Source organism: Capricornis sumatraensis, chromosome 14 (genome assembly GCF_032405125.1).
Source record: "Capricornis sumatraensis isolate serow.1 chromosome 14, serow.2, whole genome shotgun sequence".
Lineage (NCBI taxonomy): Eukaryota > Metazoa > Chordata > Mammalia > Artiodactyla > Bovidae > Capricornis > Capricornis sumatraensis.
Window position 1 is genome coordinate 68,050,299 of NC_091082.1, and position 144,179 is coordinate 68,194,477.

Below are 144,179 nucleotides of genomic sequence, written 5' to 3' on the forward strand. Positions count from 1 at the left end.
TCCTTCCCAGTCCTGGTTCCGGAAGAGTGGGCGAGAGAGTCTCTGACAGCGAAGTCTACAGTGTAGAGTGAGATCCGGGACAAGCAGAGTTAAGGCTTCACCAAAAAGCGGGCCAGGAACTTAAACTTTTCACACGTTAGGTCGCGGCAGGGATTTCGTGAGGCACACTTGGGTTAATCATCACAGATTGGGATTTAGACTTTGAATTATGTAGGAGCTTTCCCAAACCCAAGTTTCAGAGCACCTTCGTGGTATTGTTTCTGCCTCTTTTACCTTTAAAATGCACCTCTCACTTGTTTATATTCCACTTTGGGCCATTTTAAACTTTTTATTATTTGTTTTCCTCTTGGGTTTGCCTGCTTTTCCTCATGAGCAATGATTCTGTCTTAAATCTTGTAGGGTGCAATGTTTGAACAAGAGCGTATACAGGAATGCCTGAGGAAGGAAATAAGGTCACTTCTCATTTCCACCAAAGATGGTTTGACCCCACAGCAGTTGGAAAAGGAGTACCTTTTGATGGTTGGCAACCATTTGCCGCTCCGAATCCTTGGGTATCGGTCCACAATGGAGCTGGTGTTGGACATGCCTGATGTTGTCAGTGTCTGCCCCTGTGGGGATGGTACTGTAATACTGAAAGGTAGGTTTAAGATCTGGAGGTCTGGGACTTACCTGGTGGTCTTCAGTGGCTAAGACTCCATGCTCTCAGTGAGGAGGCTGGAGTTCGATCCCTGGTCAGGGAACTAGATTCCACATGCTGCTACCAAGAAGTTGCATGCCACAACTAAAGAACCCACATGCCACAATGAAGACCTGTTGTAGCCCAATATATAAATTAAAAAAAAAAAGATTTGGAGGTCTATGAACTTTGTAATAATAATCACTTGTTAAAGAATTGTTCTAGCTCTGCAAGTATCCTGCATTCCAGGCAGGGAATTTTACTTTCTTGAGGGAGAAGAGAGATCATAGGCACCTTTGAGGTTGTGGGCAGAGTTAGATCTTTAGCACAGTCAGGAAACCCTCCCCAGAATGCTGTGCTTTCACAAAAACTACGTTTTGCATATGATTTCATGTTTTAACATCTTATGTCAGGAGAAACTTAAGGGGATTTTTTAATAATGGAATCTTGTTTTAAATTTCATGAGGCACAAAAACATCATTGTAGGGAAGTTTATTGTTCATCTCTAGAGTTTCAGATTTTTCAGGAGTTAATTAGTAGCAGTGTTAACACGTTGGGTTCCACTGTTCTCCATCCTCCAGTAGAGAAGCTAACAAGCTGTTGTCTAGAATACAAGAAATGGAGTAACCAGGGATTCATGTTTATCCTGCCACCTAGATACAAAGCTACTTGGAGAACAAAAAATTATATAACCACAGGTGCAAAGAATGAAGAAGGGAGCCAGTTGTCACCTAAATATGATTTTTTTTTTTTTCTTCACACCTCCTAAGCCATCCCAGATGAGTCCACCAAAGGAATAGCAAATTTAGTTGCAAAACAGAAGAGCAACCATAAGGTTCGAAACTCTGTGCAGAAGGGAAGGGCCAGTGTTTGCTCTGGTCCCAGCTCTCACCGGCGAGTACCTTACCGAGGAAGGGTGCCCCCTATTCTTCCAGCTGTTGTGAAGAGCGAGTTGAAAGACCTCTTGGCATTATCTCCTGTTCTCCTTTCTGATTTTGAAAATGCATTTGCCAATCGATTTGGACGATCATTCCAGTATGTGCAGTATGGCTTCCTCTCTATGTTCGAAGTGCTGAATGCTGCTTCAGATGTCGTTTCTGTGGAGCAGACCAGAGCAGGTTCTTTGTTGACACTGAAGAAGAGTGTATCAGAGGAAAAGCAGAGAGGATGGCCTGCAGGTAAGCACATTAGCACAAGTAACCGTATTGCAGATCAGCAAATTTTGGAGCTGTTGTACATATGTGTATATATGTATGTATGTAATGGCTAAGCTCCATTAGTTTGTTGAAGTTGAATCCTGGCCCTACCACTTGCTAGCTGTGTTATCTCAGGCGAGTTACTTAAAATGGCTAAGCCCTTAGTCCCCTCATCTCCATAATAATTATACTTGGCTCTTGGAGTCATGCTGAGGATTAAATGAGACAAGATTTGTAAAGTGCCTGGCATTTAGTAAGCCCACAGTAAGTGGTAGCTACTATTATGAAAACATAAGATCAGCTCTCTCTGGAGTGCTATAAATTAACAGTTATGTGTGTTCAGGTAAAGAAGATATAGCATAGAAAATGAAAAGTTTAAAAAATAATACTGGTCTGTGGCATTTGCTATCTGATCTTGGCTATCACTGAATCTTTGATACCCTAGCAGGCACTGTACTAATTTATGTAGTGTAATGATAACCACTGTATTTGTATAGCATTTTACCTTGGATTCTCATACTATAGACAGGTTGGGTGAGTAACTGTCTTACAGATCAGAAAGCCAAAACTCAAGAAAGTTGAATGACTTTTCAAAAATTTCATGGCTAGAAAAGTGGTACAGCTAAAGTTAGGTACTGAACTCTTATTACTGCTCATTCAGTGCTTTGCCTGCCCAAGTACTGTCTCTCTTAAAGGCTCAGAAGACTAATATGATTATTGATAAAATGTCTGTCTAGACCCTTGACAGTGTAGAATCCATTCACTGCCTATTTGGGGAACTCTATGCCCATTTCAGTGATTTTTCTTTTTCTCAAAATCTGTGTTTTTAGATTGATATAGAAAAATCATGAAACTATCATGAATTTATACACCAATATTTAAATTGTGATGGGAAGTGTAATTTGACAAGGATATGGTAGGGGGTTTACAGGTTCTAGTCAAGGAAGACTATGGGGGCCACTGAGTGTTTTGCATCTAAACCTCAATGGCATCAGTATTCTTTTTTTTTTAATTTTTTGGCTGTGCCATGCCACTTGTGGGATCTCTGTTCCATGACCAGGGATGGAACCCAGACCGCAGCTGTGAATAGTGCTGAATCCTACACTAGGCCACCTGGGAGCTCCCTGTGTCAGTATTCTTGAGGTGCTTAAACTTTGGGAGAGTAACTCATGCTATTCAACTTCTATGAGTTTGAGTTGTATAAAGCAGTTTGACAATTTAATGAATTGTTGGGGGTGGATATTCCTTCCCAGTGATTGAATTGTTGATTTTCTCCACCCATAGTCCGTTATTCCTCATCAGGATATCTTGGAAGTAATTTTTTTCTCTTGTCAGCTTGATCTTAGGGTAAAGAAAGAGCTAGGCCTTGCTGGGGTTCAGTTATCTTTCATGTTTTTTAACAATATACCTTTCTCCTGTGGTGTTTCCCTACCTGCTAATCTTGAAGAAAATAATCTACACTCTAGGATAATATCCTTTATTCTGTAGCTTTTCATTCTCCACCTCTCCCCTCATACCACTAGTTGGTTATCCAGTTTGAAAAGCATAATTCAAGCAGATTCTTTATTTGAAGACTTAATGGTCTCCTAAACAAGATACAGCTTTTTTGATTTTTACCTATTGAGTCCTGCCTCTTTGTAATGATTTTCAGGTGTCCTTAAGTAGAGTTTTAGAAACCCCCAATCTTTCAGTAACACCTTATTATCTCTTAGTTTTGTTCTGTAGATGACTAATCATTTCCATTGTGTGTAAAGTTTATTAGTATAATATGAAAATACAAGCTGACTCTTTAGTTCTAAGGGCCTAACCTCTATATATAGCCACCAGAAGATAAACTAGAAATTGGTAGTGATAATTTTTCTCTCTTCTTTTATTCACAAAAGGTAAGATTTTCACTCAACCTTTTAGAATGAAGCAACAAGGGTCATATCCCATAGGCTTCCCAGTAGCAAAGGCATGCTTTTTACAACCCACTTCAAACATGGAACTACCAAAGCAAATATTGGACATGGAAAGGAATTCTAGATCAAATGTAGTGGAGACTTCAAGGCTGAATCACAGTGAAAAATTAAACCAGGTAAGATGTCTGAGTTTGGAGCTGTAAATACACCAAAACTGTCTTTAAATTTAGTGGTTATTACTTAACTCTCAAGGAAAAACTGCCCTTTTGAAATTCAAGTCATTCACTTATTTCAGATTTAACTTAAGCATTATTTTGTGGCTCTGTGGTTTAGTAAGAAGTGAGACCTGGCAGTGAGAAGGGTACAATTTTATCAACTCCTTGGTTTCTACTATTTTCTGCAGATGACTCCCAAATCTGTATCTCTAGTTCCATCTTCTCATCAAAGTTGTAGAAGCATATTTGCCACTTACCTCATGAGTATCTTCACCTGAACGCTGGCCCTGACACTGCAGTCCTGGTAATGTGACTGTAATGCTGAAGGACTTTGAGTAAAAACTATTAGACTAGAACCAACAAAAACCCGGTTAAGTTTGCAAGATGAACAAGCAGAGCTCCAAACAAGGTCGTGGAAATTAAAGACATAAAAGTGCTTTATTTCTGCATGTAACAGTCCAGTTTTCCCAGCACCATTTGTTGAAGAGACCGTCTCTGCAGCATTGTATAGTCTTGCCTCTTTTGTCATAGATTAATTAACCATAGTTGCATGGGCTTATTTCTGGGTTTTCTATCCTGTTCCATTGAGCTATATTTATATTAATATTCTTGTGCCAGTATCGTACTGTTTTGATGACTGTAGCTTTCTGGTATAGGCTGAAGTCAGGGAGCCTGATTCCTCCAGCTACATTTTTCTTTCTCAAGATTACTTTGGCTATTTGGGGTCTTTTGTGTCTCTATACAGATTTTGAGATTTTTTTTTTTGGTTCTAGTTCTGTGAAAAATGCCATTAGTAATTTGATAGGGATTGTATTGAATCTGTAGATTGCCTTGGGTATTACAGTCATTTTGGCAATATTGATTCTTGCAATCCATGAACTTGGTGTATCTTTCCACTTGTTTGTATCATCTTTTATTTCTTTCATCTGTATCTTATAGTTTTTGGAGTATAGATCTTTTGTCTCCTTAGGTAGGTTTATTCCTAGGTATTTTATTCTTTTTCATGCAGTGGTCAATGGAATTGTTTCTTGAATTTCTCTTTCTAATCTTTTGTTGTTAGTGTATAGAAATGCAATAGATTTCTGTGTATTAATTTTGTAACCTGCAACCTTACCAGATTCATTGATGAGTTCTAGTAGTTTTCTGGTAGATCTTTAGGATCTTCTATGTATAGTATCATGTCATCTGCAAACAGTGACCATTTAACTTTTTCTTCCCCAATTTGGATTCCCTTTACTTCTTTTTCCTCTCTGATTGCTGTAACTAGGACTTCCAAAACTGTTGACTAAAAGTGGTAAGAGTTGGCAACCTGGCCTTGTTCCTGATCTTAGAGGGAATGCTTTCAGCTTTTCACCATTAAGTACAATGCTAACTGTAGGTTTGTCATATATTGCCTGTATTATGTTGAAGTATGTTCCCTCTGTGCCCACTTTCTGAAAAGTTTTTATTATAAATGGGTGCTGAATTTTTGTCATGTATACAATGGAATAACACTCAGCCGTTAGAAAGAATGAAATAATACCATTTGCAGCAACATGTATGGATATAGAGAGTGTCATATTGAGTAAAGTAAGTCAGAGAAGTGTTGTATGACCTCCCTTATATGTGGAATCTAAAAAGAAATGATACAAATGAACTTATTACAAAATAGAAAGAGACTCACAGACTGAGCTTATGGTTGCCAGGAGGGAAGAATGGGGTAAAGGATACTTAGGGAATTTGAAATGGGCATGTACACACTGCTATATTTAAAACAGATAGCCAACAAGGTCCTACTGTATAGCACATGAAACTATTTTAATGTTATGTGGCAGTCTGGATGGAAGGGGAGTTTGGGGGACAATGGATACATGTAATTTGTATAACGAGTCCTTCAATGTTCACCTGAAACTATCACAACATTGTTAATTTGTTATACCCCAATACAAAATAAAAAGTTTTAAAAAAGTCCTTTTTTCTATAACTTAAAAAAATTAGCTTTAGTAACTTAATTTATATATAGTAAAATCTGTCCATTGAAAATGTACAGCTTGAGTTTTAACATATATATCTAGATGTGTAATTGCCATCAAAGTCGAGAAACACCATTTCAGTCTTCCCCCGTGAATTCCTTCATGCCATTTTGTAGTTGATCTCTTTCCCCAACTACAGCTAGAGATGACCAATACTTACTATAATTTTGACTTTCCAAGAGTTTCATATGAATGGAATTAAATAATGCTCAACTTTTTGGGTCTAGTTTCTTTAACAGGATGCTTTTGAGATTCATCCAATATGTATCCATAGTTTGTTCCTTTTTCTTATTGAGTATTGTTTCTCTGTATTGATATACCACAATTTATTTTCCATTCATCATTAGATAATATTTGGGTGGTTTCCTGTTTGGGGTGTTATAAATAAAGCTGCTATGAACATTTGCTTATACTTTGTGTGAACATTGGCTTAATTTCTCTTGGGTCAATACCTAAAAGTTAGATTTTTGGGTCAAAGAGTAAGTTTAACTTTTAAGAAATTACCAAACTCTTTCCAAAGTGGCTGTACAATTTTACTTTGTGAGCTATGTATGAGAGTTCCACTTGAATCTCTGTTAACATTTGGTATTATCAGTTTAAAAAACAGTAGCCATTTAAGTGGATGCATGGTAGTATCTCATTATGGCTTTAACTGAAGTTTCTCTAGGGATGAATAATATTGGGTATTATTATTCTTTACCCCAGTGGCTCAGGGGTAAAGAATCTACCTGCAGTGCAGAAGATGCAGAAGACATGGATTTGATCCCAGAGTTGGGAAGATCCCCTGGAGGAGGGCAAGGCAACCCACTTGAGTCTTTTTGCTGGGAAAATCCCATGGATAGAGGAGCCTCACCAACTACAGTCAATGGGGTTGCAAAGAGTTGGACACGATTGAAGTAACTGAGCATGCGTGCACACACCATTTGTATATCTTCTTGGAAGTGTCTCTTCCTATCTTTTATTGAGTTGGAAGACACTGATTTTATAAAAAATATATATTTGGTCTTCATCCTTTTCTCACACAGATCTCCTAAAACCTTTGGAAATTCCTAAGTAAAGAGAACAATAAAGGTGGCTTTTGTTATTTTAATGAGGTGACTTTGGAAAACACCTAAGAATTGCTAATTCTTACTTAGGTTCAACCTAACTCCATTAGGTTGCCAATGGAGTCAACTATGCAGTTCAGTTAAGTTCAGTTCAGTCGCTCAGTCATGTCCGACTCTTTGCGACCCCATGAATCGCAGCACGCCAGGCCTCCCTGTCCATCACCATCTCCCGGGGTTCACTCAGACTCACGTCCATCGAGTCCATGATGCCATCCAGCCATCTCATCCTCGGTCATCCCCTTCTCCTCCTGCCCCCAATCTCTCCCAGCATCAGAGTCTTTCCAATGAGTCAACTCTTTGCATGAGGTGTCCAAAGTACTGGAGCTTCAGCTTTAGCATCATTCCTTCCAAAGAAATCCCAGGGCTGATCTCTTTCAGAATGGACTGGTTGGATCTCCTTGCAGTCCAAGGGACTCTCAAGAGTCTTCTCCAACACCACAGTTCAAAAGCATCAATTCTTCGGTGCTCAGCCTTCTTCGCAGTCTAACTCTCACATCCATACATGACCACAGGAAACACCATAGCCTTGACTAGACGGACCTTATTCGGCAAAGTAATGTCTCTGCTTTTGAATATACTATCTAGGTTGGTCATAACTTTTCTTCCAAGGAGTAAGTGTCTTTTAATTTCATGGCTGCAGTCACCATCTGCAGTGATTTTGGAGCCCCTCCAAAATAAAGTCTGACACTGTTTCTACTGTTTCCCCATCTATTTCCCATGAAGTGATGGGACTGGATGCCATGATCTTCATTTTCTGAATGTTGAGCTTTAAGCCAACGTTTTCACTCTCCTCTTTTACTTTCATCAAGAGGCTTTTTAGCTCCTCTTCACTTTCTGCCATAAGGGTGGTGTCATCTGCATATCTAAGGTTATTGATATTTCTCCCGGCAATCTTGATTCCAGCTTGTGTTTCTTCCAGTCCAGCGTTTCTCATGATGTACTCTGCATAGAAGTTAAATAAGCAGGGTGACAATATACAGCGTTGATGTACTCCTTTTCCTATTTGGAACCAGTTGTTGTTCCATGTCCAGTTCTAACCGTTGCTTCCTGACCTGCATACAGATTTCTCAAGAGGCAGGTTAGGTAGTCTGGTATTCCCATCTCTTTCAGAATTTTCCACAGTTTATTGTGATCCACACAATCAAAGGCTTTGGCATAGTCAATAAAGCAGAAATAGATGTTTTTCTGGAACTCTCTTGCTTTTTCCATGATCCAGCAGATGTTGGCAATTTGATCTCTGGTTCCTCTGCCTTTTCTAAAACCAGCTTGAACATCAGGAAGTTCACGGTTCATGTATTGCTGAAGCCTGGCTTGGAGAATTTTGAGCATTACTTTACTAGCATGTGAGATGAGTGCAATTGTGCGGTAGTTTGAGCATTCTTTGGCATTGCCTTTCTTTGGAATTGGAATGAAAACTGACCTTTTCCAGTCCTGTGGCCACTGCTGAGTTTTCCAAATTTGCTGGCATATTGAGTGAAGCACTTTCACAGCATCATCTTTCAGGATTTGAAACAGCTCAACTGGAATTCCATCACCTCCACTAGCTTTGTTCGTAGTGATGCTTTCTAAGGCCCACCTAACTTTACATTCCAAGATGTCTGGCTCTAGATTAGTGATCACATCATCATGATTATCTGGGTCGTGAAGATCTTTTTTTGTACAGTTCTTCCTTGTATTCTTGCCACCTCTTCTTAATATCTTCTGCTTCTGTTAGGTCCATACCATTTCTGTCCTTTATCGAGGCCATCTTTGCATGAAATGTTCCCTTGGTATCTCTAATTTTCTTGAAGAGATCTCTAGCCTTTCCCATTCTGTTGTTTTCCTCTGTTTCTTTGCATTGATCACTGAAGAAGGCTTTCTTATCTCTTCTTGCTATTCTTTGGAACTCTGCATTCAGATGCTTATATCTTTCCTTTTCTCCTTTGCTTTTTGCCTCTCTTCTTTTCACAGCTGTTTGTAAGGCCTCCCCAGATAGCCATTTTGCTTTTTTGCATTTCTTTTCCATGGGGATGGTCTTGATCCCTGTCTCCTGTACAATGTCACGAACCTCATTCCACAGTTCATCAGGCACTCTATCTATCAGATCTAGGCCCTTAAATCTATTTCTCACTTCCACTGTATAATCATAAGGGATTTGATTTAGGTCATACCTGAATGGTCTAGCAGTTTTCCCTACTTTCTTCAATTTCAGTCTGAATTTGGCAATAAGGAGTTCATGATCTGAGCCACAGTCCGCTCCCGGTCTTGTTTTTGTTGACTGTATAGAGCTTCTCCATCTTTGGCTGCAGAGAATATAATCAATCTGATTTCAGTGTTGACCATCTGGTGATGTCCATGTGTAGAGTCTTCTCTTGTGTTGTTGGAAGAGGGTGTTTGCTATGACCAGTGCATTATCTTGGCAAAACTCTATTAGTCTTTGCCCTGTTTCATTCCGCATTCCAAGGCCAAATTTTCCTGTTACTCCAGGTGTTTCTTGACTTCCTACTTTTGCATTCCAGTCCCCTATAATGAAAAGGACATCTTTTTTAGGTGTTAGTTTTGGAAGGTTAGAAAGGTTCAGTCCAGCTCTAAACCTCCTAGGAGGGTAGAAGAGTTGGAAATTAATTTCATTCATAGCCAATGGTTAATCATCATGCTGATGTAACGATGACTCCATGAAAACCCCAGAGGGTTTGTAAAGCTTCTGGTTTGGTGAACAGATAGAGATTCGGGGTGAGTGGCATGCTAAGAAAAGGCGTGAAAATTCTGCAGTCCTTCCCACATACCTTGCCCTCTGTATCTCTTCCATTTGACTTTTATTGAGTTATATCTTTTTATTTATTTTTCATTCATTAACAAAACATATAATTGACATATAAGATTATATTAGCTTCATACAATAGGATTAAAACAGGATTAGATATATGTATGTATTATGAAATGATCACAATAAGTGTACTAAACAGCCATCACCACACAGAGTAAAATTTTTTTTTCTTGAGGTGAGGCCTTTTTAAGATTTACTCTCAGCAACTTTTAATTACAGAATGCAGTATTATCAATATATAGTTAATACCTATGTGTGTGTATATATATTTATATATAAAAGAAATACCATGCTGTCCATTACATCCCCAAGACTAATTAGTTTACTCTGTCAGTTTCTGTCATTTAATGGGCATGTTTATACCATGTATATTTAGTGATTTACATCTGATTTTTGTGTTTTAAATCTGATTTTTGCAGGTTTTCCCCTATTTTTTCTTCTGGATTAATTTTTAAAAATAAAAATTTTAGAGCAGTTTTAAGTTCACGGCAAACTTGAACAGAAAATAAATGGAGTCCCCATATTTCCCCTGCTCCTACGTTCAGGCGGGGTCTCTCACTATACCATGAGCTTCCTGCAGCAGAGTGATACCTTTGTTACAGTTGAACCTTTACTGACACATCATAATCACTCAAAGTCTGTAGTTTACATTAGGGTTCACTCCTGATAGTGTAAATTCTGTGGATTTTGACAAATGTGTAATGACATATATTCACATTGTAATATCACACTGTATAGTTTCACTGCCCCTCACATTCTCTGTGCTCTATGAGCTCTTCTCTTCCTCCTTTCTAGCCCATAGCAACCACTGATCTTTTTACTGTTTCTATAGTTCTGCCTTTTCCAGAATGCACTATAATTGGAATCATACAGTATGTTGCCTTTTTATATTGCCTCCTTTCATTTAATGATATGCATTTAAAGTTTCTCCATGTGTTTTCATGGCCTCTTAGCTGATTTCACTTTAATGCTGAGTAATAGTCCATTGTGTGCATATATTGCGGTTTATCCATTTACCTCCCGAAGGACATCGTGTTTGCTTTCAGGTTTTGGTTATGAATAAAGCTGCTGGAAACAGTCTGTGTGCAGTTTTGTGTGTAGACATAAATTTTCAATTCCTTTGAGTAAATACTAAGGAGCATGATGACTTGATTATATGATGAGAGTTTAGTTTTACAAGGAACTGCCAAACTGTCTTCCAAAGTGGCTATATCATCTTGCATTCCCACCAACGTGAGAGTTCCTATTGCTCCACATCCCCATCAGCATTTGGTGTTGTCAATGTTTTGGATTTTGATCATTCTACTAGCTGTATTGGAGAAGGAAATGGCAACCCACTCCAGTATTCTTGCCTGGAGAATCCCATGGACAGAGGAGCCTGGCCTGCAGTCCATGGGATTGCAAAGAGTTGGACACGACTGAGCGAGTGATATACACTAGCTGTATGGTGATACCTCATTGTTGTTTTAATTTACACTTCTCTAATGACATTGTGTTGAACATCTTTTAATATGCTTACTTTGCTATCTGTATATCTTCTATAGTGAAATGTCTGTTCAGATATTTTGCCCTGTTTTTAATTAAGTTGTTTGTTTTCTTATTGTTGAGTTTTAATGGTTCTTCGTATGTTTTGTTTGACAAGTCTTTATCAGATATATATTTTGTAATTTCTCTTTTTTTTTTTTTTGCAGTTTGTGACTTTTCTTTTCACTGTCTTTATATTCTGTCTTAGAGCAGAAGCTTTTTATTTTAATGAAGTCCAGCTTGTCAGTTATTTTTTTTAATAGATCGTATCTTTGGTGTTGTATCTTAAAAGTCATTATCATACCCAGGGTCATCTTGATGTTCTCTAATGTTATTGTCTAGAAATTTTAATAGTCTGTATTTTACACTTAGGTCTGTGATCCACGTTGGGGTAATTTTTGTGAAGGGCGTAAGGTCTCTGTCTAGAGTCAGTTTTTTTGCATGTGTCTGTCCAGTTGTTCCAGCACCATTGTTGAAGATTCTCTTCACTCTGTTGTATTGCTTTTTCTCTGTCGAAGATGAGTTGGCTGTATTTTTGTGGATCTGTTTCAGCATTCTTTGTTCTATTCCGTTGGTCTGTTTGTCTGTTCTTTTGCCATTACCAAGCTATCTTGATTACTGTACCTTTATAGTAAGTCTTGAAGTCAGATAATGTCAGTCCTCCAATTTTTAAAAAATGTTTATTTTTATTTGGCTGGGTCTTGGCTGCAGCACTCAGGATTGTCCATCCTTCTTGTGGCATGTGGGGTCTTCTGTTTGTGACGGGTGGGATCTTTTTCTTTTTTAAGTTTTTAACTTTTAAGTTTTGGCATGCAGATTCTTTAGATACAAACTCTTTAGTTGTGGCAGTTGGGGTCCCGTTGTTCCCCAGCCAGGCACTGAACCTGGGCCCCCTGCATTGGGAGTGTGGTGTCTTAGCCACTGTACAACCAGGAAAGTCCAGTCCTCTAAATTTGTTCTCCTTCAATATTGAGTTACTTATCCTGGGTTTTTTGTCTCTCTATATAAATTCTAGAATTAGTTTGTTGATATCCCTCAAAAAGCTTGCTGGGATTTTGCTTGGGGTTGGATTGAATCTGTAGATCAAATTGGGAAGAACTGACCTCTTGATGACATTAAGTCTTCCTATCCATGAACATGGAATACTTCTCCATTTATTTAGTAGTATTAATAGCTCTTTGATATCTTTCATCAGAGTTTTGTATTATTCTTCACATAATTTGTTAGATTTATCCCAAAGTATTTCATTTTGGGTGCACTGACTTAAATGGTCATGTGTTTTTACTTTTGAGTTCCACTTCTTCCTTGTTGGTATATAAGAAAGTGATTAGCTTTTGTCTTATTAATGTTGTATTCTGCAACATTGCTATCATTGCATATTCATTTTAGATTTTTTTTGTTGATTCTTTGGAATTTCTGTATAGACGAATATGTCATCTTCAAGCAGAGATAGTTATATTTCTTCCTTCTGAATTATTGTACAGTTGACCCTTGTTGAATACTGTGGGGGTTGGGGGCACCCACTCCTTGCACAGTCAAAAATCTGCATATATCTTTTGACTCCCCCCAAAACAACTACTAATAGCCTGCCGTTGACCAGAAGTCTGATAACATAAACAGTTGATTAACATGTTTTGTATATTAAATGTTATTATATATTGTATACTTATGATACAGGGTTTCCCTGGTGGCTCCAGCAGTAAAGAATCTGCCTACAATGCAGGAGACCTGGGTTCAATCCCTGAGTTGGGAAGATCCCTGGAAGAGGGCATGGCCACCCACTCCAGTATTCTTTCCTGAACAATCCCCTGGACAGAGGAACCTGACAGGATGCAGTCCAGGGGGTCTCAAAGAGTCGGATACAACTGAGTGACTAAGCACATACTTATGATACAGGAAGCTAGAGAAAAAAGTTTTAAAGAAAAGCATAAGAAAAATATATTTACAGAACTCTACTATATTTATCAATATCATAAGTTTACATTATTTATAGGATGAATCATCTGTCAGTACTTATATTAATAATGTCTTACATGATACAAAACACTGTATGTATTATATATATTATTAACACTAGATGTCAAAAAAGATAATGTGAAACAAATTAATGTTAATTATAGGTGTAGTGATTCATACATTGACATTGTAGAAGCAGCAATATGATTGTTTTATGATAGCCTAAAGTAATTGATATGATTGCTTCATGGTTGCCTAGCCTATACACAACACTATGACTTGTCATGAAATTTTTATGACATACAGCATTATAGTTACATGCATAATACAGTTTTGGGAACATTGTTACATTTTTTAAAAAAACCACTTATCTGTAGCTATAGGCTGATGAGCTGTTTCTCCAATTAGGAAAGATATATTGCACACTAATTTAATTCTTTGAAAGTACAGTTATAAAACAGTAAGAAAATGGACACATTGTTAATTTTATCTTAAATGTCACTCATCTTAATGCCTGTGTACGGATAGACCAGTATCTGCATGTATTTTATACGTTTATGACATATGTTTAAAATTTTTTTTGAATATTTCTGGGCTACACAGTTCACCTACAAGTTTATTCAAATTTTCATAAATCTCGATAACTTTATATATTGTTGGAACAAATCTGTAAGTGAATTCATGCAGTTCAAATTCATGTTGTTCAAGTGTCAGCTGTGCTTTCCATTTCCTCCTAAAACAGCGTTGAGAAGCAACAGTGAGAGAGGACATTCTTATCTTGTCCCCAGTTAACTATTTTTTATGATTCTATTTTATTGCGGTTATTTGTTTATTAGTTGTAACTCTTTAAAAAACATTTTTAGTGGATGTGGATGCTTTAGGGCTTTTAACATATATTTTAATTTATCACAGTTGGTCCTTGCGTAATATTACACTATTTCATGTAGATTAAGAACTTTAGAACAATAGATTTACATTTCACTTTTCCCATCTTTTGTGCTGTTGTGATACATTTTAATTGTATGTATGTTATATGCTCCTTAACACATTTTTGTTTTGCTTTAAAGTGTTTTGATAACAGTGATCTTCTGTTGCATTTAATCCCATTCAGATTATTTTTCATTTTAGATATTTTTCATTTCTGCATATTCCACTTAGATCTTTTTTATATCCTTTATCTCTTTATTGTGTTCATACTTTCCTTATATATGTAACCATTTTTTGGATGCACTGCATCATCTGGGATCCTAGTTCCTTGACCAAGGATTAATGTGTGCCCTCTGCAGTGGAAGCGTGGAGCCCTAACCACTGGACTGCCAGGGAATCCCATTTTCATTTTTGATATGGTCATATTCTCCTACCTCGGTGCATGGCTGGCAACTTTGATTAGCTGCTAGACATTATGAAGTTTTCATTGTTGAGCTTCACTCTGTTAATTTACTTGGGCTCAATTGATTATTTTGAGTTTTGCTTTTTTAAGACTTGTTAGGGCAAGTACTGGGGCTTCCTGGGTGGCACACTTGGTAAAGAATCTGCCTGCCAATACAGGAGATGCAAGAGATGTGGGTTTGATCCCTAGGTCAGGAAGATCCCCAAGAGTAGGAAGTGGCAACCCATTCCAGTATTCTTGCCTGGAAAATTCCACAGACAGAGGAGCCTGGCGTGCTACAGTCCATGGGGTTGCAAAGAGTTGGATACTACTGAGCCCTAGAGGGTTATGGTTAGGTTAGAGGGTTTACTATCCATTGAATTTTGTTATCTTAAAATTCATATGTTGAAGCCCTAACCCCCAATGTGTTAGTATTTGGAGATGGAGCCTTTGGGCAGCAATTATGTTTAGATGAAGTTGTGAGGGTGGAACCCTCATGACAGGATTAAGTGCCCTTGTAAGAAGAGAAACCAGAGAGCTTGCTCTCCTCCATGTGTATATAACAAGGAAAAGCCGTGGGAGCATACAGCAAGAAGTCAGCCATCTGCAAGTCAGAAAGAGAATCCTTACCAGGATCCAACTGTGCTGTGTCAACTGAAAAAATGCACAACCCAAGAGCTGAGAGTTCTTTTCAGCAGACATTCTTAGTATTTCAAGCCTAGGAGACAGCCTTTCAGATAAATGCTGAGGAAACTGTTCTGAAGAGGAAGGTGCAGGGTGGGGGACGGGAAGGATATATAAGAGTTTTTATAATAATACCAGGTAGTTGGAACAAAAGGCTACTGTTAATAAAAGAAAACTAGATAGCTCAAGTTACGGAATTTAGTTAGGATCTTTCTGCATAGGGGAAGGTGCAAGAGTCTGGGCTCACTGAAATCATTTCCTCAGCTATTTGGGGCCAGTGTTCCATGTTTTCTTAAGCTGTACTGTTGAGTGTAGCTGTGTTCTGATGGCTGCTAGATGGTGGGCATTCCTTATTTCTCCCTTAGGATCCATGTCTGGGTGGCTGCAAATTGCTGGTGGCTGCAACATCCTTTATTTACTGATATGGCAAGCAATATTTTATCCCTGGTGGCTCAGCGGTAAAGAACCTATCTGCCAGTGCAGGAGACAGGATTGATCCCTAGGTCGGGAAGATCCCCTGGAGAAGGAAATGACAATCCACTCCTGTTTTCTCGCCTGGAGAATCCCATGGGCAGAGGAGCCTGTAGAGGAATAGGCTACAGTCCGTGGAGTTGCAAAGAGTTGGACACAGCTGAGCAACTAAACAACAGGAACAATTTTATTTTTCAGATGGAAGCCTGATGTTGGGCTTCCAGCCTCCAGAATTGTGAGGAAATGAATTTCTGTTGTTTGCAGCCACCTAATGTCTGTTATTTTGCTATGGAACCCTTAGTAGACTAAGACTTCTAGTTCAAAGAAACCTTCAGTCTAGGGCTAATTTGGCTCCACCACTGAGGCATTTCCTTTCTGAGGAGTCACCTGGATGTGTTAAGAGGAGGTCCTTCCATTCTGCCTTAGTCGGTTCAGTTCAATTGCTCAGTCATGTCTGACTCTGCAACCCCATGGACTGCAGCACGCCAGACTTCCCTGTCCATCACCCACTCCTGGAGCTTACTCAACTCATGTCTGTCCAGTCAGTGATGCCATCCAACCGTCTCGTCCTCTGTCATCCCCTTCTCCTCCTGCCTTCAGTCTTTCATAGCATCAGGGTCTTTTCCAATGAGTCAGTTCTTTGCCAAAATATTGGAGTTTCAGCTTCAGCATCAGTCCTTCCAATGAATATTCAGGACTGATTTCCTTTAGGATGGACTGGTTGGATCTTCTTGCAGTCCAAGGGACTCTCAAGAGTCTTCTCCAACACCAGTTGGAGAAGAACACCAGTTCAGAAGCATCAGTTCTTCAGTGCTCAGCTTTCTTTATAGTCCAGCTCTCATATCCATACATAACCTCTTCCTTAGTGAAAACAGTTAATTTTTCTCAGCTCCATGTGAGCTCTGGGTGTTGTGTGGCCTGTTGCTTCTTGTTTGTTTCACCAGTTTCAGAGTACATCCCCTTCCCCCCTGCCTTATGTATAGATCACTTGTCATCCAGAAACTTCGGGGGTCCTTCTACAGATCTCTAGAGCTATCACTGTCTGTGCCAAACCCTCTTCTCCATACCTATCCATATATTAACATCCTCGTCCTTCCCAAACTCGAATTTGTCTCCTCAGTTCATCTGTTTCTATTACCTCTTTCTGGGCTGCAGACTGAAAATTCTCCAGGCTGCCAGGTGGGGCAGTTTAGGGCTCTCCACTCAGTTGTACACTGTTATTTAATATCTGTAACTCATCTGTAACTCAAGTTGTTTATGGCAGGAGGGTGGGGGTCATAACTTTGGTTCTAGAGGTAGAGACTTTTTAACACAGAAAACTCAGCCTAAAAAAGTTATTCATAGTCCTGCTGCCAAAAGATAGTTTTCACTCCATTCCTTTCTTAGTGATTTCCCCATTTTTTAGGTCTCTCTTCTTTTTTTTTTGGCATTTCCTGTGCTGGAGAGACCTCACACGAGTCTACTCATCTTCCTTTGTAGGTAAACTTGCTATATGCTTGTCAATGCCTGTCGTTATCTTTGAAATTCAGAAGATCACAATGAACTAACTGTTGGACTCTTTCCCTTTTATTTTATTAAAAAGATTTGCTGCGGTACATGGACTCTTGACTTCGCACACAGGCTCTGCGGGATCTTCTGTGGTTGCGGCTAGGAATCTAGGTGGCTTCTCTCATAGAGCGCGGGCTCTAGGGCATGCCAAGTTTAGGACATTTGCGCCTGGTATGGCTCCAAGGAGAGGAGTTAGACACAGAGACACTTTTCCTATATTTATTTTCCTTTGAGTTTCATCCTGTGTTTTGCAGCCCTAAGAATTCTTCATAGATGCAACCTGATCACATTTCACTTCTCGTTGGAGCTTTTTGCTATCAAAACTATTTAAATCTTTTTTTTTTTTTTTAAGGAGTAGGCTTTAATTCCTAAATCATATATTTTAATTTCCTGGTGGGATAGATGCTACATAGTTATCAGATCCCACATAATTCTATTTATAAAAAGTGCAACTTTCTATTCCTTAAAATTATAGATCTATAAATTCGCCAGGTGTTGCCTCAGAACTCTACAAGTATATGTATGTGTTTTTATATTCATAGAAAAACAATAGATAAATTTATAACAAATTTGTTAATTGGAGAATTTTTTATCATTAAAAAAATTTTTTTTTGTAGTGAGCATACATTATTTTTGTTATAAGAAAAAAATGTTATTAAATCAGTTTCTCCTTTGTAAAATGAGGACTGGAGTTTCTTCATTTTTTTCACCTGCAAGAGGAACAGGCCAACTTGTTCATTTGTATCTGGTGTTTTCCCATTTTCCTGTTTTATTTCACAAAAGCAAATGGTTAGAATAATTTAAACTATTTTTGTAAGACATGAATAATCTTTTTACCACATTCTATTCAACTTCCTTTATTTCGATCTCTTTAGGGTAAGTTTAGATGAGAGATGAAAATGTGAATCGGCAAGTATGGATTAGCCATTATTCTAGTGAATGAAGCCTCAGATACTCTAGCCAGTCCAGCTCTTCAGAATTCTGTGCCTGAGTGTGTAAGCCTAGAGCACAGCTAACAGTGATGTTACTTAATAGGTTATTGACTGAAAGAGTGTTTGGTTCAAGTACAGGGATCTGGCATTTGTTTGTTCTCTAGCTTTACAATCAAGAGTACTGTCAGTGAAAAAAAGTGAATCAGTAGTTGATCTAAGAGTGAAATGGGAAATTTTGTTGGAGCCAACCTGAGGATTATAACCCACGAGGTGGTCTTTCAGAAAGTTCTAAAGGCTGTTCTGCTTGTTAGAGGTCAAGGCACAGTTAAATCAGTTTTTGAGACCAAGAGTTATACATCGAAGTTTACATAGTCCAACAAGGTGAGTAGTGGGTTGTTGTGACCCCCTAGAGGATTAAGAAAGGAATGTTGTCTCCTAGGGAATTACTTTGCTGGAGCCAGAAGGAATTTTTTTTTTTTTTTTTGCGAGTGGGCATTCCTGTGTCTTCTAAGGGAATCTAGTTAATATATAATGCAGACATACAGTACACACTGAAGCGAGTAATAGCTCAGATGGGCAGAGAGATTTTATGTTTAATTTTCCTGTCTTAAAAATTTTACGTCACAGTACCCTTCCCTACCCCACATTTAGAAAACTTTATTGTAATATTCGACATGAGATTTAAAGTAGGTAAACCTGGAATTATAAACAAAGTTCTAGTTTTGAGTGAATTGAAAATCAGGGCTGGGTGTTAGTTTGCAACTGACTTTTACACTCAAACAATTGATAGTTTTTACATGAATTAGATTCTGTGATTGGTGTTGTATATAAGAATAGAAGCTTTTTATTTATTTATTTAAGAAAAGAAACTTTAAAAATTTTACTTGGTGACCTGGCTCAACTGTCTTGAAAGAGTAACCTCAACAAGTAACTGGATATGCTAGACAGTTAATGTGGTTCTCTGAAAGGTACATTTTCTGGCCAACGTAGAGTAGCTTTTCCCTGCCTATTTTTTTCCATGAGTTCAGATGAAATTTTTAGTATGGCAAGTCAGATTCCATACTTACCTAGTTTTTAGTCAATTGAGATACTTAGCAAATATTTGAGCAGTTGAAAGCGTCACTTCTGTGTGTGTGTCTGTGCCAGTTTTGTGATCTTAATCAGAAATGTATTAATGTTTTACCATATGGCCAAACGGTCTGCAATATATTCTTCTAAAGATGTTACTTCTGTTCCTTTCTGCTTTTAGCTTCATGCGTCTTCTTTCCAAAATGCTTCCACTTTCAAGTTTCTAAATATCACCCAGGTGTCTTACGTTTTACAAAACTTTCTTATTACAAAAGTAATACAGATTGATTGCAAAAGATTTACAATACAGAAAAGCACAGAAGAAAATGAAAATCACCTATTCTTTTACCACCCAGAAAAGTTGACGTTTTCTTTTAAAGAAAATAAAATTAGCATCATTCTGGTCCAGGTTTGTGACTTACTTTTTAAAGTCAGGATTATGAATTATGAATATTCCACATTATTAAATATTGCAGCACAACATAATTTTTAATGGCAGTATGGATATGCCATAATTTTTTAACTTGGGGATTTAGGATGTAGCTATTTTTGCTATTAAACATAACCTTATTGTTGAAAATCTTACTCAAATTTGTACAAATCATTAGTTTCTCCATAGGATAAAATTCTAGATAAGTAATCACTACATCTTGGAGAAGGAAATGGCAACCCACTCCAGTATTCTTGCCTGGAGAATTCCACGGACAGAGGAGTCTGGCAGGCTACAATCCACAGGGTTCCAAGAGTCAGACACAACTTAGTGACTAAACCACCACCACTGATCCCTATATCTGAAGAAACGTGTACTTGTATGACTCATGATGTATGTAGTTAATTGTCCTCCATGAAAGTTGTTTCAGTTAACATTCACACAAGATGCTTGTGAATGGGCTTCTTTAATTTGTACCTTTGCTAGTACTCAGTATAAATTGATGCTTCATCTGAACACCGTCCCCTGACCTCTCCCTTCTTACCAACCCTTGTCTAAGTTAGATCTCCCATTGCTTTCCTAATACTTTCAAGTATAGTATTCTTTGACATTATAGTATTTGACACTATATTTGACAAAGTATTTGACACTTTGATGCTATATAGTATTCTATGACAAGTCTGTGGGTTTTTCATAATCTTTACCATAATTGTAATTATGTAGTTATATGACTGTTTCATGGTGGTCTCTCATCACTAGACTGAAAGTTCCATGAGGGCAATGAGCATACCTAATTTATTTACCCCTGTATATTCAGTGCTGCGTACAATGTGAAGTGCATAGTATGTGTTCAGTACATATTTGTTGAGTGAATAAATGAGCATTCTTGTAAAAATACCAATTTGATAGGCAAATAACCATATTTGACTATTAATATCTGTTTTTTAGAGGTTGAACTTTTATTCTGTTATTGGCTAGCTCATGTTAATTTTTTTAAATCAATTGCCTTTTCATATCTTTGTCCGTTTTTCTGAGGGGTGTATCTTTTTTATTCAGAGCTCTTCTCTGCTTCTTCTTGGGTCCTGTAGGCTCCTATCTGAATATATATATATACACACATATATATGTGTGTGTGTATGTATACATATACATATATATGTATTATATATTACAATATATATGTATATATATACATCTTAATCCTATATATATTCATATATATATATAATGGGTTATTTTCCATCTTTATCCCCTTTTATAATCCTTTGTTCACTTGATTTATTGTCCATTTTTTTTTCTGTTTGGTGTGTAGGCATCTGAGACTAAAGCATTGTTGAAATCAGGGTCCCCTCTTGATTACTCTCTTCATGTCAATCACTGATTGCCTCTCACTCTTTTTTTAAATTTATTTTTGGCTGCACAGGTTTTTCTCCAGTTGTAGCAAGCAGAGGCTACTCTCTGTTGCAATGCTCAGGTTTCTCATTGTGGTGGCTTCTCTTGTTACTGAGCATGGGCTCTAGGGCTCCCAGGCTTCAGTAGCTGCCATTCCCGGGCTCTAGAGTACAGGCTCAATAGTTGTGGCACGCAGGCTTAGTTTCTACGAAGCATGCGGGGTCCTCCCAGATCAGGGATCAAACCTGTGTCTCCTGCATTGGTAGGCTAACTCTTCACCAGTGACCCACCAGGGAAGCCCTACCTCTACTCTTACTCCCTGCCCTCCCACATTGTAACTATTAACCTCTGCTTACAGATATTTCCAAGATTACTTGGACTTTAATAGATCTCCCTCACCCCATTCAATATAAAGTCAGCAGAATTTAGTCTTCTAGCTTGAGGCAAAAAAAAATTTTTTTTTCCTTATCTTGAGATGCTTTCTGTTCTTAGCTAAGAGTCTATCATTTTGACATCTTAACCCAAGCTTGGCAAATATTTTCTCAAAAGGACCAGGTAGTAAGTATTTGAAACTTTTTAGGGCCTAATGATCTGCATTATAACTACCAATCACTGCCCTCATAGTGCTAAAGCAACCTTGGACAGTATGTGAATGAGTGATAAAGAAGTTGTGATACATATACACAATGGAATATTACTCTGCCATAAAAAGGAACCCATTTGACTCAGTTCTAATGAGGTGGATAAACCTAGAGCCTATTACACAGAGATAAGTCAGAAAGAGACAAATATTGTGTATTAATGCATATATGTGAAATCTAGAGACAGTACTGATGAACCTATCTGCAGAGCAGCAGAGGACACGCAGACGTAAAGAACAGACCTGTGAATACAGAGAGGGAAGGGGAGGGCGGAACGAACCGAGAGAGTAGCACTGGAACACACATGACCGCATGTGAAATTAGATAGCCAGTGGAAATTTGCTGAATGACACAGGGGGCTCAAATCTAGTGCTGTCTGACAACCTAGAAGGGTAGGGTGGTATGGGAGGTGGAGGGAAGTTCACGAGAGAGGGCACATATATATATATATATATATATAGCTGATTCATATTGATATATGGCAGAAACCAACACAATATTATAAAGCAATTATTGCCCAATTAAAACTAAATTAAAAAGCTATATGAATGAGTCAATATGGCCACATTCCAATAAAACTTTATTTATGGATACTGACATTTGAATGTCATAAAATTTTCATGTGTCACAAAAATTACTTTTTTTTCCCTCCTAGCAGTTTGAAAATGCTAAAACAGTTCTTAGCCAGTTTTGACCCATGGGCCATAGTTTGCTGACTGTATCACAAGCCGTGTTCGATAGAGATAACTCATGCTTATAATCACCACCCTGCTACTTATCTCCTAGTTTCCCACACTCTTGGAATTGATTAAAAGCCATCAAAAATCTGCCTCTGTGTTTTAAGATCCTTTGTTTTCTGCATAAAACTTGAGGTCATTGAGGCTGTTTCCCTGGTCTCTTTTTTCCCATCCCTGTAGAATCATTGGTTCCTTCCTCTCTATTATATTCTTCCCTAGTTTCTGTGGAATCCTCCTTTGATTATCTCCTCTTTCTCTTCTTACTCCCTTGGCACCCAGGTTAAAACTCTTGCCCTGAGAGTTGTGGTGTTTTAACTGGTCATGCACTGTACCAGTCTAATTTTCTGCTGCCAGATTAAAATTATGAAAATATTTCTCCTTTGCTAAAAATCTCTGATACCAGTTTTTGTTTATGTAACCCAAGAAAAGCTCCTTAGCTTGGCATGTGAGGAGTTGCTACAATATGACTTCAGCCTGCTTTCTTCAGTTTTCTACTACTTTTCTGATGCCTTCAGGCAAACTGTTAAATTCTTTTCTCCTTTGTTTATCAAGTTCCTTCTACCTTCATTGCCCCCTTTACCACCTTTTTCTACAATATCCTCCATCCTTCAAGGCCTTCCTAAAAGAAAGCCTTCTGTATGACTTGGTATAATATGTCCTTCTGCATTCTTGTACTTCTTTAATGGCTGTCAAGAGTCAGCCAGTGCAAGAGACGCAGGTTCAGTTCCTGGGTCGGGAAGACCCCCTGGAGGAGGAGATGGCCAACCCACTCCAATATTTTTGCCTAGGAAATCCATGAACAGAAAAGCCTGGTGGGCTACAGTCCATGGGATTACAAGAGTCCATGAGGTTACATGAGTCCAGCAGGACTGAGCCCGCACACACACATACACACACACACACTCTGAGCACGCACACACACACACACACACACACACACACACATGCACACACACAGTCAGCCTTAAGGTTATAGCTGTTTATGCATTTATCTCATTTCTCTACTTAATTGTAAGTGGCTTGAGAGGAATGATGCTGTCAAAGGTGACACTTTTTTGTCACCTGAAATACCTGGCTTGGTGATAATAAGTTGTTGTATTGAATCTTCAGATGGTGGGAGGATGTTGAGATGTGAAGAATCAGTTATCTTGAGATTCTTTTATTGTTCACTGAAAGAGCTTTAGGGACTTATCTCATGACAGTTCCGGAAGAAATATAAAGAACCTAAGACCAAAGGCTGAGGCATTTTGTGAAAGCTAGTTATACAGTCTTAGGAATCCCCCCTTCCCAGATCCCACTTTCCTGTCAACCTTAGGAAACAGAGATTATCTTCATTTTTCAGATGAAGAAACCTTAAAAGTTCATATACCTTGTAAGTAATGGCAGCCCAAGTGACAATAAGAAGAAATATTAAAAAAAAAAAGTTTCAAAGGGAAAAACAAATAGTGATTGTGTTTATGTGATAGGATTTTAGGTAGTTTTTTTTTATACTTTTGTGTCTTTTCTAACATATGCGTGTATATATATGTATATGTATTTTTTTCTACATAGCAGCTTTAAATATAACTCCATGGGCTTTCTTTTTTTTTTTTTTCTTTTTTCATGATCTTTCAATCTGTTACAGATCTCCACTCCATGGCTCTTCACTGGACCTTGGTGTCTGGTTATGCTCTACGATACTCTCTACTCCTAACCTCCTGTGCTTCCAGCTTATTTTTTCAGTTATTCCCATGCACTGTCTTTTTTTACTTTCTTTTTTTTTCGTTTTTTTTTTACCATATTGGGACCTCTCTATACCATTGACTTTTTTCTGCTAAAATCCTCTGACCCCTACTGTCTTAACTCAGGCCTCACCTATCTTTACTCCCTACCTGATGAGTTTAAATAACCATCCATTATTTCCTCAGCTTTATTTTTCTACTTTCTCAACTATCTGAGCTCCCTTCCCTTTTATGCTGTTGAGTGGGCCTTACTTCTGAACTCAAAAAGGGAATGCTGAAGCTATCAGGTAGTGACTTTCTCCACCTGCCTGACCCTACGTTTACAGAGCCTTTCTAAATCCATACTGGTCCTTTCCTCCTCCATTTTTGTGACAGAGGAAGAGCTCACCTTCCTGCTTTTTAGGGCAGGACCTTCCGCCACTACTCTGGCTCCCAGGGACCTTCATTCATCCCATCTCTTCCCTGCATTAATGCATCTAATAAACACTGAATAATTTTATAAACAAAATTAGTAACAAAAATCTTTCCTGGGTAAGAGTGTGGGATTTTGTATTTGAAGATTCTAAACCTAATGGTTAAGGAGAATGCTAATTATCCTGGGAAATGTCAATGTTTAGTCTTATAATGAGTCCACCTCTCTGAATGTATTTTATAGAGTATGAAATGTTACAGTGTTTCTTAATAGTCTATTTGGTTGAAACATGCTTTCGTCGATAGGTATTTCCTTTATTTACTGTTCAGATTTATCTTTGACTTTAAAAAAATTTTTTTGACTATAATTTGAACTTTTCCCCCCTTTTTTCATAGTTGGAGAATACCTTCAAATCAGTTATTGCACAAATTGGACCTGGAGGGACTATTAATCCAGAACTAAAACATAAGATAAAATTTGTAAGTATTTTTCATTTTGGGGAAATGGATGGAAATAATTGATCATACATTTAGGTATCATTTATGATTAATTTTACTTGCTTACAAGTATTTTAGTTTTATATTTATTCTTGATCTTTTCATATATACTGCAAATGGAGTGGCTAATCTTTTAAGATCAGAAAAGAATTAATTAAAAGTTTTAATTAATTATTAAGAAACTGTAATTCCTCCATAAATTCTTTTTTCTTCCCCATAAATTGTTGTTCACAGTTCAAAGTCTTTACAATACCAAGTTTATATGTATGTATGTCAAATATTATTCTAAATAGTGCATGGTATCCCATTGTGTTGATATACCATATTTCACTTGTATGATCTGTTATCAGTTAACATTTGGGGTTATTTCTAGGCTTGGTTATTAAAAAATGCTGTAGTTAATGTCCTTGAACATTTACCTAGAAGTAGAGGTTGCCAAAGGTATTGAATATTTTAGGTTTTGAAAAATGCTGCTAAATTGCCCTCCAAGAGGTTTGATCAAATTTACATTCCCACTGACAGTGAAATGACACTATCTAATCATCTTGTTTCAACTTAATACCTCTTGATTTTTTACATTGTGCATCTTTTTCTGTGCTTCCTAGCCATTTATATTTCTTATGTGAATTGCCTGTTCATGTCCTTGGCCTAATTTATTGTTTTTCCTTATTAGTTTGTGAAAGTTCTTAGCAGTTTCGTATTGGGCCAAAGGGTATGTAAACTTAAAATTTTGGTGTGTGCGTAGCTCAGTCGTGTCTGACTCTGTGACCCCATAGACTATAGCCTGCCAGGCTCTTCTGTCCATGCCATTCACCAGGCAAGGATACTGGAGTGGGTTGCCATTTCCTGCTCCACGGGATCTTCCAGACCCAGGAATCAAACCTGGGTCTCCTGCATTGCAGGTGGACTCTTTACCAACTGAGCTAGGAGGGAAGCCCAAAATTTTGGTGGGCGCTGTTAATTGTGATTTGAATGGTCAGAGTGTCATTACAGCTTTTACTGCCTTATTTTATTCTGTTTCAGCTGTTGTGATTTTATTAGAAATGCAAAAACCTTGGTGCATTCAGGCCCTGTTGTTTTGTTTCGACATTTGACTAAGTGTCCAACAGTTTATTTAAGGATGTCCAATATGACTTTTTTTATGGTAACAAAAGATTAGACAAAGGTTAAGTGTTCATTGAAAAAGGATTGCTTACATTATCCACTCAACTAGGCAGTATCATGCAGCTCATAAAGTTTCTATATTATCTTGATTAATTTACAAGGAAGTATCTTCTTGACATATTGTTGGACATTAAAAACAGGATTTATAGAATAATATGTTTAGTATTGTCTTTTCATGTAAAATCATGAATAATATGAGTGTGTGGGGGCATAGAAAGGTTTCTGAAAGGATGTTTTTTGAAATGCAACAAATAACTATCTTTGGGTCACAGGATTTTGAAATAATTTTTACTTTATATTTTTCTGACACTTGAGTTAGAATTTTTAATAAGATATATAGTATCTGAAAAAGTCTAGGAAAACATAAAGCTTTTTATACCTTACTGGGATAGAATAGGAGAAGGCAATGGCACCCCACTCCAGTACTTTTGCCTGGAAAATCCCCTGGACGGAGGAGCCTGGTAGGCTGCAGTCCATGGGGTCGCGAAGTTGGCCACGACTGAGCGACTTCACTTTCACTTTTTACTTTCATGCATTGGAGAGGGAAATGGCAACCCACTCCAGTGTTCTTGCCTGGAGAATCCCAGGGATGGGGGAACCTGGTGGGCTGCCGTCTATGGGGTCACACAGGGTCGGACATGACTGAAGCAACTTAGCAGCAGCAGGGATAGAATAAGTCTACTTGTAGGAATTTATCCTAAAAATATTTGTAAAAGTGTGCAGAATGCAAATATGAAGATAATTATGTGGTATTTGTGATGATGAGAGATGGGAAATAACCATAAATAATTGATTAAATAAATTTAATTATATTGAGTATTTGAAAAAACTATAGCTAGTGATGCCAAAAGCTCAGCCTCTGTACACTGGCGCCAAATCAAACCTCAGACAGAGTTTTGGGTGAAGTAGAAAAGAACAGCTTTATGGCTTTTCCAGGCAAAGGGAGACAGTGTGGCCCTTTACCTTGGAAACTGTGTCCCAACCCAGGGAGTTTGGTGAGGAGTCTTGAGGCGGTGCTGCAAGGGTGGAGTTGCTGATAAGATAGGGGTGTGTGAAGGTCCTGTTCTTCCTTTAATCTCGGTTAATCTTCTTAATGAGCTTCTCAGAAGGCAGTGGCACCCCACTCCAGTACTCTTGCCTGGAAAATCCCATGGACGGAGGAGCCTGGCAGGCTTCAGTCCATGGGGTCGCGAAGAGTCGGACACGACTGAGCGACTTCACTTTGACTTTTCACTTTCATGCATTGGAGGAGGAGATGGCAACCCACTCCAGTGTTCTTGCCTGGAGAATCCTGGGGACGGGGGAGCCTGGTGGACTGCCGTCTGTGGGGTCGCACAGAGTCAGACACGACTGAAGCGACTTAGCAGCAGCTAGTTCTTTTAGTTTGGCTTCAGGTGGTCCTTCCTGGTATGAAGAATGCTGACACCTTCTATTTATTGAATTTTAATTCTCAGTTCAGTTCAGTCGCTCAGTCATGTCTGACTCTGCGACCCCATGGACTGCAGCACGCCAGGCCTTCCTGTCCATCACCAACTCCCAGAGTTTACCCAAACTCATGTCCATTGAGTCAGTGATGCCTTTCAACCATCTCATCCTCTGTCATCCCCTTCTCCTCCCGCCTTCAATCTTTCCCAGCATCAGGGTCTTTTCAAATGAGTCGTCAGTTCTTTGTATCAGATGGCCAAAGTATTGGAGTTTCAGCTTCAGCATCAGTCCTTCCCATGAATATTCAGGACTGATTTCCTTTAGGATGGACTGGTTGGATCTCCTTGCAGTCCAAGGGACTCTAGAGTCTTCTCCAACACCACAGTTCAAAAGCAGTTCTTCAGCACTCAGCTTTCTGTATAGTCCAACTCTCACATCCAAAAATGACTATTGGAAAAACTGTAGCTTTGACTAGATGGACCTTTGTTGGTAAAATAATGTCTCTGCTTTTTAATATGCTGTCTAGGTTGGTCATAACTTTTCTTCCAAGGAGTAAGCATCTTTTACTTTCACTGCAGTCCCCATCTGCAGTGATTTTGGAGCCCCCCAAAATAAAGTCTGTCACTGTTTCCACTGTTTCCCCATCTCTGTGCCATGAATTGATGGGCCCAGATGCTATAATCTTAGTTTTCTGAATGTTGAGTTTTAAGCCAACTTTTTCACTTTCATCAAGAGGCTCTTTAGCACTTTCTGCCATAAGGATGGTGTCATCTGCATATCTGAGGTCATTGATATTTCTCCCGGCAGTCTTGATTCCAGCTTGTGCTTTATCCAACCCAGCATTTCTCATGATGTACTCTGCATATTAGTTAAATAAATAGGGTGACAATATACAGCCTTGACGTACTCCTTTCCCTATTTGGAACCAGTCTGTTGTTCCATGTCCAGTTCTAACTGTTGCTTCCTGACCTGCATACAGGTTTCTCAAGGGGCAGGTCAGGTGGTCTGGTATTCCCATCTCTTTCAGAATTTTCCACAGTTTATTGTGATCCACACAATCAAAGGCTTTGGCATAGTCAACAAAGCAGAAATAAGAGTTTTAATTCTATAAAGAGCTTAAAGACATTGTTATGTATATCCCTTGAAAAGAAGCCAGGACCCTGTCTCAAGGCTGCACTACTGTTTCTTGACTGTTCCTCCCTTGACTCTGCATCTACCTTGTCCCTTCCTGGATTGACAACTGTTCAGATTTGTTCTTTGGAACTCAGGGAAGGTCATGGAGGCCAGAGTCTGTTTTCTGTAAGAAATGGGGGACGTGGAATCACTTCTGTGCCCAAGAGCCCCACAGTCTCCAGTTCAGTTTCACTAGTAAACATGTTGGTCCATATTTACTGGTATGGAAAGAGGTCTACGAGACGATATTAAAAATCGAGAGAAGCAATGACCTGATTTTCATATTAAAGATATTTTTGTGTGCATGCAGACAACAATGGCCAGTATCTTTGCTTAACTGTGTTTTCCAATGTTTTCTACAGTGTCCATTGTATTTCTTTTCTGCCCTTTAAAATGGTTGAAATTATGCCATCGAATATTTATTTTACATGAGCTAAGACTAAATATGTTAGCTGAGCTAAAGAACTCTAGGAATTTCTGATCAGTCGTGGCACTGCTATTTTATGCAGGAATGATTTCTCAACTCTGGAAATGTTGGAATTCACTGCCTTTTTTGGTTGTTACAACTTTTTTAAAACTAGAAGGTGACTTTAAAAAATTACTGTGCCTTTTAATTCATTCACTTAATAATGTCATTTTTGCCTTTGTTGCTATGTAAATTTATACTTATTTCGGTATTTTGCCACCCAGCATTCCCATTGTGTCTGTTTATATTGTATTTCACTTTTTATTTATTAGGTTGTATCCAAGTTTCCAGAGGGTTTGCTTATTTCTAAATTGCTTAGAGAGTTTGAGGTGAGTGTTCTTTTTTTCACCAATCATGGTTTTTTATGGCTTGCATATGTTTCTCATCCTTGATGAAAATTTTGTTGCTACTCCTTGGATCCTCCAAGTCTGTGCTCTAGAACTTAAACATTTTGTTTTGCATTTTGGTAGCTGCTTTTTTACTCAAAGAGTTAAGAATATGGTTTTTAATAAATACTTGATTATGCGTAGAAAGAATATCTTTGCCACTATTGTTATATAATTAGAATGAGAGTTAATTTGTTTCTCATGTTTGATAATACCAAGCGTCAATGGGGATATGGAGAAACAGGATACCTCATGCGCTGCTTGTGGGACAGAACCTCTTTGGCAATATGACTTTACTTGACAAAATGTACCCCTGATAATTCTGGAGTCCACTTTTATAGATGTACTTTAGAGAAACTCTTAAACATGTGCACATGAAGACAAACATATGATACATACATTGCAGCATGGTTAAAAACTGGGAATAAATTGAATGTCTATCAATAGGAGAATGGATAAATAAATTGAGATAATGGAGTAATATGTAGTAGAAAAAATAAACAACCAAGATTTAGCTCACTCATGCCACATGGATCATTTTTGGAACCTATCAATTAGGTGAAAAAAAATCATATTGCAGAATGATAATTCAGATACTGCCGTATGCCTAATTTTAAAAAAGGGGTAGGTGTGGTGGGCTCTATTCAGAATGCCTTTCTTATAGTAGTCCATTTGTTTTCACAACAGACTGAGGCATAGAAAAGTAACTTGCCTACCAAATAGGTAGCCAGTAATGAGTGGAGCCAGGATTTGAAATCCTGGCAGCCTAGCTTCAGACTTCAGTATCCTAACTCTTAACTACTATGTCATGAACATTATCATATATTTGTACATATAAACAAGTTTGTTTGAGATACTATATAGTGTAATGATTGATAGATCAAATCTGTGTGCTATTTTACAGATGATGTGTATAATGTTATCTACTTAATAAAATTTTGTAAAGAAGTTTAAATGGCTTAAAATAATTACAACATTGCCTGCCGCATAGTAATTGTTTGGTAAATGTTAAAACTCATAGTAGAAGAAAAAGAAGAAAACTTTTTTTAGAAAAGATACACATCACCCCTCAAGTTCAGTTCAGTTCAGTCACTCAGCCGTGTCCAACTCTTTGCGACCCCATGGACCGCAGCATGCCAGGCCTCCCTGTCCTTCACCAACTCCCGGAGTTCATCCAAACTCATGTCCATCGAGTCAGTGATGCCATCCAACCATCTCATCCTCTGTCATCCCCTTCACCTGTCCTCAATCTTTCCCAGCATCAAGGTCTTTTCAAATGAGTCAGCTCTTCGCATCAGGTGGCCAAAGTATTGGGAGTTTCAGCTTCAGCATCAGTCCTTCCAGTGAATATTCAGAACTGATTTCCTTTAGGATGGACTGGTTGGATCTCCTTGCAGTCCAAGGGACTCTCAAGAGTCTTCTCCAACACCACAGTTCAAAAGCATCAATTCTTTGGTGCTCAGCTTTCTTTAATGCAGAAAATTTAATTTCACATTATGAATGAAAGCAATGACTCCTTTAAAGCCTCAAAGTTTATTTCAGATAGGCCCATGAGAGAAAGCTTAAACAGTCTTGATATCTTTTGGATTAACAAATCAAGTCACTTATCTAATAATGAAATTACAGAATAAAGTGTAAAATAGAGTAGTAAAGTAATAGCATATGACTTAATTATTAGAAAATTTATGGGTAAAAATAAACTTCCTATGCCAGGTTCACAACTCAAAGTGAATAGTTTCCTACCATGAACGTTTTAGCAAAAGTAGCTTCCTGTATTAAAGATTAATGGAGTTAAGGTTACAAGTCAACAATTTTGTAGAAATTAAAGCAAACCTTTTTTAAATAGGATTTTTTTTTAAATTTTATATTGGAGTATAGTTGATTAACAATGTTTTGATTTCAGGTGTACAGCAAAGTGATTCAGTTATATATATATATGTATCTGTTCTTTTTTCAAATTCTTTTCCCATCTAGGTTATAACAGAATATTGAGCAGAGTTTCCTGTGCTGTACAGTAGGCCCTTGTTGGTTATTTATTTTAAATACAGCAGTGTGTACATGTCAATCCCAAACTCCCAATCTATTCCTCCCCCCACCCCAGTCACACCTTTTTGCCCCTGGTAATCATAAGTTTGTTCTCCAAGTCTGTGAATCTGTAAAACAAACCTTTTAATGTTACAGGAAAGGTCTTTGCCTTTCTTAGTAAACAAACTTCTGCAGAAATTCAACATTATTATTAAACATATATAATAAGTATAGATTTAATTTAATCTTTATTTTAACTTGTAGAAATACTAAACCTTTATTTATCCAACATGATATAAAAGCTACCTTGTGATTTGTCCTCTTGAAATATTTGGACAACAGTCTGCCCTTCTTTCAGGATCTTTTGTTAAATTGCTAATTGAAGGAAGATAGTGCAGAGGCAGCATAGGTTTTGGATCTTCCTGAAGTGCCAGTTATAGAGAGTGAGTGAATGAAGTTGCTCAATCGTGTCTGACTCTTTGCGATCCCGTGGACTGTAGCCTACCAGACTCCCGACTCCATGGGATTTTCCAGGCAAGAGTACTGGAGTGGGTTGTATTTCTTTCTCCAGGGGATCTTTCCCACCCAGACCCAGGGATCGAACCCAGGTCTCCCACATTGCAGGCAGACGCTTTACCGTCTGAACCACTAGGGAAGCCCATAGAGAGCTAGAAGCCACATAGAGAACTAGATGGCAAAATAGAAAATCCAAAGACAGTATTGATAACAAAATTAGGTAATATATCTCTGCAAATAATTGCTGGAGAGTAATCAGCAGCTGCCACAAAAGCCTCATGATAACAGTGTCTGTGCCAGGAGAAAACAGGAGCACTAATGGATCTATGAGACAGAAGAACTACAAAATAGTCATGAGGTACTCACTTCTGGCCTGGAGAATTCCATGGATTGTATAGTCCAAGGAATTGCAAAGAGTCAGACACAACTAAGCAACTTTCACTTCACTTTACTTCATCCACTAGAATGTACAGCAAGCCATTTCGAAAACTGTAACTGAAACTGTGTGTTATTTTGACCTAGTAGCAGAAAATGCTTCATAGTAAGAGTTGAATGGGGCTGGAGCATCATAGCTCCTGTGAATTCTTGAAACTGACCAGCCAGAGCTCCCTCATAGACGCTAATGAAAAACTGAACAGGATACGAAAAGAGGAGTCTTAGGTGTAAGTAGTATTAAGGGAAAAGAGCCAAGAAATTTCAAAATTAACCTACTATATTTTTAAGCCATTTACAAAAACAATGGAAGGAGGAGCTCTGTGAATCAGAAAGTAATCCAGAATGATGTCCTACAAGTCAGGAAAATGAATTTCATGTAAAATATGCAGCAGAAGAGGATCTGGGTCAAATTGCATTGTTGTTTGAATTAAAAAAGAGATTAAGTAACAGAAGAGCGTATCCATTGATAATAGGAGCATGTCAGAAATACATGTCCCTAATACAGATAAAAACTGAAACATTTTTCAAAAATATAAAGTGATACAAAACATGAAAGAACAGCATAAATCTGAATTATACAAATTTGGGAATACAGTGAAGGGTACTCAGAAAATTACTCAGGAAAGAATTATAAATAAAAGAAAAAAATTTCAGAAATGAAGGCTAAACTTCAAACATTACAAGAACAAAAATATAGAACAGCTGATGCCCTAAGAAAACCAGTAGATAAAAATGAGGTACATTGTGAAAGTCAAAAGGAAATGAGGGAGACACGGGGTATCCAGGTATGAAAGGCTCTGTCACTAAGATTTTTGAAATCTAGTGAGAAACTTAGGCATGCAAATAAATTAAGGTAATATGTCTGAGTAGCCTACATTGGAACAGTCCTGATGATAATTATTATAAATTCTGGACAAAATACACAAAATTACTCTCTGAAGGTACTAGAAATTGTTCAAAAGCAGGCAGAAATTGGAAAGGAGTCGGCACCTAGAGAGGAGAGAATAGTACCTTTTTTATTTGCGTGGAGTTTGGCCCAATGTCGGGCCCCATAAATAGTTTGGAATTGATAACTGGATAGAAATCAAAAGTTTTACCTGCCTCTGATTTGGAGCTACATAAGCAGTTGAAAAATGATGAAACAAATCATTGCGACCCCAGGGACTGTAACCTGCCAGATTCGTTTGTCCATGGTATTTCCCAGGCAAGAATCCTAGAGTGGGTTGCCATTCCCTTCTCCAGGGGATCTTCCCCATCCAGGGATCAAACTCTGGTCTCCTGCATTGGAGGCAGATTCTTTACCGTCTCAGCAACCAAGGAAGACAAGCAGTTAGAAGATGAGGCAAGAAGTCATGGGATAGAGAGGGAGCATCAAATTCTGCACGTAAATTCTGCTCAAATCTCTGACTGATTCTTGAATTACACATGCCTGGGGCAGACTCACAGAAGCCTAGTAAGGCTGAAAGAACTGAATCTCTTTCAGCTGTGGCCCAAAACAGGGTCAGAGTTTTGAGTTTAAGGTTAGTCATGTTAACTCCCTATTAAAGTTAAGCAAAAAGCAGTACTCTCAGAAGAAGCATAAAAGATTCCACAGTCTACAGCTTACCTATTATGATGTCCCAGATACAAGCAAAAATTACTGAATAAACAAGAAAATGTGCCCCTTGGTGAAGAGAAAAAGTAATCGATAGAAATTGATACTGAGATGATACAGATGTTGAAGTTAGCAAAAAGGTTTTAAAGGAATTCTTAAAACCACATTAAAAAGAGTATAATGCAATATGTATTCTTATTGAACAAATGGATAAGAAACCTCAGTGGAGAAAAAGAAACTGTAAAGCCAAATATTTTTCTAGAGCTGAAAATGAAATATCTGAAGTAATTTCACTACAGTATCTTAAGAACAAATTGGAAATGGCAGAAGAAAGCATCAGTAAACCCCAAGACAAATCGGTAGCAATGATCCAATCTGAAGAACAGAGAGAGAAAATAAATGAAAGAAAAAAATTTTAAAGCAGAACCTGGGGACTTTTATGGTGGTTCAGCCATTAAGAATCAACCTTCCAGTACAGGGGACACAGGTTTGATCCCTGCTTCAGGAAGATTCCACTTGTTGGGGGGCAACTAAGCTTAACTGTGGAAGCCCTAGAGCCCATGCTCTGCAGCAAGAGAAGTCACCTCAACGAGAAGCCTGTGCAGCACAACTAGATCGTAGCACCCGCTTGCTACAACCCAAGAGAGCCCATGCACAGCAGCGAAGACCCAGCACAGCCAAAAATAAAATAAATAAAAACGGAATCTGGGGGTTCCCTGCTGGCATAGTATATAGAATTTGGCACTTCTGCTGTGATTTGGGTTTGATCCCTGGCTGGGGAACTGAGATACCACAAACTGTGCAGCAGGATTGGAGAGACCTGTAGAACAGTACCAAGTGGTCTAACATGTATAATTGTGAGGAAAGAAAGATGGTAAAAAAAAATATGAATTTCATAAATTTTATGAGTTTACAGATTTAAGAAGCCCAGAAAAGCCCTCAAAATGAATACAGAGGGAATCTTATGTAAAATGTGTGGGTATATAAAAGACTTTCAACCAATTAAGTCTGTGACCGTTTAAAGCAAAAATTACAACATTGTATAACTGGGTTTGTAACATACAGATTTAGTACCTGTGAAAATCATAGCATAATGAGTGGAGGGGCAATCAGTTCAGTTCAGTCGCTCAGTCGAGTCGGACTCTATGTGACTCCATGGACTGCAGCCCACCAGGCTCCCCCGTCCCTGGGATTCTCCAGGCAAGAACACTGGAGTGGGTTGCCATTTCCTTCTCCAATGCATGAAAGTGAAAGTGAAGTTGCTCAGGCAAGAGTACTGGAGTGGGGTGCCATCGCCTTTAGATACATTAAAATGGAATTGTATAAAAATACTCAATAAACTCAAGGGAAGACTGGGTTTACTGTTCAGCTTTCTTGCTTGAAAGACAACAAAGGAACAAATTTTGAGAGAAACAATATACAGATGGAATCAGCAGAAATTAAATAGTGAAAAGTGGTAGCTGTATAGGATAAAATATTTGCAAACAGTATGAGGAGCAAGGGCTCAATTTCCAAAATATACAAACAACTCATGCAGCGCAATATAAAAAACAACCCAATCAAAAAGTGGGCAGGAGACTTAAACAGATATTTCTTCAGAAACATACAGAGGGCCAACAGGCACTTGAAAGATGCTCAACAGCACTGATTAATAGAGAAATGCAAATGCAATGAGGCATGACCTCACACCAGTCAGAATGGCCATCATCAAAAAAATCTACAAATAATAAATGCTGGAGAGGGTGTGGAGGAAAGGGAGCCTTTCTGTGCTGTTGGTGGAAATGTAAATTGGTGCAACCACTATGGAGAAACAGTATGGACGTTCCTTGGAAAACTAAAAATAGAGCTGCCATATGATCCAGCAATCCCACTGCTAGGCATATATCCAGAGAAAATCATAATTCAAAAAGATACACGCACCCCAGTGTTCTTTGCAACTCTGTTTACAATAGCCAAGACATGGAAGCAGCCTAAGTGTCAGTCAACAAATGAATAGATAAAGAAGATGTGGTGTGTATATATACACATAATGGAATTACTCAGCCATAAAATGAATAAAATAATGCCATTTCCTGCAACGTGGATAGTCCTAGGGATTATCATACCAAGTGAAGTCAGTCAGAGACAAATATAACACTTCTATGTGAAATCTTAAGACATAAGTGAACTTCTTTACAAAACAGAAACAGACTCACAGACATAGAAAATCTGTGGTTACCAAAGGGGAAAGGGAAAGAGGGATATATCTGGGATTAACAGATGCATACTAATATATAAGAAATAAGTAAACAACAAGGATATACTGTATAGCATAGGGAACTGTATTCAGTATCTTGTAATTACCTAAAGAGGAAAAGAATCTGAAGAAAATATTTATGTATATGTGAAATGAACCATTTTGCTATACACCTGAAACCAACACAACATTGTAAAGCAACTATACTTCAATTTAAAGAATGGTATCTGTAAATCCACTTATATTAATAATTTCATAAATATAATAGAGTATATATTAAAATTAATGAAGTTATAAGATATAATGAAAAAGCATAATGCAACTAAATGCTATGCATATGAAATATACTGTTAGTAGGAAGACATAAATTGGTTGACAGTAAAAGATGAAAAAGATATATATATATAATAAGCATAAAAGAACTAAAAAGACTCAAAAAAATCAGGTAAAGGAGACCAAGGTAAAGTGTATTATTATCAGAGACAGAGAAACGTTTTGTAAGGATAAAGGGTTAATCAGGAAGACACCATAGTCAAATGTATATTCACCTAATAATGCTTTAAGATAAATGATCTAAAAATTAACAGAATTAATTATGAATTAACTTCCACAATTATAAGGATTTTCTCTTTCTGGCAATTGATAAAATAGTCAAAAAAATGAATAAGGACATGGAAAATCTGAGCCATACTCTCTATCATCTTGATCTGTTTGACTTTTATAGAGCACTGTACCCAGCAACTGCAGAATACACATTGTATTCAAGTACACATGGAAGATACATTTACCAAGACAGACCATGTAGTTGGTTATAGAATAAGTCTAAACAAATCTCAAAATACTGAAATCTTAAAGTATGTTCTTTAAGATGAAATTAAATTACAGATCAGTACAATGAGTTCCCTAAGTATTAACCCTCCAGAAAACTTGGGAATTAAATAGTTCTCTTGCAAATAACTTTCTGCTTTAAATTGAAGTATAGTTGATTTGCAATGTTGTGTTAGTTTCTGGTGTATAGCAAAGTTATTCAAACATATATATATATATGTATATATATATTCTTTTTCATATTCTTTTCTATTGTTGGTGAAATATTGAATATAGCTAAACAGTTTATTAAAGATAGAATAAGGGAAATTTGAAAGTATTTTCCATTGAATGCTATTGAAATATATAAAAATTGTGAGATGCAGCTGAAGTAGTGCTCAAAGGGAAATTTATAGCTTTAAGATGCCTAAATTAAAATAAAATGCCTAAATTAGAAGAAAAGAAGGTATAAAATTATCATCGACCTAAATGTCTACCTGAATAAGTCAGAAAAAGGAGGAGGAATGTCTACGTAGAAAACCCTAAAGACACTACCAGAAAATTACTAGAGCTAATCAATGAGTATACTAAAGTTGCAGGATATAAAATTAATACACAGAAATCCCTTGCATTCCTATACACTAACAGTGAGAACACAGAAAGGGAAATTAAGGAAACAATCCCATTCACCATTGTGACAAAAATAATAAAATACTTAGGAATAAATTTACCTAAAGAAACAAAAGACCTGTATATAGAAAACTATAAAACAGTGATGAAAGAAATCAAAGATGACACAAATAGATGGAGAAATATACCATGTTCATGGGTTGGAAGAATCAATATAGTGACAATGAATATGCTACCCAGAGCAATCTATAGATTCAATGTAATCCGTATCAAGCGACCAACAGTATTTTTCACAGAACTAGAACAAATAATTTCACAATTTGTATGGAGACACAGAAAACCTCAAATAGTCAAAGCAATCTTGAGAAAGAAGAATTGAACTGGAGGAATCAACCTGCCTGACTTCAGACTATGCTACAAAGTTACAGTCATCAAGACAGTATGGTGTACTGGCACACAGACAGAAATATAGATCAATGGAACAAAATAGAAAGCCCAGAGATAAATCCGTGTACCTATGGACACCTGATCTTTGACAAAGGAGGCAAAAATATACAATGGAGAAAAGACCATCTCTTTAACAAATGGTGCTGGGAAAACTGGTCAACCACCTGTAAAAGAATGAAACTAGAACACTTTCTATCACCATACACAAAAATAAACTCAAAATGGATTAAAGATCTAAATGTAAGACCAGAAACTATAAAACTCCTGAAGGAAAACATAGGCAGAACACTCTCTGACATAAATCACAGTAGGATCCTCTATGACCCACCTCCCAGAGTAATGGAAATAAAAGCAAAAATAAACAAATAGGACCTAATTAAATTTAAAAGCTTTTACACAACAAAGGAAACTATAAACAAGGTGAAAAGACAGCCTTCAGAATGGGAGAAAATTATAGCAAATGAAGCAACTGATAAAGAATTAATCTTAAAAATACACAAGCAACTCCTACAGCTCAATACCAGAAAAGTAAACAACCCAATGAAAAAATGGGCCAAAAAACTAAACAGACATTTCTCCAAAGAAGACATACAGATGGCTAATAAACACATGAAAAGATGCTCAACATCACTCATTATCAGAGAAATGCAAATCAAAACCACAGTGAGATACCATCTCACGTTGGTCAGAATGGCTGCTATCAAAAAGTCTACAAACAATAAATGCTGGAGAAGGTGTGGAGAAAAGAGAACCCTCTTACACTGTTGGTGGTAATGTAAACTAGAATGGCCATTATGAAGAACAATGTGGAGGTTCATTAAAAACCTGGAAACAGAACTGCCAGACCACCCAGCAATCCTGCTGCTGAGCATACACACCAAGGAAACCAGAATTGAAGGAGACACGTGTATCCCAATGTTCATTGCAGCACTGTTTACAATAGCTAGGACATGGAAGCAACCTAGATGTGCCTTGGCAGACAAATGGATAAAGTTGTGGTACATATACACAATGGAATATTACTCAGCTATTAAAAAGGCATTTGAGTCAGTTCTAATGAGGTGGATGAAACTGGAGCCTATTACTCAGAGTGAAGTAAGTCAGAAAAATACCAATACAGTATATTAATGCATATATATAGAATTTAGAAAGATGACAACAACGACACTATATGCAAGACACAAAAGGGACAGCAAAAGAGATATAGAGAACAGATTTTTGGACTCTATGGGAGAAGGCGAGGGTCAGATGATTTGAGAGAATAGTGTTGAAACGTGTATATTACCGTATGTGAGATAGATGACCAGTCCAAGTTTGGTGCGTGAAACAGTGCACTGTTCACTCAAACAGTTCACTCAAAGCCAGTGCACTGAGACAACCCAGAGGGATAGAATGGTGAAGGAGGTGGGAGGCAGGTTTGGGACAGGGGTGACGTGTACACCCATGGCTGACTCATGTCAGTGTATGGCAAAACCCACTACAGTATTGTAATTAGCCTCCAATTATAATAAATAAATTAATTTTTTAAAAAATAAAAAGGAATGACAAGATAGTAGGAGAAAATAGTAAAGTCAAAATAGTAAGAGACAAGAAATTATAAAATCAAGACTAGACATTAATAAAATAGCAACAATTAAGAAAGCCAATATTGATTGCAAGATCCCAAAATTGATGAACCATTAGCTAGTTAAATTAGGAAAAAAGAGGACACAAATACCAAAGTCAGGAAAGAGATTATATCATTATCATCTTACAGATGTTAAAAGGACAATAAGAAACAACTGTGCCTATCATTTGACAACTTAATGGAATGGAAAAATTCCTCAAAAGACATGAATTACCCAATTGAGACAAGATGAAATAGAAAATCTGAATATCCCTATATCAAAGAAATGAATTTTTGTTATTTAAAAACAATAAAAAACAAAAAGAATAAAGTCTGACACTGTTTCCATTGTTTCCCCATCTATTTCCCATGAAGTGATGGGACCAGATGCCATGATCTTCGTTTTCTGAATGTTGAGCTTTAAGCCAAGTTTTTCACTCTCCTCTTTCACTTTCATCAAGAGGCTTTTTAGTTCCTCTTCACTTTCTGCCATAAGGGTGGTGTCATCTGCATATCTGAGGTTATTGATATTTCTCCCGGCAGTCTTGATTCCAGCTTGTGTTTCTTCCAGTCCAGCATTTCTCATGATGTACTCTGCATATAAGTTAAATAAGCAGGGTGAATTTGTTAAGGTCAAAGATAAAATGTTAAAAATATATATTGTATTATATATTAACAAAAAAATAATATGTGAAAAAAAGTGAAAGAGGAGAGTGAAAAAGATTAGTAATAAAGTCAAATAGATTTATTTTTTACTGTCTAAAAATAGGAAAAGGAGTATGTCAAGGCTGTATATTGTTACCCTGCTTTTGAATTGATGCTTTTGAACTCTGGTGTTGGAGAAGACTCTTAAGAGTCCCTTGGACTGCAAGGAGATCCACCAGTCCATCCTAAAGGAGACCAGTCCTGGGTGTTCACTGGAAGGACTGATGCTGAAGCTGAAACTCCAATATTTTGGCCACCTCATGCAAAGAGTGCACTCATTGGAAGAGACCCTGATGCTGGGAGGGATTGGGGGCAAGAGGAGAAGGGGACGACAGAGGATGAGATGGATGGCATCACCGACTCGATGCACATGAGTTTGGGTAAACTCTGGGAGTTGGTGATGGACAGGGAGGCCTGGTGTACTGTGATTCATGGGGTCGCAAAGAGTTGGACACGACTGAGTGACTGAACTGAACAGAACGGAACTGAAGCCCATCCAATATATTTAATTTTGTGAGTACATATGATGTTAAAAACTAATTGGTTATCATGGAAGATGATGGAGAACTAATTCATTTGCTTAAAAAATGGTAAAGAGAAAGAGCCAGTTGCTTATCTTGGCTTTCCTGAATGCACTGGTAGGACTGGGTAACTAAGTAACAGATGAGGGGACCATATCTCTATAAAATATTCCAACTAAATAATGAAAAAGAATCGATAGATTAGAATATCACTATATTAAAACTCAATAAATAGTAAATCAGGCATTGACCAGTAATGGCTACAATAACAGCACCAACATAGAGACAGCCAGACACTATGTGTTCTTTTTAGAATATGACATCACCAGCAGCTTTGTTAAAGGGGTGGAGCATGAGTCTGATCAAGCCTCTGGGTCCAGCTACCAATTTGCGAAAAATAGAGTTTGCACTATGAAAGTGTCATCTGCAAAATCTACTCTGAGAAAATTAAATCATATAATACATTTGAAAACATAAACTCTTAGGAAAACATAAGATAACTAAAATGGATTGGAGATGGAAGAGAGTGGAAGTAGAAATAAATGTCAGTTGCTTCCTTACTTATGGTGGGAGTATATAGAGAAGATAGCATAAGAAAGGTATTAGGGCAGTGTGTCTGATATGTCAGCTGATGGACTAAACTAATTTACTAAAAGATTCTGAGGATCACAAAGCAAAACTCAACTATGTTTCATGTACTGATTTGGAAATATCTCCGTATTAACGCATTAAAAGATACAACAGATATAATCTATTATGCTAAAGGATGATGTATATTCAAGTTTTGACAGTTTCTGGCAAGTTTCACAGAAGAATCTGCTGGTGATGGTTTCCACACGAAACTACTAATAGTGGTTACCTTCAAGGAGGTGCTCTCCTGGTCAGCTGAGAAATAGGAGTGGACTGGAGACTTAGTTTTTGCTATATACCTTTGAAAAACTTCCCAATATCACTTACTCAAAAAATCAATAACTTATAGTTAAAAAAAATCCTTCCAAGCCTAGTCTTATGTTCAGCTGAATTGCACATTCATAGTACTAGGCACTTACAGAGAAGGGAAAGAAACCCTTAAAGAGACTAATGAACATAAAAAGGAAAGAAGCCATAGTATGTAATGTACAAAGAAGTAAGTAGAGGTATCAAATCTAATTCATTACCACCCTTCCTCTGTCCTCTACCAGTTCTTTCTCTCTCAGGATAATCATGATTGGCTACATAATGACTGTTTTAAACTATGACTTGACTGATACAGGGCAACACATTTGCAAGTGTCCTGGGAGAAGTCATAAAGAGTTGACTTGGATCTGAGAGCATTACAGCAACAAGAAGTACGCACTGCAGAAATCCTACCCTTTGGGCTTGGAGGCAGTGACTGGGAAGGTGGAGATGGAACTGGCAGGGCCAGTGAGCACTGAGCCCCTTGAGCCCTGGAGGGTAACTGAGCTGGCTGGTGCGCTGGCAGCCATGTGATGGGTCAGGCCGGTGTTCAGCATCAGCATTCAGGATGCCTGCGGGGCGCTGTTCATGTCCAGCAGGCTGGTTTCAGCTTTCAGGATGCCTGCGGGGTGCTGTTCGTGTCCATGTTCTTCAGGTCCAAGGACGATGACAAGATGGTCTTCCAGACAGAACCTAAGGAAATCAATGGTCATACCTCTGGCATTAAAAAGGCTCCGTGGTGATAAACAGATCCTTTCAGCTGGTGATAAAACTGTTCTACTTCGGGATCACACGACTATGACAGAGGTGAAATCTCTAAGTTTTGACGTCTTTAGTAGTATGGGATGTATTCCTAAGGGAATGTCTGGTAATAACGTATGGACCATCTGTTGCTTTTCATAGTGCAGTAAGTTTGGACTCAAATCATTTGAAGCTCCTGCAACCATCAATTCTGCATCTCTTCACCCTGAGAATTTCTTGTAGCACCAAGTGAAGGTTTTAAACCTTATAAATATGATTATAATAGTGAAGATGAATTATAATCCTACAAAGGACACTTTGGTCCCATTCACTGTATGAGGTTTAGGTCTGATGGAGAACTCTGTGCCAGTGGTTCTGAAGATGGAACGTAGAGACTGTGGCAGATTATGGTAGGAAAACCTATGGTCTTTGGAAAGGTGTGCTTCCTGAAGATAGTAGTGAGCTGGCAAAGCTGAGGATCCGTTTTTCAGAGGCAACAGAAGAGATAGAAGAAATTGCTTCAGAGAATTCAGATTCCATCTATAGTTCAACTCCTGAAGTTATGGCCTGAGCGTCAGACAGATGCCACAGATAGTACACAGCTTACAGACTAAAGCAGAGAAAAGCATCGGCCTCCGAGTTACTGTCTGCTTAAGGCAAACATGAGCAGTGAATAATGAGGAATATGAATAAGCTCCAGTGCTGGAATTTACCAACTTGGTGATAACTATGAGTGAAAACACAAGAGTATCAGATTAAGACAGATGGAGTTGTCCTCTTGTAGTCTGATGGTCTGTTGTCTTTTTAAAGAATATATGTAAGCCAACATTCAGTTTCTCTTATTACAGTTAGATTTCTGGTAGCTGTTTCTGTTATGAAGAGCGGAAATGTATTGGGTAATTTTTCTGACTCTTCCCTTAAAGCAGAAAGTTGGGTTTGCTTGTTTGCTTTAATTGTAAAGAAGAGGGAATACATGATAAAGCAACGGGTTTGACATCTCTTTCATTGTACACTACTTCTGAACATCTAATTGTTTTGCCTTGTCTCAATAAAATGCCTCTGAAACAAAGACATCCCACCGTTTGTCAAGGGTCAGTCCTCTAAAAGTGTTTGCACTGTGTGTTCCTGTCGATCTTCTCCAAGGTGATTAAGTCAGGGCAAGGATTTATTTCCTACCAACACCTAATTAGGCTTCCCAGGTGGTACAGTGGTAAAGAATCCTCCTGCCAATGCAGGAGAAGCAAGGGACGTGGGTTCAATCTCTGGGTTGGGAAGATCCCCTGGAGGAGGAAATGGCAACCCAATCCAGTATTCTTGCCTGGAAAATTCCATGGACAGAGGAGCCTGGTGAGCTACAGTCCATGGGGTTGCAAAGAGTTGGAATGTGACTGAACCTAATCAAAAGGAAGAGAGCAAGAAACATGGTTAGCTCAACTGCTTTACCTTGGTTAGGGAGACAAAAGATTTAAGAATTCAGACCTTTTCGTTGGAGATCTTGATTAACAAGGAATTCTCAGGTGGCTCAATGGTGAGAAATTCACCTGCCAGTGCAGGAGACACAGAAGACGTGGGTTTGATCCCTGGGTCAGGAAGATCCCCTGGAGGAAGAAATGGCAACCCACTCCAGTATTGTTGCCTGAGAAACCCCATGAACAGAGGAACCTGGCAGACTACAGTCTGTGGAGTCACAAAGAGCCGGACACGACTGAGCAACTACACACACACTCACTCTATTAGCAAGGACAAACCTAACTAATTCACTGTGCAGTTTAAACCAGACATATTTGTTATTTATTTTATATATATTATCTTCTGTGTCTATTTGGTATAATTCTTCTTTTTTCCAAGTTAAGAAAATCAGTGTGCTGTAGAAAATACACTTACACTTACCTATTTATCCCAACTTCAAGGGCGAAATAATAAGCATAGTTTTAAGGAAACATTTAAAAATAGTATTATTTTATTGCATGTGAAAAGTGGTAGTGAATATTCTTTCTGTGAACATAGAGAAATATCAACAGTTTTATTAGGATTTCTGTATTTTGTGTGTTCCCCTCTTTTTTAAAAGACTTTTGCTTTATAATCATACATTGTGAAAAATGAGAGGTAAAAATGGCTTCTAATTTTCTGTTTAATTACCATGTGCTCTAAAAGGAACTTGAAGGTGGCCTAGAAGTTTATGGTGAGGGATTATAGGTTGCTTGGTTTGTATTATACTCACGTGGAAGCAAGTGTTTATTGAATGCTGAATTTACTCACCCCTATAAATTTTGTTTGGAGTCCAAGTCCAAATTAAAGCATTGTCCTTGAAGCATTTGTATATGCTATATTCCTTGTTTTTCTTTTTTTTGTTTTGTTTTGTTTTTGTGACAGTTAATTTTTAAAGAGCAACTTTCACCCAAAAAACTGGGCTTCTTAAATGTAATAGAGCTTGTTGGAGCACTTAGTGACATTCTCCATGTTGAGTTCAGGGAAGGAGAACAAGACTTGCTGGTGTTTGATGCTGATATGAAGCCTCTAGCATCTGGTGAGTTGTATTACAGTATGATGCAAACCTGATGTTTAATTATCTCTGTAAGGACAAGGAAAAAGAACGCATCGTTTAGGTAACAATCTTAATTGTAATCACATCAACCAAACAGATCACATGTTAGCCTTGAAAATGTTTCGTATATAATAACCTCCTTCCTGATGATGTATGTTGTAATAATGCTGCTATATTAAAATCTGAGTTTTTAAAGTTTCCTTTCTTCATTGTTTAGATTTTTTTAATAATTCTGAAGAAATAAGTTTTCTGAGATGATGCTGTCACCGGGAAACACTAGGTAGTCCAGTGGCTCTTAACTCAGTTGTTCAGCACTGAGCAGTCTGTGTAATTCTTTTATGTAATTACATTATAGTCCATTTAACCAGTCTCCTATCAATGGACATGTAGAGAGTATCTCCTTTTTTGTATTATAAAATATATAGTGTTCAATATCCTTGTGCCTACATCTTTGTATGGTTACTAGTATATTTCTTTAGGAGCTGCTATGGTTTTATGTCTATCTGAAATCCATTTTAGTGTATCAACCTCTTATAATTGTCATAAACATATAAATTTGAACAAAATATGTGATTGGTTTGGGAATTCCCTAAAAATTAAGAGATTGTGTTATGGAACATTAAGTGGTTACATACATTGAGGTTCTGTTGTACATTAGTAGTACAAGTAGTTATACTGTACATTAAGCAACAGTGAATGTTCACAGCTAAAGTTGAACAAGAAATAAATTGAAATAAGGATGTTGAAAAATAAAACCTTTCACCAAAGTTCAAAAAACCTTACCAGACTTCTCTTCCAACCTCCTCCTCCATCATAAATAATGTAAGATTTGTTCCCATCTGGAACTTCCCTTGTGTCTCTCCATACTGAAAGGTCTGCAAAGACAGGTTCGTATCTATCATTATCTGCCCAGTGCCTGGCACATAGAATGTGCTTAGTAATAGTGTACAGGTTATTTTAATAGATACACATAGGTTTCTCTATTGGTCATTTCAGATGGATCTGTGTCATCAGTCAGAAATTCATTTTTACAATCAGATAAGAAAATAGAAACCAAAGCTTGTGTGTCCAGTCCCCCTAGAAATTCACTGTCTACTGCTGTTATCAAGGAGACTACTTGGGATTGCCCTTCAAAAAACCATAAGGAACCGGAACAGAAGATTTTCAAGAAGCCTAATCTGGTGGTAAAACCTTTGCAGCTGGTGAGTATGGTTTGATGTCTGTCTTCAAGTACTGGAGATTCAGCATTATGAAAAGTAACTGAATGAGTGTTTCTTTAGACAAAATTTCTGTTTGAGAAAAACTCTTATTTCTAGACATATGATTTTTTAGACAAGACCAGAACTTTGGTCTGAAGTCATCTTATACAGTGTTCATTCTGGTTTTCAGTCTTTTATATAACTAGCTTTCCTTGAGTCTCATTTCAGAGTTTTCAGTTGGCTTTGAAGACTTGACTGTTGTTTGAGGATGACATTGCTTGACAGACATTGATTCTCTGTCCATGTGTTTCTGTAGGCTTGAAAACCCTTCAGGGCTTCAGAGGGAAGAACTGAGAAGCTTGGCTGTAACCGTATTCTCAATACTTAGCTGTAGGTTGCCCCTGCACCTAGCCTCAGTTGTAGGGTGCTTTTCTCTTTTATTTGATCTCCACACACACACACTTCTCCGCTTTTGTGTTCTCATCTCCTGTTAGTTATTTTGTCATTATTAAGAAATTAGTTGCTTCCTCTTCTTCGCTTTTGCCCTTCATACCTGGTTTCTTTCATGGAGGGAAAACATTTTGTTTGGAGAGGCTGCTGTATTTTCTAGAGGATGATAGAAAAGCCTAAAGGAAAATACTATATTTTAGAGTGAAAGTGTTTGAGAAGCCCCATTTTTGGTTGGAAGAGTAGTCTGAAATTTAATCCATTCTTTCAAGTTGCCTTTGTTGGTAGGGTTGGTTAGGATGAGGCTGTATCTTATTTAGGCTGTAACTTAGTTCACCCTAAGTATTTGAAGCACCATGTTTTCAGTTTTGTACAGGGCAGTTGTGTGCGACACACTTTTAACTCTCTCTATGTACTTTACTTTTAACTCTCTTTATGTACTTTAACTCTCTTTATGTACAGTACTTTTTGTACTTTAGGTAAGGATCATCTTGGAAATTGTTTTAAAGGCATAACTGTGGGTCTCACTTCCAGATATTCTGAATCACTGAATCTGGGCTAGAGCCTAAGAATTTTCATTTTTATAATTTGCCAGGTGTTTCTAGTAAAGGTAACTCATGAAATATACTTTTAAGAAACATTGTCAAAGTTTGACATGTTACTCAAAGATTTATAGTGGTTTCTTTTCTTTCTTTTTTTTTTTTTTTTTTAATTTGTAGCAAGTAGAAATGAACAAATCCCAGCTCAACTTGGCAATGGCAAATCATGACATCCCACCAGATGCTGTGCGGGACAAGAAATTATGCAGACTGCCCCCATTAGATACCAGTACCCTCGTGGGTGTCTTTGTGGAGTATATCCTCTCTCCTAGTCAATTCTACATCCGAATCTACAGCAGGAATTCATCAGAGTTACTTGAGGACATGATGATTGAAATGCGGTAGGATTCTGTTATTTTCAATGTATTTTTCACGTACATTGTTAAGTCAGTTCTCAAACATTTTGGTCTCAGGGGTTTTAAAAATTAAGCACTCAGAAGAGCCTTTGCTTATCAGTATTTATTGTACCAAAAATAAAACAGTGAGAATGTAAAATATTGCTTAAAAATCATGATAAGTTCATTTTTCTGAATATAATATTTTTATGGAAAATAGCTGTAGTTGGCTTACTAGAAGAAAGTTGTATTTCAGTATCTGCTTCTGCTTTTAATTTCTTGAGATACATTCTTTTGGTGAAAGCTTATGAAAACATCTGGCCTCAAATAGGTACATAGTTGGGAAAAAGAGTATTTTAACAGCCTTTTCAGGAAATTGTGAATATTATTTTGATAGTATATGAAACCTTGACAAGTAGTGGTTTCTTATGGTTTGATGTAATGTAGAATTTGAACTTTTCAAACTCTTACTATGTTAAAATCCATTTTTTAACTTTGCACTTTGAATGGATCCAGGATTAGCTATATAATTGCAGGCTCTAGTGCAAAATTGACATGCAAGACTTATTGTTTAAAAATGAAGAATTTCAAAACAGCAGTAGCAGAGCATTATTAGAGTAAACATTCAGTTCAGTTCAGTCACTCAGTCGTGTCTGACTCTTTGCAACTGCAGCACGCCAGGCTTCTCTGTCCATTGCCAACTACCAGAGCTTGCTCAAACTCATATCCATTGAGTTGGTGATGCCATCCAACCATTTCATCCTCTGTCACCTCCTTCTCCTCCTGTCTTCAGTCTTTCCCAGCATCAGGGCCTTTCCAATGAATCAGTTCTTTGCACCAGGTGGCCGAAGTATTGGAGCTCAAGCTTCAGCATCAGTCCTTCCAATGAATATTCAGGACTGATTTCCTTTAGGATGGACTGGTTGGATCTCCTTGCAGTCCAAGGGACTCTCAAGAGTCTTCTCCAACACCACAGTTCAAAAGCATCAATTCTTTGGCACTCAGCTTTCTTTATGACCCAACTCTAACATCCATACATGACTACTAGAAAAACCACAGCTTTGACTAAACGGACCTTTGTTGGCTAGTGAAGTTGCTCAGTCGTCTCCGACTTTTTGTGACCCTGTGGACTGTAACCTACCAGTATCCTCTGTACATGGGATTTTCCAGGCAAGAATACTGGAGTGGGTTGCCATTTCCTTCTCCAGGGTATCTTCCTAACTCAGGGATCAAACCAGGGTCTCCTGCATTGCAGGCAGATGCTTTACCATCTGAGCCACCAGGGAAACCTTGCTGAAGGTTTGTCGGCAAACCTTTGTAATATTCTGCCTAGGTTGGTCATAGCTTTTCTTGCAAGGAGCAGGTGTCTTTTAATTTCATGGCTGCATTCACCGTCTGCAGTGGTTTTGAAGCCCAAGAAAATAAAGTCTGACACTGTTTCCACTGTTTCCCCATCTATTTCCCATGAAGTGATGGGACCAGATGCCATGATCTTCATTTTCTGAATGTTGAGCTTTAAGCCAACTTTTTCACTCTCCTCTTCTACTTTCATCAAGAGGCTCTTTAGTTCCTCTTCGCTTTCTGCCATAAGGGTGATGTGATCTGCATATCTGAGGTTATTGATGTTTCTTCCGGCAATCCTGATTCCAGCTTGTGCTTCATCTACCCTGGCATTTCACATGATGTACTCTGCATGTAAGTTAAACAACCTGGGTGACAATATACAGCCTTGACGTACTCCTTTTCAACTTTGGAACTGGTCTGTTGTTCCATGTCCAGTTCTAACTGTTGTTTCTTGACCTGAATACAGATTTCTCCATAGGCAGTTAAGGTGGCCTGGTATTCCCATCTCTTGAAGAATTTCCCACAGTTTGTTGTGATCCACACAGTCAAAGGCTTTGGAGCAGTCAATAAAGCAAAAGTAGATGTTTTTCTGGAACTTGCTTGCTTTTTCTGTGATCCAGTGGATGTTGGCAATTTGATCTTTGGTTCCTCTGCCTTTTCTGAATCTAACTTGAACATCTGGAAGTTCTTGGTTCATGTATTGTTGAAACATAGCTTGGAAAATTTTGAGCATTGCTTTGCTAGCATGTGAGATGAGTGCAATTGTGCAGTAGGTTGAACATGCTTTGGCATTGCCTTTCTTTGGGATCGGGATGAAAACTGACCTTTTCCAGTCCTGTGGCCACTGCTGAGTTTTCCAAATTTGCTGGCATACTGAATGCAGCACTTGTACAGCATCATCTTTTGGGACTTGAAATAGCTCCACTGGAATTCCATCACCTCCACTAGCTTTGTTGGTAGTGATGCTTCCTAAGGCCTACCTGACTTTGGACTCCAGGATTTCTGGATCATGAAGATCCTTTTTGTATAATACTTCTGTTTATTCTTGCCACCTCTTCTTAATATCTTCTGCTTCTGTTAGGTCCATACCGTTTTTGTCTTTTATTGTGCCCATCTTTGCATGAAATGTTCCCGTGGTATCTCTAATTTTCTGGAAGAGATCTCTGGTCTTTCCCATTCTATTGTTTTCCCCTATTTCTTTGCATGGATCCCTGAGGAAGGCTTTCTTATCTCTCCTTGCTATTCTTTGAAACTCTGCATTCAAATGGGTATATCTTTCCTTTTCTCCTTTGCTTTTAGCGTGTCTTCTTTTCTTAGCTGTTTATAAGGCCTCCTCAGACAACGATTTTGCCTTTCTTTTTCTTGGGAATGGTCTTGATCACTGCCTCCTGTACAGTGTCACAAACCTCCGTCCATAGTTCCTCAGGCACTCTTTAACTATCAGATCTAATCTCTTGAGTGTGTTTGTAGAGATACAAAATAAATTACTCTTATATGTGGCACCAATGTAAAAATCAGATTGCTGTTCATGAATAAATCTAGTGAATGAAAATGTAAACATTTTACATAGTGTTTACTAACAAAAAACATCATTATTCAATAGAATAATGTATAAGTAAGCATAGAGACCTTCTAAGTGTGGACTCAATGGAACTGGCCCTCAATTTTACCACCATTTGTGATTTTAAAACATCATGCATTGGTCTTTTGGAAAATACTGGTGCGGTGAGTTATATACATCTTCCAAATGTGGATGTTTCATCACACAATATATTTTTAAAAAATCACACTCATCAGTATCTCTGATATCATCAGAAGAGTATTATGTATTAGGAAGCTGTCAAGCTCACAGTGCTAGATGTAACATTTCAAAAATTTTAATTGGAAAGGTTTGAATTTTATCATTGACAATAAATACTGTAAGTGTTTTCCTGGAAGTGACAAGCCCACTTCATTCTTGAGAAAGTGTGAGTCAAATACCCAAATTTGAATAAACATAGTTTCTGAGTGGACCTTTCAAGCAAAAATGGTGTTTAATAGTGTCTTATTCATCTTCCAACTAAAAACAATACTCCACACGCACATACACACACGCAGAACAGCTGGTTCAGTTCACAACTGAAATCCGTAAGTGCTTTTCCTTAAGGCAACTTAGGAAGCATTGTACTTCCATTTTTGTTACAGAGAATATTGAAAAGATAGTCACTCTGTGTTTGAGATTTAATACACTTAATAATTTTTATTGCTTTATCATGGACATTCTTAAGTTAAATTAGCCTTTTTTTTCTTTAAAAAAATTTAATTGGAATGCATGGCAGTGAAAAATAAATGACTGCTAGTACAGTTGAATCAGAGAAGGCAATGGCACCCCACTCCAGTACTCTTGCCTGGAAAATCCCATGGACGGAGGAGCCTGGTAGGCTGCAGTCCATGGGGTTGTGAAGAGTCGGACATGACTGAGCGACTTCACTTTCACTTTTCACTTTCATGCATTGGAGAAGGAAATGGTAACCCACTCCAGTGTTCTTGCCTGGAGAATCCCAGGGATGAGGTAGCTTGGTGGGCTGCTGTCTCTGGGGTCGCACCGACTGGAGCAACTTAGCAGCAGCAGCAGCAGTAGTACAGTTGAATGTCACTGGTTTGATTCAGCAAAGGCACCTGGAGTTTTACCCTTTTGTAAAACTTTGTAAAAGCAAAGGCACCATTGCTTTTATACCATCAATGCAAATGTTAACCCAGTGAAAAGGGCAAATAATTATTTTCATAATAATACAATATATTAAAATAGCTTTGATCTTATGAACTCTTTGAAAGTATGTCAGGGTCCCAGGAATTTGTAAACTGCACTTGGAGAATTACCGCTCTAAATTATCTTTTTTCTATTGAATAATGATGTTTTTTGTTAGTAAACACTATGTAAAATGTTTACATTTTCATTCACTAGATTTATTCATGAACAGCAATCTGATTTTTACATTGGTGCCACATATAAGAGTAATTTATTTTGTATCTCTCCAAAAGCATACTGTGTTTTTACTAAGTAGACTGTATCACTATATTATATATATCACTATATTATATACTGTATCACTATATATATGTATCCAAGAATACTTGGTATAATGTTAATAATGATCACTTAGTAAATTTCTATTTGAAGAATTTTATTGGTAAAGAGAAAGAATTTGGACATGAAAAAGAAAATTAATTGGTATCAGTAATAAGCATTACCAAATCAGAAAAAGTGAGAATTTTTCTTTGCCTCTTGCCAAGACTTTCCTGCTCTTGATAACATCAGTAAAACTGATCTTTAATTTTTTTCTTTTTCTATGGATTTCTTTTATGGAATTCTGCAGGCGCTGTTATTCTAATCAGTTGGTTTCTGATCGATATGCCATGCCAGAGTGTTTTATCCAGCCAGGACATCTCTGTTGTGTAAGGATTTCTGAGGATAAGTGGTGGTATCGGGTCATTATCCATCGAATTCTTGGGAAACAGGAAGTTGAAGTGTTCTATCCAGATTTTGGAAACATTGGAACTGTTCAGAAGTCTTCCCTGAGGTTCCTCAAGTGAGTTAATAAGTTCATTAAGAACAATTTAGGTTTGAACCATAATGCTGGAGCTGTGGGGAGTGAGGACCTCTCTTCCTTTTCTCCTGCCTCCGTCCTTTCTACCCCTTTCTTCTGAGTGCAGATTTGGCAAATGGTCATTTAGTTTCACAGCTGGATTACAATCTCTTGTGTTTTCTGTCACATGACTGTGAATCTGAATGGACCATGAGACTAAATTTCATCCTCTTATTAAGAAAATGATGCTTTGGGTCATGCTAAGAGTTGCATTTATATATCATGAAGTTTGGACTGTTTCCACCTATATTTAAATTTCATGGTTTCAAAGACTTGTTATGTTTTACAAATTTGTTTCTTAGACATTAGTGTGAAGTGGTAAGACATTTCATGTAAAAATGCATGCATTAAATACTCTGAGATGGTGTAAAAAACTGAAATCAAGAAGTGGATAAGACTTGCACCACAGCTACTGAAGCCCACATGCCTGGAGTTCGTGCTTTACAACAAGAGAAGCCACCTCAGTGGGAAGCCCGCGCACTGCAGTGAAGAGCAGCCGCCACTTGCTGCAACTAGGGAAAGCCCACATGCAGCAAGAAGATCTAGCACAGCCAGAAATACATAATTTTTTTTTAAAGAAAGGGATAAGAGATTCCATAAAATGCAGTTTAAAAATATTAAATATTCATATATTTGTCTGTTGCAGGTGCTGCTACACAAAGCTTCCTGCTCAGGCTATCCCTTGTTCTTTGGCATGGGTGAGACCAGTAGAGGTATGTTTGTTTGCTCCCCATTTAATAAGCAAACATTTGATGCCAAGAACAATTCTAAGTTCTCAGGATAAAAAAATAAAACACGAAAAAGAAAGTCATTATAGACAGAATGGGAGAAAGGCATGTAGACAAAAATAATTGTACTGTGTCAGATTTCCTAGGGAGTTTTATAGTGTATGACAGAAATACAGAAGGAACAGCCCTTGTTTCTGTTCAAGGTAATCAGAGACGGTGTCTTACAAGAGGTGACATTTGCATGAAACTTTGAAGGAGGATTAGCACCATAACTGAACAAACAAGAAAGACATTCCAGGCGAAGAAAGAGTAGCATGAAGTATCTCAAATTTGAGGAATTTTAAGTGGTTCTGTTTGGCTATGTAATAGAGGATGAGCCGCAGTTGGTGCATGGCAAATGATGTCAGAGAAACAGGAGACTAAGGTGGAGACCTGTAGCCATGTGCAGAAGTCTGGACATTGTCCTTTATTGTTTTAAAAACTTTTTTTTTTGTATTGGCGTATAGCTAGTTAACAAACAACGTTGTGATAGTTCAGATGGACACCAAAGGGATTCAGCCATACATATACATGTATTCATTCTCTCCCAAACTCCTGTCCCATCCAGGCTACCACATAACATTGAACAGAGTTCAATTATCTTAGGTTAGGTTGGGTATCTGTTTTAAATATAGCAGTGTGTACATGCTGGATGTTGTCCTTTAGTTTCTGGGGAGCAACTAAAGAGAACTGCCACAATCAGAAATACATTTTTAAAAGAGTTCTCTAGTGACATTGTTGTAGGAGATGTTTGGTATGGGGTGGAACAGAAGTCATTTTCATCCATATAGATACATATATTTGTGTAGTTATAATTATGCACCTAATTTTGTTTTTTTTTCCCTCAGAACTCTTAATTATCCATACTGTACACATTTATTATCCCATATTGGTCTGTTTAAATAACTTATCAGTAGCTTCCATTTGTTGTTGTTGTTCAGTTGCTAAGTTGTGCCTCACTCTTTGCGACCCCGAGGACTGCAGCACACCAGGCTTCCCTGTCTTTCACTGTCTCCCAGCGTGTGCTCAGATTCACGTCCACTGAGTCGGTGATGCGATTTAACCATTTCATCCTCTGCCACCCTCTTCTCCTTTTGCCTTCAATATAGTATTAGAACTATCTGCTAATGAAATTGAAGTTTACAAATTTACTCTTTAGGAAACAAAACTATATTATTGAGGTAACATTGATGTATAACATTATGTTTATAATGTTGATTTATAACATTATGTGTACAACATTGTATTTCCACTTCTATATACATATATCCTACCACGTACTCACTACCAAAAGTTTATTTTCCATCAGATGACCCAACTCCCTTTACCCATTTGCCCACCCCCTCTTCCCTCCCCTCTGATAACCATTACTCTGTTCTCCATATGTACATATTTGTGTGTTTGGTTTGTTCATTATTTTTTGCTTGTTTATTAGTTTTTAAATACTCTACAAGAGTGAAATCATGTGATATATGTCTTTATCCATCTGACTTATTTTATTTAGCATGAAGTGCTCAAGTTCAATCCATGTTGTTGCAAATGGTAAGGTCACATCTTTTTTTTTTTAATAGCTGAGCAGTATTCCATTATATTTATTTGCCACATTTTCTTTATCCTGCTGTTGATGGGCACTTCACTTGATTCATATCTTGGCTATTTAAATAATGCCAAAGAACGTGAGGGTGCAGATATATTTTCCGATTAGTGTTTTCATATTCTTTGGATAAATACCCAGAAGTGAGATAGCTGAATCATATGGTAGTTCTAGTCTTAATTTTTTGAGGAATCTCCATACTGTCTCTGTCTATCCACCAATTTACTTTCTCACCAGTACTGTATATGAGAGTTCCCTTTTCTCCACATCATTGCCAACACTTCTATTTCTTACCTTTTTGATAATAGCCATTCTTACAGGTGTAAGGTGCTGTCAAACTGTGCGTTTGATTTTCATTTCCATAATAATTAGTGCTGTTGAGTATCATTTCATGTACCTGTTGGCCATTTGTATATTGTCTTTGGAAAATGTCTCTTCAGTTTCTTTACCCATTTTCGAACCAGACTGTTTTTGTTGTTGTTGAGTTGTATGAGTTCTTTATATGCTTTGGATAAACCTCGTATCAGATATATCATTAGCAAAAATCTCCTGTTTGGTAGACAGTCTTGTTATATATGGAGAAGGAAATGGCACCCCACTCCAGTATTCTTGCCTGGAGAATCCCATGGACGGAGGAGCTTGGTGGGCTACAGTCCATGGGTCGCAAAGAGTTGGACACGAGGGAGCGACTTCACATTCACTTGTTATATTGCTAATTTCCTTTGCTGTGCAAAAGCTTTTTAGCTTGGTGTAGTGCCTTTTATTTATTTTTGCTTTTGTTTTCCTTGCCTGTGGAGACATATCTAAGGAGATATTGCTAAGACTGATGTCAAAGAGCATACTGCCTGTGTTTTCTTCCAGGAGCTTTATTTAGTCTCAGGTCTTACGTTTAGTCCCGGGCTTCCCTGATAGCTCAGTTGATAAAGAATCTGCCTGCAATGCAGGAGACCTGGGTGCGATCCCTGGGTGGGAAGATCCCCTGGAGAAGGGAAAGGCTACCCACTCCAGTATTCTGGCCTGGAGAATTCCAGAACTGTATAGTCCGTAGGGTCACAAAGAGTCAGACACTACTGAGTGACTTTCACTTACATTTACGTCTTTAGTCCCTTTTGAGTTGATTTGTGTGTATGGTGGGAGATAGTGGTCTGTGCTCTAGTTGCAGTATGTGGCTTCTGCTGTGGCTTCTCTTGTTGCGGAGCCTGGGCTCTAGGGTGCACAGGCTTCAGTGGTCGCAGCATTGAGGGCTCAGCAGTTGTGGCCCACAGACTTAGTTGCCCTTGCAGCATGTGTGATTTTCCCGGACCAGGGATCAAATCCATGTCCCCTGCATTGGCAGGTGGATTCTTAACCAGTGGACCACTGAGAAAGTCCTGTTTGGTTCTTTCTTTCTTTCTTTTTTTTTTTAGAGTTTCAATCTCTTAGGTGAAATATTCCTTCTGTTCATTAACTTTATTCATGAGCTCATTAAACTGCCTTTCTCACTGCTCATTGAATTTCTTCGTAACAGCTATTTTGAATTCTTTAACAGTTAAATTGAAGCATTCCATGACTTTGGTTTCTGGAGAACTGTTGCTGTCGTTTTGTGGTACAGTGTCGCTGTGAGTCTTGGCGGTGTTTGACGAGGTGTTCCCGAGCTGGTGTTGAATGACAGAGCAGGAGTTCGATTTCCTCCAGTAGGTGGCGCAATCATTTAAGTTTTTGGTTTCTTTTACCTGAGCACCCTCGTGTTGTATTTGAGAGTTGGCCCTTTCCAGCCTCCACCTTCCCTGTGAGAGGGGTGGCTCCATGCCTTGTTTGTCCCTGCTTTTTGTGCCACCAGGGTCTTCGCTGCCTTGCTTCTGCCGTAGCCGCTGTTGTCATCTGGCCTGTGGGCTCTTTGCTTGTGTCAGGGCTCCCCTTGAGACACAGGACCTGCTGAGGGGAGAGGTGATGAAGGGGGTGCAGGTGGGGTCGTGGGCTCCTCAGATGCTGGAGGGACAGGCTCCCAGGCCCTGCTGCCACTCCTGCTTGCGGCCGTGGGTGCCAGGGGCGGTCAGGTGGCCACAGTTGTGCGCACGGCCTTCCTTGTGGCTCCCAGGTTCTCCGCAGCTGTGTGTTCACGACCTCACCCAGAGGGCCAGGATGCCAGCATGCAGTCTGCAGTTCCCCTGCCCCTCTGTGCGTTTCAGTCCATCTCCCTTTGGGTGTGCAGATGTGTGGAATTCTGCAGTGCCCTGTGGTGCTGGGCAGAAGCACGTTTTGTGAGTTGTGGATGTTTCACTGGATATAGATTGAAGGAGAGAGGCAAAGGTAGTCTTTACTACTCTACCATGTTTCTGAAGTCTGAAAACTGTGTTCTTCGGTTTTAATATGTTTATGTGTTGATTTGTTCTTATGTATCCTACTTTGTGGTTCATTGGAATTTTTATCTGTGCATTTTTACTTTTCATTCAGTTCAGTTCTTAGCCATTATCCCCTCAGTTACTGTCTTTTCCCTATATTCATATTTATAGCCCTCCCCTGTTTCTCTCTTTTTGTAGAACCATAATTTAAAACATGGTAAACCTTCTCAGTTTGCCTGCCATATCTTTTAACCTCTGTTCTGTAGTCTATATGCATTTCTGTCTTCTGTGTTGCATTCTGGGTAATTTTTCTAAATTATCTTCCAGTTTACTAATTTTTTAGAAGTTTATTTTTTAATTGAAGGATAATTGCTTTACAGAATTTTGTTGTTTTCTGTCAGACATCAAAATGAATCAGCCATAGGTGTTTATTTTTTATTTCTACCTAATCTGTTACTGAATACACCTATTAGGGTTTGGGGACTTCCCTGGTGGCTCAGACGGTAAAGCATCTGCCTGCAGTGTGGGAGACCTGCGTTCAGTCCCTGGGTTGGGAAGATCTCCTGGAGAAGGAAATGGCTACCCACCCCATTATTCTTCCCTGGAAAACCCCATAGACGGAGGAGCCTGGTAGCCTACAGTCCATGAGGTCAAAAAGCGTCAGACACGACTGAGCGACTTCACTTTCACTTTCATTAGAATTTTACTTTTGGTTATTATTACTCTATTTTTACTTTCTAATTTCTAATTTGAATATTATTATATTTTTACTTTCTAAAAATTCTCTTGATTCTTTAATTCTGCTAGATTGATTTTTAATAGATTGCAGATCTCTACAGAAGCTTTCAAGTTAATTTCATTTTTTGTTTGTTTTTACATGTAGTAAGTTTATTTGTTTTGTAATTCATCTGGAAATTCAGATATCTAAAGTTTCTGAGATTTTGTATTAGTTATATTGTATTTGTGATTTGTTGTCTCTTTATATACTTTTTATCTTTGCCTATGTCCTGTTTATCGACTTTTAAAAAATTTTTTTGTAAAATTGGTTGGAATATAGATTGAGTTTGCCTGCCTCTAGAAAGATTTGCATTCTCTTCTGCCAGGTACCTAGCAGTCTAGAACCATGTTAATTCAAACGAACAACGTGAGGATTTGTGTACCACCCAGCTGATGTGAAAATTGAGCTGCAAATCCATGTGAAGGCTAATTTACTTCTTTTTTTGCCTTATTCTGAGCATGTATCCCTAGGGACTCAATAAACTCCTCTCCACTCTCTCTCATGGGCAGATACTGGCTTGAATTTCTGTCCTCTGACCTGTAAGATCATTGAAACCAAAGTTCAGATTAGCCTGGATTAGCAGATAACCTTAAGGCAAAAATAGTTCCCTTTAATTTTGACCTGACCTGTGTTACTCTTTTGTTAGTTCTCTGATGCTTTTTTGGACATGTTTTAAAAATATTTTATCTAAAATTTTTAGTTCCTGTGGGAGGGTTGGTCCAATAATCTAACTCAGTCATTTCCAAACATGGAAGTTTTTCATCACATTAAGATAAGTTTTCCCCCAAATCCCATTTTCACCATTTTTCCTTTATTCTACCTTTTCTCATCCCCAAATCATAAATATCCTCAAATGTGTTATTCTGGTATTTTCATGGTTTGATTTTTCCACTAAAATCCTTAGTTCATTAGGAATTCACTTGTATTTGTGGTTTGGGTTTTATAATTGGTGTTTGAATCTGTCATCTGAATCTCACATCTTGATTGTATTTCAGGAACATTGGACATCCAGAGCTGTTTTGCAGTTCCAGAAGTTGTGTGGCTTGAAACCATTAGTGGGGGTAGTGGATGAATATGTAGATGGGATCCTGAACATTTTCCTGTGTGACACATCCTCAAATGAAGATGTCTATTTCCACCACGTTTTGAGGACAGAGGGTCATGCTATTGTATGCCGAGAAAATGTCCCTTCTAAGGTGGAGCAGTCTGAATGTATTTTGTAATGTATTTTGTTTAATCTCAACCCTTCAAGGTATGAGAATTTAATACAGAAGGTTATTTGATTGATTCTTTAAGAGACATCTGTGAGATGCCTGGCTTACAGCACTTTCTTAATTTTCTCATGACCACAGAAAACTACATTTGGCTTATTGTCCTTTAGAATGTGAGTGCTTTTATTTTAAATAATGGAGAATTCTGTCTTACCCCCTAGTATTTAATTCTCTGAAGTTTTCTTAGAGAAGAGCAACACTCTCTTATTTTCTAATTATTGATAACAGTGTCTACATCACCATTAATATTGGTGTTGATCATTTTTGTGGCCAGCAAGCACTATCAGTATGGGAAAAATTCTATTAAATTTTAGAAGATAATATATTTCCACAACATTTGAGGATTATGGAGTGCTCTTTCCATTTTTTTCTGAGAAACTAAACTCTTCCTCCTCCTTTTTCTTATCCTAGGGTTTCAGAGACCTCAACCCTTTAGCTTTATACACTAAATCCAGTGTGAGGCCTGAGGACATTGTCCTAAAAGAGCTGGGCTATCATTCCCAGCAGCACTATTTTAATGAAGACCGAGAGATCAGTCCACAGTCAAAAGAGAGTGACTTATATACCCTGGTAAGAGGTTTTTTGCAAATACTGTCATATTCTTTTTATTATTGTTAATATTTAATGCGTACTTACTGTATGCCACATACTATAAAAGGCACTTTTAATATATTATTTAATACTCATAAAATACTTGTGATGTAGTGCTTAGTTGCTCAGTCGTCTCCAGCTCTCTGCGACCCCATGGACTGTATCCCACCAGGCTCCTCTGTCCATGCAGATTCTCCAGGCGGGAATACTGGAGTGGGTTGCCATGCCCTCCTCCAGGGGATCTTCCCAACCCGGGGATCTTCCCAACCCACGGATCAAACCCAGGTCTACCGCATTGCTGGTGGATTCTTTACCATCTGAGCCATCAGGGAAGCCCAAGAATACTGGAGTGGGTAGCCTATCTCTTCTCCAGAGGATCTTCCTGACCCAGGAATTGAACCAGGGTCTCCTGCATTGCAGGCGGATTCTTTACCAGCTGAGCTACCAGGGAAGTTGTAGTGACTATAATTAACCTTATTTTAGCAATGAGGAAACTGAGGCATTTGCAAACCTGGGGAGGTTTGGAAACTACACAGTACTCTCAATAGTTACCTTGTCTCTTATCATTTGCTGGTTTAAACCTTCATTTCAGCCATACTTTTTCCTGCATAATTTCTCTCATATACTGAATTCTGCTGCCACCTTGGTGCAGTTGTGACCTTACCTGCATGGATCCAAATGCTATTTTTTCTTCCCTCTACACACTTCAGATGTTTCTTAAGTGTTCTCATTTCTAACTTTTTCTGTAAACCTTGTGGCAACTCCTACCCACAGTAATAATAATCATATTGTTATGTATTATTCTATACCACAGTTCAGTTGCTCAGTTGTGTCCAACTCTTTGCAACCCCATGGACTGCAGCATGCCAGGCTTTCCTGTCCATCACCAGCTCCCGGAGTTTGTGGAAACTCATGTCCATTGAGTCAGTGATGCCATCCAACCATCTCATCCTCTGTCATCCCCTTCTCCTCCTGCCTTCGATCTTTCCCAGCATCAGGGTCTTTTTAGTTCTTCGCATCGGGTGGCCAAAGTATTGGAGTTTCAGCTTCAGCATCAGTCCTTTCAATGAATATTCAGGACTGATTTTCTTTAGGATGGACTGGTTGGATCTCCTTGCAGTCCAAGGTATTCTCAAGAGTCTTCTCCAACACCACAGTTCAAAAGCATCAATTCTTGGGCACTCATCTTTCTTTATGATCCAACTCTCACATCCATACATGACTACTAGAAAAACCATACCTTTGACTAGACGGACCTTTGTTGGCAAAGTCTCTGCTTTTTAATAGGCTGTCTAGATTGGTCATAGCTTTTCTTCCAAGGAGCAAGTGTCTTTTAATTTCATGACTGCAGTCCCTATCTGCAGTGATTTTGGAGCCCCCCAAAATAAAGTCTCTCACTGTTTCCACTGTTTCCCCATTTATTTGCCATGAAGTGATGGGACCAGATGCCATGATCTTAGTTTTCTGAATGTTGAGTTTTAAGCCAACCTTTTCACTCTCCTCTTTCACTTTCATCAAGAGGCTCTTTAGTTCTTCTTCGCTTTCTGCCATAAATGTAGTGTCATCTGCATATCTGAGGTTATTGATAGTTCTCCTGGCAATCTTGATTCCAGCTTGTGCTTCATCCAGTCCAGCATTTCTCATGATGTACTCTGCATATAAGTTAAATAAGCAGGGTGACAGTATACAGCCTGGACGACAACAAACCAGTCTGTTGTTCCATGTCCAGTTCTAACTGTTGCTTCTTGACCTGCATACAGATATCTTAGGAGGCAGGTCAGGTGGTCTGGTATGCCCATCTCTTGAAGAATTTTCCACAGTTTGTTGTGATCCACACAGTCAGAGGCTTTGGCATAGTCAGTAAAGCAGAAGTAGATGTTTTCCTGGAACTCCCTTGCTTTTTCGATGATCCAGTGGATGTTAGCAATTTGATCTCTGGTTCTTCTGCCTTTTCTAAAACCACCTTGAACATCTGGAAGTTCACAGTTCACATACTGTTGAAGCCTAGCTTGGAGAATTTTGAGCATTACTTTGCTAGCGTGTAAGATGAGTGCAATTGTGTGGTAGTTTGAGCATTCTTTTGCATTGTCTTTCTTTGGGATTGGGATGAAAACTGACCTTTTCTAGTCCTGTGGCCACTGCTGAGTTTTCCAAATTTGCTGGCATATTGAATGCAGCACTTTCACAGCATCATCTTTTAGGATTTGAAATAGCTCCACTGGAATTCCATCACCTCCACTAGCTTTGTTGGTGGTGATGCTTCCTAAGGCCCACCTGACTTCAGACTCTAGGATGTCTGACTCTAGGTGAGTGATCACACCATCATGATAAAAAGATAACAGTGACACTGTACTTGTGCTGTGTGGCAGGCGCTGTTCTAAGTACTTGCACGTACTAGTTAATTAATCTTCACAACCACTTTACCAGGTTATTTCTTTAAGATCCCCATTTTAGATTTATGTAAAGTGACGCACATTAGTGAATAAGTTAAATGACTTTTCAGCAAATGAGCAAATAAATAGACATGTCTTCAAAGTCTCATATTCCTCATGGCAATAAGTACTGAACTAAAAGTATAGGTTGGGTTCAGTTTGAGAGTCCCCAAATTTATTTTTTCTAGACATGACAAAGCTTTATTCTTTGAATAAAATATGAAAATATTGTTTTGTAAGTATGTTTTTTATATATGACTTTTTAAATTATAGGGATAATGTTATTTTGTTAGTGGACTTGCATTATTAGAAAAGATAAAAAGGAAAGGCTATTTTGCTGTACCCCTGAAACTAACACAACATTGTAAATCAATTATATTTTAGTAAAATTTTTTTTCAAAAGACCATTTGACTACTGGGAAATTAACCTACTCTGAAAAATGTGTATGAATGTTTACTGTTGCATATTTCAAGCAATATCAACATTTTAGACTTCATTTCAGTTTAAAGCTAGTTAAAATTAATTGGGCTTGTTTAACCTGTAAAACTTTCTGAAATCTGAATTTTTGTTAGTCCTTATTACTTGGTTACTTGAGTTTTTAGAATATCTTATCATCACTGTGTAGATGTCTTTAAATAATCATAGTTCAGTCCTAAAAATGAAATAAGGCCATCTTTTCTGCAAAGAAATAAGGCCTAAAGCTTCTTTATTGTACCCCAACCTGTATTTTAACGTATCAAGACTCCCACATGCTATATACACACATAAACCTACCTCTATACACTTTGTTGTTGTTTAGTCACTAAGTCGTGTTCAATTCTTTTGTGACCCTGTGGACTATAGCCCCCCAGGCTCCTCTGTCCATGCAGATTCTCCAGGCGGGAATACTGGAGTGGGTTGCCATTTCTTTCTCCAGGGGATCTTCCCAACCCAGGGATCAAACCCATGTCTCCTGCATTGGCAGACGGATTCTTTACTGCTGAGCCAGCAGGGAAGCCCCTCTATACACCTGATTCCCTCTAATCCTTGCTTTTCTTTTAGGCATCCTAACAGTTTGATTTATCTCCTTTATTACATGTTCTCAGACATCTTCCTTCTCCGGTATTATTTTGGTCAATGTGACATCTCTGTATTGGCTCTTCACTGAAGGTTGTGCTGTGATGATCTGATTGTGTATCTTCATGCTATATTTGACTTCTTTTAGAGCTGGGCCCCTGTTGCATTCATCTTTATACCCGCAGAGCTACCCTGTACACATTACATAATATGTACTCAATAATTGTTAACCTCTGTGTGCGTCCTCGTCGTGTCTGACTCTTTGCGACCCAGTGGACTGTAGCCACAGGCTCCTCTGTCCATGGGATTCTCCAGGCAAAAATACTGGAGTGGTTTATCATTTCCTCCTCCAGGGGATCTTCCTGACCCTGGATTGAGCCCATGTCTCTTATGTCTCCTGCATTGGTAGGCAGATTGTTTACCACTTTGCCACCTGGGAAGCCCTTGGCCTGAACTAATTTAATAGGATGGGAATACCTAGGGTCAGTGCCTAAAGTTAGAAAATAATGTTGCATATATATGAACCATAGTGAAAAATTGCCCCCAGAATTTATAGGTGTGTAAATATTGGAAACAGCATTACTATAGAAAATAAAATAATTTCTCTTTCTTATCTGCTAGCAAGATGTTAATGACGAAAAGACTTTAAGTCACCTTAAATCAGTCACCTCAGAGGAGCTATTAAAGGATTCTAAATTAAATTCTTTGGAAATACAAGATAAGAGCTGTGAAGAAGATCCAAAGTGGTCCATCCCAGAGCTAAAGGATCTGAAAGAAGAAAATGAGGTAGGAGAAGGGGATATAGCTTTTTTAAAACGTAATTAATAAATTAATGAGTGAAGGAGACTGAAGTAAAATAGCTCTTTATGCCCTATTCATTGTGGTGCCATCAGAGCATCTCCCACAGATGAATTACAAATTCTTCAGCGATCACCAAGAGCAAAGTTTCAGCAATGTAGCCTTGATCACAAAAAAGAAAAGCCATTATCTGACTTCTGGGCAATTTTTAAGAATTATGCAGTGATTAGAAAGTAGTATTGAGAAATAGTATTAGGAAGACCCATCAAGAAAAATGTTTGACAGCTCTCTTTGGAGGGCATATTTTTAATCAAATGTCCATGTGCTCACAGCTTTCTTAAAACCAAATGTTTATGTACACACAGCTTAGAGTTCCCCATAACCCCTTCCCCTTCATTTCCTATTTCACAGAGCAACCATTTTCATTTCTTTTAACATCTTCTTTTGGAATTTGTCTCTATTTCTTTCATTAACTAGCATGCTTATATTGTTATTTCCTTATTTTTCAGTTTTAAGCATGTATGGCCTTCCCAGCATGAGAGATGAAGGTTTAGTTCTGTTTCATCTCTTGTCCCCTGCCCAGACAAAAGTATCCTTTCTATTCTCTCATCATCTTACTAATATATCAAACTTTCTATTAGATCACCATTCATTGAATATTTTGTTATTGTGACTCTGTAAATGCTATATACAGTCAAGTAATATGTGATGGCAAGTTTTCCTTTCCTGCATAACTTTTATTTTCTCTGGTGTTAATACTGCTTTCTAAGTGAATATACAGTAAACAATTGACTTTGTACTCAGAGTACTGTCCTATCAATTTTAATATGTGTATAGATTTATGTAACCACCACCATAATGAGGATGCAGAATGGTTCCATCATCTGAAAAAACTCCCTGATGCTACTCCTTTATAATCACATCTCCCCAAATCCCTAATCCCCTAGCAAGCATTTATGTTTCCTGTCACCATAGTTTTACCTTTTCAGGACTGTCAATTAAGTGGAACCATGTGATATGTAACTTCCCAATAGAAAACTTGTTTGATTCAGCACAGTACCTTCATTTAAATCATTGCATGTATCAATAGTTCATTTCTGTTGATGATGAGTAGTATGGTGTGGATATACCATAGTTTGTATATCCATGCATCCACTGAAGACATTATGGTTATTTAAAGTATGAATTGATCTTCTGTATTTTGGTATGAATAGATCTTCTGTAAATATTCATGTGTAGGCTTTTTAATAAACATAATCAAGAGTCAGATTGCTGGCTCATGCGGTAAATGAATGTATGCCAAATTTTTCCAGACTGGCTGTACCATTTTGCATTCCTACCAGCAGTATATGAGTTCCGGTTGCTCCATATCTTATCAGCACTTGATATTGTCAGGAATTTTTATTTTTAACCATTTTCATAGGTATGCAGTAGTAGTATCACAGTGTGGTTTTAATCTGCATTTCCCTAATGACTGTGATATTGACTATCTTATCATGTGCTTATTTGCCATCCACATGTATTTCTTGGTGAAATGCCTGTTGCAGTCTTTTGCCCATTTTTTGAATGAGTTGTTATTCTTTATATGTTCTGGATAGCCCCTTGTCAGATTTGTGATTTTCAAATATTTTCTCCCACTTGTAGCTTCATTCTCTTAATGGTGTCTTTCATATAGGAAAGGTTTTTAATTTTGAGAAAGTATATCAGTTGTTTTTTCTTTTATGTACTGTGTTTTCAGTTTCAAAACATCTTGACTTAATTTTAGTATAAGGGGTGAGATTTAGGTTAAGGTTATGGATTTTCAGTGGTTTTAGTGCTATTTGTTGGAAAGACTATGCTTTCTCTATTGAATTTTAAAATATTTTTTGATATCATATCTTACATCTTTTTGTTTTATGTATCTCTTAACTGCTTATTGTAGATACAGACAATTTTACTTTTAACTTTCCTACTAGCTTTATAAGCAGTTGATCTGTTACCTTTACCATATGTTTGCTTTTACACACTGAGATTTTTCTTGTAATTTTTATGTCTAGTTGTGATCTTTTCTGCTTTAATAAGCCCCTTTAACATTTCTTGTAAAACTGATGCTGAACCTTTGTAGACTTTTTGATGATGGTCATTCTGACCAGTGTGATGCCTCACTGCAGTTTTGATTTGCATTTCTCTAATAATGAGCAATGTTGAACATTTTTTCATGTGTTTATTAGCCATATGTCTTGTCTTTTTTGGAGAAATGTCTGTTTAGGTCTTCTGCCCACTTTTTGATGGGGTTGTTTGTTTTTCTGGTATTAAGCCTCATGAGCTGACATTAAATGAGTGGCTCTTGTTTTCACTCTCTTTATACCCTCAATTCCAAAAAACTTCATAGGAGTAATTCCTGAACTTTTGCAGTATTTATGGTATAAGCTTGGGTTGCTTCTCAGATTTTCCTCCTAAAAGCTCAGGATTCCACTTTCTCAGGATTACTTAACAAGTTGTCCCTTGTCTGATTTCCTGTATTCAGAACATAGGTGATGTTTTCCCCTCTTATTTCTCTTTGACTGTAAGTTTATACCTTGAATATATTTTATTTTGGTGCTATGTCTGAAGGGGAGAATGTAATGAATTGTATATTCAAACTGCCATCTTTACCTAGAGTCAGGAAAAATTGTAAAGCTAAATTTCAAAATGTATTCTTATAGGAACAATAAACTAAAGTATTTCTTTGTCGCCTAGGATGAGATCCCCACTGAAATGCCATGCCTGGAGTCAGTAACCATAGGTGATGATATTTGGGATGAGAACTGGTTACCTTTGCAGGCTAAAATGGGAAAAGAAAGCGATGCTGCCTCCCACTTGTTTACCTCAAGCCTTGGTGGAAAGAAACCATATTCATCATGTAAAGAAATACCACAGAAGGTTAGATCCTTGGGAAAACATAAAGAAAATCATTACTCCAAAAAGAACTGTTAATGTAATTGTCGAAGCCTCAGAAAAGCTGCACATTCTGCATTTCATGTGGATTTCTCAGACAGTAATTCAGAAGAATGCATTTCCTAGCCCCTCCCTCCCTGCAAAGAAGACAGTGTTAGGGATGGAGACAAGATGAAACGGGAGAGTAAACCATGGACATATTGTGTCTATCTACCCTATCAGTCATTACAATTTTTGTTTTATCGTTGGCACCTAGTCAGGGTCTTAGAAACTAGAAATAAAGTGTTTTCCCTAATTTAATTTTTGTTGCTCTAACCTTATAATATCTGGATCTGAGTATATTTACTAATATTGGACCCTATATATTCAAATTTTAATTTATTTCCCACTGGCTACAAGAAAGAAGATACATCAACATTAAGATTCTGCTTCTTATTTGTGCCGTTTTAATACTGAATGATTAGAAAAATCATCTAGCCATGAAAAATGTATTGAAGATGATACTACAAACAGAATCATACTTATTTTTATGAGATCTGTGTATTCAAAGGAATTCAGTGTGTTGGGTATGGACCAGGAAAGCAAGAGGGAAAACTCACATTGATATTAGAACGTTAATATCTTTTCTTGTTCAGTTAGTATACACTACCTTCTTGCCTTTACCTTGCCCAAGTTATCCTCCATATGAATCACGTGGCACTATATCTCCGTTTAGTATTGCAGTATTTTTTTCTCTGTAGGATTGGTGTTTTTCTACACCCAAAGATATATGGGATGATTCATGGCAGCCTTCAGGCCTTGTGAATGGAATGAAGGTAGAAGTTCAAATACCAGAAGGACTGGGTGCTCAAGAAAAACATGTTGACACAACCAGGATTCAAAAGGTAAGTGTCTAATGAGTGCTACTGTGACAGGTTTTTTTATGAGGAAGTGCTTTCAGTTTTAGAAGGTGAGATTCTGGTGAATGATCCCTCTCTCAGCATTTGGTAGACTACATATATGTAAAAATGTATGTTTATTTAAAAATTAATTTCAGTTATCTTATTATAGTTATTCATCTCTCCAGAAGAAAATTCTGAGCCTAGCATTAGAAGATTGATCAAACGTTAGGGATAGAGAAAAACAAGTATTTTCAGTTAGCCATACATTTCAAGTTCTGTATCTGCCCAGTCATCTGCCCAATCATTTTTTTTGTTGTTGCTTTAGTGGAAAGAACTAACCCTGGAATAAAATTCATTTGTTTTGTGTTTCTCCAATATCTTATGAGCATCCTGAAAATAGGAGGACAATTTGTGTGAATCATGAAATTTGGCTAATGGTCTCTGTACTTTTGTGCAGTACACTGAAAATGAAGGACTTCATGTCTAGACTTGTTAAAAAAGCAGAGTTGTGGGCAATGAACCTTCTGAGTGATATATTTTCTGCAGAATGTGATTACTTTGCATGAGATTATTGATAAAGTATGCTGTATTACATAAAACAGTCTGTTCTGTAAATGTAGGTTTCTTAAAGCACAGATTTAGCTTTAAGATAAAGTTGTTTGTTTTGTTTATCCATGCATCAGCTGATGAACATTTGAGTTATTTCTGCTTTTCTGCTATTATGAATAATGCTGCTGTGACATGTGTGTATGTGTTTCTACGTGGATGTATGTTTTCAGTTTTCTTAGGTATATACCCGGGAGTTGAATTACTAGGTTCTGTGGTAATAAATCTAGGCTCACTCCCCCAGCCCCCGGTGGCTCAGCAGTAAAGAATACACCTGCAGTGTAGGAGACACAGGAGACGTGAGTTTGATCCTGGGTTGGGAGGATCCCCTGGAGAGAGGAATGGCTACCCCCTCCAATATTCTTGCCTGGGAAATCCCATGGACAGAGGAGCCTGGTGGGCTACAGTCCATAGGGTCATGAAGAGTAGGGCATGACTGAAGCAACTAAGCACACACACACACGGTAACTCTCTGTTTAGTATTTTGAGGAACTGCCAGACTGTTCCAAGCATTTGCACCATTTTATATTCCCATCAGCAATCTAAGAGTGTTTCCATTTGGTCCACATCTTTGTCAACACTTGTTATTATCTAATTTTTAAAGTTATAGCCATCCTAGTGGGCATGAAGTTTTATGTTATTGTGATTTGGGGCTGTGCTTTTGATTACATGTGTTAATGTTTTATAAATCATGAACATATTTCTTGGAAGTTGCCACTAACCTCTGGTTCCATAAGGGTGTATTTTCAGACAGCGGTGAAGGAGTTTTTCATTGATAACTATAGAGCGAGAATCTGGCAGAGCAATGCATCTTGAACTACAGTGTTCATAGTGATCACCTGAGAATCTTGTGAGACTGCAGATTCTGATTGAGCAGATCTGGGCTGGGGACTAAAGTTCTCCATGCCTTACAAGCTTACAGGTGATGCTGATGCTGCTTGGTGATGAATCACACTTTGAACAGCAATGCTCTAAACTGCTCTTAACTTTTCACTTACATGCATAAATTGAACACAGGTACTTGCTTTCATAGTGGCATACAAATTTAGTCGGCATTCACCAATGTTCTTTTCTTTTTTTCAGAGTGAAAAAGTGTCAGAATGCATCTTAAATGTGTTTTAGCAATTTGTCTTTCTTCAGAATCATATTTATCAGGAAAGGAAAAAGATACAGCTTTTAGAAAACTATTTCTGATTTTGACTGAAGGAAATGGTAACCCACTCCAGTATTCTTCCCTGGAGAATTCCATGGATAGAGGAGCCTGGTGGGCTTCAGTCCCTGGGGTTGCAAAGAGTCGGACACGACTGAGCAACTAACACATACTTTCACACACTGCTAAAAATAGGCAGCAGGGCTTAGTGTAAAAAACAATTGCCTTGGAATTCTATAATTTAGAGCTTAATCTTTACCACAAGTTTGAGCAATTTGCCTTTTGGGGCCTTAGTGTATCCATCTGCAAAAACTGATTTTGACTAATGATCTTTCCAGCCATAAAAGCTTATCATATTAATGTTAACTTAATTATCATTGAAGCTTCATTTTAAGAGAGAATAAACTTAAAGGGTAACTAAAGCACACACATGAAGTTGCATAAATTAAGCAAAAATTTGAATCCAGGTCTTTGCTTTCCTGAAGTAGCATATTATATGGTAAGGTAACAACGTGGGCTTTTAGAGATTTCATTTTTGCTGCCCCAAAAGAGAAGCACAGCCATTTGTATATAATGTAATTATATAAGCCATATCCTTGCCAGCCATGTTTAAAAATGAACAAGGTTTTTTCTCATGGAAGAGAAAAGGAAAGCCAACTGATATTGAATGTCTTAACACACCAGTCTAAAGAACATACAAAACTACATTTTCTATTCATATAATTTTTGTTTCAGTTTACTCTAGGCAGATCCCAGACCCTAAGCCACTTATGTGGGTTTATTATGGCAGCTCCTAATGAGGCCTGGGAGTTGGTGATGGACAGGGAGGCCTGGCATGCTGTGATTCATAGGATTGCAAAGAGTCAGACATGACTGAGCAACTGAACTGAACTGAATGAGGCGCACCTAGTTGTGTTAATGCCAGTTACCGTCACTATCTTCTAATGCCAGTTAGAAGATAAATGCTCTGAGTCACCCTAGACTGTAACTATTTCAGCAGTGCTCTGTAGGAAGATATAGGATCTATTGGTTAAACCTTGGCACTTCATTCACTTTAGCCCAAATTGAGGCTTTGTTTGGGAATTCCATCTTTTCCTCTCAAACCTCGGTTTTTAGTACTCCATTTTGTCAGTTCTCCTGAGGTTCATTCCTTTAAAGCTGTTGTGTTCTCCTAGCGTGTTGCTGATGCTGCAGACGCAGTTAATGCCTCCTTCACAGGCACCTACTGGCCAGGTTCTGTTTCCCTAGCTGAAAACCATGAGCTCTTCAGGGACAGGGATCGTATCTACTGAGGTGGTGTGATGGAGCAGGGAGTGCATAGGCGAGCCTGAGTTTGGATCTCTGTCTTGTCCCTTACTGGTTGACACTGGATAACTTGCTCCGCCTCTTGCGAAAAGCATTCTGCTAAGTGAATAAGATGCCATACAGAAGACCCAATGACACCTAAACTAGAACAACGTTTGGATGTTTCAGTGAAGAAACATGTGCCAGCAGCCTGGCACTGTGCCTGACACTGAGTGCTCAGTGAATGTTATTTCTCTCCTCCTGCCATTTTTCCCTGGCTATGCATAGCAGTCCTGAGTACCAGGTTTGCTCATAATACGTGTTCAATAAACACTTCTTAAACTCATGGTCCCTCAGTTAGAGAAGGACTTGTTTTCCAGAGAGTATCTAGACTCTGAAAAGTAGGGAGTTTTATTTATGATATGAAAATATTCTTTTGTATATAAGGGAGGAAACAAAATAGACAGTTCTTACGGTTAAATTAACAGTGACTTTTCATGCTTTTGCCCCATTTCCCCCATTCTGTAGCAATCAAATGTCAAGAGTGCCTCAGATTCTCCCATGTTGCCCAAACTGGAGGAGTTCTACATCTCTTTAATCCAGTCACAGCAGTCAGCAGAAGGCGGCCAGTTTGAGCCTAGCAACACTCAGACTCCACCAAAGCAAATTCAGCTGTCCTCACCTCCCGCATTGGTCAGTTGTGGGTCAGGTAGGTTGACAGACAGTGGACAGATGCAGTGGTTGGCCATGTTGCTGAAAACCTTGATTTATATTTTTCAGAACATAACTTGAAAAATTATAAACACTAGCATTTGTCTCAAGTCCTCGTGTTATTTTTGGACTTAGTTCTTCCTTTTTACTTTGCCACTTTTCTTGTTTTCTGCAGTTTGGGGAGATGATCAGGTTTATGCACTTTAAAGTTTGCCAGTTTTTAAGTATGAAATTCTGTGAGTTCTGACAGATGTGTACAGTCCTGTAGGCAGCACTACAATTATGATAATAGAACATTTTTGTCACTCTGAAAAGCTTCATGTGTCTTTGCAGTCATTCCCTCTTACTCCCCGTCTCATTGGCTTTCTAGAATTTCATATAAAGGAAATCATAGTATGTAGTTTTTATGGCTGACTTCTTTCAATATTTAGCACAGTGTTTTAGAGATTCATCTATGTTGTTGCCAATGTCTAATGTTTTTTCTTATTTATTGCTGAGTAGTACACAGTCGGAGAAGGCAGTGGCACCCCACTCCAGTACTCTTGCCTGGAAAATCCCATAGATGGAGGAGCCTGGTGGGCTGCAGTCCACGGGGTCGCTAAGAGTGGGCACGACTGAGCAACTTCACTTTCACTTTCATGCATTGAAGAAGGCAGCAGCACCCCACTCCAGTATTCTTGCCTGGAGAATCCCAGAGACAGAGGAGCCTGGTGGGCTGCCGTCTATGGGGACGCACAGAGTCAGACACGACTGAAGCGACTTAGCAGTAGCAGCAGTACACAGTAGTAGGGACATACACCAGTTTATCTGTTCAACAGATGATGGATTATTTCCAGATTTGGGTCATGAATAAAACTGCTGTGAATGTTCAGCTCTTTGTGTAGACATGTATTTTTTATTTCTGTTCATTAAGTACCTAGGAGTGGAATTGCTGGGTCATATGCTGACTGCATGTTTAGCTTTTTAAGAACTGTCAAAATGTTTTCCAAAATGACTGTGCCATTTGGTAATTCACATCCGCAATGTCCTTGATCCAGCGGATGTTGGCAATTTGATCTCTGGTTCCTCTGCCTTTTCTAAAACCAGCTTGAACATCAGGGAGTTCACGGTTCACGTATTGCTGAAGCCTGGCTTGGAGAATTTTGAGCATTACTTTGCTAGCATGTGAGATGAGTGCAATTGTGTGGTAGTTTGAGCATTCTTGGACATTGCCTTTCTTTGGAATTGGGATGAAAACTGACCTTTTCCAGTCCTGTGGCCACTGCTGAGTTTTCCAAATTTGCTGGCATATTGAGTGCAGCACTTTCACAGCATCATCTTTCAGGATTTGAAATAGCTCCACTGGAATTCCATCACCTCCACTAGCTTTGTTCATAGTGATGCTTTCTAAGGCCCACTTGACTTCACATTCCAAGGTGTCTGGCTCTAGATTAGTGATCACATCATCATGATTATCTGGGTCATGAAGATCTTTTTTGTACAGTTCTTCCGTGTATTCTTGCCACCTCTTCTTAATATCTTCTGCTTCTGTTAGGTCCAGACCATATCTGTCCTTTATCGAGCCCATCTTTGCGTGAAATCACTGCAGGTGGTGACTGCAGCCATGAAATTAAAAAACGCTTACTCCTTGGAAGAAAAGTTATGACCAACCTAGATAGTATATTCAAAAGCAGAGACATTACTTTGCCAACTAAGGTCCATCAAGGCTATGGTTTTTCCTGTGATCATGTATGGATGTGAGAGTTGGACTGTGAAGAAGGCTGAGCGCCGAAGAATTGATGCGTTTGAATTGTGGTGTTGGAGAAGACTCTTGAGGGTCCCTTGGACTGCAAGGAGATCCAACCAGTCCATTCTGAAGGAGATCAACCCTGGGTGTTCTTTGGAAGGAATGATGCTAAAGCTGAAGCTCCAGTACTTTGGCCACCCCATGCAAAGAGTTGACTCATTGGAAAAGACTCTGATGCTGGGAGAGATTGCGGGCAGGAGGAGAAGGGGACGACCCAGGATGAGATGGCTGGATGGCATCACGGACTCGATGGACGTGAGTCTGAGTGAGCTCCGGGAGATGGTGATGGACAGGGAGGCCTGGTGTGCTGCGATTCATGGGGTCACAAAGAGTCGGACACGACTGAGCGACTGAACTGAACTGAATGTCCTTGATTGTTGATTGCTTTATATTCATGCCAACATACTATATCTCCAATCTTTAAAATTTTCCCATTTTAGTGGATGTGTAGTGGTATCTTATTGTGGTTTTAATTTACACTTCCCTATTTACCAGTGAAATTGACTGTGTTTTCCTGTGTTTATGTGCCATTTGAATTACCTGTTCAAGTATTTATGCATTTCTATTGGATTATGTGTTTATTGGCTTGTAAAAATTCTTCATTCTAGACACAAAACCTTTGTCAGATGCTTATATTGCAAATATTTCCAGGTATACGGCCTGCGTTTTCATTTCCTTAATAGTGTTCTTGGAAGAGCAAGTTTTCCTTTTGATAAAATCAGATTTGTTAATTATTTTTTCTTTATGGTTTGAAGTTTTTCTATCCTATTTAGAAATTTTCCTAACTCAAATAATTAAGACTTTCTCTTACAAAAGTTCTGTAGTTTTAGGTCTTACATTAGGTCTGTGATCCAGTTGTTAATTTTTGTATGTGATGTGGTGTAAGGATCAATGTTTATTTTGATTGCATATAAATATTCAATTGTTCCAGTATGATTTATTGAAAAGGCAGTTCTTGCTCCATTTAACTGCCTTGATGTCTTTGTCAAAAGCCAGTAAGTTGTGTATGTGAGGGTCTATTTCTTGACTTTAATTATGTTCTCCTGCGATTATGTCTGCCTTTATACCCCTGTCTTGATTTCTGTGGCTTTATAATAAGTCTTGAAGTGATACAGATTTGTTCATTTTTTTAAAAATTGCTTTGGCTATTCCAGGTCATTTTCCATATGAATTTTAGGATTAACTTAATTTCTACAGAAAGCCTGCTAAAATCTTTATTGAGATTAAAAAAAAAAACTCTAGATTAATTTGGGGAGAGGTGACGTGTTAACAGTATTGAGTTTTCTTATCTGTGAGCATAATATAACCTTTTCTTGTTCTGTGCTTAATATATTATTTTCCTGTCTGGTGTATTTTTCATCTCAGAAGTTCAATTTATAACCTGTAGGGTTTTTTTTTTTTTTTTTTTTTTAGGTATCTTCCCTCTTTCTCCTCTGCGTACTCATCATTCACTTCTTGAATACTTTGAGTGTTCTTGTGACAGCTGTTTGAACACCCTTATCTTGTGATTCAAGCATATGTATCATTTCTGCATTCTGTCATCTGTCATTTCTGAACTGGCTTCTACTGAATGGTTTTTATCTTGATCACAAGTCACATTTTTCTATTTTTTTGCACATCTGATAGTTTTTTTATTAGATGGCAGGTACCGAATTACACGTTGTTGACTGAATGACTGAATCTCTTTTTCTTCTCTCTTTCCTTCCTTTCTTCCCTCCCTCCCTGCTGTCTATATAGTATCTGTCTATCGTTTGGGGGTAAATTATCTGAAATAGATTTGATCATTTCTGCATTTATTTTAGATTTCATTAGGCTAATTAGAAAAGCCTTTAGTCTGTGGGCCCGGCTAGGCAGTACCTTTCTGAGGGTGTTGATGGGACTTGGTGTCCTGCAGGTGTCTTTACACTGTAGCTGGTGGGAACACAAAATGTTTTGCCCCAGCATAAACTTTAGTGATTGTTCTGCCTACTCCTTTCAAATAGGTCTTCTCCCTGGCCTTGGTGGTTTTCTCAGGCATGAGCCAGATTACTCCCCAGCCTCAGGCTGGAGGGGCCTCTCTGCAGGCCTCCAGCTGCTTCTTTCCCTACAGCTAGCTGCCTTTGCACTTGTACTCCCCCCGCCAATTCCAGCCACCTTGGTTGTTGTTTAATCACCAAGTCGTGTCTGACTCTTTGCGACCCCAAGGACTATAGTCCTTCAAGCTCCTCTGTCGTTGGCCTTCTTGAATTCCAAGCTCTGTCTTAGTGCAGTGAGACCTCCAGGCTCAGTGTGGACTCTCCCTCCTTGTACTTCAGCCTGGACTTTATCTTGACAGTGAACTCAGGCACTCATAAAGCTTACTCCATTTGTTTCCCATTTCTCAGGGATTGCTGTCATGTAAGCTTGTTGGTAATGGCAACCCACTCCAGTACTCTTGCCTGGAAAATCCCATAGATGGAGGAGCCTGGTAGGCTGCAGTCCATAGGGTTGCTAAGAGTTGGACACGACTGAGCGACTTCACTTTAACTTTTCACTTTCATGCATTGGAGAAGGAAATGGCAACCCCCTCCAGTGTTCTTGCCTGGAGAATCCCAGGGACAGGGGATCCTGGTGGGCTGCTGTCTGTGGGGTCGCACAGAGTCAGACACAACTGAAGCGACTTAGCAGCAGCAGCAGCAGCAAGCTTGTTGGTCAATGTCTGAGAGCTGTTGTTTTATTTATTTTGTCCAGTTTTCTAGTTGTTTAAAGCAAGAGATATTGTTTTTCAATCCCTGTTAAATTAGCATCATGTCTGGAAGCTGAAGTTTTGTTGCACTCCTAAATTCTTTCATGTGTCCCTGCTTTCATATTTTTATACCTTTTAAAATCTGAACTCATCAACAGCTGCATGTAAAACCCATTATTTCACTAGGATTCACCAACTCTTTTTCACTCCAGTGGGCATTAATGATAGTCTTGTGTTCAGAGTTTTACTTTTTAGAATACCCTGTCAAATTCTCCTTAATTTATCACAAACGTATGGCACATATATCACACGCCTAGTGCACTAGATGTTAAAGATAGAAAGATGGATAGGATATTAGATTGTGCCTGCTTTTTCTGAGTTTTTTTTTTTTGAAGTCTGTAATTTTAGGGTCTAGAGCAGTGCTTTTCAGAATGTAGTCAGCATACCAGCACTTGTCTATGAAGCATTTGTGATAATGGACACCACAGTAGCACTTCACTTAGCTCACCTAGATTTTTTTTTTTCCTAAAGCAGGACTTTCTTGAAGGAAGCAGTGTGTTGGCTTAGGTGCTGGCACCAGCTCCTCCCATCGCAGGCAGGTAACAAACAGTTCACAGACCAGCTCCTTCAGTAGCCCTGGTGCAGAGTACACACGTGAGGTGCCTCGTAACCTCCTCTTTGCTCTTAAGACCTCTTGGCATTGAAGTTCCCAGCAATTTGTCTCATGGAAAAGACCCTTCTTCTTAGTTAAACTAATTCCCAAGGAATTCTTTTTATGGCTGATAACTGTTTTTTGGAATTTCTTAGCAAACACAGTCTTGTTCAGTTTTGTTTTTACATCAGCAGATGTGGAATTGGAATGACTTGGGCAATAGAGAAGGCCTATGGGACACTATTTTGCTCACTGCTGGAAGGAAATAGGAGAGCCTAAGGATTCTTTCTTGGAATTGGAATTATATTCAGTTTATTTTTATGATGTCCTAGAAAGAGATCTCCCCTTCCTGTTCACAAGTACATGTTTTTCCTCTCATCTTTGACCTCACTTGACCTTCCTCCTCCTCTGATCTCACACTGACAAGAATTTATCTCAATGCATGATCCCCCCATCCTCATTTCCTTTCCATTGTTGACTGGTTTCTGAGCTTCATTCTCTCTTGATTTGCTATTGGTAATTTTACCACCTAACCTTAAGATGGGGTTTCCTTGGTGGCTCAGTGGTAAAGGGTCTGCCTGCCAATGCAGGAGACGTGGGTCCAATTCCTGGGTCAGAAAGATCCCCTTGAGAAGGAAGTGGCTACCCTCTCCTGGAAAATCGCTTGGACAAAGGAGCCTGGTGGGTTACAGTCCATGGGATTGCAAAAGAGTCAGATGACTTAGCAATTCAACAATGACAACAACAACAGATCTGTAAAGATGTAGAACAGGAGAGTGTGAGGACCCCCTGAAGAGACCTTTGTTTTCTTTCTTTTTCAGTGGAAGGCTCCCCAGAGAGCCTAGAGAACGAAGATTTTTCTAGTAGCTCTGCTATTACAGTGTTCAAAGATACAAGTCAGGGAGCCGTGGACCAGCTCTCTTTGATTTTGTCTCCTGAGCACCAGATTTCTCAGAAGTTCTACATTCCTCGAAGCACAGCCACTGCTGCCTTAGGAGCTGCCGCAAGGCTCGCCACATCCAAGAGCCTCCTGCACTGGTACCCCAGTGTGAAAAAGATGGAAACATGAGGGCGGTGGGGAGGAAAAAGTCAACCAGAGGCTTAGGGCGTGATGCCTTCCCAAGTCAAACCAAGAAGGAGGTATTGAGACAAAAACAGTATTTTGTTGACAAAGTTTCAAGACGAAGTTGGTGCCTTTGTCTTTCTGTGCAACTTTTTGTTAGCTTTATTATGCTCACAGTCCCCTTTGTTGTTTAAATATTGATTTCTAACATTCATTATCATTTTCATTGATGTTTATTTTTCTTAGAGTTTTGTTCACCTTTGTTCAATGTAGAAGTTTAAAGGACTTTTTAGTTTGTGTTTCTATAAATGTTTTTCTTGTATATATCATGACTGATAAATGTAAGCTGAAAAACTAATGTTTTGTGATCCATACTTAGCAAAAAATTGTCGCAGCTGTCTCCAGAGAGAGGATGTCTGACTTTTAAGGCTGCTTTTCCTCGTTTGAAAACTTCTATACCATAGAGAGAATCTACGGCTCCAATCTTTGCTGTCATTAATTCTTTGAAATACTAGTATCACTAAGAAAATCCACACCATGAATCTTTGCTCATTAAAAAAAAAAAAGATGAAGCTATCTTTCAGTGTAGGCAGTTTCACTTAACAAGAAAATTAGAGACCAGTTGTTGAAACTGAGCTGAGCCATCTCTGCAGTCATCATAGTTCTCTGGAGCCTTAATGTAACAGTAGCTAAACAGTGGTATTGTTTAAGCATTTATAGAGCACTTGTGAAACACTCAGTCATGTCTAACTCTTTGTGACCCCATGGACTGTATAGCCTGCCAGGCTCCTCTGTCCATGGAATTCTCCAGGCAAGAATACTAAAGTGGATGGCCGTTTGTCCGGGGATCTTCCCAACCCAGGGATCAAACCCAGGTCTCCCTCACTGCAGGCAGATTCTCTACCATCTGAGCCACCAGGGAAGCCTGCGTCATAGAGCATGATTTATTATAGGAAATTCTGTTTAGCTGATAGCGTAAACCATCAGGAGAAAAGACTGAAAGGTGAAATTAAAGAATGTGAATGATACCAAATTCTTTGTGGTAAAATATAAGACTTATCTCCAAATTTTAAAAAAATCCAATACAGAAGCATTTCTTAGTGATAAATCAGAGAAGGAGGTGTGAATTACTGGTCTGCTGCATATGACTAGATCCTCACCCTTCTAGCCCCTCTTCTAAAGCCTCCTGCTTTGACATTAAGTGGGAGAGCTGGCTCCTAGTTCCTTTCTTTCCTCCTACAATAAGGATTGTCTCCTCTGTTCTGCTCAGTTAGTTAGTCAGCAAAATGTCTACTGAGGAAGGGGGTGAAATGAAAGTAAATATCAGAGTACATTTAAATGTAGAGTATTAATGGTTAAAACTTCTATCTTAGGATGAAGTGATCGTGAAACAAACCCAAAGTCTCTTTAACTGCTGAGGGTTTTGGTTTAAAAACTTTAGAGCATTTTTAATGCAGTAAAAATTTCAAATCCAGATTCACCTCTCAGTTCAATTCAGTTCAGTTCAGTCGCTCAGTCGTGTCCGACTCTTTGTGACCGACCCCATGAATCGCAGCACACCAGGCCTCCCTGTCCATCACCAACTCCCGGAGTTCACTCAAACTCACGTCCATCAAGTTGGTGATGCCATCCAGCCATCTCATCCTCTGTTGTCCCCTTCTCCTTCTGCCCTCAATCCCTCCCACCATCAGGGTCTTGTCCAATGAGTCAACTCTTTGCATGAGGTGGCCAAAGTATTGGAGTTTCAGCTTCAGCATCAGTCCTTCCAACAAACACCTAGGACTGATCTCCTTTAGGATGGACTGGTTGGATCAACTCTAATATATCTATATCAATGATGGTATGCTAATTAACCAAAAAAATGTAATCTGGAAACATCACTGAGAGTTGACCCAGATAGAACAGGTTTCCCATTTGGGTTTTGGGGGTTTTGTATCAGATACCTTTATTGGAGAAGGCAGTCAAAGAGTTATATGGAGGGTCAATGAACCGTTAAATATCACTTTGACAGGTAAATGTCATATGTGATACTTGACTGTGATATGAACTGAAACAGCTGTTTTTCATATAAGTTTATGTAATTATCCACAATTTGTTTCTAAAGAAGAAAACTCATTTTGAATGATTGTTCAGAGAAAAGGGCAGGTTTGAATTCTACTCTTCACTTCTCCAGATGGACAGTCACTGGGTTCCAGGCCAAGTGAATCTAGTAGAAGCAGTCTTTACATATTTAGTACGTCAGGTTGTAACTCTCTCTGCTGCTGCTAAGTCACGTCAGTTGTGTCCGACTCTGTGCGACCCCATAGATGGCAGCCTAACAGGCTCCCCCATCCCTGGGATTCTCTAGGCAAGAACACTGGAGTGGGTTGCCATTTCCTTCTGCAATGCATGAAAGTGAAGTCGCTCAGTCGTGTCCGACTCTTCGCGACCCCATGGACCACAGCCTACCAGGCTCCTCCGTCCATGGGATTTTGCAGGCAAGAGTACTGGAGTGGGGTGCCATTGCCTTCTCCGAACACTCTATAACAGCACAAAACTACGAGCAAGAACCCTGCCAACACTGGGTAACCTGATGGCAACTAATTTTACACTTTGCCAGTTAGATGGGGATTATGGAATCATTGTGTTATTAAGGCTCTTTCAGAATCGTTTGCAAATGACCAGATCATTTAGACAGAGCTATCTCAAACTAACGAGTGTCAACATACTTAAACCGAGGCCTGTTTAGTAATGAATAGTTAAGATCTTATTTAAATTAGAAGAGTGAAGGAATGAACTTTTGAGAGGCTTGTACAGTTTGGCTACTTGACTTTGACTAAGACAGCCAATCTGCCAATGTTTCCCTACCTTCTCCCATAAGGTGGGCTTTGGTGGGTAACTGAAATAGCTCAAAGCATCAAACAAATTTAATAGATCATTTGAAAATGAGTAAATAGGTTTCTGTATATGGGCAGGAGTAGCACTAAGAACGGAGAAGGCAATGGCACCCCCACTCCAGTACTCTTGCCTGGAAAATCCCATGGATGGAGGAGCCTGGTAGGCTGCAGTCCATGAGGTTGCTAAGAGTCGGACACGACTGAACAACTTCACTTTCACTTTTCACTTTCATGCATTGGAGAAGGAAATGGCAACCCACCCCAGTATTCTTGCCTGGAGAATCTCAGGGATGAGAGAGCCTGGTGAGCTGCCGTCTATGGGATCGCACAGAGTTGGACACGACTGAAGCGATTTAGCAGCAGCAGCAGTAAGAAATGTTGAAAAGATAGGGAAATGCTCATGGTTTAGGGTTAATTGTATTTCATTGTCAAAAGATGGGTTGACATCTACTACACTTAGAAAAACCGCCATCTCCTCCCCATGTTTTTGGTGTTAAGCTTAACCTGTTAGAAGTAGTGGCAGTCCCCAAGGAATGTTAAGTGGGAAGTGGGAACCTGAGGTATGTATTGAGGGCATGGGACGTTGAGAACACACAGGAGAATCCTGGTCATAAACTCCTTAGGGTTAGAAGAGAGAGAGTGGCTTTACTGTTAGCCACTCAGGTTTTAACTCCAGTGGCTTGTAGTCAGTACCCCTCTCCTATCCAGAAACACACCATAGGAAGTCAAAAGAGGGCCATGCCAGCTGCACCGAACCATGCCTTTTCTCTCTTACTCTCACACATTTGAGATGCCAGTTGTCTGTTTCAAGGCATGGGGATGACTAGAGACTTCTGCCTGCAGTCAGGCATGTCTAGCCTAAAGACTTTGTAGGTTTTAATGTAGAAAGGATGTCAGATAAGGAAATTTGAAACCTAGACCAACTGACTTGCCTGTGGCCACACAGCCTAAATTCCCATGTCTGCTGACTCCTAGCTCACGGAGCTTTCTACGGGAGAATAGTGCAACACCGTCTGTGTCATATCAATGATTTGACGCCAGAAAACATAGTTTGGTATTTAAGTCCAAATGAATGGTGATTCTGATAGGTGGCTGAGCAATCCCTGGTGTTGGTGGGGAAAGAGGTTGATCTACAAAGATACCATGTTCTTCACTGTGTATAGCTTAAATAACAGTGGGCCAGTTCTGCAGCTGAAGAATCTGGACAGGGGCATCTTTGGGGATGAGAAACTAAAATCTTACAAAGCAGTCCTTCTGAGGCTTCCTATTAGCATCTATACTAGGAAGCAAGGCCTTTCTAACAAACTTTTGGTATCTTTTCAGAATTAAATTTGTTTTATTTATATGTACAGAGTTACATTGTTCATAATTTTGCAGGAGCCATCACCAAGACATTTAAAAGATTTCATTTCCTACAGTCCATTCAGATTATGACGTTTTCCAAGATGTCAGTGAAGGCACCTATTAAATAAATTTGTCCACATGCTTTGAACGCAACCCTGTTCCTAACAGCTAGGTGTCATTTGTCTTGGTTACCAGTCAGCCGAGTAAGTTCTTGGTGTCTTAAGCCTTTTGGAACCAGAATACCTTAATCTCTGCTGTTCTTCACACCATGGTAGACAGAAATCATTTTAACTTTTCAGTCGAGGACTTCTTTAATATTAGAATCATCGTGTACCACTTTTTACATGAAATTGAGTGTTTGATGTACCCCAAAACTGAGTAGAGAACTTGTTCACAACTCCGTTTTCTTGGTTATAAGCATAAATTTCAGGAAATGCTTTTATTTTTCTGTTTGGTATAAACTTTGTTTGATATTTCTGTTAAATTTTTTTAGTATTTTTTAATTTATGGAAAATGGTTATATAGAAACCATTTTTTACTTGGTTATTATTTCTGGTGCAGTTTAGATAAAAATTTGATAAGGAAACCAAGATATGACTCTCTGTCCTCTAAACTTCTGTTACAGAACTCATGGGAAGTTATTGGGCTCAAAGAATTATGATCAGCCTAATTCTTGGAGTTTGAAATAGCATTTTGTTTGATTTATTTAAATATTTATGAAGTTGGAATTTGTTTTGTCAGAAATGTCGAGGTGTTTTTTGTGCTTTTTGTTGTGATGACTCTGCAGGAATGAAAATTTCACTTAAATATGTGACCTAAAGAACTTAGTTTCACTTTTCACTTTCATGCATTGGGGAAGGAAATGGCAACCCACTCCAGTGTTCTTGCCTGGAGAATCCCAGGGACAGGGGAGCCTCATGGGCTGCCGTCTATGGGGTCACACAGAGTTGGACACGACTGAAGTGACTTAGCAGCAGCAGCAGCAGCAAAGAACTTAGCTGAGTATAATACAAAGTTCCATTATACAGTAAAAGCAAAGATTTGACATTCTTCTTGACTAAAATGTTTGTCTTCATTTTGGGCATGACCTCTTTATTCTTCACGTACTTTGACCTTTGTGAACCTTTGCTATCCTGTAGCTAAATACCTTAATTCCATGAAATTGGAGATTCATTCACACTGGAGCCTTTTAAGTACTTGGCAGCTACTCAAAGACTTGGTTTCTTTCTCTTGTTCACAGCAATGTCATCGAATCTTTGTAAGTTGTCTCCCAGTTTCTTAGATGCTCCCTGGGGACTGTTCCACACGTTGAACACCAAACCTCATCCCATCCCTGTGACTGGAGTTCAGTGCTGTTTCAGCCACTTCCTGCATTTCCTGATTCCGCATACAGAAACTTTCCTGCAGTAGCTCTTCTGCCTGGAGCATAGTGTTTCCAGGTGCTTCTCAACTCCATTTAGGCGATGTCTGGTACAAACTCTTCCTTAACCTGTCATTCCACAGGACCATAGTAGAAACCAAAGATTGAGCTCAGTTCATTTCTTACTGCAGCAAAGGACTTCTCAACAGAAGTATCCTGTTACTACAGTACTGTCACTCATACATTCTGATAAAAAAATCTCTTCCCATGGCCATGTATATGATAATACCTGTCAATTAAGTGACTGTATATGTAACATTTAGACTACTATTAGGCAAAATGGATCCCTGCAGGTTGTTCCTTATTTCCTCCTCATGGTACCTTCCTCCTAATGGATGCAGGTCTTTGCCTAGAGGGATGAAACTTCAGCAGACATATCACAAGTTTATCCTCTCTTTTCTGAATTTTAAAAGCAATAACTTGTCGTGTACTGATCAGGAGTGGGACAGAGGCCTGTCAAATTGTACCTCCTAAATGTCTCATTAGTCCTCCTGGTTCTCTGTAGAGTTATTGAATTGAGAGAAGAGGGGTGGAACTTTTGACTATAATTAAATGATAGCATCCTTCTTATGTCTCACATTGTAGGCAGTGGAACATCTGTTTATGATCAAGTAGAATGTTTTTCCACAACCTTTTCTGCAGTTGATACAGATTTATCTTTGATAAACTATTTGAACTCAGAAACTTAACTCCACCAAAACTTTTTGGTCTTCATTTACTTTCTACTTGGAATTGATGCAACAGTTGACTTTATCCAGATTTATAAGGCTTGGTAAAGTTGTCTCAAAACATGAGTTAAGAGAAAAATTGTGAGTTTTACAATAAAGGCCAAAATCAATTCTAGCCAACATCATGGAATTATCAATAAACCAGCATTCTATACTGGCTTTGCTTAGAATCACTTCAGATTTACAAAGTAATTCAACATTCAATTTTTGGTATCAATTCTAGAGTTTTGTGGAATTTTTTATCAAGTCTTCTAAGCTGAACAAAATTAATGCTCAGTGATGCTACTGTGTTCTTATACCAGATCATAAGTATGGAATACTCTTGGGACATAGTTTTATTAAAGACTATTTGAACAACTTGGCAAAATCATGTTTGATGTGAATGTAATGTTTAAGAATTTCCAATTTTTATATGCTGTGTATCACTGATCCCTAACCTTTTATGGGGTTATTAATTTTTGTCAAATACTGAGAACTATCCAGTGTCAGTAGTGTCTGACTCTGTGACCCCATAGAATTCTCCAGGCAAGAATACTGGAGTGGGTAGCCATTCCCTTCTCCAGGGTATCTTTATGACCCAGGGATCGAACCCATATTTCCCAATTGCAGGTGGATTCTTTACCATCTGAGCCACCAGGGAAGCCCCCCAGAAAGTGCACATTCGTCCAAAATTGTTCCCTATGTTCTAGGAGTCCATGACTCCTGAAACCCACCTTACGCATTCGTGAACAGAAAAAGGTCAAGAAAATCACCCTTCTCCACCCAGGCCCTACCTCCATCCCTGGTGTCCTTGCCACCACCCACTAGTTGCCTGAGATATAAATCTCAGAGTGGGATCATTCTTGACTGCTCTCTGCCCTTCATCTCTCATCCAGCCCATCATAAAAGCCTGTCAAATGCTACCTCCTAAATAGCTCACCAGCCCTTCTGTTTCTCTGTGGAGCTACTGCCACCACCTTAGAGTTGCCTCCTTTCTGGCAGGTTGGTAGGTGTTCAGTACATTTCGAGTGAATGAATGAGTAAACAGGGCATAGAATAGGATATAATTCAGGTCAGTTGAAATCTTGATCTCTTTCTGCTAGGCTATATATTCTGAATGTCTATTAAACAGAAGGCTTTAGTGGGAAGAGTCTGATCAAATATGAGCAAAGAGCCCATTTAAACTTTGAATTTCGAGTTGAATAAGGAGCACATCTCCCAGATGAGAGAACTGAGAAGGACTGGAGATGTTTTGACTAGGTTATTCTTCTGCACAAACCATATTTGGTTATTTTCCCAGTTTGGCTTATGAAAGAAAGTGCCAAAATAAATAAAAGTTTTATATTTGCAGCTTCTCAGCAACCAGCTTCTTAGCTTTCTCTCAGAGAAGTTTGATTTACCAGATTGACTCCTTGTAGTGTATGGCTCTGATTCATCCTTGGAGGCACACCTTTGATGTCCCATCTTATTTTCCAGAAACTCCTTTCAGCACCACAGACCCCAGTTCAGTGATCAAACAAAAGAAATTGATTAAAATTGTTCTTTGGGGGTAATATATTAGTTTGGACGGAAGCTGTTTTTGTGGGCTTTCTCAGTTGGGGCTAAATTGAGGTATGTCATGGTGGGAGAGGGTATTACAGGCAGGATTGAGACAGTGCTGCTTCTAGTTTCAAATAATGGCCTCCAGGGGCAAAAACAAAATGAAGGACACCAAAGAATCTGCTCTTCTTACCAAGAGCCTCCCTTTTAGTTTTTGGTGGCTTTTATGTCATTAATACTTTTAAAAGTACTGTTAATACTTTTATGTCATTAATGCTTTTAATGACTTGGCAGATTCATGTTGTGAGGTTTCTGTTTTGAATTCAGTGTAGTGATTTGCAGCTAAAGAAATTAGCAGGGGAAACTGCCACTGGCTTTCAACTTGCTAGATGGTGAAGGTTAAATTGAAAATTCACATTGAAAAATCAAATGCTCGTGACCAGCGTTTCCAAGCCCGCAGGAAGGGCAGCAGTTTGCCAGCCTGGCCCTGTTTCAGTCTCCTGGGGGACTTGGAAAAAGGTCTGTAGCTTGGACTACAGCATCCTCCAAAGGCTTTGGTTTTATTGGTCGCAGGTGTTCCGATAAGCTGAAGGGCAGAGAACTACTGTGCAAGAAGATAATCCGAACTGCAGGAAAAACTACGCATTGTGTCCTGGCCTGTCTCACCATGAGCTTTATTTTTTATTTTTTAGCCACATGGCATGTGGGATCTTGGTTCCCTGACCAGGGATTGGAACCCACATCCCCTGCATTGGAAGCTCAGAGTCTTAACCACTGGACGATGAGGGAGGTCCCCTCAACCATGATGGTTCTTATGGGAGGGCTTAGAGGAGCCTGCTGTTCAACTTTTTCAAACTATTCCTGCTGCCCCCTTCAGCCTGCCCGATTCCTCGTCCTTTGCTTCATCTGACAGGGTCCAGCGTCCTCCAGCCCCCCACTGCCCCTCACTTTGCCTCCCAAGTGCAGAGATGTGAGCTGCTGTGACGGACTGGGGGGTTTATCCCTCAGAAACACTGCTGTGGGAATAAGAACGTGAGAACTGTTGTGTTAGAAAATCGTTACTATTTGAAGAGTAGGGTGGTGATTGACTTCTGTGACCAAATTTTTAATTTTAAGTGAAAACATTGGACAGGAGATCAATAGATTTTGGAGTGCACAATACAACATCGTTCGCTACAGCCATGATGTTGGACAGCAGATCCCTCGAACTTACTCATCTGAATCTCTGAGGTTTTAACTCCATTGGTTGGCATCTCCCCATGTGCCCTAAAATGATTTTAAGTTGGTTATCTGATATCTAAATCCAGGTTCTTTGATCTCCCCTGGTGGCACTTTCCCACTCAGTATCGTAAAGACTTAACATGGGTGGTGTGATATGCCTCAGTTACGGTGCTTCTTCTCCGCCCTCTCAAAAACGACCAAGTGTTACAGTCCCATGACAAGTGTGGGAAGGACATGCAATGCTGGAGTCAGTAGTAACTGTTTTACTCTTTGTTAACCAGTTCTCATTTTATCTTGATTGGACAAGAGAAACTGATACAATTGGAAACTTGATATGAAACCTTAACAAAATTCAATTTCCTGCTGTCTTTGGAAGGAATCTATTGCAGTGTTGGAGTGGTCTGGTGTCACAGAAGGCATTAGCTCGGGATATGATGCTAAAACTTCCAGGCTTTCCTTCAAGACCAGACATAGCTGAGCTTAGAACAGCAGCTGCTAAAATGGGACAGACAGCAAGAGTGAAAGTGTGTGAAAACCTTGTGGAAGTTTTAACTTGAGGATTATAAACCCAGGATTTCTCTACCTGAATTACCTCTCAGAGTAGATCTTGTGATGGGAATATTTTACCAAAGCTGGATTTTTTTTTTTCCAAAGCTGGATTTAAAAACAATCTGCTGCTAAGTCGCTTCAGTTGTGTTCGACTCTGTGTGACCCCAGACACGGCGGCCCACCAGGCTTCCCCGTCCCTGGGATTCTAAGGCAAGAACACTGGAGTGGGTTGCCATTTCCTTCTCCAATGCATGAAAGGGAAGAGTGAACATGAAGTCGCTCGGTCGTGTCTGACTCCTAGCGACCCCATGGACTGCAGCCTACCAGGCTCCTCCGTCCATGGGATTTTCCAGGCAAGAGTGAAAAATCTGCCCTGTTCTAAATTAATTGAAGTTCATAGTTCTTCTGAAATCAGGTTTTGCTCTCTCCTCACTGCTAGGTGGTGCTCTGGGACAGGAGTTCTGTTGCCAGCCCTGATGCTGAAAATCCTTTCTTTGACATTCTGTTGACAGGACTGTAGAGTTTTGGTGTTGGATAGACCTTGGAGCTCACCTTAAGCTACCCTCTTTTTTTTTTCTTGGAAAAAAAAAAAAAAAGTGACATAAGTGACTTCTTTGGGAAGTAAGGATCTTAGAGTAATTCTCATAGGGTGACCTTACCACAGTTTAAGCTTTCTTCTAATTTGACCCCATGAGAAGCCACCAGAGAGCTCTCTTTACAGAACTTGGACTTTAAAAACACTGTATGTACATCTTTATCACATGAGGGTGGAGGGGAAGCTCCAACATAAGCACGTTTGGAAGCTACAACTACTGATGCTACCTCGTTCCACTGAGAAAATTCTAAGGAAAAAACGTCACCTTTCCGTCTTTATTTTGGACTTTCCAAGCAGATATACTTTTATCTCTTTTATAAATTTCTGTTGTTAAAAAAACACAAAACTTTTACAATTGAAGCACATTTTGAGTCTTTAAAAGGCTTTTCTTATCCCAAGGCTTTAAATGTTGTGTGTGTGCAGGTCTTCCTGGGGAAAGTTCCCCGGATTCTTCAGATCCTCAAGAATGATGAAGCATACCTGCAGGAATTCTGCTGCCTGTGCTAGAAGACTATAGAGGAGATGGAAAGCAACTGTTAACCCTTGGGACTTCACTGTCGGTGAAGGCAAGCGACTTCTCTGTGTGGAGAGTGGGTTTGGCTCACAACAAGATCTTGAGTCAGTTATAATAACCATCACTTCATCGGGCTTTACACATTGCCAGGCAGCAGAGACAGCTGCCATCAAAAGTTAACGAGTTTGGATCACAGTAACACAAGGATAGCAAATAAGTTCAGCACCCTATCCCTTCTGGGCAGCACTGTATTTATAAAAAGAGCTAGGCCAGCATTCACAAAAGAATTGCATAAATAATAAGAGCTTTATCTAATTTATATAATGTGCCACAAGCCATTTGTTACAGATTATCTGCTTTATACAGATTATCTCATTTAATCCTTTCAGTAACACTGTGGAGTAGGTACTATTTCTACTCCCATTTTTCAAATAAAACTGAGGCATGGAAAGGTTAAGTATCTTTCCCACGCAGAAATTATGTCATAATAATGTTGATATTAACTTACTAAGTACTTATTATATGCTACACCCAGTATATATATTGGAGTTTCCCTGGTGGTTCCATGGTAAAGAATCCACCTGCCAATATAGGAGACGCAAGAGACACGGGTTTGATCCCTGGGTCAGGAAGATCCCTTGGAGTAAGAAATAGCAACCTATTTCAGTATTGTTGCCTGGAAAATTCCATGAACAGAGGAGCCTGGCAGGCTACAGTCCATGGGATCAGAAAGAGTCAAACATGACTGAGCATGCGTGCACATATGTATTTTATTTGATTTTCACGGTATCCATATTACTATTCCTGTTTTACAAGAGGAGAAGCGGAAGCTCAGAAAATTAATTTATCCAAAGTCACATCTCATATGGGGCAGGAACTAAATGTCTGACTTCTCCAAAGAGTTGTCTACTTTGTCTCCCATCGCGTCTCTCCTATTCTCTCCCAAACCCACTCCAGTTCCATCCTATCAAAAGTGCTCCTGTCAAGATCTCCTGTGACCTCCAAGTCTCAGAGTCAGCTCTCAGCGCTCATCTTGCCTGGCCCATCATTAGCATTTGATGCCCCTTCTCTCTTTCTAGGACTCACCTTCTCTGGGGTTCCCTCCTACTTGTTGGTCGATGCTTGGCTTCTGCTTTCTTGGCCCCTCCCCCCCCCCACGCCCTCCCCCTCCCACCTCTCCATCCTAGAGAGCACCAGGCTTCATTTTCTTGCAAGTTCCTCCAGTCCCAAGGCTTTAATTACCATCTGTAGGCTCCCATGTAGCTACCGCCCAGAACGCTCTCCTGAACTCTCTACTCAAATGCCCATTTGACCTCACCACTCAGATATCCAAACAACCTCTGAAGCTTAGCAGGTCCGAAATAGAACTCATGATGTGCGCCCTGTCTTCAGCCAGAACCACGCCTTGTACAGAGTCTTCTGTAACCCCTGTGATTGCAACTCCCTCCGTCAAACTGCTGCTGCTGCTGCTAAGTTGCTTCAGTCGTGTCCGACTCTGTGCGACCCCATAGATGGCAGCCCACCAGGCTCCCTCGTCCCTGGGATTCTCAAGGCAAGAACACTGGAGTGGGTTGCCATTTCCTTCTCCAATGCATGAGTGAAAAGTGAAAGTGAAGTCACTCAGTCGTGTCCGACTCTTAGCAACCCCATGGACTGTAGCCCACCAGGCTCCTCCATCCATGGGATTTTCCAGGCAAGAGTACTGGAGTGGGGTGCCATTTCCTTCTCCGTCAAACTACGCAGGCCCAAATCACAGATGCTTTTCTTTTCTCTCACACCTCACACCCAATCAGCCACAAAATCCTACTGGCTCTTTTTTCAAAATGTATTCATTGTTTACCTGAAATTCAAATGTAACTGGAATCCATATTTTTATTTGCACTCTCTGCCAACTCTCCCCACAAACCCATTGCTGACCTGTGCCCCCTGTTACCTTCTGCCCTCATCCCTACAGCCTTCACCGTGCCTTCAGTCCTCCCACACTGACCTTGCTATCTTTTTGTCAACAGGCAGCTCCCACCTTTAGCTTTGCCTCGGCTGTTGTCCCTTCAGTATTTGCATCTCCTCAAAGAGTTCATTTTGAAAATTACTGCTTGACCTTGCACTCCAAATCCCTCCTACCCTGCTCTACTCTTTTTCCGTAGCACCTAACATATGCTGTGGTTCCCATATCACTCAGTGGTAAAGAATCTGCCTGCAATGCAGGAGACCGGGGTTCAATCCCTGGGTCAGGAAGATTCCCTGAAGAAAGAAATGGCAACCCTTTTCAGTACTCTTACCTGGAGAATCCCATGAACAGAGGAGCCTGGTGGGCTATAGTCCATAGGGTTGCAAAGAGTTAGACATGACTTAGAGACTAAGCAACAACAATGTATGATATAACCCTTTATTGTGTATTGTCTGTCTCCAACAACCAGATTATGAACTCCACAAGCAGGCATTTTTGTCCATTTTGTTCATTATTATATCCCAAGAGGCTTAAACAATAGTACATAGGTGGTTCAATCTCTGTCATGTCCGACTCTTTGTGACCCCATGGGCTGTAGCCCGCCAAGCTCCTCTGTCCATGGAATTCTCCAGGCAAGAATACTGGAGTGAGTAGCCATTCCCTTTTTCAGGGGATCTTCCTGACCCAGGGATCAACTTGCATTTCATGTACTGCAGGTGAACTCTTGACCATCTGAGCCACTAGGGAAGCCGTAGCACATAGGCACCAGATAAATATTTATTGAATGAATGATCTCAAAGGACTGTGCTCCTTTTTGTTGCATTAGACCCCCTCTGTTTCAGCTTGTCTCATGAGAAATATTTGAAGAACCTGAGAGTGTATAGTTTGGAGAAGAGATGATTGGCCAGCTTGGAGAGTGCACGTACTTTCCAACTGTGATGGTTCTCTGGGACCTTCTGGATCAAGGCACAGAAATGTCCACATCTCTCTGCCCAGGTTTTCGGTACACAAGGGTCCATGCTAAACTCCAAGGGTATGAGAATAAACAAGATAATTCCTATGTAGAAAGACCTTATACTGTGGTGGGTTTGAGGTTCCTGCCTGTTTGGTAAAACAAAAGGGAACTGGGCCTGACTGGCCACATTTACCCCCTTTCCAAAGAAAGCACCGCAGCTTCTAAGCGCCCTCTATATCCAATCACCTCCTCTACCCCGCAGCTTTTTTCCTACTCTGGTAATCCCCAGAGAAAAAGCAGAGCGAATATTAAGCACAAGCAGTGAGAAGAACATCTGCTCTAACCTCACCATGACCCCGATGTGCTGGGCAGAGATAAATTGAAGCAAGTGCAGGAAGCCTGTTGGCGTCAGTGTCCAATGACGCCAACAGGAAGGTGGAGTGGGAGAGGGCGGGTGCGTGAGTGCACACATGGGCACCAAGAAGCAGACTCGCGGCTGAAAATCATTTCCTCCCAGAACATCCCAGGAGGGAGGAAAATCGTTACTACTGGGATAATAATGTTTACTCAATAACGTCGTATAGATCTTCAACCCACCTTATTTCTGCACTGTTATGTTCCTGAATTACTGATTAGCGACATCACCATCTTGATATGCAATCAATCACTAGAAAATTCTAAAGCGTTTTGCAGAAACGTAGTAGTAACACATCAGCTGGACAATGGAGAAGTATCTTTGGGGGAGGATGGTTTTCTCACTTTCCCGCTTCATCCTGGATGGACCTTCAGCTTGTACTGGTCACTCAATGAGACGGCTGTCAGTATTCTAATCCAATGAAAATTTACTATAGGCTTGTTTGACACAGACTGTGACACTTCCTGTGTCCATGGTATTAAATTTACTGAAAGGGCTTATCTTTTACAAAAAGGAGATGGCTCTCTAGTGCAAAGGACCAGGCAGAGAGAGGGTAAAACTGAGTAGGGCTTGAGATCAACTACATGCCAGGAGCAAGAACTTGTTCTCTCGGAACTCAGGACACCTTAGATGACAAGCCAGGGTTCTAGAGGGAGATCCTAGACCTGGCAGATCTTGAAAGGCAGAACTGGCCCAGCCAAACTGGGGAGGGGTCATATTGATCCTCAGCGTCATTGGATTTTCATTGTCAACTCTTCTCTCTCTGACCTTTGTTCACTGTGCCCCATGGAGGGCCCTGCCCTTCCCCATCACAGCACACACAGGCCCTGCTGGTGGTGCTGGCCCTTGTTCCACATTTTAGAGGCACGATCAAGCTACCCAGTTTATTATTATTTTTTTAATGTATTTATTTGGCTGCTCTGGGTCTTAGTTGTGGTACGCAGGATCCTCATTGTGGCATGTGGGATCTTTAGCTGTAGCATGTGGGATCTAGTTCCCTGACCAGGGATCGAACCCCCACCCCCTGCATTGGGAGTGAGGAGTCTTAGCCACTGGACCACCAGGGTAATCCCTAGCTATGTAATTTAAAACTGTATCCATCACTCTTAGAAACTACTAGTGTCTTATAGTGAAATCTAGTCCCCTGGCTAAATCTTCCCTCTTTTTTCTTTTTTTCAATAATTGCACGTGTAAAGAGAGGAGACTATGCTCTCTGCATATTTGCTTCAACAGCATGAAGATTTTCCCATCAGTCCTTTATCTTTGACTTAAATGTTTCTCTGGTTTTTGGTAATGACATCCTCTAAGGAAGAAGTATCTTAAACTTGTTTTGGCACTTCCTCTCACTTTGATGAAGTGGGAATCTGGGGACAAATAAGATTCAAATTGCAAAAATAACTTTAAAATAATTTTTCTGGGACAAACTACACCTTGAGCACCAAAGTCAGAGCACTGTTTTCAATCATTTTAGTAGATCATATCGCGAGATGCTTGGGGTAGGACTGGCAGGCTCTCCACAACCATTGGGAACAATCAGGCTGGAGGTTCAGCACTGTTATTTTCTTTTTTTTTTTCCTTTTGCTTCTTTGTTTTGCCATTACTTTCATTTTAAAGATTACTTAGTATGCCAGCAAATTTGGAAAACTCAGCAGTGGCCACAGGACTGGAAAAGGTCAGTCTTCATTCCAGTCCCAAAGAAAGGCAATGCCAAAGAATGCTCAAACTACCGCACAATTGCACTCATCTCACACGCTAGTAAAGTAATGCTCAAAATTCTCCAAGCCAAGCTTCAGCAATACATGAACCGTGAACTTCCAGATGCTCAAGCTGGTTTTAGAAAAGGCAGAGGAACCAGAGATCAAATTGCCAACATCTGCTGGATCATGGAAAAAGCAAGAGAGTTCCAGAAAGACATCTATTTCTGCTTTATTGACTATGCCAAAGCCTTTGACTGTGTGGATCACAATAAACTGTGGAAAATTCAAGAGATGGGAATACCAGACCACCTGACCTGCCTCTTGAGAAACCTATATGCAGATCAGGAAGCAACAGTTAGAACTGGACATGGAACAACAGACTGGTTCCAAATAGGAAAAGGAGTACGTCAAGGCTGTATATTGTCATCTTGCTTATTTAACTTCTATGCAGAGTACATCATGAGAAACACTGGGCTGGAAGAAGCACAAGCTGGAATCAAGATTTCCGGGAGAAATATCAATAACCTCAGATATGCAGATAACACCACCCTTATGGCAGAAAGTGAAGAATTGAAAAGCCTCTTGATGAAAGTGAAAGAGGAGAGTGAAAAAGTTGGCTTAAAGTTCAACATTCAGAAAATGAAGATCGTGGCATCTGGTCCCATCACTTCATGGCAAATAGATGGGGAAACAGTGGAAACAGTGTCAGACTATTTTTGGGGGCTCCAAAATCACTGCAGATGGTGACTGCAGCCATGAAATTAAAAGACGCTTATTCCTTGGAAAAAAAGTTATGACCAACCTAGATAGCATATTGAAAAGCAGAGACATTACTTTGCCAACAAAGGTCCGTCTAGTCAAGGCTATGGTTTTTCCAGTGGTCATGTATGGATGTGAGAGTTGGACTGTGAAGAAAGCTGAGTGCCGAAGAATTGATGCTTTTGAACTGTGGTGTTGGATAAGACTCTTGAGAGTCGCTTGGAGTGCAAGGAGATCCAACCAGTCCATTCTGAAGGAGATCAGCCCTGGGTGTTCTTTGGAAGGAATGATGCTAAAGCTGAAACTCCAATACTTTGGCTACCTCATGCGAAGAGTTGACTCGTTGGAAAAGACTTTGATGCTGGGAGGGATTGGGGGCAGGAGGAGAAGGGGCCGACAGAGGATGAGATGGATGGATGGCATCACCGGCTCGATGGACATGAGTCTGAGTGAACTCTCGAGTTGGTGATGAACAGGGAGGCCTGGCGTGCTGCGATTCATGGGGTTGCAAAGAGTCAGACACGACTGAATGACTGAACTGAACTGAACTGAAAATTACCACTGCTACAAAAACTAGGATCTGACAGGATCCACTATCAACTTTATCCAAAACCCAATCTTCTTTTCAGGGAACTTAGCCATGTAGCAGGGGGATGTGGCGAAACCAAGTCAAAAGGAAAAGCTAAGACTATCAGAGTTTTGATGACCTTTCTTGGAGTGCTTGCCTTTTGGAGGAGCAATGTATGAATGAAGAAAAGGAGGATCTAAATGTCCAGGACCAAATAGGCCCTTCTTAGATGCTATGCCTCAAAATACTAAGAGAATTAACTATAATTCTGAGACTACATCAAGAAGACAACATTCCATTGACCCTCCTCATAACTGAGACAACTTCTAGTTAGTTATTTTTATTTTTTAACTGAAGGATATTTGCTTTATAATGTTGTGGTGTTTTCTGCCATACAACAATGCAAATCAATCATAGTTATATATATATGTGTATATATATATACATATTTATCCCCTCCGCCTTTAGCCTCCTTAGCCCGTCCCATCCCACCCCTCTAGGTCATCATGGAGTGCCAGGCTGAGCTCCCTGGGTTATATAGCAGATTCCTTCTAGATATCTGTGTTATGCTTGATAGTGGATACATGTCAGTGCTACTTTCTCAACTCACCCTACCCTTTCTGTCCCCTGCTGTGTCCACAAGTCTGTTCCCTACATCTGCATCTCCATTCCTATCAACCGTTCCCTTTTCCAGACAAAGGCCAGTTCCATCGTTTCTAATTCCTCACACAAGGTAACATGAAGTGGTATTATTTTAACGACGAAAAGATGTTAAATTTCTTTATCACTTTGTCCAAAAATGTGTGATTCAGTCACATGCAAAATGAAAGAGGGCTGTTAAGGATTTCTTCCAAGACAAGTCTCTAGCTCTCCCAACTCAAAGGACCCATTTTAAACTGAGGAATTGGCTGTAAGAGGAGACATTGAAGCCAAGTGTGAATAAGTGCCTAGACCACTGGTCCTGAATGGCTGAAGCTCAGCTTCTTCATTCAGTCAACACATATTTGCCAGGAACCTACCATATGCCAGTCATTGTGCTAAATGCTGCAGAAATCCTGTCTTTAAGGATTTCACAGTTTGGTGAGAGGGTGGGCAGGGTGGCAGGAGCTTGCAGATAAGCAGCCTTTGCAGGCTTGATGGGCTTCCCTGCTGGCTCAGACGGTGAAGAATCTGCCTGCAATGCAGGAGGCCAGAGTTCGATCCCTGGGTTGGGAAGATCCCCTGAAAAAGTAAATGGCAACCCACTCCAGATTCTTGCCTAGAGAGTTCCATGGACAGAGGAACCTCGCAGGCAACAGTCCATAGGGTTGAGGAGTCAGTCATAACTGAGTGACCTGGGCTTCACAGGTGGTGCTAGTGGTAAAGAACCTGCCTGCCAGTTTTCAAGATACAAGACACACGAGTTCGATCCCTGGGTCAGGATTGATCAATGCTCTTTGGAGCATGTTTAGGGACCCTCAGCAGCACAGAAGGCCTAACCCAGCCTAGGGCTGGCAAGCAGCATACACTGCAGAGAAGGCTTCTTTGAAGTCGCCTGTGCTGAGTTTTGAAGGTCATACACCTGCCTGTGGCTTAAGGTCATACACCTGTCTGTGGTTTTAGTGCAGGTATGGGAGATATTTTCCAGTGGTTGGCGGGGATTTAAAAAAATAACTTTAGGGAAAATATCCAAAACTTCTAAAGACGGTAAAAGATGATTTTATGACCTTTGATGTCAAGCTAAGAGCTTTTTCTAAAGAGCCTACCAAATTTCATTTGCACAACTGATTATGGCCTAAACATTTTACAAGTCTGTGAAATTTATAGTGTGATTTTCTTTTCTGCCAATTTAAAGATGAAAACTCTGAGGTTTGTAGCTTATTGTCTTGTAGAACATTAACCACTTTGAATTAACTAACTTAGCAAATTTATTTCACCTTTCTTTTTTCCACTAAGTATAAAAATCCCAAGTTTTCACATTACCTTTAAAAACAGCTTTGCCATCCTGCTGGTTTCATTATTACAGTAAATAAAACTTTAAAATGAGCACTCTATTTTTTGTTGAAAAATCAGGTTTGTAACATTTTGGGAATTACACTTTGATGGGTTAGTATGACCAGAAAAGAAAGAGCTCATTATGAAAACATATACTGCATGCAAAGTGCTTATTAAAGATTTTGAATGTAGTGATGTTACCCAACCCTCATTAGCTACGTTCTCCTCTATTTTTCCATCTTAAGAAAAATAGGGATATTCAGTAATATTCTAGACTCAGCACTTCCATGTAGGCTGCAGTCTCAGCTCTCGTTCTGTCACCTATGTGCCCAAATAGGAACTGTTTTTCACTGTTTCATCCAGGGGGCTTACGGAAATGTTAATTTGTGGGGTTTTTTTCCCCCGTGCTCTAAAAAAGCATATACATTTACAGGGATTAATTTGAGAACACCAGAATCATACAGAACAACGAACCATGTAGAACAATACACTGGAACCAGTAGGCAATAAAGAAAGTGTATGCCTGCCAGGAAACCAGCCTACATCCTGCTGGAGAAGCACAGTACTGTGACTTTCTTCTGAGCTTGGTCATCACAAGATCCAAAACTTTTGACATGAGCATGAGTAATTTTTAAATTAGTTCATGGTTAAAATTTGTAAGGGAGTTCTTTTCTTCTTCACTTAATTGTATAAAAATTGAGAGATAGGCATATAGATAAATGAGGTGGAGAGTGAGTATGCATCAAGCAAAGAGTCCACATGTGCAGAGGCCTAGAGATGTGGGGATAAAAGGAAGAATGTATTTAAGGAACTCCACGTGGATCAGTATGACTGGATCACTGAGGAGCAGATAAGGTAATGAAGACATAAAGCTGCCCACATAGACAGAAGCCAAATGAAAATGGGCCTTGCAGGCCATGCAAAGGAATGGAGACTTCTGAGGAGAGTAACAAGTCATTGAAGGATTTCAAATGCACTTTATGAAGACCACTTTGATAGCAAATATGAATTATAGACTGAAGGAGGCAAGATTGGAAACAGGGTCACTGGTTAAAAGGTCATTGCAATAATCCATAATCCATGTAAAAGTAATGAAAGCCTAAAGGAGGACCTAGGGAATGGAGAGGATTAGATTACCTCCCCTTGAAAAGAAAATGGTCCAAAGATCTTATCAGAAAGTATAACTCTTTCCCATGTCTTGTATCCACATCTGTTTGAATGAAAGCAAAGAGATAATAGTAACATTCCAAGCAGTAATTCTGTCTTGAGTCTGTTCCGGGAATAATTCTGCTTCACATGTGGGCTCTCCAGCTGTATCTTTTGCTGTATATACATTTAAGAACTCAGAGTCTGTGAAACTTGACCCACATCCCTCAGAAGAGCCCCCTGAGAGGAATTGATCACATGGGAGAAACACTGAACTACAGTTATCTTCCTTCAAGTCTTTTAGAAACAGAAGTTTTTCATTTTCACAATTCCAATGGATCACTTATAACTAATCAAAGTCTTTCTTAAAAAAATGCATCATTTTCTTTTGCTGAAGTTGGTATTTTCTCCGGCATGCAGTGGAAAATTAGATACGTTGATCTCTTACATGGGGCTAGGATCTCAAATGGTCATGTAAGAATGAGGAAAGAGCTGCAGAGCCCGGAACCGAAAACCATCTGGGAAACTGGTGGAGTAAAAATCTCTGAAAATTTTCTCCTTCATAAAAGCAAAGAAAACACTAGCAAGATTGCAAGAATAAACTTGTTTTAAACCCTGGAAATTACCAAAGGCTTGCAGCAATCCAGAAAACGTGGGTTCAAGAAAAACTTGGTAAGGAGAGCAAGCTTTGTGGCATTTTAATTTGCCCTATTTCCATTTCCCCTATCCCCAGCATCACGGTGGTCTTGAAACCAACAGTCAGTGTGAAAATCAGCTGTCTGGCGGCTACTGTAAGAAACACAATAGAACTGGAACTTCTTCAAAGTCCCATTACCAGAGAACTTCTATTTTTTGAACTGTCTGGCAGTTCCCTGGAAGACTTCATTAGCAAGTATAACTTTTTAAAAAATTTTATGTTGGAGCATAGTTGATTTACAATGTGTTAGTTTCAGGTGTACAGCAAAGTGATGCTGTTATGCATAGCTATTTAAACTTATGGTTACCAAAGGGGAAATGTGGGGGGCGGGGGGAGATATTTTAGGAGGTTGGAATTAACATATACACACTATTTATGTAAAATAATCAACAAAGACCTACTGTGCAACACAGGGAGCTCTACTCACATTTCTCTAATAACTTATATGGGAAAGAATCTGAAAAGGAATAGATATACGCAAATATATCTTCACTTACCTGATGTAGAGTTCAACCAGTGCAAACAACCTATTCTCTAGGTATATTTATTGAGAACAATCAGAGGCAATTGTTCTACATCATGAATGCCGGAGGCAGTGAATAATAGTTGGGACAATTTGTTGTAGATCAGTCGCTAAGTCATGTCTGACTCTTTGTGACCCCCATGGAGTGCAGCATGCCAGGCTTCCCTGTCCTTCGCTATCTCCTGGAATTTGCTCAAATTCATGTCCACTGAGTCAGTGAGCTATCTAACCATCTCATCATCTGCTACCCACTTCTCCTTGTCCTTAAATCTTCCCCAGCATCAGGGTCTTTTTCAATGTGCTGGTTCTTCACATCAGGTGACCAAAGTATTGGAACTTCAGCTTTAGCATCAGTCCTCCCTGTGAATATTCAGGATTGATTTCCTTTAGGATTGATTGGTTTGATCTCCTTGCAGTCCAAGGAACTCTTAAGAGTCTTCTCTAGCACCACAATTTGAAAGCATCAGTTGGGACAATAGGTGAACCAAAAAATCTTAAAAATGGAGAATGAGATATATATATTTTAAGGTTGGTGCAAAAGTAATTTTGGTTTTGCACTGCTGAAATTTACCATTTGATACTGGAATACATTCTTAAATAAATGTGGTTATGTTATACATCATTTTAATGTGTATTTCTTGCTTTATTTTTTGCTAATGACTTGTTACTTGCTGTTTATTTTATATGTATTTTAGACTATGGAAATGATGTTAGACAAAAAGCAAATTTGAGCAATTTTATTATTCAAGTTCAAAATGGCTTGTAAAGCAATGGAGACAACTCACAACATCAACAATGCATTTGGCACAGGCACTGCTAACATGTACAGTGCAGTGGTGGTTCAGGAAGTTTTGCAAAGGAGATGAGAGCCTTGAAGGTGAGGAGTGTAGTGGCCGGCCATAAGAAGTTGACAACAATCAACTGAGAGCAATCATCGAAACTGATCCTCTTACAACTACATGAGTAGTTGCCTGAGAACTCAGCGTCAACCATTCTACAGCCATTTGGCATTTGAAGCAAATTGTAAAGGTGAAAAAGTTTGATAAGTGAGTGCCTCATGAGCTGCAAATCAAAAAAATCGTTGTTTTGAAGTGTCATCTTATTCTGCACAACAGCGATGAACTGTTTCTTGATCAGATTGTGACATGCGATGAAAAGTGGATTGTATGTGACAACCAGATTGTATATGACCAGCTCAGTGGTTGGACTGAGAAGAAGCTCCAAAGCACTTCCCAAACTTAAACTTTCACCAAAAAATGTCATGATTACTGTTTGGTGGTCTGCTGCCAGTCTGATCCATTACAGCTTTCTGAATCCCAGCAAACCCATTACATCTGAGAAGTGTGCTCAGCAAATCAATGAGATGCACTGCACTGAAAACTGCAAGGTCTGCAGCCAGCATTGGTCAACAGAAAGGGCCCAGTTCTCCATGACAAGGCCTGACCACACAACCAATGCTTTAAAAGTTAAATGAATTGGGCTAAAAGCTTTGCCTCATCTGCCATACTCACCTAACCTCTCACGAACTGACTACCACTTCTTCAAGCATCTCGACAACTTTTTGCAGGGAAAAGACTTCCACAACCAGCAGGAGGCAGAAAATGCTTTCCAAGAGTTTGTCGAAATCTCAAGGTACAGATTTTTAGGCTACAGGAATAAACAAACATTTCTCATAGGCAAAAATGTGTTGATTATAATGGTTCCTATTTTGATTAATAAACATGTGTTTGAGCCTAGTTATAATGATTTAAAATTCAGGGTCCCAAAACAGCAATTACTCTTGCACCAACCTATAGATTGTTGGAAAGCTCTGATATGTGTATTCCTGGGAATCTAGAAAGGCATGTATATCTTCAAGACTGTGCATATGCTCTGGGAAGAGCATATATACAAAATTAATTCAAAATATATCAAAGACCTAACTTAAAAGCTGAGACTGTAAAACTTTTAAGAGAACATATAGGCATAAACCTTAGTGATCTTGGATTTAGCAATGATTTCCTGGATATGGGCTTCCCTGGTGGCTCAGATGGTAAAGGGTCTGCCTGCAATGCGGGAAACCTCAGTTGGTTCCCTGGGTTGGGAAGATCCCCTGGAGAAGGGAATGGCTACCCATTCTAGTATTCTTGCCTGGAGAATTCCATGGATTGTATAGTCCCATGGGGGTCACAGAGTCAGACATGACTGAGCAACTAACACATACTTTCTGGATATGACACTGAGAATACTAGCAAAAAAAGAAAAAACATAAACTGGATTTCATCAAAATAATCTTGTGCTTCAAAGGATACATCAGGAAAATGAAAATATAGCCCAAAAATGGGAGAGAATTTTCATAAATACATTCGATAAGGGACTTGTATCTAGAATATATGAAGAAATCTTACAACTCAGAAATGAAAAGGCAACTAGCCCAATTAAAATGGGTAAAGGATATTAATAGGCATTTCTCCAAAGAAGATAAACCAATGGCCAATAAACACATTAAAAGGTAGTAAACATTAGCAAATAGGGAAATGCAAAAAGCAAAACCACAAAGTAATACTTCACACTCACTACTGTGGCTATAATAAAAATAGTAACAAGTGTTACGAGGACGTGGAGAAACTGGAACTCTCATACATTTCCAGTGAGAATATAAAATGATGCAGCTGTTTTGACAAGCAGTCTGGCTAAATACAGAATTACCATATGACCTGACAATTTTACTCTTGGCTATTTACCCAAGAGTAATGACAAGTTATGTCTTTATAAAAAACTTGGACATGCATGTTCATAGAAGCTTTATTCATAATAGATAAAGAAGTGGGAACAACCCAACAATGACTGAATGAATGGATGAACAAAATGGGGTATATCCATATGATGGATATTATTCAGCCATAAAAGGAATGAAGTAATGATTCATAGTACAACATACATGAACCTTGAAAACATGATGGTAAGTGAAAGAAACCAGACACAAAAGGCCAAATGTTGTATGATTCCATTTATATGAAATTTCTAGAATAGGCAAATCCATAGAGAGAGAAAGATCAGTGATTGCCAATGGCTAGTGGGGAGGAGAGAATAAGGAGTAACTGTTAATGGATATGGAGTTTCTGTTTGGAGTGATGAAAATATTCTGAAATATGGCAATAGCTTCCTAATTTTATGAATAACTCACTGAATTGTACACTTTAAGGGGTGGGTTTTATGGCATGTGAATTATGTCTTGGTAAAAATAAGTTAATTGAAATAAGTCTTTTGATAGGAGCAAAAGCCTATATCTGATCAAACAGGGTGCTTTTGACTTCACAGACTCAAAAGGAGGCTCAGGACACAGTGCTGTACAGGATCTTAGTTACAGACATGAATCAGAATCATTTGTGGAGCTTTTAGACCATGCAGACAAGAGGCCCACTTTTACATTTTCTGATTTAGTGGGGTCATGGATAGGACCAAACCTATGATTTTATATATTCCTGATTTAGATGTTGAGGACTTCCCAGTTATTAGAGGACAGCAGGAGAAATTAGGAGTTGGAAAATCCAGATGAGTCACAATTCTAAGTCATTTTGGTTCTAGAGAGAGATTTCTCTCCTCTATTCTAAGAGTGGTTGCTGTCTACTCCTTACGTTTCATGAAGATACTTATAAAGCATATTGATCACTTACATTTCTTTTCCCAAATTCATGCCAGTATCTCAACTGTGTTAGTTAAATAAGAGGCACTCAGTATTGTTAGTGTATTTTCCCTTCTTTATATCTACTTTTATCTGAGCCCTTACAGCTTTAGGAATGAATAGCTTTCTCAAAGAGTAGCCTTGGAATCTGGAATAGTAGCTTTGGTAATAATACTTGAAGTATTGAGAGAATAAAAAGAATTTAGATAAGGATTAATATTGGTTCATCTAAAAGGAAATATGAGTTCTGGGGAAGATTAGAAATCTCCTTCATCACTGAATGGCATTCCATATGTAAATCTGTTGCTCACACCCTCAGTCTTGGCAAGTATTAGGACACGAACTCTCTAGGGCTGTCCCAAACACAGTGGGTCCCAGAAAAAGAGGTATGACTCATGACAAGAACCCTGTGGGGTGCTTCAATCTGTTTCCGTGATTTATGACCCCCTTTCCCCAGTGGTGACTCCTACCATTTGGTCCAAACCTACAGAGACCATGTCTGACAATTTGGCAGAGAGAGGGGCATGTACCATCTTGAATCTATCTTGGGCTCACAAATCACCTTTCTTCCTTGCAAAGTTATTAGTTGCTTAATTATAGAGGAGAAGTTTGCATCTGTGGCCAGATACCAAGGCCAGGTTTAATAAAACCTGAAATGGCTCCCAGTTCCCAAGGACAATCAACATCGAAGAATTCCACTGCACACTTGCCCAGGACTATAGGGTTGATGAAAAATGCCAGCCTTCCCAAGTATAATATTTTCTCAGATTCCAGAATAGCTACTGACGATGTGTAATAAAACAACTGCTAATACATCTGGGTTTGAGTGAGATAATCAGGAAAACAAAACTATCAAGGTGACCTACAAAAACTCACTTCCCATCTGTCTCCATTCCTCTTCCGCTAAAACAATATGTAGGGCACTTTGGTATGGCCTTGAAAAAGATAGGGAAGAGGGATGAATGACTTTTTAAGAGAGTCGTTCACTTTAACTTCCCATACTGTACAATCCTATGATGGGGGGTTTTGTGCAGTTATTTTTACAGCTAGTAATATACACATTGCACAAAACTTAAAAGATTTTAAAAGATCTACAGAAAAAGTCTCCCTCCCATTCATTCCACTTAACCCTCCAGTGTCTTACCCCAGGATGGGGCCGACGGGGGTGGGCATGGATGGTGCTAGGCAGTGTTTAAGGTCCTGGGGACAGAGCAGCAAACCTAACAAAGTCCCTGGCCTCAGTGAGCTTACATTCTGGTGTGGAGAGACACAAAATAGGGTCCTGGTAAGTCCTACGAGAAAAATAAAATAGCCTGAGGAGGACTAGCCTTTGAGGCTCTCAAGGAGAGCTTTGGTTGGCTCTACCAAATGTTGCCGAAATGCTCAGTGTGGAGCTACATAGTAGTGATGTGTCTACCAGATTTCCCAGCATGAAGCTGGTTGGTGACCTTGACATTGGAGGGTAGGGAGAGAAGCTTAATTATGATGGATGGAAAAATGTGTAAGTGAGACAGTGGCAACAATACTAACTCACACCAGAGGTTTGCTATGATTGGGCAGAGAAACAGGACCCTGGCTGGAATGTTGTTGCACACGTGAAATGAAACAATGCGTACACAGTGCTGAGCCCAACGCCTGGCACAGAGTGAGCACAGGGCTATTCTCCGTATTATATTTCCTATCCTTAGTTCTGTCTGTGTCTATTCAAAGCTCATTTTTTTTTTCTGAAAGATATTTTCAATCTATGCTTGTCTTATTTGAGTCCTGCGAATGTACAGTGACTCAGAGAAGCATCCACAATTATGAATGATTATATCTCTAGCGACTATGGATAAGAGTTACTGTTCTAGGAATTGTAAAAGGAAGGGGTTTGTGTTGTAAGTGGTTTGTCAGAATGCATTTGGTGCTGGCAGGCTGAGGTCAGATGAGAACTCATTTTAGCCTGAAAGAGTACTTTGAAGGGTTCTGCCAAGTACCAGGTTTCAGGCAGTGATCTTTCTCTTTTTTTCCTTTCTGCTACTGGGTCCCACCTTCAGTTCAATCACAATACAAATGTGAGGGTACCCAGGGAATTCTCTAGACAGGTTTTCTGTGTCTCTAGACAGGTTTTCTGGCATTTCCTATTTCCTGGGTGTGGGGGCAGTGGTGGTGCTGGGTTTGTGGTTTATCTGCTTTTGGTCTTTTGTTTGAGAAATGTCAGCCATATAGACACATTTCCCAATTGTCACTATTTACAATCACTTAAATGGCCATAGGGTCACAAAGAGTGAGACATGACTGAAGCAACTTCGCACACACGCACAAATGGCCATAAGGATAGAAAGACAAAGCATCTTGGACCACCTACAACCGAGGTAAACTACCCTAGCAGGAGGGAAAGAGGGCTAGTGGTACCCATCCTAAATCACTCTAGTCCTGTTCCTCAAGGCACCTGCTCGTGTCCCAAACAGTAGCTCCATATTTGTTTCAAACCTGTATATGTGCAGAATGTCAATCCTGTTAAAGGATCAGCTAACCCCAGATTCCCAGTATAGTCGTCTCTTGGTACCCGGCTGGGTAGCTATTGTCCTGGGAAGACAAGAACAGTCCTCTCATCTTCCAGGTGCTAGAGTCAGAACACACCGTTCTGTTGCTCTTCCTGCCGGCTGAAAGACTGCATCCTGGAGCTTCTCCTCTTGGAGTTGTGGCTTCTCCCTCCACCCCTACCCACCAACTCCCACGATGTCTCTTCAGCACTGTCTCCTTTTTGAAAGGAGTTTAGTGTATGTTCATTATATAACCCCATGTATTTGTGACTTCAGTCATTGCCTTGTATTAACATATTAGTTATTTTGTATGTCTTATCTTTCCAACTATAATTGTGACACCCTTAAATTTTTTTGAATTCTTTTTGGCTGAGTATATAGAACAGACACTGTAAATATTTTTGTCTTAGTTCTACCGCATTTCCTTACCCTCAAGGATCTTAACATTTCACTGGGGAGGGAAGGGATACTCAGGTGAAATAGCTCAATAAAAAGTCAAGACAACAACTTAATGCCAAAGTGGAATGTAGACCTAGGAGGCACAGTGGCAAGGATGCCAGGGGAGAAAAAGTCACAAGGCAGAGCCAGTCTGAGAAGGCTCTTACTTGCCCTGAGACAATAGGTCAATAGTTGGTTTTGTAAATGAATCCAGCTAGCCTACCAGTATTACTACAGCTGTCATTTTGTCTTTTGTATACCGAACTCTCTGCTTCCCAAAAGGGATTTGTTCGAATGACAAGCCCACATCCTGGCCCCTAGAAATCTCCCAGCAAACTTTACTCCTGTCCTCTTTTCCTGCTTTCAAAGCCCTTTCGTCATGATTCTTTTTTTTTTTTTTTTAACTTCTGTTTCTATGAAAAGATTTATCTTACGGTTCAGCTCTCTGAAAGAAAGAGCAGATAGCTGGAGAGTGGGCATAGAGAGGATGCGCATGCTTCCCTGTGCTGCTTTCTGGGTGCTGCAGTTGTGCTTTTAATCCTGCTGCTGTCAAGCTCCATTAGGAGGTTTGAGCATCAGCCTCCTACCTTTGGGGCCTGGCCTCCCATCAGCTCTGGCTGAAATGAGGACGGTGTTTGAGACTGGTAATCAAGAAGAAAGACAGGTTGGATATTTGCAAAGAGCCCTTACTCACCATGCTTACCACCCAGTCACCTTTCATATCACATGGGGGCATTTATCCTCCCATTTGCAAGCACTGACTGCCATTAGGGAAACCATCAGGATGCCATGTGCTGGCATCCATAAAATCATTTTAAAACAGTAGTAGGGAATCAAGGCTAGGCTTCTGTAACTCTCACATACCTCTGAAAAGGAATGGATTGCTTCTTTCTGGGAACATGGAACAGTGCTGAAGGAGCAGGGCCCCCTTCTCCTCCAAGTAGGCAAAGCAGTCTTGATAATCTGGGGTGACAGATGTTACAACCAACAGCCTTCACATCTGGCCTCCGAGGTGACTTCAGTGGGTCGTAGAGGCACCTGGACTCTTGCCTCAGAGCACTGGCAGCAAGTTTCTGGGAAGGAAAAGGCCCCCTGATTTCTCTTTCTTTGCATTTGATATAAAGTAGGACCCAGTGCCTTAGAAAGAATTCATGGGATCACTGTTTCTCAAGCTGAAATGAACACCTTTATTGTCATCAGCAGAAAATGTTAACAGCCTATCTGTGCAAGTTATAATGCTGGATCTCAAACCAGAATCTGTATTTTTTTTTTTGTGAACCCTTAGTATAAAAAAGCACACATTTGAACTCAGTAAATATATGAAAATCTGGATGAAATGCAAAGCTCAAAATCATTGTAGGGAAAACAAACAGAAAGGTTATGAGTGGTTATCCGTATCTTGTTACCACAGCTATTTATTAAAATAAGTACTTCTTTTTAAAGGAAAACTCAAACATTTACATAGAAATGTATTTGTTGAGCCAGGTATTTACTTTGGAATGTTAATTTATTCATTAGGAATTAAAATTTGCAAAATTTGAATTTGCAAAAAGTTGCATATTTAATGCCCATAATTAGTTTCATTGATACAAGTCTAACATACTCATTTTTGAAATGATTATTTGTCCTTCATTAGGTTGAAGCAAAAACTTTTCTACTACAATCTGTGAAACAAATATATTTAGTATTAGAGGGCTGAGATAAGTTCAGACAGATTGGCTCAGAAAAAAGAAGGAATATAAATTTATGAGATGATACACCATAAAAAGCTATAAACGTGAGTTTGGCTGTGAAGTAGTAGAGGAGAGACTGAAGTAGCAGCAAATGTCCAGATGACAATGAGCAAATCACTTCTGATGGGAGAGCCTGGGAGAGCAACGCTAAGCCAAGTACAAAGCATGAGAACTCTTCTTTAGACATGGTAACAGTAGCAGAGTATTCTCAAAGAAATTTCCGGAGGAAATATTACAGTTTGCTCTGTAAGACCTGACACATGAGAAAACAACTTATATGGTTGCTTTTTAATAATAACCTCTAGTGTAAGAAGAAAATTTTGACTTGTGGTGCCCACCTTGGGCTGAGTAAACAACGCTCTGGACTCAGGCCACTCCGCCCAGACTCAGCATTGCCCCAACTGCGGTGTTAGAATGGTTTCATCATGAATCCCACGTCTTCACACAGTTTTCCAATTAAGAGAGCACCATTCTTTGTCTGTTTATTTTTGGCTACACTCTCTCATCGTCGCTGTGGTCGTGAAAGAGTACTTTCCTGTGATTGTAATACATTTCAGAACATTGTCTTAATGAGTAATATTTGTACCCCTGCCCCCCTCGAACAGAGCCTGAGACTGACTGCGTTCGGCTGAGCCTGAGACATGGCAGCTGTGTCACTGGCTGTGCATGGCTGCTCAGTCTCACGCATGAGCCAGTCTTGGCCACCAGGGCAGGTGAGGGGCCAGAGGAGAGGATGTGGACCAAGGCCTGCTCAGAAAGGCTACCAGAGTGTGAAAGAGAAAAAGGGCTGCTCAATAGTGATGTGAGCACAAAGTGCACAGAGAGGAGTCAGTGGCAACTATTTTTTTTTTTTTAAGATTTATTTATGTTTTTTCCAGTGGTCATGTATGGATGTGAGAGTTGGACTATAAAGAAAGCTGAGGGCCAAAGAATTGATGCTTTTGAACTGTGGTGTTGGAGAAGACTCTTGAGAGTCCCTTGGACTGCAAGGACATCCAACCAGTCCATCCTAAAGGAGATCAGTCCTGAATATTCATTGGAAGGACTGATGTTGAAACTGAAGCTCCAATCCTTTGGCCACCTGATGCGAAGAGCTGACTCATTTGAAAAGACCCTGATGCTGGGAAAGATTGAGGGCAGGAGGAGAAGGGGACGACAGAGGATGAGATGGTTGGATGGCATCGCAGACTCAATGGACATGGGTTTGGGTGAACTCCGGAGTTGATGATGGACAGGGAGGCCTGGCGTGCTGCGGTTCATGGGGTCGCAAAGAGTTGGACATGACTGAGCGACTGAACTGAACTGATTTATATTTTTGGCTGCACTGGGTTTTCGTTGCTGTGCACGGGCTTTCATTAGTTGAGGTGACTGGGGCCAGCTCTCTAGTTGTGGTGCACAGGCTTCTCATTGCAGTGGCTTCTCTTGTTGCATTGCATGGGCTCTAGAAACACAGCCTTTAGTAGTTGCCACGCGTGGGCCCAGTAGTTGTGCCAGGCAGGCTTAGATCTGTGGCATGTGGTGATCTTCCCCTGAATTCAGTTCAGTTCAGTTGCTCAGTCATGTCAGATTCTTTGGACTGTAGCACACCAGGCCTCCCTGTCCATCACCAACTCCCGGAGCTTGAGGAAACTCATATCCATTGAGTCAGTGATTCCATCCAACCATCTCATCCTCTGTCGTCCCCTTCTCCTCCTGCCTTCAGTCTTTCTCAGCATCAGGGTCTTTTCCAATGAGTCAGTTCTTTGCATCAGGTGGCCAAAGTATTGGAGCTTCAGCTTCAGCATCAGTCCTTCCAATGAGTATTCAGGACTGATTTCCTTTAGGATGGACTGGTTGGATGTCCTTGCAGTCCAAGGGACTCTCAAGAGTCTTCTCCAACACCACAGTTCAAAAGCATCAATTTTTTGGCTCTCAGCTTTCTTTATGGTCCAACTCTCACATCCATACAGGACCACTGGAAAAACCATAGCTTTGACTATACACACCTTTGCTGGTAAAGTCAAGTCTCTGCTTTTTAATATGCTGTCTAGGGATTGTCCCTTACGAGGGATCAAATCTGGGGTTCCTCCATTGGCAGGCAGATTCTTAAACAACAGACTACAAGGGAAGCCTGCAACTGTCTATTTCTTAAAGTTGTCTATATTGCTTACTAACTCTGCATAGCCACTGGGCTAGGTGATCCTTGTGTGGGCACACTTAAGAGGTAGAGAGTTGGGACTTCCCTGGTGGTCCAGTGGATAAGACTCCATGCCCTCAATGAGGAGGCCAGAGTTCAATCCCTGGTCAGGGAACTAGACTCCACATGCTGCAACCAAGAAGTTGCATGCCACAACTAAAGAACCTGCATCCACAATGAAGACCTGTTGTACTCAAATAAATAAATAATTTTTTTTTTAAAGAAAAAAGTACAGAGAGTATTTATCTCTCATTCTGTAGCTGAGGAACTAAGATTAAGAAAGATTAAGTAACTTTCCCAAGATTATTCTGGTTGTGAAAACACCCAAACTCAGTTTGTTTGACTATTGACTGTACTATTCGTTTTTGCAGTATGATTTAAAATGCAAGCCAAGAATTTCTGATTTCCAAGAAGCAACTATAAAACACTCTCTCAAGAGAGGATTGTACATGCGTGGTCAGTCATGTCCAACTCTTTGGACCCTATGGACTGTAGCCCACCAGACTTCTCTGTCCATGGAATTTTCTAGGCAAGAATACTGGAACGGGTTGCCATTTCCTTTTCCAGGATACCTTCCTGACCCAGGGATTGAACCCACATCTCTGTGTCTCCTGCATTGGCAGGCAGATTCTTTACCAACTGCACCCCCTGGGGAGCCCCAAGAGAGGACAGATGCTTCATTCGTACTGGAAAGACCAAAAAAGGGAGAGAGAAGAAAATGCAAAGTTGAATAAATTTAAATGCAAGATAAAAATTCACACCTTCACAGAGGTAGCACACTCCTTTTTGTTGGATAATTGATTACACCTTATCTGAATCTTGATTCCCAGGCTTTGTGAGAGAAGACCCGTCCCCCATTATTTCTGGGAGTTTTCCAAGCTTATTTTCTCACATTTCTCTCTTTCTCTGGGCTTGTATATTCACACATGCCACCTCCTTTCTGACCCACATTGCAGCAGGCACAAAGCCAGCCCTCTTTACCTGTTCTTATACACCCACAAATTCATACACAGAAAGGCATATTGTTGGTTTAGAAACTTTGCTGAAGATCTGGGGGAAGACGTTCACAGGAAAGGGTGACATATGTCTGTGTCCACTATCCTCTTCTCATCTTCCTTGTTTCTTACACCCCAGGAGCAACAAAGTCTCTTTGCCTCAGAGAGGACAGTTTTTTGAAAATCAATTTCCCCCCTAAATTTAGAAAGGAAATTCGGTGCATATCCTGCATATTAGCATAACACACCCCTAATAGAGACTGGAGTGGCATTCAAATACATCAATGTTTTTGCAGCAGAATGAATAAATACGGGCACCAAGTGAGATAAATAAAGATTTTAAATAGCCTCACTGTTGCCTGAGATTTGCTACCAAATCAAATCAGCTCAGATTTTTTTTCTCAAATGAAGTCATTTCTAAACTGAGGTTCATTGATTTTTGAATTTCAAATTGTGGATCAGGGATTGTAGAACTGTGTAAGAAAACCACTGAGCTACGTTTTCTTTTTCTTTATTTTTTAAATTGTGGAAGTATGATAACACATTTACAGGAGACTTGGAAGATACAGAACAAAGTTACATACAGTTCCACTGTAACAATTATTTTTTTAAGTACCTAGATTAAGATTTTTAGTTGAAGTTTCAATGAGCTAGGTTTTATACTCTAGCCCTTCCCTGGAGACATCTGTGGCCTTAATTAATCACTGATTAAACAGTACTGGACATCTTTAAAAAGAAAAATTTAAATATGTATCTTGAGTGTCTGATGGCAGAGTTGGTCATATGGAAGAAATTAAACTAACACTCCTTTTTGAAACTTTTCCCAGCAAAACCTGTCTTTAGATAAACAGAATTTTTATTTCCCCAATTATAATGACAACACCAAGATTGCTTTGGGAAGAGAGAAACAGCCTCCTCAGATAAAGGAGGGGATGTTTCCACTGGCCAAAGAGACTAGGCTGAGGTGATGTAGTCCTTGTCTAAAAGGTCCTTTTATTTATTTATTTTTTATTTTTATTATTTTTAATCTGTGGGAACTTAGTTCCTCAATCAGGGATTAAACACATGCCCCTGCATTGGAAGTGCAGAATCTTAAGGAAGTCTCAGGTCCTTTCATTTTACAATGAAAGTCAATAGAAACAAAATATTCACTTTACAACTTAGTTTACCAGAATGCGTCTAAGAAAGCAAGGGATATGGGTAATTTTCTTTTTTTCCTTGAGGTAGTCCTATAGATTTCTAGCCAAAAGACAGAATTTTTACCAAAATAAGCCCTTCCAGATTAAAACAAAAGCAACACCTTCATGCATGCAATTGAAGATCTTCTGATAGTGGCAGACTTACCCTCCTGAAGGATTAGCTGAAGGTGAGTAAAAGGTTGGATAAAACATGATTAAAATCTTAAAAGCATTAAAGAGCTAACAATAAGGAATTGCTAGCATTAAACCCAACCTGAAGATAGAAATCCAAAGAGATGGAACCTTACATTTGGGACACTGGGGGTCTTTTGATGATCCTGGTTAGAAGTCAAAAGTTGAAGCTCACTGTTCACCAAAGGTATGAATGCTGCTAAACCACCCTGTGCTTTGGTTTGGAGTCTTTCAAAGGAGTTACACTCTAGGGTAGAGTGAATGGACGTGCACTTGTACTTGGGTGTGGGCTGGATTTAGTGACTCATTTCTCATGAATAGTATATGGCAAAGGTGACGCTTTTTCACCACATGAGCTTTCATCCCTGTTTCTTTCTTTTTTTTGGGGGGGTGGGAGGTGCATGGCATGTGGGAATCTTAGTTCCATGACCAAGGACTGAAACCAAGCCCCCACAGTGGACATATGGAGTCTTAAGTCTTAACCACTGAACCACCAAGGAAGTTCCCTGGGTTTCTTAAAAAAAAATTTTTTTTTAATTTACTAAACAAGTAGTTGATTTACAATATTGTATTAGTTTCAGGTGTACAGCATAATAATTCAGTATTTTTGCAGATTATATAGGTTATTGTAAAACAATGGGCATAAATCTCTGTGTGTTAGAGTATATTCTTGTTGCTTATCTATTTTCTGTTTAGTAGTTTGTTAATCCCATACCCCTAATTTGTCTCTCCTCTTTCCTCTCCCTTTTGGTAACTGCAAGTTTGTTCTATATCTGCAACTCTATTTCTGTTTTGTATATACATTCACTTGTATTATTTTTAGATTCCACATAGAAATGATATTATGTAGTATTTTTCTTTCTCTGTCTGATGTTTTCTTAAGCATTATGTTCTCTAAACTGAAGATCAACAAGGATATGGAAGACCTGAACAAACTATGAAACAGCTAGGTGTAACATATACCCATAGGATGCTCCACCCAACAACACCAATCTTCTCTGGTGCACATGACCTTCTCTAGAACAGCCCTTACATTAGGTCATAAAATACATCTCAATACATTTTAAAGATGTGACATCAAAGAAAACATGTTCTCTAACCAGAATGGAATAAAATTAGATAATGCTAACAGAAATAATGGAGAAGGCAATGGCACCCCACTCCAGTACTCTTGCCTGGAAAATTCTATGGATGGTGGAGTCTGGTGGGCTGCAGTCCTTGGGGTTGCTAAGAGTCAGACACGACTGAGCGACTTCCCTTTCACTTTTCACTTTCACGCACTGGAGAAGGAAATGGCAACCCACTCCAGTGTTCTTGCCTGGAGAATCCCAAGGACGGGGGAGCCTGGTGGGCTTCTGTCTATGGGGTCGCACAGAGTCAGACATGACTGAAGTGACTTAGCAGCAGCAGCAGCAACAGAAATAAATTTGGGAAATTCACAAATATGAAATAAACAACATACTTCAAGATAACCAGTAGGTCAAGGATGAAATCAAATGGAAAATTAAAAATTTGAGGTGAATGAAGATGAAAACATAACACACCAAAACTTATGGAATACAGTGAAAGCAGTGCTTAAGGAGAGATGCATACCTATAAAGAGCCATCAATATATTAACAAAGAAGAAAGATCTCAAATCAATTACTTAAACTTCTACCTTAGGAAACTAGAAAAAAGAGCAAACTAAATCCAAAGCAAGAAGAAGGAAATAATAAAGATTAGGGTAGAAATAAGTGTGATATAAAATACAGAAACAATAGAGAATCAACAAAGCCAAAAACTGTGACTTGAAAAACATCAACATAATTGACCAAACTTGAGCTAGACCACTCAAGAAAAAAAGAGAGGAGACTTAAGTTACTATTTTTTGTTGTTTATTTGCTCAGTCATTTCCAACTCTTTGCAGCCCCATGGCAAGCTACTATACTCAAGAATAAAAGCTAATCAACTGCTGACATTACAGAAATAAAAAGGGTTATAAAGGAGTACTATGAATAATTGTATACCAAAAAATTAGATAACCTAGATAAAATGGTCAGATTCCTTAAAAGATGTGAACTACTGAAACTGACTCCGCAAGAAATAGAACAATCTGAATATACCTGTAACAAATAAAGTGATTTAATTAGTAATTAAGAAACTACTCACAAAGAAAAGCCTAGCCCCAGATAGCCTCACTAAAGAATTTTATATTGTTGAAAGATGAATTCTTCCTTCATAAACTCTTCCAAAATAATGGAAGAGGAGGGAACACTTCTCATGTCATTCTATGAGACCAGTATTACCCCAATACCAAAATCAGATAAAGACATTACAAGAAAAGAAAACTACAGACAAATATACCTGATGAATATACCTCTCAACAAAATACCAGCAAATCAAATCCAGCAACACATAAAATGGATTATTCAGCAGATTGCTGCTGCTGAGTCGCTTCAGTTGTGTCCGATTCTGTGCGACCCCATAGACAGCAGCCTACAAAGCTCCTCCGTCCCTGGGATTCTCCAGGCAAGAACACTGGAGTGGGTTGCCATTTCCTTCTCCAGTCCATGAATTTTGAGACCCTATGGACTGCAGCCTACCACACTTGTCCATCCATGGGATTTTCCAGGCAAGAGTACTGGAGTGGGTGGCCATTGCCTTCTCCTATTCATCAGGACCAACTGAGATTTAGCCTAGGAATGCAAGATTGTTTTAACATCCCAAAATCAACAACTATAATACACTATTTGCACAGAATAAAGGCCAAAACCATTTGATCACATCAATAGCTGTAGAAAGCATTTGATAAAACCCAACATTCTTTTTTAAAACAAGAAACATTCAACAAACTAGGAATAAAAGGTATCTTCTTCAGCCTGATAAAGGACATCTAGGCAAAAACCCATAGCTAACATATTTTGTGGTGAAAGACTGAATGCTTTCCCCCTAAGATCAAGAACAAGACAAGGACGTCGGCTCTTTCCACTGCTATTCAATATTTCACTAGAGGTTCTAGCCAGGACAGGAATGTGGAGTGAAGTGGGCTGACCACAATGAATCAAAGTAGAAATCAATAACAGAAAGATAATAGGAAATCTCCAAACACTTGTAAACCAAGCAACATATTTCTAAATTATCATTTCATCAAAAAAGAAAGTCTTAAGGGAAGTTAAAAAAAAACATTGAATAAAATAAAAGTTCAAATACAACATATCAAAATTTATGGGATGCTGAGGAAGCAGGACTGAGAGAAAAATTTATTTCACTAAGTGCATGTAAATAGAAAAGAAGAAAGTCTCGAACCAACGATCTAAGTTTTTGTCTCAAACCTAGGAAAAAGAGCAAAACAAACCTAAAGGATTAAGAAAGAAGACAAGATTAGAAACAAATAAAACTGAAAATGGAAAAACAATAGAGACATTCAAGAAAGAAAGAGTTGTTTCTTTGAAGGAATCGATAAAATTAGCAAGACTGACAAAGGAAAAAAAGAGATAACACAGATCACCAATGTTTCAAGAATGAAACAGGAAATATACTATAGACCCTGCAGACTTCAAAAAGATACCAAGGGAACATGGTGAACACACACAAATTTGACAACTTACATGAAATGCCAATTCTTTGAAACATATGAAGTACCACATCTCACCCAAACTGAAGTAGACAATTTTAACAAACCTGTAACTATTAAGGAAATTAAATCTGCAATTTAAAAACTTCCAAAAAAGAAACCTCCATGCTCAGATAGTTTCACCAGAGAATTCTACCAGCATTTAAAGAAGATTCGACATCAAATCTACATCATCTCTTCCAGAAAATGGAAAAGAAGGAAGCATTTCCCCATTCATTTTATGAAGCCAGTATTACTGTGATATGAAAATTAGATCAAGACCATACAAAGAAAGAAAACTTCAGACCAATACATCTAATGAATATAGACACAAATGTGCTTAAGAAAATATGAGCAAATAGAATTTAGCAACGTATAAAGAGAATTATATACCAGGAGCAAGTGGGCTTTATTTCAGAGATGCAAGCTGGGCTCAATTTATAAAAATCAAAATCAATGTAATTCACCATATTAACAGGCTAAAAAGAAAAAAAAATCACATGGTTATATAAACAGTATAAGAATGATTGACCAAATTCAACCCCCTTTTGTGACAAAAACTTTCACAAAAATAGGAACGGAAGGCAAATTTGCCCAGTTGATAACTACAGCTAATTTATACTTAATGATGAAAAGATTGGATGTTCTATCCCTAATTCTTATCAAAATATCAGGAAGATTCTTTGTAGATATAGAAAGATTATTCTAAAGTTTAAATGGAAAGGCAAAGGAACTAGAAGATTTAAAACAATTTTCAGTAGGAAGAATAAATATGGGTAGAATCAGTCTGCCCAATTTCAAGGTTTATTATATAGCTACAGTAATCAAGACTCATAATAGGAAAAACTGAAAAATCAGACCTTATTAAAATTTAACACGTCAACAAAAGTTATGACCAACCTAGATAGCATATTCAAAAGCAGAGACATTAGTTTGCCAACAAAACTCCGTTTAGTCAAGGCTATGGTTTTTCCAGTGGTCATGTATGGATGTGAGTGTTGGACTGTGAAGAAAGCTGAGCACCGAAGAATTGATGCTTTTGAACTGTGGTGTTGGAGAAGACTCCTGAGAGTCCCTTGGACTGCAAGAGGTCCAACCAGTCCATTCTGAAGATCAGCCCTGGGATTTCTTTGGAAGGAATGATGCTGAAGCTGAAACTCCAGTACTTTGGCCACCTCATGCGAAGAGTTGACTCATTGGAAAAGACCCTGATGCTGGGAGGGATTGGGGGCAGGAGGAGAAGGGGACGACAGAGGATGAGATGGCTGGATGGTATCACTGACTCGATGGACATGAGTTTGAGGGCACTCTGGGAGTTGGTGATGGACAGGGACGCTTGGCATGCTGCAGTTCATGGGGTCGCAAAGAGTTGGACATGACTGAGCGACTGAACTGAACTGAACTGAACTGCAAAGGGGAAAAAAAAGTATCCATGTAAAGAGGATGAAAAGACAAGTTGCAGACTGGAGAAAATATTTTCAAACCACACATACACAAAAGGACTAGGAACTAGAGTATATGAAAACTCTCGAAACTCAACAGGAAGAGAGCAAACAACCCATTTAGAAAATGCCCCAGAGATATAAACAGACATGTCACCAAAGAGAACGTACAGATGGAAATATAAGCATGTGAAAGATGTTCAACATCATTAGCCAGTAGGAGAATGTAAATTAAAATCACCATGAGCTATCACTGCAGATCTATCAAAACGGCTAAAATCTCAAAAACAGTATTAACACCAAATGTTGGCAAGAATGTAGAGAAATGGGGTCAGTCATATATTGCTAGTGGAATGGAAAAATGGTAAGCTACTCTGGATGGCATCACTGACTCAATGGACATGAGTTTGAGCAAACTCCAGGAGATAGCGAAGGACAGGGAAGACTGGTGTGCTGCAGTCCATGGAGTCCGAAGAGTCAGACACGACTGAGCGACTGAACAACACTCTGCGAAACAGGGCGGCAGTTTCAAAAACCCAAGCATGCAACTACCACACAATTCAGAGATTGCTCTCCTGGGTATCTATCTCAGTAATATGAAAACTATTTGGACCAAAAAAAACCTGTGCACAAATGTTTACAGCAGCTTTATTTATAATAGCTCAAAAAACTGGGGGTCAGGGGAAGATGTCTCTCAATGGGTGAGTGAATGGTTAAAGAAACCATGGTACACTCATACCATCCAATAAATAAACCTGCATGAATTTCCAAAGAATTATAGTCAGTGAGGAAAAAAAAATCCAAAGGGTTATGTACTGGACAGTTTTATTTGTATATCATTCTTGAAATTACACAATTTATAGAAATGATAAACAGACACATGGTTTCCAGGAGGGATGGGAAGGGGTGCCAGGCAAAAGCAGGTGTGGTTTTATAGGGAAACCTGCAGGATTCTAGTGGTGAGTAAAGATTTGAAAAGGCATTTAACAAAACAGAAAATTTGATTCGTCTATAAGCACATGTAAAAGTGCACAACCTCATTTGTATTGGGTTGGCCAAAAAGTTCGTTTGGGTTTTTCCATCCTATATTACAGAAAAATCCAAATGAACTTTTGGCCAACCCAAATAATTAGGTATATGAAATGAAGATCACAATTTTGATACCATTACATATCCACCAGATTGACAAAAATGAAGTCTGATAGTAGTATGTTTTGGCAAGGATGTAGAGCAATTGGAACAATCATCCATCTCTGCTAGGAGTGTAAACTTTATGGCCGCTTTGGAGAACAACCTAGTATTATCTGAAAGACTTAAATGTAAGTATACCCTATAGCTTAGCAATTGTACTCCAAGATATATACACTAAAGAAAAGTTTGCCCTTGCATACCAGGAAATATATAGATACATGCAAGAACATCATTAGCAGCCTTATTTGTAATAACTCCAACTACAACTGCATGCAACAAAAACAGATGACCTCATAAACCTAACCCAGTGAAAGAAGAGGCCAGACACACAACGAAATATTCATGCTATATTACTCCGTAAACAGAAAGTTCAAAAACTAAACTGCAATGTTTAGAGATGAGTAACAAGCTGATTTAACATATGCAGAGTACATCATGAGAAACGCTGGGCTGGAAGAAGCACAAGCTGGAATCAAGATTGCCGGGAGAAATATCAATAACCTCAGATATGCAGATGACACCACCCTTATGGCAGAAAGTGAAGAGGAACTAAAAAGCCTCTTGATGAAAGTGAAAGAGGAGAGTGAAAAAGTTGGCTTAAAGCTCAACATTCAGAAAACAAAGATCATGGCGTCTGGTCCCATCACTTCATGGGAAATAAATGGAGAAACAGTGGAAACAGTGTCAGATTTTATTTTGGGGGGCTCCAAAATCACTGCAGATGGTGACTGCAGCCATGAAATTAAAAGACGCTTACTCCTTGGAAGAAAAGTTATGACCAACCTAGATAGCATATTCAAAAGCAGAGACTAGTTTGCCAACAAAACTCCATTTAGTCAAGGCTATGGTTTTTCCAGTGGTCATGTATGGATGTGAGTGTTGGACTGTGAAGAAAGCTGAGCGCCAAAGAATTGATGCTTTTGAACTGTGGTGTTGGAAAAGACTCTTGAGAGTCCCTTGGACTGCAAGGAGATCCAACCAGTCCATTCTGAAGGAGATCAGCCCTGGGATTTCTTTGGAAGGAATGATGCTGAAGCTGAAACTCCAGTACTTTGGCCACCTCATGCGAAGAGTTGACTCATTGGAAAAGACTCTGATGCTGGGAGGGATTGGGGGCAGGAGGAGAAGGGGACGACAGAGGATGAGATGGCTGGATGGCATCACTGACTCGATGGACGCGACTCTGAGTGAACTCTGGGAGTTGGTGATGGACAGGGAGGCCTGGCGTGCTGCGATTCATGGGGTCGCAAAGAGTTGGACACGACTGAGCGACTGAACTGAACTGAACTGAACTGAACAAGCTGATAAAACTATAAAAATATATAAGGAAGTAATTACCATACAGTTAGGATAGTTGTTGCTTTAGGGGGAAGGACTTATGAAAAACAATGGGATCTGAGTTGATGGCAATGTCCTGGTGGTTATTACAAGGTTTAGTGTATTTTTCTCTGTGTGTAATTGTTTATGAGAAAATAACACATCCCTTCATATTTCACTGTCTTGACTTTGAGAAGAAATGAGGACGGAGGAACGTAGGTGTGAGGTTTGACTGTGTGAGAAAAGGCAGCACAGGAGAGTCTGAGGTCAAAATTTAGAACCTGTGAAGAGAGAGGAGGGAAATGGAGTGTTGAGGAAATGGCAAACCTGCTACGATGATAAAGTGGGTAGATTGCCTATGAATGTTTTTTTTTCCCCTCAATGCTTAAGAATAATAAAGTTTGCTCTAAGTGCTAAATTTCTAACTCCCCTCTGAGCTGAGGGACTATAGTTTTTTCCAAACTAATATTTGGTTCACCTTGGCTTTGAATCCACGAGACTATCCAGGGCAAGAAGAGGGAAACATTTGATGTGGAGCAGAAAGAAAGGCTCCCTCCTTGAGCATGAAGCCAGGTGATGCCATCCCTCTCTCCTCCCCAGTCCTCAGTTTAAGCAAGACTGGGGAACAGGGTCAGTAGAGAGATAAACAGCCCAAATCAGGTAAAAGTTCCCCAAATTTGGAAGTCCTGGAAAGGGACACATTCCTTCTGTCTCATTCTGTCAGGCTCTCCAGCCAGATCTGAACTATTGATGTCAGAATTCATTGTCTGGAAGTACAGCATAGAAGCAACTTTAAAAGCTTTATGTGCTGTGTTGAGTTGCTCAGTTGTGTCCGACTCTATGCGACCCCAAGGACTGTAGCCTGCCAGGGGCCTCTGTCCACAGGGATTCTCCTGGCAAGAATAGTGGGGTGGGTTGCCATGTCTTCCTCCAGGGAATCTTCCCAACCCAGGGATGGAACCCAGGTCTCTCGCATTGCAGGCGGATTCTTTACGGTCGGAGCCACCAGGAAAGCCCGTGTCATCTCAACTCTGAACCACCAGGGAAGCTCCTATAAAAACTTTGTAAGAGGATGATTTAACGAGAGTCTCGAGAACCCTTAACGTTTTCTCCTTGTGCTGTGGGAAAGAGCTCTGCTGCTTCTTCCCTGCCTTTTCCTGCCAAATCTTGCCAGCCCAACTCTGATCACACACTGACTCCCTCCCTGCCCAGCCCCGAGGACCGGGTACCCCTCAACGGCGGGGCCATCAGGTGTCACTGGGGCTTCAGGGACCAGTGCGGGACGGAATTAGGAAAACAACGAGCCTTCAGGCGGCTCTCGAGGCCAAGTCCAGTGGACAGCGACACACCCCGGTCCTTACCACTGCCATTCTCCCAGGGTTTTCCGCGCTGGACCCAATCTGTACGTATCATACCAAGGCCCCTGAGCCAGCCTTCCTAAGGCGCCCGACTCCGAGTTTCCTTTTTTTTTTTTTTAGGCAAAAAGGCAGGGAAGCCTCTTTGGAAGGCAACCACCTGCGCTGTTCCATCTCTTCCCTTCGCCATGGAGCAGGCAGCCTCTCTAGCAGGGGATTCTCCCAGGATGCGGGCCAGCGCCAATCAGGACGCTCGGCACCTGCCCCCAGTGCCCGCACCTGGAGGGGCGATGAGGTTCTCGACTCCGGGCAGGGCCAGTCCTCCGAGCGCCGGGGAGGGCGGAGGAGCCTCACGTGGGCCTCTCCAGCCCGGGGCGCCCAGAAGGACGCGCGCAGACCCCGTGGGAGCCCAGCCCCGGAGCCGCCGCCGGAGCGAAGCCGCTCAGCAGAGGTAAAGAGTAAGGCGTTAATCCAAGCCGAGGTTCTCCGAAGGAGGCAGAAGGGAGGGCGCACGGCGGGCGGAGGACCACGCGGGGCGCCCGGCTTTGCGCCGGGATGCGCCCGGCCAGCGCGTACTTTCGAGGGCGCTTCCGAAGCCGGGTAAGCGCGCCCCGGGATCGCCGCCCTCAGCCCATCCCTATCTTGGCTTTGGCCGTGGTCATGCCCGGCTGGCTCTGGGCACCCGCTCGCCTCTCCGGCTTGGCGCCAGAGCAGCTCTCTCCAAGGATGTGGGGGTGGGGGTGGAGGGAATGTCTCCGGCCTCGTGGCCAGGCCCCCGGGTCCTGCGGTCCCCGCCCCGGGGCGGGCCTTGCCGGGTCCCTGCCCGCGGCCGCATGTCCGCCGCCCGCCTCGGCTCGGCCTAGCCGACCTGCTCCGCGGCGCTTTCCGCCCGGCGGGACCCCCACACTGACGCGGCTGCTGCGCCTCGGCGCCCGCGAGCTCCCGGGGACCATGCGGCTGCCCCGGCCCGCGGCACGGCTGGCCGCGAGGTCTGGCCCGGCGCGCGTGAGTGAACGGGGCTCCGGGCGGGGACTGAGGACCACGGGTGGGTGGAAATGGTCCGTCCGCGCGGCCGCGGGGATCCCAGCGCGCGGGCGCCCCCGGGCCAGCCTTGCAATTTGGGCTCGAGGTGCTGATGGTTTTCCTGAAGTTTTTCAAAATAAGTCGGGCGGAGGTGCGTTCGCGAAGCCGGTTCGGCCTCGCCGGTCCAGGATCGCCGGGGGCTGACTGCCTGCCTCGGGGACAGAGAAATCGGACTGTCACCCAGGCCCTCTGTCCGCCTCGTCCTGGGCCCCAGGGCGGGCGTCCAGCCCCGCATCCCTCGGGCAGCGCCCGGGCAGGAGGGCGCAGCGGGCCTAACTGGAGGCGTTGGCCACATCGGAGCTCCGCTCAGCGGCCGGGAGGAAGGTTTGGCTCGGGTAGAGAGATCCGGAGGTGAGCGAAAGCAGTGTCGGGGTGATACCCCGATTCTGCTGCTTGCGCTCGGGTGACTCGGAAGTCCGGCTGGGATGGGCGAGTAGAGCGCCCAGCGCGGCGCCTGGGAGACCCTCGGCATGGGGGTGGAGGGCTTCCTGGCTGCTCTGCACCTCCCAAGGCGGCGAAGGAGGGCAGGAGTGAAGAGCTGTCTTCTCTGTCGGTGTCTTTGGGCTATTTACGCCATCCATGCTTTTCTGCCTCCTCTGGGCATCGCTTTTCTCTGGGGCCCTGCAAGTTTGCTCCAACTATTTTAATGTGGCCCCAGCTACTTTTCTCTGGGGCCCCCCGCAATCAGTTGAGGCACTTTTTCTCGTCCTTTCCAGTCCGCCCAGCTGCGGACCTGGAGGATCTGGGCTGCAGGGAGGGTGGTTTCCACTAGCAGGACTCCCCTGCGACCCTAAGGAGGCTGCAGTGTAGCTGACACGGGTCGCGGTCTACACAGTCTGATCTCTGTGCTCTGCCCCGTCTCCGCCACCACCACCACCTCCCGGGGGTCTGAGCGAGACCCACGTTTTATACCGTGGGAGAGAGAAACGATGTTGGACTCCAGATCCAGCAAGTTCACTTTGCCTGCGATCCGCTGGGATCTGGAGTCTTGGGCGGGGGTGGGGGGTGCGGAAGGCCGCTTTATTTCTGTGCTAATGAAATACTTGAAATCACATTTGAATCTTGCCCCTTTCCTTCAGACGGACAGAGGTGGACCTAGGGGGAGGAAAGAGCAAAGGAACATTCTCTGAAAGCAATTGTAATTTCTCAGGCGTCTCCCAGGAGGGTCCAGCTCCCACGCAGGAGATCTAAGCTAACAGAATACAGACATATAGGGTCAGGTCGGCACTCATGTGGTTTCCTGAGGTTCAGCCGGGGCATTAGACATCAGAAGCATGGTCCTCCTCACAGCTCCCTCACTGTCATAATAACTGCCATCCTAGGGGTGGGGGGTAATGAAATGAGACAGGACCTTGTGTGAATGGGAAAAGTCTCAAGTTCTTTGGGAGGAAGGGGTATTACATGCATAGAAGCCCAGCTGTGAACATCACTGAGATTCCTGCCAAAGCTAGAAATCTGCATGTAATTGACCGCATCAAAAATAGTGCTTGGGGAAGCTAAGGTGGGGCTGTGCTGCTAATGAGAGCAAGTCCTTCATGTTTTGCTCAAGAATCTCTGTTTTGTCTCTGACTTGCCCATCTGTAATTGGAAATGAGCTCTGCCTAGACCAGAGAGCCCTCAGCCTGAATACAAACGTCATCTGGCAGCAGAGGAGCCTGGCACAGAAACAGCCCACCCCTCACCCAGAGGCCCTGCAGGGGATTTTAGTGAGCTCTCCTGCTAACTTTGGAAGGAGCCTGGGGTGACTTACAGGAGGAGTTGGGAATCCTCTGGGTGGCCATTTAACAAAAGAGCCTTTTCCCCCAGCTGGACAGTTCAGGTCCTGTCAATTGTGAAAAGTGCCCTGAGGTTTAGAATCTAGCCTGATGGTTATTAACGCTAATGAAGGCTGCTGCTGTTTGCTAACTACCTTCTGTATACCAGAGATAAGGCTTTGCAAAAGATCAGTATTATGATCCCCATATTTCATGGAAATATGAAATTTCATATTTAGGAAAGGTTAAGCAATTTGCTAAGATGGTAAAGCTCATCACTGGCAAAGCTGTGCCTGGAACCCAGGTCTGTCTGATTCTGTCTCTGCTCCTTCCACAGGGCAACTCTCCTCCCCCTAAGAACAGACACACATGTGGGAGCTGAAAATACAGAACGTTGTGAATAAAGACTGTTATTTGTAGGTCCAAGGGATGTTTGTGACCCCATTAGACTTCAGAGGACATGCTGTCCTGGTAAAACTGGATGCTCTTTTCTCCCTCTGGGACTCAGGCATTTAACTCATACAAAACAGATTAATTTCTTTAGTATGTAAAGGGTAAACTGTGATGACATTTATTTACCGTTCAGTTAGCAAACATCAAAAAGATGGATAAACTGCTGATGAGGTTCTGAGAAAACAGGCAGTTTCATACATTGCTGGTCAAAGAGTAAACTGGTAGTACTCCTTTGGAGAGCATTTTAGACGCATTTATCAATATTAGTAATGCCCATGCCCTCTGACTCAGTGATTCCAATCTTAGGAATCTAATTTGCCCTTGTTCTTGCATGTGGCCGCATAGACATGTATCCATTACAGTATTGTTTGAACAATGAAAGAACAACCTACATGCTCATTAAAGGGGGACTTGTGGTACTTCCAGAGAGTGGAATACTGTTCTGTTCATCCATTAAAAAAATAAAAGATTTAGGAAGCTTACTATTAATATATAACTGATATAGGACAGTTTGTTTTCAAGATAGGGGCTAAGTGGAAAACATGCATAGGGTGTGTATGATATGCTACTGTTCACCCTATAAAAGAGAAGGAAGAAGAAGCAGTTCAAGAGTTTTGCTTGTGTTTGCATAACCATATACACAAAAGCTAATAATATCTGTTGCCTCCAGGGAGAGTGGCCCTGTAAGCTCTCTTATACATTTTTACTTTTGAATCATGTGAATGCATCAGCTATTCTTAATAAAAACCTCTTTCCTTGCCCTGTGTCTGACGTAGTCCCTCAAGCTCTTCTCCAGCTGAACAGTGTGGGGCAATAGTCCCCTTAGGGTTGCTTGGTTCCCTTTGGAATAAAAGCAAAAGTACTGTGAGACCGCACAGGGCCCATAGGCTCTGGGCCACCTAAAATTCCTTTGACTTCAGGCAAGTTTTGCTTGGAAAGTTGGGATGAGAGGTGTTTTAGCCTCTCTGAACTGGGTACGGGAGATAGGAGAAAACAACACGAAGAGAAAACAACACGAAGAAATACCAACTATCCTTTTTACTGCCATATTTGTTGTTGTTTAGTCGCTAAGTTGTGTCCAACTCTTTGGGACTCCATAGACTGTAGCCCACCAGCCTCCTCTGTCCATGGGATTTCCCAGGCAAAAATACTGGAGTGAGTTGCCATTTCCTCCTCTAGGGGATCTTCCTGATCCAGGGATCGAACCCACATCTCCTGCATTGGCAGGTGGATTACTTACCACTGAACCACCTGGGAGCGCTCTCAGGATAGTACTGCCCGATTGTTCCTCTATACAGGATAAAGTATCAGCACCTAGATAGCATTAAACAAGGGAGGGGAGGAACACTGTGACTGGACTTCAGAAAGGGCAGGAGAGGTCTGTTTCTGGTGTTGCATTTGGACCTCAGAAAGGAGAGGAAGGGAGATACGCTTGAAAGAAAAGTTTTGAAAATTGTTCTGGGATCTAGGAATGTATTATAGACCCAGAAGAGGAAGGAAGGATATTGATGCTGTTGTCTGTGCATCAATCAATATGTCCCCAGAAGCCCCTTTGGGTGCTCCCCATCTGCACAGATGCGCAGTTCAGTTTTTCCCCCCATGCAGCCTGGAAGCCATTAGATGCACGAAGGTGGTTGGGGGCAGGTATTAGGCACTGACTTCCCTCCTTCAGGTAGGACAGGGTGTTGAATAGCAGAAGCAGTGGAAGAAAGACTTGCTTCTAATCACATGAGAAGAGGCCCTCCTGCACTGTTAGGTGGGAAGCTTTCATTGGGAGCTCTCTCTGTTGAGTTACCCTGCTGAGCGCTCTGCCTATTATTATCTCATTTAACCTCTTGATGAGGTACACGTGAAAACCCTTTGCCATCAAGCAACGACAACTTTATGCTCTCCTTTCAATGGCTTTTCCGATCTCTGCACGGGAACCTGCAACACAGGCATAGCGGCATCACAGAGGCGCTTGCAGACTCAGTTTGGGTTATAACAGCATGTGGCTGAGCATTCCATGCTTTGATGGATGAGCTGGAATCTGTGCAGGCTGGATAGGTTTGTATAAAGCAGGGTTCAGGGACAAAGCAGTCAGCGCTCTTGGTTTGGATTTTCATCTTTCTTGTTTCTGTCTGTGTGTGCATTAGGGCTGGGCTGAGTGGACTGTAAGTGCGATGTTCCCTGGGGATGGAGGGAGGAGGGGTTATCTCTGCTTTAGTCCAGATACCAGTGGTGTGGAGGGCTGTGAGGATGTGCTTGGGAGGCCCGGGGACTGCAGTCAAGGAGGGAGATGAGCAGAGTGGCCCCTGAGCCCTAGATCTGTGCTGGGAGTCTGTCTGCTGTTTGGAAAAACACACACACACACACACACACACACAAAACAGCTTGAGAGCTGAGAGCCTTGCTCACTGCAAACCTTTCTTCTCCCACGCAGCTCACTGGCTAGGGCTCACCTCTGACTCCCATTCCACTTCAAAAAGAAGCAGCTTGAATTTTTCTCCAAATAAATTCTGGAGCACCCAGGCTCCTTCTCTAAGCTGTGGTTGCCAATAGGGGTGAGAGCAAGAAGCTGGATGGGAGTCTCAGCTAAGGCTGTCAGGACCCAGCCAGAAGGTGGGAAAGCCAGATACCCCATCTATGGATATTTTCAAAAAGTCACCTTATGACAAACACAAAGATGCTATTTACATACTTACTAATAGTGGATGATTAGCCTAACACACGTCAATTCAGAAAATGCCTGTTGTTTTCTGAGGAGACAGAAAGGTGAGCACAGCCTTGTCCCCAGATCTGAGTTGCCTGCAAGGCAATCTGGGAGAGAAACAGTCATGTCAGCAGCAGGACTTTGCAGACCAAAGAAGTCAACGCCAAGCAGAGGAACAGGCGACATGCCGTCACATGCAGGGGCTAGGGTGAGCCAGGCTGCCGTGGTAATTCTGATAGATTATGAAGGTCTTTTTGGAGGAGGTGAGTTTTGAACCGAGCCTTGAAGGTGAAGTATGATTTTGACAGATAAGCTCAGGAGAAAGGGCAGAAGTGGCTAAGAGAACAGCTTGGGCAAAGGCACAGGATTATGATAGAATGTGGAATGTTCAGAGATATACTCATATCAGAAAAACATCACGATTTACCCAGCTTCTGCCTCAGGCACACAGCATTTTCAGATACTTAGAGAATAAAACTCTATATCCCCATTAAATAGGTGGCCACTATGATTTTTTGTTGTTCTTTTTTGGTGGTAAAATCAATAGGGCTCGATGATGGATTAGATATTAGAAGTGAAGCTCACAAGGACAAGACTTGTAAAGCTATAATAGGTTTGTATCAGATTCATTGTACTTTAAAAAAAATACAGTGGCTGGTATTTTGCATATGTGAAATTTACATTTCTGTTCTATCACACCGCTGTGTCACTGAGTTGTTCAATTGGGAGGCAGCGGAGCATAGAAGGAAGAGTACTGGGACCAAGGATGTAGGTTCTGTCTCACTATTTTGTTTATTCATTTATTCAGTCATCCATTTATTCCTTCATTCAACAAACATGATCATGGGCCTGGGCCACATGCTGGGATCACTGGGGAGGGGTAGGAATGGGGGAGAGAGAAACAGAGAGGCGGGGGGGAAGGTAAGGAGGGAGCGAGAGAGAAAAAGAAAGGGGGAAAGAAAAGGAAAAGCCATGGTCCCTGTACCCTCCAGGAACTTGCAGTACATGGAGGAGATCATAGGAAGAGGTGATAAATATTAAAAATAGGGACGAAGGGCAATGGGAGAGGCTAGTTGCTAAAATGAATAACCAACCTAATAAATTGCATGAGATACCTCCAAGAGAACAAATCAGAAAGCTAAAAACTTTCAGTGGGTCTCAAATGCTTGTTCATGTAGTAAAACCCATGGGAATCGTGGTGCTCTTTAAAGAACCCCATGAAATATTTATATAGTAAAATGGCTGAATGTATAATTTTGAACTAAATCCGAGAGCATCCTATGCCAAACTCTATCACAGGCATAGACTTATAGGTGTCACATTTTAAGAAAACTTTCTGAAACAAAAACTTTAAATTGAGAATATTCTGTCAGCTCATTTTTGCTCCCTGAGAACTGAGGAATGACTGCCAGGTTTCTATTTTAGTGCAGGAAACCCTCTGTCCAGCTGGTAGAACATCAGGCCTCCACGGGAGTGTGGTTTTGGCAGTTCGAAGGTTGTGGATGACTTTAACAAGGGCAATTTCAGAGGAGTGACACGGCGAGAAGCTAGTTAGAGTTGAGTTGAAAAGTGAGGATCACATTTTCGAGATGTTAACAAGTATTTCTTGAATGTCACAGGGGATATCATGTTCAGTTCAGTCGCTCAGTCATGTCCGACTTTTTGCAAGCCCATGGACTGCAGCACAGCAGGCTTCCCAGTCCATCACCAACTCTCAGAGTTTGCTCAAACTCATGTCCATTGAGTTGGTGATGCCATCCAACCATCTCATCCTCTGTTGTCCCCTTCTCCTCCTGCCTTCAATCTTTCCCAGCATCAGCGTCTTTTCTAATGAGTCAGTTCTTCACATCATGTGGCCAAAATATTGGAATTCCAGCTTCAACATGAATATTCCAATGAATATTCAGGACTGATTTCCTTAGGATTGACTGGTTGGATCTCCTTGCAGTCCAAGGGACTCTCAAGAGTCTTCTCCAGCACCACAGTTCAAAAGCATCAATTCTTCAGTGCTCAGCTTCCTTTAGAGTCCAACTCTCACATCCATACATGACTACTGGAAAAACCATAGATTTGACTAGATGGACCTTTGTTGGCAAAGTAATGTCTCTGCTTTTTAATATGGTGTCTAGGTTGGTCATAACTTTTCTTCCAAGGAGCAAGCGTCTTTTAATTTCATGGCTGCAGTCAACATCTGCAGTGATTTTGGAGCCCCCCCTCCCAGAAAGATCTGTCACTGTTTCCCCATCTATTTGCCATGAAGTGATGGGACCAGATGCCATGTTGAGCGGGGACAAAAACCAAAACAGTCAAAGCCCCAGCCCCCATGAAGCTTGAAGTCATTGGGAGGAAACAGATTTGTCACAAGGGCAATATAAAGTGACACAGTGATAAAAGCTATAAAGTAGAGGCACATGGTGAGCTCCCTGGTGGCTCAGTCGGTAAAGAATCCACCTGCAATGCAAGAGACCTGAGTTCAATCCCTGGTTCGGAAAGATCCCCTGGAGGAGGAAATAGCAATTCACTCCAGTATTCTTGCCTGGAAAATCCCATTGGCAGAGGAGCCTGACAGGCTATAGTCCATGGGTTGCAAGAGTCAGACACAACTTAGCAACTAAACCACCATCACTAGAGGCACATGGTACATTATAAGAGAGTTTCATGGATGGTCTGAGGCCACTCAAGGAGGACCTGGGAAGTCATCCTGAGGGAATGCTGATTGAGCTGAAACCTGAAGAGTGAGCAAGAGTTAAGGATGTGAGGGGACTTTGGGAACTGGGAGAGAGTATTCTAGAAATGGAGAAAGGCTGTGGCTACAGGGAACATGGTATGTTAAGATGCCAAAGGCCAGTGGGTTGGGGTGCAGAGAGAGAGAGAGAGAGGGACAAGCACATGAGATGATCAGGAGAGGCAGAAAGGGGGTTGAACATGCAGAGTCTGATTGGCCACAGGCAAGGATTTGATGTTGTTTCTAAAGCAGTGGGTAGTCGCTGAAGCAGGAGGGCAACATAGTCAGAATTTCCATTTCAAAGAGATCTCACTGGTTGCATACTGTGGACTGTCTGTCTGAAGTGGTCAAGAGTATATCCAGGGAGATCAATCAGGAGACTCGTGAAGTCATCCAGGTGAAAGATGACAGTTGTTTAGACTGGGATGGATGTAGTAGACATGGAGAGAAGTAGGCAGGTTTGAGAAGTCTAGAGAGTGAAAGGAACGGGAAGTGGTGGTTTGGATGTGAGCGTTGAGAGGAAATTATTGTGGATAAGTCCTAGGCTCCCAGTTTTGCGTGCTGGACGGTGGTACCATTTCCTGAGACAGGATGTAGTGGGGGAGAACAAGACTTCAGGGCAGACATCATGAGCTCAGCCTCAACCCTGCTGCACTTGAGAAGCCTTTGAATCATCTCAGGCAGGAGGTTTGAGAAGTCTGGGCAGGAAATATGCCTCTTGTGAGTCATCAACATCTGGGGGGTCATAGAAACCATGGCATGGATGAGGCTGCCTAGGGACTGAAGCTGGGCTTAGAAGAGAAGGCCTGGGACTGACTTCGAGTAGAGCAGAATGATTCTGGAAAGTAAACAGAGAAGGATGATCCAGAGAGACAGGATGAAAACCAGGAGGTGAAAACTTCATGAAAGCCAAAAGCAGAGTGTTTCCTGAAGAAAAGAGAAAGCAGAGGTGCTGCTGGGAAGCGAGTTAACATGAGCACCAATAAAGGCCCATTGGCTCTAGAAACATGGAGATCGTAAGTGATTTTAAGCAAAAACTTCAGTGATATGATAAACAAAAGTCAGATTGTAGTTGATGGAGGAAAAAGTGGGAAGTGAGGAAATGGACACAGCTTATATAAATGTCTTTCCAGATGTTTGGTTGTGATGGAGAGAGAGGGTAGTTTCATTGTTTTAGGAGGAGGCAGTTGAGCACGTTTAAATGCCAATGGGAAGGGTTCAGTTGAATGGAGAAGTTAGACGTTACAGGAAGGATAATTCATAATGTGAGGTTCCCAGGAAGATGAGAGGACAGCGCTGAATGTGCACGGGGAGGGACTGGTCTTAGGATGGAGAGGGACCGGTCTTGGAGGTAACTGGAGAAGGGGAGGGTAGGAGAAGAGTGGGTGTTAGAATGCTTGTAAGTGCTGGTGGCAAGATGAGGATGTTGCCATCGATAATGAGAAGAAAGAGTGGATAGAGGGGAGACGGGAGAAGGGCATTCTTTTAGAATGGGCGTGATGAGGACAGTGAAGAGAGAAAGGGTGATGACTGTAAAGAGGATCGCATCGAAGCACTTAATAGCTGTGTGACCTTGAGCCTGTTTTCTCACCTGTAAGATGAGGATAATAACCATGATGCCTCCTCCATAGAGTTGTGCTTGGCACATAGAAAGTGATCCGTAAATGCAAGCTGCTCTTTTAACTTTTATCCTCATTGTCAGTGGCTAGCACAGTGCTGAACCGTGGCTAGCACGGTAATTGGTTTCAGTATGAAATAGTCATCAACTGGAGAAGGCACATAGCTGTGCCCAGACAAGGCAGGGAAGCCTTTCCTGAACAGGTGGTGTTTGAGCTAGAACGTGAAGATGAAAGTCTTTGCAGACAAGAAGGGAACATCTTTGCAGACAAGGAAGGAGGCCTTGCAGGCAGAGGGAGGCCCAGGAGTCTCAAGAGATGGCAGGAGGGACTGGAAACCGCATATCATCCAGTACTGTCAGAAAAGGAAATGTTGGATTATGAAGATGAGTTGAGAGACTGGATGGAGCCTGGCATGCTGCCTCCTGGGCTAAGGGCCTTGACTTGCCCCATAGGAGATGTGTAGCCACTGTTGATTTTTGATAGAGGCAGAGTGATTGCTCAGGAGACAGTAGTGATAGTCTAGGTGAGGGCTGACCAGAGGATGAGTTTCAGTGACACGGGTCTGAGGTACGGTCACCTTAGTGCATGAGTAAAAAGAAATTAAAAGCCATTGGCATTAAGGAAGTCACGGAAATTTGAGGCTAGGCTGTTAGAGAGGTCATCTTCGTACCTGCTGAAACTTTCTGGGATGATGGCAGAAGCTTAGATGATGAGGAGACAGTTGCTAAAGTCCTCAGTGAGTGAGGGAGCATCAGTGATGGGCCAGGAAATAGAGTGAAGAATAATCAAATAGCATAGAGATCTCAAAGGAATAAGGGGTTTTTGCAAGATAATGGAAATCAAACACTCTAGACTCTACTTCTGGAGAGCAGAATTGACTCATGGAAGATTTTAACTGTTGCTTGTGTCCAAGATGAGGCAGCCATCATAAAACAGGACATATTTCCAAGGTGCCAGGCCATTGCTGGAGGATACCATGCAACACTACAGATGGGCACCCACAGATTCAAGATCTCAGAAATCAGCTGAGTGGCCATAATGACTCCACAAGCCAAGATATTATCCTTGGTGGAGTCCCTTTCCCAGCCCCTCAAAGAACATTTCCAGTCTCTTTGCTGAGGTCTTGTCCTCCCACGGGGGCAAAGGAGTTGGGCAAACTGCCTCCCTCATCTCAAGGTGCTGGCTGTTCAACGCCTGCCTTCTCTTGGCAGATGGGTTTCATTGCCGACTTACTTCTTTGTTGGGCATCCACTCTGTACCTAGGCTGTGCTGGGCACATTGGAGGATTCAGAAAACTGCCAGACGTGGTCCATGCCCTCAAGAACCACTCTAATTAGAAAAGTCAGACTGGTACACCCGGAGTAGTAAGAGCAATAGTAAGAGGCTGTGTCCAGACAGTCAGGAAAGGAGGTACGGGCATTGAGCTGTCTAGTCAAGAGCTGGTGGCTTAGATGGTAAAGCATCTGCCTGCAATGCCAGAGACCTGGGTTCAGTCCCTGGGTTGGAAAGATCCCCTGGAGAAGGAAATGGCAACCCACTCCAGTATTCTTGCCTGGGAAATCCCATGCACAGAGGAGCCTACACAGCGGGCTACAGTCCATGGGGAAGCAAAGAGTCAGACATGATTGAGTGACTTCGCTTCAAACAAAAACGAGGCATCTGGAAAAAATCTTCCAAGTTTTGGATGAGGGAGGAGGCTTGAGGAGTGGTGGTGCCATTCACAAAGATAGGAAATTCAATAGAGGAAGTCTTTGGAGGGGAGATGAAGACTTCAGATTTGGAAATGGAGAGTTTGTAGGCTTATTTAGGTGGAGACAGATGTGGGTCTCATTTGTCTATGTTGATGAAATGGCAAGTTCTGAGCGGGCATCAAGAATAGATGTTTTGTGAATTCCCTGGTAGCCTCGTGGTTCGGATTCCATGCTTTCACTACTGTGGTCCAGGTTCAGTCCTTGTTTAGGGAACTGAGATTCCACAAGCCACGTAGGACAGCCTAAAAACACGAGGACCCAAAAAGGGAAAAGGGAGGGAGGTTCAAAAGGGAGGGGATATATGTCACCTATTGCTGATTCATGTTGAGGTTTGACAGAAAATAACAAAATTCTGTAAAGCAGTTATCCTTCGATTAAAAAAAAAAAAAACCAGGAGGAGCCAATGAAGACAATGGTAATAAAAAGATGAAGAAGGCACATACTTTAGAAACAGTTAAGGCAAAAATGGATAAGATTTGGTGATTGATCAGATGTGAGGGAAGAGATTGGGATGACTTACAAGTTACTGGGCATGGGGACTGGGTAGATGGTGCATATGTGCTTAATTGCTCAGCTGTGTCCCCTTAGTCATAGCCCTCCAGGCTCCCCTGTCCATGGGATTCTCCAGGCAAGAATACTGGAGTGGGTTGCCTTGCCCTCCTCCAGGGGATCTTCCTGACCTAGGAGTTGAACCCAGGTCTCCTGTATTGCAGGCAGATTCTTTACCATCTGAGCCACCAGGGAGGTCCAGTTAGATGGTGGTACCATTAATTAGGAGGAGAAATGCAAGAGGAAAACACTTTGCAGAAAAGAGCAGGTAAAACCATAAGGCCTGTTTTGGAACATTTGAATCAGAGATTCCTGTGGAACAGCTAAGCATACAGAGTCTAGGAGCCACTTGGCAGTGCGAGTCTGAAACTCAAGGAGCATTCAGCCCAGGTATATAGCTTTAAGGTCATACTGTCATGCTGCAAGAGAGTCTGTGAGCACCAAGGGATATGGGTCCACAGATGTTGATATTGTTACTGGACTCTTGATGCCTTGTTAGTTGAAAGGTCATGTGGGAAAAGGTAGGTTGGTTGAGAATGCTTCTTGTAGTATTTTCTTTCTTTCTGTCTCTGTTAACAAAGCCTGGATCAGAGCACATGCTGCTTCGCCCTGAGAAAGAACGCTTATCTGGATGTCAGAGCTTTCCTTAATCCAGGTCATCTTCCCAAATATTTCCCTCCTGACAGACAAATAATAACTGTATCTTCTGGATCTTTTTGAATCTAAAAGAAGATATTTTATAGACTTGCCTGGTGGTCCAGTGGTTAAAAATCCACCTGCCAGTGCAGGGGACATGGACTTGATCCCTGGTCTGGGAAGGTCCTCATGCCACAGAGTACCTAAGCCCCTGAGCCACAGCTACTAAAGCCTGAACTCTAGAGCGCAGGCTCAGCAACAAGAAGAGCCTCTGCAATGATAATCCCCTGCCTGCCACAACTAGAGCAAGCTCATGTGCAGCAACAAACACCCATCACATCTAAAATAAATAATAAAGGTATTTTACTAAAAGCGCTTCCCAGGTGGCACCAGTGGTAAAGAACCCACCTGCCGATGCAGGAGATGTAAGAGACATGGATTTGATACCTGGGTCAGGAAGATTGCCTGGAGGAGGGCATGGCAACCCACTCCAGTTTCTTGCCTGGAAAATTCCATGGACAGAGGAGCCTAATGGGCTATGGCCCCTGGATTCACAAAGAGTCAGATACAGCTGAGCAACTGAACACACACAGCACATTTTACTAAATTATTTGAGGACAAAAGATTGCAGTTTCTCTGAAACAGATATAACTGTTTTAATGGTTTAAGAGAAAAACAACAGAAAAAAAAAAAAAGGCTAACACTCTCCTTAACCCCACCTTCATGTCTGCTCATGCTTTAGCCGCTCCCCATGCCTCCTCTCACTAGGTGAGTTTGAGTAAGTGTGAGGCTACAGGACTGTATGACTATGCAGACGCTGTAAAGAGTTCTTCTAGTCTCTTTCCTTTCTTCAGCTCACTAACTTCGCCGGTGTTCCTGGCCTTTTGTCCACCCATCACCCTGCCTTTTAGCAGGCATTTATTGATAGGGCCATGCAGGTCATTATAGTTTTTCTATACTTTCATTTCCTATACTTTCCTTTTTAAATACTTTTCCTATTCCTTTCTGGAATTCCTTGAGTCCCCCACCTCTGGGGCTGCTCTAGCCCCTCTCTTAAGCCTCCCAGATTTCCCCACAGTCCAGCAACCAAAGGGGTAATGTTGGCACAGCAGCGACTCCTCTTCCCAGCCCAGGGCTGCTCTGGACACCAGTACTGACTGGCCATCATGGGTCCTACCCGTTGTTTTTCTGGATTGAGGCTTACGGTGTATCAGGCACTGGGCCAGGTGCTGAGATGCAGTGGTGAACAAGGCAGGTGAGGCCCCTCGTCTATAGTCTTGTCTCTACCAAGTGAGAAACCCTTGGCCTGTGGTCTAGACCGCTGTTTCTCAGTCTCATCACAGTTGACGTGGGCCTGATAACTCTTCATTGTGGGCAGCTTTCCTGTGCACTGTTACGTTTAGCAGCATCCATTAGACGCTTATAGCAATCTCTCCCCTAACTGTGACAACCAAAAATATGAACAGACGTTGCCAAATGTCCCCTTGAGGCCAAAACATTGCTCCTTCCCCACTGAAAGGATAAAAGGATAAAATTAGTATCAAATAATTGATCACAAAAATACAAAGTACAAAGATGCTCTGAAAAAAAAATATTAGCAGATACCATGATAGAGAATGAAAGGAGACTTTAGGTTTGGTTATATGAATCAAGGCCTCATTAATGAAGTATTGCTTAAGCAGAAGTTAAGTAACGCTTAAGGGGGATGAGAAACTAAAGAGCCTGTTGATGAAAGTGAAAGAGGAGAGTGACAAATTTGGCTTAAAACTCAACATTCAGAAAACTAAGATCATGGCATCTGGTCCCATCACTTCATGGCAAATAAATGGGGAAACAGTGGAAACAGTAACAGACTTTTTGTGGGAGGGGCTCCAAAATTGCTGCAGATGGTGACTGCAGCCATGAAATTAAAAGATGCTTGCTCCTTGGGAGAAAAGTTGTGACCAACCTAGACAGCATATTAAAAAGCAGAGACATTACTTTGCCAACAAAAGTCTGTCTAGTCAAAGCTATGGTTTTTCCAGTAGTCATGTATGGATGTGAGAGTTGGATCACAAAGAAAGGTGAGCGTCGAAGGATTAATTCTTTCGAACTGTGGTCTAGGAGAAGACTCTTGAGAGTCCCTGGGACAGCAAGGAAATCCAGCCAGTCCATCCTAAAGGAAATCAGTCATGAATATTCATTGGAAGGATGGATGCTGAAGCTGAAACTCCAATACTTTGGCCACCTGATGAGAAGAACGGACTCATTTGAAAAAACCCTGATGCCAGGAAAGATTGAAAGCAGGAGGAGAAGAGAATGACAGAGGATGAGATGGTTGGATGGCATCACTGACTCAAAGGACATGAGTTTGAGTGAACTCGGGAGTTGGTGATGGACAGGGAGGCCTGGCGTGCTGCAGTCCATGGGATCACAAAGAGTTGGACACAACTGAGCAACTGAACTGAAGGGGGATGAGAAGGAGCGAGTCACGTAAGGAATAAGGGGCTGAACAAAAGGCTTTTGCTGTTTGAAGAACAGAAAAAAAAGACTGGGGCCTAGGGACCAAAGGGAACAGTGATGCAAGATGAGAGAGGAGAGGTAGGCAGAAGCTAGATTATGAGAGCCTTATAAACCATGGTGTTCTAAGAGTACCTCCAAATATTTGTGCAGTGTTTTAAGTAGGCAAGAGATATGCACAGGTTAATGTCTGAAGATTATCTGTCCGTTGAGTGGCAGCCGGTTGGGAAATGATGCCAGTGGTCCCAGGCAAGAAATTGGGGGTGGCCTGGATCAGGGCTGTGGAGATGGAGAGGTGTGGATGGATTTGGGATCTGGCTTGCTTGTTCCTGGTGCCTCACATATTCTGGTCATATCCAAGGGTTGGCAGTACTGGTGCAGGGACCACCTTCCCTTTATTCAGTAGCATTTGTTGAGTACCTGCTGCACACCCAGTGAGTAAGACACTCATCCAGGCAGCCCAAAGTGTAGTAGAGAAAGAGACACACAATACGATTCCAGAGTGTGGAGGTGCCATGACTCCAAAGCATGGAAGTGTGGAGCGGGAGGTAACCCAGTCTAGGGGGAGGAGAAGAGTCAGGGGAGGACTGGAGGAAGGGAAAACTAAATTGATTTACAAAAAAATAAGTTAACCAAGTGAAGAGGTGGGGTGGGGAACAGGCATGCCAGGCCTAGCACGACCCAGTGCAAGCCCAGAGGATGCAAAGTATGCGTGGAAGGGCAGAAGCATAAAAACCAGGGCAGGGGCAGGAGAGAGAGGAGGCTGCAGGGGTCAGCAAGAGCCTGACCATGAATTAACCTTTGGGTGAGAACAGGAGCAGATGGGAGGCGTGCGCTCTCCAGCTTCCGAGCTAGTCTCCTCCAGTGCCTCCCCCGCTTGCTACTAGAGCACTCTCTCTAAAGTCTAGATCTGCTTAAGACCTCTCAAAGTTCCTCTCATATTCTGTGTCCCACAGAGTTCCCCACAGTGGCTCCCAGCTGTCCTCACCCTACTCAGCTTCTGCCACACCAAGTGACTTACCAAACCCAGTCTCTTCCACAAACCATGTGCCCTCATTCACAACAAAAAGAATCCTAAAAAGAGAGCACAAGATTATCATCACAGGTAAAATAACTAATGTGACAGAAATGTTTCCTAATCAGAAATTTCCTCGGTAAACTAGCAGTCACTTAAAATGACGCAGGGACTTCCCTTGTAGTCCAGTGGTTAAGAGTCCAATGCAAGGGCTGCTGGCTCAATACCTGGTCGGAGAACTAAGGTCCCACATGCCTTGGGGTATGGCCAAAATTTTTTTTTAAATGATGTAGAAACATATTTGACATGAAAAAATACATATGATCTGTAGCTAAATTATAAAGTGGCCTTTATACAGTATAATTCTAGTAAGCACGTGGGTATATATCAGTATGAGAGTACAGGAAAAAGTCAACAGGTCTTAACTCCAAGCGAACAGTTACAGGAGATTTTAACTTTTGTCTTTTGACTTATGTATTATATTTTAAAAATTTCTAATACACAGTTATTACTTTTATGATAAGAAACAACAAACAAAGCTACTCTAGGGACGTGGCTGGCAATGTTCCCAAGGGTGACTGACCTCTGGCTGGTTACCCTGACTGCTCCTTGTAGACACAGCAGTATTTTTCTCTAGGAGGACTGCAAGCGAGACTAATTCATTAAGTGCTTTCAGTCCTGAAGATGACAGAAACCAGGAAAGCATAAAGTCTCGTTACTACGACAGCCAGTAGCCTTGATGTCTGTGTGTTTATTTATTAACAGGACTTTATGTATCCATCCTCCCACCAGTTCCAGGAGCCTCACAGCTGACTTTGATACAGATCACATTTTCAAAATGGTACAGCCCATCCGTCAGAAGACAGACAAGGCTGTCTCACCCGAGGATTAAAACTACAAGAACATGGTCCTTGGAAGCAAAATGAGCTTGAAAGATACTGACAAGGGCTGGTGAGGGGTTAGGAGAATAGTGTGCCAAGGAGCAAACTGGATCCGTGGGTTGCTTTCTTTGTTAACGATAATCGAATAATGACTTTACTGTGCAGGCATTGAGTGTGCTCTGTCACCTTTCCAGCAGTTTTATAAGGAATTATTCCCATTTTAGAGCTGCTGAAACTGAGACTCAGAGAGGATGAAGAACTGGTTAATAAGAGCTTAATTTTTAACACAGCTGTTTCTTCAATGAAACACCCACTCCCCCGCAACTCCACCCTACTTAATGGATGTGGTTTAAAGGCAGGGGATTTTAAAGCTTGGGAAATTTTGTATTGATTTTGGCTTAGAAGTTACTCAGCATCAAGTGGATGCCAAATGCCCTTGTTGAATGGATGGATGAAGGTGTGGGTGGATGGGCAGATGGACAAAGAAAGAATGGTTTTTAAAAATCATACAAAGGCAGAGAGAAATGATTGCATTAGAAACTTATCTCACAGTTTCTACAAATGGACATGACCAGGATACCATAGGTCTGTCTGTTCTCTACTGGAGACTTACAAGTCTGTACCTGTAATGGGAGTAAACATCAGGAGAGACATTTTTGGAATGCTGGAGAGAAACGGGACCCTGCTGGGTATGTGGGTCAGTCAGTCTTGTCACAGCTTGGGGAGGAGAGGTGCTGGCTTGGCCGAGCTTGTGAACAAAGCTTAGATGTCTGCTGTTCTCCTTTGCAGACTGGTTACCGTGGTCCTACTGTGTTCTAGCAGTTTGCCTGCCTTACTCTATTCTTGTGGTCTTGGGACACAGGGCAGTAAGGAGACCCAAACAGCACTGCTTCATAGGAAGCAGTGCTTTATTTTATTTTGTCAAGTTGGTACCAAACTGGCAGCTTTCTCCTGGCTCAAGTGAAGAGTTGTTTTTCTCCATGTGTGTGCTGTCAGCTTTAGGAACGCTTGACATCAGTTATTGGGTCAGCAAGTAGAAAATGAAGGAAGTGTTAGTTCACATGTCTTATCTCCTGAGTCATCTTCCTTGCTCTGGAAGAGGCTCACACCTTCCTTTTTCCAGCTCTGCCTTAGTCAGCCAGCAGCAGGAACAAAGGCCCTTGTATCCAGATCACTGTGGAAGCCTAGAAGAGAAATACTTTGGGCAACACGAAGGTCTTTGTCTTCTAAGGAGTTCATAGCTTTCTTAGAAAGAGAGTGTCCACCAACTTCAGATCACAGAGCAATGGGATTGGAGTAATGATGAAAAGTCTGTGAGTGAAGGGGCTGCAGAACCCTGGACTGGCTAGTCTCTTGTGAAAAAATGAAGGCGCTTGGGAGGGACTCTGCTTTTTCCTATTCTTTTTTTTGCTCTAAGAATGTGAACTTCTTTAATCACACACCTAATGAGGTTAATCTGGGAAGACCTGAAGACACTGACTTCTGAAAAAGGGCACTTTCTCATAGGACATTAGAGAACTGTATCTGAGCCTGAGAGGAGAGGCATGGTCTCTGGTGGTAGGCTGTGGCAAGTGCCACTTTACAGATGTGGAAATGGAAGGCCAAACGTCCCCGCGTTCCCCTCCCCCCCCTGAATGGCAGGGAAATCCTAATGCTTGGACCTGCGCAGTGGCTACAGGACAGGTGCCTCCCCTTTCGGACAAGAGGCACTTTCCCAGAGGCCTCCCCCAGGTGTATGGGAGAATCCGAATTCCTCTCCTTGATCTTCCCTGGTGCTTCCTTACTAGCCCCATCCAGCCCCAATTTGGATTGGGAAACAGCTTTTAAAAATTATCTCTAAAAGATCACATACCTACACATACTCACCAAGTGAGTATTTTATTCGGGAAATCATAAATGACTCTCGGACTGAATAGAAACCTGAACAATCAAATAAGTTCCCCAGGGGCTCCAAAGAAACAAGATTCACAGAACTGGCTGGCAGCACTGCAGAAAATAGAGCTGATGGAGAACCCCACATGGGTGGGGTGACCTTGACAAGGGAAATTCTAGCTGGTATTTTGATCGGCCTTCTTTCTCTCAGGACACTGATGCTGTTGGATGCCCCAGCAACAGGCTCCTGCTTATTCTCATAACACCTGGGCAGATGAGATGGGGAAGACGGCAAGGCAGATGAGAGGGTACCCATGTGAGCCATAGATGGAGAACGAGCCCTGCTGAAATTCCTACAAACAGGGATTTCCCTGGTGGTCCAGTGGCTAAGACTCCAAGCTCCCAAAGCAGGGGACCTGGGTTCGATCCCTGATCAGGGAATTAGATCCCACATGCCACAAATAAGAGTTTGCAAGCCACACTAACAGTTTGCATTCCACAAATAAAGATCCCACATGCTGCAATGAAGATCGAAGATCCCAGGTGCTGAGCTAAGACTGTGCAGCCAGACAACAAATGAAAATAAATATTAAAAAATTTCCTATGGACAGGATTTGGGGTTCCTAAACTAGAAACAGGCTACCCACACTCTGATTATATTCCAACAGCTCAAATTCTATAATCTCAAAATTTTCCTATTACATTTAATTGTCTTCCATTCTGTTTCTCTTCTTTTACTCTTCTGTGGGTGGTGAGGTTATCAGGCGTCGGTAGGGCAACCAACTTGCCCAGGCCTTCCTGTTGTAACACCGAAAGTCTCATCTCCAAGGAAGTCTTTCAGTCACAGGGAAAGCCAGATGGTTGGTCACTCTAAAGGTATGTCACTGCTTTCAGAGAAACTCCTGTGGAGGGAGAGTGTGTCTCCAGGTTTCTTCTGGAGGCGGTCTCACATGGTAGTTAAAGTGTGGGCTCTGGGCACATGACCAGGGTGCACATCCTGGCTCTGACTCGCATCCATGCCAGACCTGGGGCAAGTCACTGGACCTCTCTGTGCCTTGGTTGCCTCATCCGAGAAATGGGTATAATGGTATAATGGTAATCCATACCTTAAAGCATTGCTGTGGGAAATTATATAAAGCAACACACGTAAAGCACTTTTATTTAAAACAGTACCTGTTAGTTGCAGTTATTTTGTTAACGAATGTCAAAGATCACAGGAACTCAGAATCGATGGGAAGCCCTCTTAGATTTCATCTCGTGCGTGCATGCTGTCGCTTCAGTCGCATCAAACTCTGCAAACCTACGGACCATAGCTTGCCAGGCTCCTCTGTCCATGGGATTCTCTGGGCAAGAGTACTAGAGTGGGTTGCATGCCCTCCTCCAGGGGATCTTCCGGACTCAGGGATCAAATCTGCATCTCGTATGTCTCCTGCATTGGTAGGCAGGTTCTTTACCACTAGCGCTACCTGGGAAGCCCAAGATTTCGTCTCAGTGACCCCCAAATTTAAGTGTGACTCACACATTGTAGCCACCCCAGTGCCCCTTTTCTGTGTCTCCCCACAGTGGTGACAGCTGCTGCTGGTGGAGGTTAGTTTGCTCAGCCTCTGAGTGGACGCCACTCCACTTTACCTGGTGGCAGGGGTGTGGGATGTGATGGCTAAGTGTGGTAACTCTCGATTGTAAATGTGCACACAAAACACCTAGGGATCTTGTTAAACCTTGTTAAATGTGGATTCTGATTCAGCCAGTCCAGGTGAGGCACAAGATTTTGTATTTCTAACAAGCTCCCGGGTGATGCTGCCGATCCAAGGTCCACACTGTGAGAGCAAGGCCACATTGTATGTCAGCCTGCATGAGTCTGAGCAAAAGCCGATGAATATAGTTCCCTGTGCTACACAATAGGACCTGCTGTTTGTCCATCCTATATATTGACGTGATAGTTTACATCTGCTAATCCCATACTCCCAGTCCTTCCCTCCCCTACTTTCCTCCCCCTTGGTAACTACAAGTCTGTTCTCTATGTCTGTTATGTTCTGTAGATGGTTCATTTGTGCCATATTTTAGATTTCTTAAATATATATATAAGAATATCTATGTGTGTATAATTGAGTCACTTTGCTGTACAACAGACAGAGATTGGCACAACATTGTAAATCAATTATGTTTCAATTAACCAAGCCTACGAAATTCATGCCCAACACATTCCTGAGATTAGAGAATTAGTCCTGTGGTCGGGAAGATCCCTTGGAAAAGGAAGTGGCAACCCACTCCAGTATTCTTGCCTAAGAAATCCCATGACAGAGGAGCCTGGTGGGGCTACAGTCCATGGGGTCACAAAGAATCAGACAAAACTTCGCAACTAAGCACGCAGGCCTGAGGGCTGGGATGGGAATTTTTTGCTTATTTTCAGCATCGGCGCTGGTTCAAGACTATTGCTTTAATCTGACCTCCTCACTCACTTGTGTCCACGGCTTTCCTCTCTTAAATGGTAGAGTGCCCCACCACTGCCCAGGTATCACACATGGTGAGTGACATGGTTCTGTAGAAAGGTTCAGAACTACTGGCCTAAAGAGACAGGAGCCCCTAAACCTGGAACTTTGGTGTCCCACCCAATACCCCCTCAGTCACCTTGCCTGGGAGCCGTCTAAAACTTCCTCAGCCACCTCAGAACATGAGTCCGGATCTTCCACCTCCACTTTGGATAGAGATCCAGATAGATGGATCTGAGTACCAAATAAGCATAAACAGCAAACCCCTCACATTTGAGGAGCCTTTATTCCTTCTCCAAAGCCTTGAGCAGGAGTCCCCTTGCCCTCCGTCTTCCCTCTGAGACTGTACCA

The 144,179-nt window shown here is 40.6% G+C and overlaps 1 protein-coding gene and 1 pseudogene across 1 annotated transcript; both read left to right on the forward strand.

The window, feature by feature from the left end:
- Positions 1 to 405: 405 nt before the first annotated feature.
- TDRD5 (tudor domain containing 5) lies at positions 406 to 78,570 on the forward strand. The gene is made up of 17 exons (XM_068985784.1): positions 406 to 637; positions 1,447 to 1,854; positions 3,756 to 3,949; positions 25,193 to 25,276; positions 29,795 to 29,851; positions 45,481 to 45,634; positions 46,667 to 46,854; positions 48,018 to 48,238; positions 52,933 to 53,145; positions 53,849 to 53,915; positions 59,658 to 59,858; positions 60,345 to 60,503; positions 64,635 to 64,799; positions 67,530 to 67,712; positions 68,468 to 68,611; positions 72,177 to 72,372; positions 78,299 to 78,570. Exons 1-17 carry the CDS (start codon positions 406 to 408, stop codon positions 78,568 to 78,570), a joined length of 3,138 nt encoding a protein of 1,045 aa, XP_068841885.1.
- LOC138090668 (serine-threonine kinase receptor-associated protein pseudogene) lies at positions 42,900 to 43,678 on the forward strand (annotated as a pseudogene).
- Positions 78,571 to 144,179: the final 65,609 nt, after the last annotated feature.

Bases quoted from the DNA above. Each gene is read 5' to 3' on its own strand.
- TDRD5 (XM_068985784.1), top strand. From the start codon at position 406: ATGTTTGAACAAGAGCGTATACAGGAATGCCTGAGGAAGGAAATAAGG. The intron at 638-1,446 runs GTAGGTTTAAGA...ACACCTCCTAAG, and splicing joins TGGTACTGTAATACTGAAAG to CCATCCCAGATGAGTCCACC. The intron at 72,373-78,298 runs GTGGACAGATGC...CCCCCTGAAGAG, and splicing joins GTCAGGTAGGTTGACAGACA to ACCTTTGTTTTCTTTCTTTT.